This window comes from Mytilus edulis, chromosome 4 (assembly GCF_963676685.1).
Source record: "Mytilus edulis chromosome 4, xbMytEdul2.2, whole genome shotgun sequence".
NCBI classification, from domain to species: Eukaryota; Metazoa; Mollusca; class Bivalvia; order Mytilida; family Mytilidae; genus Mytilus; species Mytilus edulis.
In genome coordinates, this window is record NC_092347.1 from 94,919,029 (window position 1) to 95,035,270 (window position 116,242).

The 116,242-nt window shown below is 32.0% G+C and overlaps 1 protein-coding gene across 28 annotated transcripts; it reads right to left on the reverse strand.

Moving 5' to 3' along the window:
* Nucleotides 1-7,911: 7,911 nt before the first annotated feature.
* Nucleotides 7,912-100,979, reverse strand: LOC139521109 (nucleolysin TIAR-like). Of its 28 annotated transcripts, none has more exons than XR_011663996.1 (16): nucleotides 100,792-100,979; nucleotides 100,567-100,663; nucleotides 89,888-89,923; nucleotides 87,944-88,039; nucleotides 43,537-43,594; nucleotides 41,603-41,690; nucleotides 23,785-23,860; nucleotides 21,537-21,642; nucleotides 20,433-20,522; nucleotides 19,796-19,880; nucleotides 19,079-19,241; nucleotides 18,354-18,529; nucleotides 17,896-17,972; nucleotides 15,366-15,439; nucleotides 13,363-13,403; nucleotides 7,912-12,055 (listed from the first exon to the last, which is right to left on the reverse strand). XR_011663996.1 is itself a non-coding variant. In XM_071314390.1 (16 exons), exons 1-15 carry the CDS (start codon nucleotides 100,821-100,823, stop codon nucleotides 13,365-13,367), a joined length of 1,302 nt encoding a protein of 433 aa, XP_071170491.1. In that variant the 5' UTR covers nucleotides 100,824-100,979; the 3' UTR covers nucleotides 7,912-12,055; nucleotides 13,363-13,364. The 28 variants fall into 28 exon arrangements, 18 of the variants coding, with proteins under 18 accessions (XP_071170491.1, XP_071170496.1, XP_071170495.1 ...); XR_011663995.1 differs by having other exon boundaries at nucleotides 17,869-17,972; XM_071314390.1 differs by lacking the exon at nucleotides 15,366-15,439 and adding an exon at nucleotides 17,416-17,471 and having other exon boundaries at nucleotides 17,869-17,972.
* Nucleotides 100,980-116,242: the final 15,263 nt, after the last annotated feature.

Here is a 116,242-nt window from a genome sequence, read left to right on the forward strand (position 1 = left end):
TGGGATTCGTCATTATTTGCCATCTGTCGCATGTATTATTTCTACATTTTTTTAGATTCATAAGATTCACGAAGAAATGGTTTTGGAATCTTTTACCGGTATACACAACTCATTTCTCCTTTGAAAACATCTTTTTCTGTCTTCAGTGCTAAACTGTTTACATCAATTTCATTCCGAGGGTATCACCAGCCCAGGCAGTAGTCAGCACTTCGGCGTTGGCAGGAATATCCATAAGATGGTAATTTTTATATAAAAAAAACTCAACTGTTTGCAAAAGTATGAATTATTGTATAAATACTAAGTGTTTTCTTATCCCAGGCAAACATTACCGTAGCAGTATTTGGCTAAACTTTCTGGAAATTTGGTCTTCAATGCTCTTCAACTTTACACTTGTTTGGCTTTCTAACGTTTTTGGTCTGAGCTTCACCGAAGAGTTTAATGTAGACCTACGCGGGAGTGTCGAATTAAATTATAAGCCTGGTACCTTTGAAAAAAAATTAGATCTTTTTTATATGTCTGTTCGGTCTCACATACTTGATCATTTATTCAGTTATCTTTATAGGCATTTTAAAACGTGTTCCAATGCCCTTTAAAAAAATATATAACATATAAAGCAATCTTCATTCAATGATTGTACATCTCTCTCTATTTTCATTTCATGTTTGTCAAAAAGATAACCGGAATAATTGACTGTTGTTTCTTCTGGTTATTTTTTTAGTAAATTAAACATATTTCTGTTTGTTTGACAATATGGTTGGAAGCTCTTGCTCTTTATATTATGTCAACTGTCAAAGCGATATGTTTGTTGTCCCGTGGCCTATCCTACATTTGCGGTAATGGATCATAAGTTAGCAATCATGTATTCTATAGAAGGACATATCATATCGTGGCACTTTGGAGTCGACAGTTTGTAACTTCTCGTAAAATTCATCCTTTTTAACTTAGTTAGCGATATTTGCTGGTACATAGTCAATACCACCTCTATGCGGAATGTGTATCCCAAATACCTGAAATAATATAGTGAACCTTATGTCCTCAATCACAACTTCAAAGTACTGATGGACTCACTCGAGGATTATGTCAATCAATGGGTTCAACACGTGAAAGAAGACAGATAGACCATTTCCGAATGGATTAAGACTGTGAGGTTGATGATACAAATTAGAATTAAAAAACTGAATTGGTCTATGAATGCACATTCTACAACAATCTTGAAAGATCAAAATGCTGCAAAGCACCTGTCCTACCTCTATGACGAATATGTTGTTGTCACCGTAAAAAAAGCTCCAAACAACATTGTTTTTGTAAATCTTATTACCAAAGACTGCTTGATAAACAAAGTAGGTATTGAAAATTTACTTGGAAACCTAGTATATATATGCCTCTACAATAATTACTATACAGAAAATCCTGTATTATGATGTTCATTTGGAATTTTATTCAAATATGAAGACCTGGATCTTCCTTTCACAAAACGTTATATTGCTGGGTTTTTCAAGTGCTCAACAAAACCTCTTTCTCATTTATTAATATTATTTGTTTCCCAAATCAAACCTGGCCTTTAAAATTATTGTGAATCTATCTGTTCTAAAGTCGTCGTTGATAGGAGATGGATATTAAACATGCCAAAGATCTGTTAGATAACACATAATCTGAGACTTTCATTTTGCAATAGTTTTAAAGCATTACTTTTCTACACCTTACCCAAATATTCCCCATTCCAAACTAAACGACAAATGAACGATGTTGCTCCTGCTTTTTCCCATAAAGAAATAATCGTCATAAAATCATAGAAATACCGACTTCCGAGAAAAATTCATTTAATGGGTTTAAGCTTTTGGTTTTGCCATTTAATTTCGAACTTTCCTCTTTTAGTTTTCCTCGGATATAAAAAAAACTGTCCACAAGAGACCAAAATAACACAGACATTTACAACCATAGATCACCGTACGGCCTTCACCAATGAGAAAAGCCCATACCGCATAGTCAGCTATAAAAGACCCCGATATGACAATATAAAACAATTCAAACGAGAAAACTAACGGCCTTATTATTGCGAACCCTATGATAGTTTTCCATAGATTCACCTGCAAGTTACCTGTCGATTTAAACTTTTGGCAGTTCTATTGTCCCATTGAACAAATACAACAGGTATTGTTCTCTGTATAGTTTATTCACCAGGACCTTTAAATTTCTTCCAAGAGAAATCTATCACTCATTGATTAATTTACCTGAACAAAAAATTGAACTGTTAATGATGAAAAAATACTTATACCAATACTAAGAAAGGACTCACAAAACTGCATGTGGTGTTGTATTTATTCAATACCAAAAACTCGTTTTTAATGTGTTCAATATTAATACTGATTTAAAAATTAAAAGTTGATTTATGATCAAATATTCAATTTTTTTGTGTGTTTGATAAATAAAAATTTGAATATTATTATTTTTAAATTAAGGTCTTCATAGACATAGTCTATAAATTAACAACAACAAAAACATGCAAATTCATTGGAAAATACTAAAAAATGTGTCTAAAATAAACTTTTATTATTACATGTAAATCAGATTTTATATTGAACAGATTGAAAATATATAAATGATATATTGAATAAATACAATATTGCATACAGTTTATGTGAGTTTATAGAAGTATTTCAATAAAAAAAAAGATAATTTTTTGGTCAGGTAAATTAATCAATGAGTGATATATTTCTCTTGGAAGAAATTTAAAGAGCTGGTGAATAAACTATACAGAGAACAATACCTGTTGTATTTGTTAGATGGGACAATAGAACTTACAAAAGTTTAAATCAACATGTAACTTGCAGGTGAATCTATGGAAAACTATCATAGGGTTCGCTATAATATAAAAAAAATATGAACGAAAAACAAATATGTTACACATAAACAAACGACAACCACTGAATTACAGGCTCCTGACTTGGGACAGGCACATACATAAATAATGTGGCGGGGTTAAATATGTTAGCGGGATCCCAAACCTCCCCCTAACCTGGGACAGTGGTATAGTTATCAAAGGTACCAGGATTATAATTTAGTACGCCAGACGCGCGTTTCGTCTACATAAAACTCATCAGTGACGCTCATGTCAAAATATTTATAAAGCCAAACAAGTACAAAGTTGAAGAGCATTGAGGATTCAAAATTCCAAAAAGTTGTCCCAAATTAATCTAAGTTAATCTATGCCTGGGATAAGAAAATCCTTAGTTTTTCGAAAAATTCAAAGTTTTGTAAACAGGAAATTTATAAAAATGACCACATTATTGATATTCATGTCAACACCGAAGTGTTGACTACTGGGCTGGTGATACCCTCGGGGACGAAACGTCCACCAGCAGTGGCATCGACCCAGTGGTGTAAATAGTTATCAAAGGTACCAATCCGTACAATCCAACATCCAATGGATTTAGTGTAAAGACGTCATAAACAGTCAGAGAAAAACATGACCTTGTGCAATACCAAATTACAGGAATCGACAGATTGTAGATTGGTATTTTTGCGTTTGTACGTTTTATCCTGTCCAACTAGAAAAAAGAATACACCACATTCAGTTATGTTTGCCTAATCACTTGCCATCTAGAAATTGACAATGAGGGTCGGTTAAGAACAAAATTTTGTGACAAAAGAGTTGATTTTAGCTTGCCAACTGTGAACTTTGTTTGGTTCGTGTTGCTCAGTCTTTTGTTTTTCAAAGAAGGGTTTTTATAATATTATTTGTCTTTTTGGTCTCTTTCTTTTTTTTAAATTGCGTTGGAAGTTCATTTTTGACCTATGAGTATGGAGTAAATAAACGCATCATAGATACCAGGATTAAAATTTTAATTTACGCCAGACGAGCGTTTCGTCTCCTATAGACTCATCAATGACGCTCAAATAAAAAAAAATGTTTAAAAGGCTAAATAAAGTATGAAGTTGAAGAGCATTGAGGACCAAATAAAGGCAACAGTAGCATACCGCTGTTTGAAATTCACAAATCGATTGAGAAAAAAAAAAACAAATCCGGGTTGCAAACTAAACTGAGGGAAACGCATTAAATATAAGAGAACTACGACACAACAGAAACACAACATTAAAATGTGACACACACAGAAACGAACTATAATATAACAAAAATTCCTAACGTTTTGCCAAATACAGCTAAGGTAATCTATTCCTGAGGTAAAAAAGCCTTAGTAGTTCAAAAATTTAAAGTTTTGTTAACAGTTAATTTATATTTATAATCATACCAATTTACTCTAGTCAACACAGAAGTGCTGACTACTGGGCTTGTGATACCCTCGGGGAAATAAATCTCCACCAGTAGTGGCATCGACTCGGTGGTTGTAAGTAAACTCATCAAAGATACCAGGATTAAAATTTTATATTTACGTCAGACGCGCGTAATTGATCACTTCTTTTTAACAGAATTCTGAAGTAATGAGGTAATTATTTAACTATATTAGTGTGTTGATTCTTTGTTGTTGATGATGGCTGTTCAATTTCAATGGCTCGTTATGTGCAGGAAACAAAATTGCAGTCTTCTTTATTTCCCCGAGCCTGTCAAATGACATATACTTTATTCTTTGGTCTTTTGAATGATATTTTTATCATTTACAATCATAGCCAGCTCTTTATTTTGTTAAGGATTAATCAATATGAAAAACATTGTGTTGTGTACTGCTGTTTAATTGTAACATCGTCGTGTTTCGTTTTTTTTCGTCAACTTATTTGTGAGTTTGAATATCCCCTTGGTAAATTTTGCCTCTCATTATATAACCTCTTAAAAATATGCTAATCTTCAGAAGATGGGAAGAAGTCCCGATTTCGTTTTCTATGCAGATAACTTTATTTTAATTAATGAAGAGGATCGAGGGGCATTGAAAACTATAACCTCTTGTATCATGGTTTACTGTTTATTTCTAGAACTGTCCCAACCTAATTGTTATTTAGATAACATAAAATGGCTGATTCTCTCCCTTTGGATAATTTACTAAATTGAATTTCAACCAAAGATGAAGAACTGGATCTTCCATCACTGTATTGGATACCTTAACTACATAAGTGTCCTAACACACAACGGTATATGGTTGGGTCTTCCAAGTTCTCCACGAAACCTTTTTCAGAATTATTAACATTTATTATATCAGCAATCAATGCTGGGCTTCAAAGTTATTGTAAAACTGCCTATTCTAGAGGTGCCGTGAATCAGATGTGGATACCATAAAAATCCAGAGATCTTTTAGAGTACATACAATCTAAGACTCTTTCATCTTGCAAAAGTATTAAAACATTTGACTTTTCTACACTTTACACAAGTATTCCCCATTCCAAACTAAAAGACAAATTGAAAGAATTGGTTTTGCTTTGTTTTACAAAAAATAATGCCCAACGTAGAAACAAGTATGTTGTCTTAGAGAAGAATAATTCTTCTTTGTAAAGGATCAATTTGATTACAAAAAAACTCTCTGAAACTGGTCTAATAGACAACTTTCGAGTTCGGTGCATTTCCGTCAAAAACTCTGGTTTTAGTGAACGTCATTTGTGCGTTTAGGGGCGTCGTCACTTCCATTCCAATGTTGAGCGAGTGGTTGGAAAACTATAATTCCATATTGTACGAATTATTCGGCAAATTGAATTCTCAAAATTGACAATCAGCATTGCTGTCATTAGGGAATTGTCATAATGTACCTACAGAACAACCATTATTTCTAGTTTATCCTGCACAAGGACGATCACTAAGACGCTTGATGAACGTAAATAGTGCGGGATACAGGCGACCCCCTCTATCTGGTAAATGACGTCATAAAGGCGCGTATAATTGACGAGTTTTTGCCGGTGACGGATGAACTCGAAAGTGGTCTATTAAGATGATTGATTTCTTGCTTGACAAAATATCTGTTACGTTTGGAGGAGGTATTTTTCAACAAACTATCTGCATTCTCATGGGAACCAATTGTGCCCCTCTTCTTGTCGACTTGTTGCTTTATTATTTTGAGGCTGACTTCATACAGGAACTTCATAGGAAAAAAGATAAGAAATCGAAGTAAGCAATATCCTTTAACTTTACGTTCCGCTATATAGATGACTGATTAATTCTAACAAAATTTGGTGATAATGTTGAACGCATATATCCAATTGAACTAGAGATAAAAGATACAACAGATACAGTTAAGTCTGCCTCATATGTTGCCTTAAATCTAGAAATTGACAATGAGGGTCGGCTCAAAACAAAACTTTACGAAAAAAAATCGATGATTTTAGCTTCCCAATTGTGAAATTTCCATTTCTATGTAGCAACATTCCAGCGTCGCCTGCATACGAAGTATATGTCTACATATTGAAACGATATTCCCGGGTTTGTATTTCCTTGAGAGAGGGTTTCTGTTCACAAGGAAGCAATTAAACCAAGAGTTCCAAATAGTGAAGTTAAAATCATACCTCCGTAAATTTTACGGACGTCATCACGAATCGGTTGACCGTTCTGGAATATTCGTTTCACAGATGATATCAGTTATGTTCCTTATGTCGTAATTACAATCAGAATATTAACCGGGTTTGTAATAACATGAGCCACACAACGGGTGCCACATGTGGAGCATGCTCTGCTTACCCTTCCGGAGCACCTCAAATCACCACCAGATTTTGATGGGGTTCGTGTTTCTTAGTCTTTAGTTTTCAAAATTGTGTCTTGTGTACTATTATTTGTCTGGTTTTTTTTTTCTTTTTTAGTCATGGCGTTGGCAGTCTATTTTCGATCTACGAGTTGAGTCTTCTGGTATCTTTCGTCCTTCTTTTTTACATAATGATGAAAAGATGCGATTTATGTAATAATGTACCCAATACAAACATCTGAACATCTTTTCTGTGCAGTGATTCTGTATAGTGAAGAAATTTATATTGCAATGGACACCATACAAGAAACAGTTATGCCCACATAACAGTATACAGTCGCAATTATAAACATAAACAGGTTATTATGTACATGCTTACTTTATGATAGTCATATTGACTAAGTCTTGTAGTCAGCACTGCTGTGTTCAAATGGATAAATTAACTGTTTACAACACTTTTTACAATTTTGAAATACTAAGGCTTTTCTACCTCAGGAATAGATTACCTTAGGTTAATTTTGCAAAATATTTAGGAATTTTTGGCCTTCAATGCTCTACAAGTTGTACTTTATTTAGCCTTTTTAACTTTTTTAACAAGAGCATAACTGATGAGTCTTCTGTAGACCTTTGGTGCAAATACACAATGTCAATTCGGGTATCTATGATGAGTTAATTTACAGATATAAGAGATAATGTGTTTTTTTTGCTTTCTTGATATATTCTTACTTTTTCAAGAATTTCATCAGGGTAAATTCCAAGAAAATGAAGCAGTAGCAATACACAATCCTATACCGGAAAAAAAAATCACATTTATTTGGTGATTTGTATGGTCCAGGGAGAGTCTTTACTTTTTATGACTTGGAGCATTTAGAGCTCTGCAAATTAAATAGATAAGATTTGGTTTCATTGACATACATTTGAAATTGCCTGTACCAAGGCAGGAATATGACAGTTGTCAATTCGTTTGATGTGTTTTATCAATTGATTTTGCCATTAGATTAGGGATTTTCTGTTTTGAATGTTCCTCAGCGTTCACTTTTTTGTGATTTTACTTTATACTCCATGTTTTGTTCATATTTGACCATATGTTGTTATGTTAACTGTCTGATACTATATCCGAAATAATTACTAAAAGTTTGATAATCTACAACAGTTTAAATACATCCATGTCAGCACTGGTCAAATTCTTTTGTTTTAAATACACATAACTGTATAGACCTTCATCAGAACTATTCTCAGTCGATACATAAAAGGATAAATACATGAAGATTAGAATTAAAATAAAAACACAGAGATATTTTATGTACAAATTATATTTTTCTCTTTTATGTCACATGATTTACAATGATGATTTCAATGATAACAACATGAAACAGACATGTACAACAACACATGACCATGTTAGGTCGATTTCACATGACATGAGACCACATTCGGTCAATTTCACAAGACATGTGACCATGTCTATTTCACACAACATGTGACCAATTTTTTGGTCTTTTTCACACCCTGACAACAACATGACTGTTTCATACATACGACCTTGCAAAGGTCAAAATTAACACATACATTTGACACAAAATTCACATACATTGGTCTTTTAAAGTATTCAAATGCATTATATTTGAATGCTACTTCTGAGCACTGGTTTTACATGCAATTTTGGAACTATAAATTCTTATAAAATAGTGAGTGTTTTCTTGACAAGACATAACTGCTATTATTTTGTAAGTTGGAGTTGGGACATATTTTTTAAAAGCAATTTATGATTATATACTGTAAAGAACACAAATGCTAACTTCACAATACATACAATAATTGTTAAATCCTGAATTATGAAAAACACAAAACAATTCTCATTCCCGAAACAAAATGTTGGTTTCAATTTTTATCATATAAAAATAAGAAATAAGACATCTTTTGTTACATGAATGTTTATACAACAAAATTTCCTTTTTTTTGTACAATTTAAATATCTTATGTACAATAATAAATAAGACATTATCAAACTTATATATATACAAGTCTTGAAATTATCCTATTCATAGTCATATAAAAACAAATCTGTTATCATATAAATCTGTATTAAGGATGAAAACAAATCAAAGATATAAGACAATATAAAACTTATGATATCAAAAGGATAACTTCCTTATTAGAAAACATGTTAGTTTTAATTTGAGCTGCAAGTCAGCAAAAAAAGTATAAGGCTTATGCAATGGGAAATTGAATGAACTTATAAATACCACAACCTTAATGCAAATCAGTCAATTGTCATGTTAAAAGTTGTTACTATCTGTAATTAAACTAGTCTTAGATGTTAAATGCTTTAGTGCCAATAATATAATGGTGTGATAGAGTCTGTATCCTACTCTTATCAATGGTGTGATAGAGTCTGTATCTTACTCTAATCAATGGTGTTGATTACTGTGGCTTTTAATTATTCATGTCAGAAGCCTGACCTACCAGGTGTTATTCAAGGAATGACCAATACCAGTAAATCAAATAGGATAATTTCAAGACTGTACTATGATAAAACAACACTAATCTAAATTACACAGGGTGTATAAAAATGTTGCTTCATTTAAAATCACATCAGCACTATAACTTAACAGTCACACAAATAAATATGACAAATTCTATAAACACCTGGTTATAATTAGTCAGAATTATTCATGTAGTTCATCCATACACAGTTCTTAAATCATTTATATATTATGTAGGTTTATCTTTACACCAAATATCTTCTTAAAACAATCTTTACATTTGATACCATATTAATTAAATGAATAGGATCTTAGCGCAGTGATGACCATTGTATTTTAATAGAAAAGCAACAGGTTGTTAATGTTTTACTGGTAATTTTTTTTAATTTACATATGTGAAAATAATGGGGGGAAAAGTTATACCCTACTGGACTGGGATTAACATTTAGTTATAACTCTGAGGTAATCAGTATCCTGAATAACATGTTAACTGCATCAATTGTATTTGTTATCTATGTATTTATACTGTGTGATATCCATTAACAGTAATGATTCCGATTAAAACCACTTCATAAATACTCCTTAACAATCACTTCTGATTTAGAGCCAATGAACTAAAATAACCAAAAATAAAACTGCATTTGAATAAACTTGAGAATGCTTTAACAGCAAATTAAATTCACCGCATAAAGCCATTAATAAAATCAAATTGCTATAAAATAGAACAGTTACATAATATTTGAGGATGATTATTTTCCGTCTAAACAGATTCTGGTTTGTTTGTAGAATCCAGCAGATCGTATTATAACACTCATCTACACAAATCAATGCCAATTATCTTTTTTTTGGGGTTGATTCGACTTTCAGTTTTTAGGAATGTTAAATTTAAGATTTTACTTGATATGCAAATTAGTATGACCTAAATCAGTGATGCTACACAATAATATAAAACTTTAAAAGTATGAAAACTTACTACACTATTATTACACAGTGAAACTATATTCTTTCAATTCTAGTGTTGACAATAACAAATTGGTTCATGAAACTTTAGACATTACCTAATTTAGAAATACTGTGAAGGGAAATTTAAGAATATTTGAAACAATTTCAGATATTTTGGAATAGTAATTAAAAAGTAAACTAGCTGAAGTATTTTTTATACAAAATGTTTGCTATATCATGTTTTTATTTTTAACCAGGGTGCTATACTACACTGCTACAACAGAACATCATTATTACAAGCATGACATTAAATTGGAAGCATTTATTTTACAATGATGACCTTTAACCCTCTGATGCTATATATACATATGATGCAATATCAGATGGAACGGTAAAAATGATATTTTTGGTGTATTTCATTTCAGAGACAGTTATAAAATGGCAATGTTATACAATAATACTTTCCAATACAAATTGTTAAAAAAACATGTCTTTTTTTCAACAAAAGGAACATTTTTATGTAACAAATCATAGAAAATTCTTATAACAAAGATATAAATCTTGACATATAACCTGTAATATAGATCACTACATATCAACAAAGACATTCACATGTTCGAATATATGCCACAAACAAGGATAAGACAAATAATTTACTGCATGGAGAATTTTTTTATTTTTATCAATAGTCCATTTCCGAGGTAATGTCATTTTTTAAAATTTGATAGAAATGCAGAAGGATTTATATTATCTAGAAAACATAGAAAAGGTTCAGGCTGAAATAATACACAAAGAAAAAATGTATTGCTCTGAAACATTTTGAATTTGAAATTATTTTTATTTACCATAAAGTGTTCATGACTGTATCCCTGTCTATGACATAGATTACAAGCTGTGAGGCTAAGTAACAGTTAATTTTTAAATCACCCAAATAATAAAAATTCCATGTTCAACAGTTCATCTAAATCTGATAAGATAAAGTGGGAGGTATTTATGTGTACAAGAATAATACAGATTAAATAGTCATTTTTGTTATCATTTAAAAGTCTCCATCTTAGAAAACAAGCTTAATAAAGTTAATTTTAAAATTCTAGTTTTGAGTATACAATGGTGTAGTAATGTTAAAATTCAGCAAGGGAAACTTTGAAAGTTAAGACATACTTTTTGAACATGGAATCTTTGATCGTCCACACTCTACACATATTCCTCACATTTACATCACAGTTGTGAACTGAGCAGAAAAATGATGTACACATGATTAGTAATGAGAATACTTCTTCTTACAAAATCACACAACAGTAAACTTAATGCAGTAGGTAATACATTATATGACTTGTTCTTATAATAATTGCTTTCTTAGCATTCCATTTCTATTTCATAGTTTGATATATCTATATAAAAATGGAAAAAACTTTCATTGCATCCTTGCAATCATTTAAAATCAACATTATTGTACCCTATTCTCATTCTTTATAGATAAAAAATTTTAACAAATATTGCAGAGGCTTATAAATGATAATAAATTTAAACCTAAAATTGATAAATTTGTGTTTAAAAAAAAACACAGATTTAAACATTATTTTGGAGGAATAATTGACAAATAACTACATTTAACTTTGGTATATACCCAGAAATCTGCACCTTTTTTTTCGTAAAGAAACATTTCTGTACAAAACTATAATGCTTTTTCTAAAACAATTAAATCTGACATGATTGAGTAAAGCTACATTCTGTCAAACTTATCAAGGTATTACAAAAAAATTTATCAATTGCACTGTAAAATATTTTCGTGTTAGAGAGCAGGGTAAAATGCATAAAATGAAATAAAAGCAGCATAAAAACAAGTACTCTCATGTAAAATGATAATGATTTGTGTGCACCATAGAGTTGTCCCCCCTTTCCCTGATACTATGTACATGTATTTACACATCATTAATGTTTTTTTTTTTAATTCTATTCCCATTTTCTGCCTCATGCTCTGTCGTACATTTCATGTACAGTTTCTGATCAAATCTGAAAAAGAAGAAATAAGATTATGTATTCAAATCCACATTTCAAAAATTAAGAACATTTCTTTGGGGATAAGATTGATCAAGGTATTGATTAATTTTATTTATTTTGCAAATCATTTGTTTCTACTGAAGGAAATTTGATTTGTTAACTTTAATTTTCATATGATAGTCCAATTAATCACCTTAAGTAAAAAGGCCTCGGGTTAATCTGACATTATTTGTTTTTGCTTTTTTAGATAGGGTTTTCTTCTCCTTCTTTGAATCTAAATTGTAAATAAGATTGATTGATTGTTGGTTGTTTAATGTCCAAATATTTCATGCATGTTCAGGATGAAAACAAGTTAACAATAAATACAATAGGTATGTCTTGTAATCAAGGCCATCTGGGATGTTGGTCGGGGAAATTTGGAATGCCACTGGAAAATGAGGGTATATCGGATATGGATAGAAATTTTGCCTTGCAACAGGCTACCTACGCACCCCTCAAAGAGTTGTTACAAGGGTTCTTAATGTGCAAAGAGCATGGCACTCTCTTTACACGAGGCATCAGATTTAACATCCCTATTCTGACCGGATGATTTCAAATAAGAGAGACCTTGTGAAAGTATAGACACTACCAAATGTATAACTAACTTGGTGGTCTCACACAGAAAACACAAGAGGGACTATGTTAAAATTCCTAATATCTGTAAGTCAATAACTACTACAGTTGTCTCACATGAAAGAAACAAGAGGGACTATGTCAAATTACTAACATCAGCCACCTCAATGGATAGAGATAAAAAAAAAACAGGAACCCTGTTATAAACTCCTAATATCAGTATTAAATATCCAACATATCCTTTTATCACAAGAATGGATGTGTTGAGATAAGCCCAATACAATAGAAAACTTGCCAAAGATTTACTGGACACTGACGGTGTGTCCTTATAATAATTTCAAATTTAAATACTTGAATATATATCTTGGGAGTTTTTGAAGTTAGATCGAAATAATGACTCTTGAATTGATGTTTCATTGAACAAGCATGCCGTGTAAAGTTTTTGTTTAGTTCTGGGTACAGGATGTTTTCTCCGTGTCGAGACCCATTGGTGGCCTCTGGGTGTTGCTCACTGGGTTTGTTGTCTCTTTTACACATTCCACATTTCCTTGTTCAAGGACATTCCTAGGAATATTGCTGCCAAATTAATCAGTTTGGTTCAGTGATTTCAGAGGAGGAGAAGATAAAAAAAATTCACAGATAAACTGTACAAAGAGATGGCAAAAGCTTGTCTTGGCTCTTATCTTAGTGATCTAACAATAACTTACTGTCAATAGTGATTGGAGCCTAGTTCTGGACTTGCATCATTCTGTAAATAAAAGAAAGAAAAAAATTCAAGCCTTAATTCTAAACTTAATTTTTTTAGTCTTTCTGATTGCATCCATCTTAAAAATATAAATTCAATAAAGATTACTCTTGTTATGTTGAACTCAATTCATCAAGCAACTGACTTGTAATAATGACAAACTGAGCTATAGAAAGTTAAATTCTGATAAGTAAATAAAGGATGTATGTAAAAAAAAAAATGTGCACCTGCCATTGAAATGGACCTTGAATACCTTATTATTGCATAAATTTTAATGATGTCAGAAAAACTTGTTAAATCATGTGAGGAGAGACCAATAGTGTTCTTGATTTTAACTTTTTTTTATCATACTACTTCAAATTGTATCTCCTTATCATACAAAAGGGGGAGGGTAAGAGTTAACTATTGCCAAGCTAATGTGACTGTTCCATGTTAATAACCTGATCAGTGTGGATATTGATATATCTTAGTTGTTTTATCTTTAATGAGATTTCTTATTCAAATTTTTTAACTTAATATTTGGACATTTTCACTGAATCTTATTAACCAGCTAAATAAGCCATCTAGGGTGTCAGCAGTTTACAGACATATTACTTTAAATATAACTCAAACATATCTATAAAAATATGACATGATCAAATAACTGTAACAATGAGATTTAATAATGAAAGGTTTCTGTTTTGCAGGGAACGAGACAAAAAGCTGACATCAGACATGCATAAAGTAGAATTATTACGGTTCAGACTCACGATAGGAAACAAGACATTAAAATTAAAACTTTGTCTGAGAAATATGCTTAATGAAGCAAAAGGTTCGTTGAAATGTATTCATTTTACATTTCAAAGTTATTACATAATTAAGTTCTGCATTACTGAAATTCTTAAAAGTAATTAGTAGACTTAAGATCCCAGACAGTTATGTTTTCTTCTAAAAACAGACTTTCATGTAAAAGTGGAAATTTACTTGGAATTGTAAAATTTATAGCTCTGACTTTTCTCCTGAGGAATAAAGATTAATCCAAAATGCATTAACAATGTATGTACATGATCCTTATTCCCATTAAAGGCATTATCATATACAAGGATTTATATGTAGCTATTCTAGTCCATTATCTACGAACAAACAAAGTGTCTGAAGACAAAAAAGGGATCTTCAGTGCATGAAGAACCTTAAAATACTAACCACATTATATCATTTAATTTTTTTGTTGGTTTTTTATTATTTAATGTTTCTTCACAGTAATGAAATTTCAATTCAACGATAAAATCCAAACTGGTAGAGAGTATTTGTATGAGACTGCACAGTAAATATCTAATTGGCAAATGTTAATGCACTTGCTTGTCAATTTAGTCCTAAGAAAAAATATTTTTCTTTCTTTTTTCTATAATCAAGTAGAAGGAAGTCGAGAAAATAAATTACGTGCAAAGTCTGAAATACGAGAGGATAGTTCAACTACCTGCAATACATCGAATTTTTTGTCATTATCTATCAACTGAAAAATAAGTCATATGGGAAATGAAACAAATCTTTTTTGTCTTATATAACTTAAAGTGACATTCATAAAGTGCTGTGAAACAGAAATAAGGTTTTTGAAATAACCAATGTAACCTCTAGTATCCAATTTGCTTCATGCTCCTTTTTAATATTTATATTAACCAAACTTGTTTCAAAAAGGTATGAAATTCCTAAATGTTTGATCGAAAAAATTGAGGGAAATCTTTTATAATTTTTATTGCATCCCTTTTCTTAGTGACATATACAAAAATTGTCTTTCAGTTGACAAATCACAACAAACATTTGAAAGATTTTTAAAACAATATAAAGTTTCTACTTCTACTGAATTTAAGTTTAAATTGCTAGTATTCATTTGAACGAATTAAAGAAAAAAAAATTCATTCCACTTAAAAAGTAAACAAAGAAAAAGAAGACTAAAATAGGAAAAGTTGGCCAAAAAGTCCAACTCACCCCACCGATAGATAGCCGATTGGTCAATCATGGGCTGGACTTGATATAACTTAATGCCATCACACTGCCGACACCTGCCCAAGATTATACAGACATGTTACAATTGTACAGCGTCTATCTACTGTGTACAAAAGGGTATCAGTTTAGAGGTCACAACTCAAGGACAAATCAAAACCAGCATCACTGCTCTTGCTATTATGGACATTTCTTATTCAATACGATTATTTTTTAAAGGTAAAGTTGATCATCTTCATGTAGCTTATCTACATACAAGATGACCACTCTCAAAGTCTGTTTTGCAAGCAGACAATTGTACTGGTCATTGAGTGGACTTAAACTGACACCATTTTGATTTAGTCACCAATTATAGTTTAATAAACATGCATGCATCTTGAAGACCCATTGGTGGCCTTCGACTGTGGTCGGGTTGTTGTCGCTTTGACACATTCCCCATTTCCTTTTTCAATTTTATTATGCATCTCTAGACAAACAGTGTCTTGTAAAATAAAACTTATGTTATCTTATATGAAATGAAACATCAAGAAAAATTCAAACAGGAATGTAGAAAAAAATGTAGGATAGTTCCCAAAAACCATGTGTCTTGAATGTTTACTGCCAAAATACAGCCAATTATAAAAAAAAAACAAAAAAAGGCAAAAAAGAATAAAAAAAAGGGAAGAATTTCACTCCACTTAAACCTAGTCAATTTAGCAGTATACGACAGATTCCTCTTTTTTTTAAATAACAAATTTTTCTTCAAATGTGTTTTCTTCATAATAAAGAAGCTTCTGTCCCAAGTTTCATAAAATTCTATGACGGTTTGACAAAGTTTTAATTGTCAAAAGAAAAATTAAATGTGTAGATGGCTACAGGATGAAGGTTCATATCAAGACTTTCATTGAAGGTTGAGACAGAATCCTTAATCTAATATTTGTATATAAATGATAATGTAAATAACTTTTTGTATGGCTTCCATCAGTAGGGAGAGGTTATATTAAACCTTGTTTACAGAAATAAAAACAAAAACAAACTGCAAACAACATTTCTATAAACAAGGTTGAAATATATGATTTCTGAATATGATTCTAATAGTGTATATACAAAGTTTCTACACAAGGTGTTATATATACAAGGGAACAATGAAACTTCTCGATATTCAGAACAGTCTTTTACATAGTGTTAAATATATATGGTTTATTCAACCATGAAACTTAAGGCTACAGAAGAAATAATTCAACCAATTATCTAAGCTTCAATATTGGAATAAATGTAATATACGTCTTTTCTATAAATTAAAAATTTTGCAAAAAAAATGGTGTATTTGAAAAGGGGAGGTAAAAACTAGTGAAATGAGAAGTTTCAGTGATACAAAGAGACCATCACATGACTGACTGTCAATATATATATGTTATAATTAGAGTTTGGTAAGTTTCCCACAAACCATATAACACAGTAACTACACTTGTTAAAACATAGAACTCTTACAAGAACACAAAGTAACACATAATGCAGAACACACACGATTACTTCCCCTTTTTTGGGGACATTTTCTTTGCCTTTTTTTCAAAACTAGCAAACATGAATTATACGATTCCAAACATCATTTTGTAAATCTGAGAAATGTTTCAATTGAAAACTTGATCAAATTTAAATTAATGATTAATATGTAGCTTTCAGATTTAGAATGTGTGTTCAGCATCTTGTGTTAGCTTTTGCATATGCAAATAACATAGAATCAGTTTATTCAAGCCGTTACACAAACTTTCAAACACAAGGTCAATGATCTGCACATATTTAAGGAAAAGAAAAAGAATTGTAAGACTTTCTAAATTTTATGTTGCCAGCGTGTTTAAATGAATTATGTTAAAAAATTGCAGAAATTTTGAACAATTTCTATGGCAAAATCATGGAACAAGGTGACCTTGTCCTTCAAGAAATGAAATTGGTAACAGCAGTAAACTGGTTCTAATCAAACCCTTATTGAGCTCTGCAGAAAATTGGCATAGTTATATATTAATAATCTTGTATAGCACTCAGCACTAATACATACAAAGTATTCATCATGTCGATCGTAACTACTCTTATCACTTTTATCGTAGGAATCATCTGTGATGAAATATGACAAACACAACTTATGATTGGTTGAAATGACAATTGATCAAATAAAATTATATGGTATTGTTGAATCATCAACCAAAAAAAAATCTTTAAAAATAATTTAACCAAAACTGCTAATCAATTAAAAATAATTAATTTTAAGCATTGATAATCTTGAATAAAAAAAAAGAGCAAAAATAATGACCAAAACTGCTAATCAATTAAAAATAATTAATTTTAAGCATTGATTATTTTGAATAAAAAAATAAAAACGAGCAAAATTTTTTTCTTCTCCAGAATGTCAAACAATTTAATGAAGTGCTACAAAGTTTTGAAAGAGAATTTGGTCAATAAGTTTGGACACAGCTCAATAAAGCATGTTGTTAGCTAAGCCGTAGACACGTACCCTGTGGCATTTGGTATCCCATCATACCTTGTTGTTGACCGTTGAACTGTTGACCCGGAGGCATTTGCATCTGTCCCCATTGCTGCATTGGCATGTTCATGCCGCTTTTAATGAAATAATAAATAAAGATTACAAATACAGTTATTATGGCCATTAAAGTTTTTTTCTTTCTTCAAAAATGAGGTTCCAATACAGCTGTTTTATTAGCCACTATACTATTATATTGAAATAAAAGAATGGGCCGTAAAATTGTTATATAGACCTTTATCACCTCCAGAGTGAGGGATTTTTTTGATGCGTTGAAGACCCATTGGTGGCCTTTAGCTGTTATCTGCTCTTAGATGGTTATTTTTGTCTCTTTGACACATTCCCCATTTGCATTCTCAATTCCATCTTTATTTAAAATGTCAAATATTTGTAACATTTAAATCTTTAAGGCTGGAATTATTTAAGAAAGTTTGAGTGATTGTTGACTGTCTATTTACCTGTAAGGATAGCTACCATAACCAGCAGGGTAGCCTGACTGCATGTTGTATCCCTGCCCCATGTTTTGGTATGCACCTGGGTACCAATAGCCCATATTGGCATAATACTGGCCATAGGAACCTGGTGAACCGGAATATTGCTGTTGTGAAGGCGGTTGTTGTGATGGTTGACTAACCTACAAAACATCAAAAAAACATCATTAGAAAGATTTTACAATAAAGTAAATATTGATACTTTCTTACAACAAATGTTCTTAAATAACCAATTGATGCTGTATTTATTTACAAGTATTGCAAACAAATCAGGCAAATTACTACAAATGATGAACATTTATCATAATGCCTGGTGTAAGTGTAATAAAAAAACTCAAAAATATATTGTGTAAATGGCGAGTCAAGTCATATCAGTCAATGAGTTAGATAATGAAAAAACAAATTGAATTCAATTCTAAAGTGATAACACAAGACAAAAGTTTTAAAATTTCACGCACAAGTCACTTGAAAGAATATGTTTTTCACAATGATAAATTGAAGAAAATATCAGAATTATTTCTCTAGACTGAAAAACCATATGATTCCCTATCTGAAATACTTTCAATTTTGTCCATATACAACTCTTTCTTATGTTATCTTTATGCAAAACTGCAGTTCAAATCTATATTTTATGAACAAGTAGAAGCATCTTCTGTGCCTATATAGCACCACTTGTTAAGCCGTGTACATACCATCTGATGTGGTGTACCATTTCCACTGCCCCCTCCAGCTGATGAGTTGGTCTGACTAGGTTCGTTTGATTCCTTCCCCCAGGAACACTTGACTTGCTGTTCTGCCACCATTGTACCGTTCACTTGACATATTGCTTGGGCTGCTGCCTGTTTTTCTGAAAACCTATAAGTAAAAGAAAATAAATGTAAGACTTTTTTTGATATAGTATGTATTTTTCAAGCTTTTGTTTACTTCTGTTTAAAATGTTTTTAGGCAAATATACTCTACAAATCATATACATGATGTGGTCTTTTATGCAAAAACTGACTTCTTTATAAGCCTTGCATTAACTTTTTTATGTTAAAAACTCCATATTCAAGACAACATAAAGAAATACTTAAAGTAAAATGATAAAACTGACTTTCTGGTATGGGTGTTACTCATTGTTGAAGGCCATGTAATGACCTATAGCTGATTAATTATGCTTCATTTAGATCGTTGATAGGTTGTATCATAGGTAATCACGCCACAGTTCCTTATTATATAGCTTCATGATTGATCTTTTAAAATGCAATGTAAGAATATTTTTTAAATTTATTTCAATAAGGATGTTAGTTTTGATCAGATCATGTATTGAAATACTGTGTTAAATGTACACAATGTGATTAGATTATATATATTTTGTTGTTTGAGTTACTATGCCCATTACATTAGTTCCATATTCAGTGTTTTCTTACCTTATAAATGAATAACCTTTATCTTTAAATACTCTAATTTCTTGTATCTGACCAAATTGGGTAAATGTCTGTCGCATTAATTCCTCTGAAATGACATAAAATCTTTTACATCACAACTGAATGGAAGTCACTGATTAAGAAAATACATGAATAAAATCATTATAATTTTGTAAACTATAAGCTGTTTCATACAATCTGTAAGCTGAGATTTTGCTTTAATAAACTTCAATGAAAGAACATAAGAGCCAAAATCACAACTGCCATGTGCATTGGCCACAATAAACAAGTATTTAAGATTACAAAGGGTGCTTAGTCCCCAAATTAGCTTGATAAACTTTAATTTCTTTATAATAATCAAAACAAAACCCAGGCAGGTTTTCAAGTGTTGTTTATGACTCTTGCAGTTTTAGTGTGTCTGCCTTGAAATGTTGCCTTTAATTTCTTATATCCACTTTAATGGCAAATAGTTGTCTCACTGGCAATCATATCACATCTCCTTATTTTCATGTCAGAAGGTTATATTCACATCTCATGATACTATAGTCCTTAACATGCATGTAATATTTTCCACTGGACTTTAAGCAGTCGTCAATCAATAAACAAGAAAACTGGTGATTTTCTCCTATGTTATACATACCTGTTAGATTTTGTGTTAATCCACCACAATATACTGTACAATTAGTAGAACTAGATTGACTATAAACTTCATCATATGATAATTGTTTTACTGAAATGAAGATAAAAACAAAAATTATAACATGCAACAAAGGTCGCATATGTATAAAATAGAAAACATTCTAATCAACAAAAAGGGTCTCTATTACATTTTTCTATCTAAAGGTTTCTACAACCTCTTTTTTATTACAGAATTGAGAATGGAAACAGGGAATGTGTCAAAGAGACAACCACCTGGCAAAAGAGTAGAAAACATCCCATGGCCGCCATATACATATATATATATTTTCCAATCAATATTTGTAGCATATCAAAAAACATTGAACTTTCTGTCAACATGTTATTTATTTATCTGACATCTATAGCATTACTCATAATGAATTAATAAACAAAGGATTGTAATTTGTATTTCCATGGTAATACAAATTAACTTGTTCTTTCAATATGCCATTTTTTAAAGTATAATGTCATGGGACCTTCTGTTTCATTTTCTATGAAGTTTTCTGAATTGAATTTTTTCTATACCTACATCAATATTTCAGTATCCTATTTTATTTGACAAAAGAAGTAATCATGATTCTGTTAAGAGCATCTCAAAGCCTATCAATTTTCTATCAAACTTGTACTGAATAACCTTGGACCAAGGTCAACCTTCCGTGTCTTTTTTGCAGATACAAACATGCATCAGAGCTAATACTTATTTTTTCATTTAGTTTAAGTGATTTTTTCTTGTATTACAAAAATAAAAACCTTTTATTTTACAAGGTCTAGTTTGAAACCTTTCATTTTTTTCAAACTTAATTTAGCCACTTATCTTGAAAAAGTCTTCATTTGAAGAAGATTGTTTTATTTCAATTACTTATTGTTTTTATTTGAGAGACACTGTAAAGTTCAAGACCTCAGCTTGTAATTATTCAAAATGGGTGAAATTTTGTATAACACATGAATCCCAAAACTATGCCACTGTAAAATATGATTGGTGGTTTCCAGTTCCGTTGACATATATTACTCAGACTTTACTTTATAAATATAAAACAACAATGTCTTTCATTCTTTAATTAATTACCTTCTTTAGGTACCGGAGCAGGAGGTTTCCGCGTTGCCCAGTTGGTTCTGATTGGTCGGCTACCTAACCATTGACCATTCATACTCTGTATAGCATTTTCAGCATCCTAAGAATATAAAGTATGTAGATAAAGAAAACACTCTTTTGACCTCTCTTATCAAAAATTCTGCTACATAAGAAAACAAGTTTCAAGTATACCTGACCAGATCAAAGTATCTGTTCCATTGTCTTTTGATCATATTGAATCATGCTAAGACATAAGTGACCAACATCAGTTTGAGTATTTATTATAAGGCTTATGGGTGCCTAGGACATAACAGCAATTATAAAGAAAACTTCCTAGTCTCTTGCTAGGTTGAAACCCTGCGAGCTATGTTGTTTTTCCTGCTAGGTTAAAACCCTGCGAGCTATGTTGTTTTTCCTGCTAGGTTAAAACCCTGCGAGCTATGTTGTTTTTGTATCCTTAAAATATCTTGATGTTTGCATCTGCCTATTTTTCTACTGAATCTGCTACACAGAAAATAAAGCATCAAATGAATTGTTTATCAATTGTTTCTCCCTATTTTATTGATCAACTCTGTTTTAAAACAATAAAAGTAGAAACATTTGTATTTTTTTGTTTGTTATTTTCTAGGTAACAGCTGATTCTATTAAAGTTTACTCCTAAAAGGTAAAATAAGTAAAAGATTGAAGAGATCTGAATTACAGACTAAGAAAAAATATGTTATGAACCAGATACAATGAATGTATATTTTTTCATTAAACATGTGTAGAATCCTTTGAACCCAGTGAACCTTAAACATGTTGTGGACCATCTGAACTCATGTTGTTATTTTTTATAACAAAAAGGAGAAAAAAAATCAACATTTTCATAATGACAATTTTCTGTTAATTAAATTTATAAAGGTAAAATTCTAAACAATTATTGGAAATTTCCACATGACAACTGTAAGTCAAATACAAAGTATTGCTGGTTTCATAAAACACAAAGGCTTATCAAACCTTGGCATTTCCTACCAACAAGAATTGTGAATTTCTATGGAAAAGATACTTCATATAGCACGACATTTCTGAACGATTCATCCTTGTTTAGACTGGTAACCAATCCATATGTTAATATCCTGTTCCTGTTAAGAGCGTTGAGAGGGGGATTATTTTTTCTTAATTACACAAAGCATGCTCAGGAAGATTACAAGCACATTCCATTTACAAGTCCGTCCCTTTTATATATCAGTGATGGGATTCAATTTCCTGGATTTTACACGGTAATCAAAGATTAGCTAAGTTTGTTAAGGAATTTATTCCCCCGACAAAATAAGTATAATCTGATGACATGTGCAATGATTAAAATTGAATGTGTTGCATAATAATAACAGAGCTCGGTTTCATAGAAACATTGTAAATGGGAGTTGATGAAAATTACTCTAGTCATGAAACTTCTGTCCATTAATAAGGTCACGATCTTCAATTAAAACCAAATTTAAAATTTCCCATATGAATCTTTATTTTTCATTATCAGATTATCAGTTTACCAAATACTTAGAACTGTTACTTTAATACAGTGATTGTTTAAGGTTTTCGTAATGCAATAGTACAATTATAACCGTAGTCTTTAAACTTTTATCAGTCAACATTTAAGTTATATTTGTATCTCATCTTTGCTAAAAATAAATGTCTTATTATCTATTGATAAGGTCATTTGTCAAAATAATCAGAAAGACAACCTATATGGACTTGTGTTGTCAGAAGAAGTCGATATGCAAATTGGCAGTGCAGCAAATGGCAGGTATAGAAATACTCAGTTTTATTGAAAAGTAGCTGTTGAACAATTCTTATGAAATAGTATGCAACAATAACTGAAAAGATGGAAAAATGCGCAGTTCATCTATCATCAGATAAACTCCCTTTGTTAAAGGTGATCCATTCTGTTCTGGTTTGCTATGATACTGGGTTATTATTTCTGATAAGTTTTGGGACCTTTGTGTATTTAAAGCTCAATTTTTTTAAGTGTCTTTGGTTCTCTAAACTTGTGGATTTAAACATGCTTGATCAGCCCAGAATTGGCAAGAGTAATTAAGTATTCATCGTGGGTCTCACATGAAATTACAAGCCTTATTTTTAAATGATAAGACAGATACAGGAATCTGACAAAACAATAAGCAGGATCAGGAATCAGACCGCAAAAAAAAAACCCAAACAATATGTTTGTTGTGTTGACTGGTATTTCTTTATTTACTGTAATACTTACAACTTTTTTAACGAATGAGACAAAACCATAGCCTTTGGATTTCAGTGTCTGTGGATCTTTTATTATTTTACAATCTCTGAAAAATACAACAAACACAAAGTTCATTAACTTGAGAAACATCTTAATTTACATCTTATTCATGAGAACAGTCTTCATTTAGAAACACGACTTTAATTAACAATCTTTACTATAGAATTTCACATTTGCTAAAGAAGAAAAAAAGGTTCATTGAAATGAATTGCTGAAAGTTTTAAAAGTCAGTGCACTGTTTTTGTTTTTATGCTTTAAGTAAAGATGAGGTAGTTAATAATATGACTATAAATATTGTAAGGTATAAACAGAATTATATACCAATGTACATTTGGTTGGGCCCTTGATTTCATTATTCATCTACTTTATTCTATAATGGGATGGGCAAAGTCAAAACACTAAGAGTGTTCTGTCATCTTTTTTGTTGTTGTTGACAAGACAAGTGTAAAATTCCTAGCAATTTGAATAGTGCCATGTGACATTTCTACACTTTGATTGGTGCATAGCACAACATGTGACTTGTAATTCAGTTAACTCGCTAATTTGTGAGACATAGCTCTTAAGAACTGGTGATTTTAAAGATAATGTGAAAATAATCTGACAAAAAGAAATAAATCCTATAGTTTACATAGTTGATAATCTTATAAATGAGCCTAAGAGACATATAATAGAACAAGGGTGAGGGAAAATGATAGAGAACCTGTTGTCTAATGAATAATATACAGCAAATGAGGTACAAGACAAAAGAAGTGGAGCAAAATGTTATCATGTGCAAGCTTTGGGCAAAGAAGATCAAAATGTACCAAAGACATACAGTTTCTAACTAAATCCAACAATTCTTTGATATTACTCCTAAACGTTGAGAACATAACAGAAATTAAACAAATTCATATTTGTTTCACCAAACAGGGGTCTCCTGCACTCAAGTCTATAAAGAGCATTCTAGTTATATTTCTCATCTTATTTTGTTCATAAGATATAAATACTGGGGATTAGCTTTAGTAGTCAGTTCCCATTCAATATCATCTCTGATGATAGCAAGTTTTTAAAATACTTCCTAACATAGTCAAACGTGTCACAATATCACTGACGGATCATTGGTTGGACAATATTATTGTTGAAACAATCTGCAAGTTATGGTCGACCGATCCTTAATGACATACAATTAAGTGGAAACAATATAAATGTTTCACCATAGAACATTGAGATGGTACTAGTTCTCTTTATCTAGAACCTAATAACAGACTAACATATATTCATTGTGTCTAGATGTAAGTGACTACCAACATATGTCTTTTCTATTGACTTGCAGCTAAGTACATTGACAGTTTAACTTTACCATTGTTTCATTAAGAACTAGATACTAATGAGTTTTCTGCCAGCAATACAGGCCATTACTATTGCACTACAATAATATCAAATTCCGATGGAATGGAACATGCAATCAAAGTTATCGTCTATGACTTCTCTGATGCTAATATGTTTCAATTTTATCATTTCAATTATAGACCTAAGCATATAATCGCCGTAAATTACCCAGGTCTTGGGTGGCAGACCCCTGCTTTAATGGTTATAGCTATTGATTTTCCCCCAGAATCCCCTAGTTTAAATCACAAAATCAAGTTTCCTGTAACATGACACAACCACTCATCATTCGGCTCACGATAAAACATTTATACGCCTGAGATTAATCACCAGCATCTCGCCAGGACCAAACATTTATTTCAAATGTCAGCTGCTACTGTTAGTTTGAATCTAATACATCACATCTTAAACTAGTTTCAGATTGCAATTTGAAAACAATTGTGCTAAAGGCTATTAAAATCATCTGCTTTACTTGTACCCCTTCAGCCAATTCGATACATTTTCAATGTCAACACAAATAAGAATTTTACGTGAAATGATGACTACCATCAGGAAATATTTGGTAAAAAATCTTTACTCTAATTCAACTAATCTATAAGAGCTTGTTTATTGACTAATTTAAGTGATATTAATTCTCTGGGTTTAAGATTTGTCACGTAATTAAGAACCCTAGAGGGATACTTCTATTTCTAATCTAATTTCTCTATAATTTGCAGTCGTTTTCAGGAGTTTTATTTTCTATTGCAAAACTTCTAATCAGGTATTAATGACAAGATATAAATCAAGGAAAACCAGCTCAAGAACAAAGACGTTTAATATAATTGTGAATTTCTTTGTATGTCAACATAACTGCCTCATTGAAATGGTATGCCTTCTTATAAACAAATCAGTGGTGTACTGCTAATAAACTGTATGCACACCAAAAAACTTTGATCTTACAAAATACTTTTTCCTCGGAGTTCAGTATTTTTGTGTTTTTACTTTTTATGCCTGTCACCGTATTCAACTTTAAATTTACCACTTTTGTCTACTTGAGTTACCATAAAGCCAGTTCTTTTCGCAGGGTGTAATTTTTCGCCTCATTTAAGCAGTTGGAACAAAATTGCAAACAATTCAAGCAATTTAGAATGCAAATGCAATGGTATTAATTTGAAAAATGATTGGAATCTGCTAAAATATTTTGTATACCTTATTCAATGAAATTGCAAAATTTTGCAACCCGATAATATCATTGCAATAGGATAATTCTATTGGGCAAATATTCTATGGCATATACATGTAATGCATTTTCAGAATGAAGAGGAATTCATTCCAATAATTAACAATAAACAGTCCTTTTCATGATATCAGCACAATACAACACAATTCTTAGGTGTTTTTTTGTTTGTTTGTTTTGAAAAACCTGCAAACTTCTAGCAGTTAGAGAAAAAGTTTGCCTCTTTCTTGTAGATATACTGTTCAGCCTGATTCATGACTTTTTGTTGCACTAATACCTGAAGAAATATTATTTATAAATTGGGACATGCAATAAAATTGGACTTATATTGTGTTAAACTATTCAAATATTTCTGCTATGATACAACGCTCTATTCAATTAAAATGAACAACATACTATCAAACAGTACACTTTCTCCCTTACCAACTATAGAGATCACAAATTGTTACTTGGTACACTTTTGACCCCACCCTATCTTGATATTTTAATTGATGGCTATATAAAAAACATCTTTTACGACAACCTTGCATTTGGTTTTTCTAGGTTAAAAAAAAATGCACCAGCTAAAATTAAGTTATTTTTTATTTTTCTTTTATCTTTTCAAAGCAACTTAATCTGAACATGCTGAAATATGGTGAATTCATATTTTTGAAGAAAAAAAAGTTGTGTAGGACATTTTTAAAAAGAATTTATTGATTATAGCAATGATCTATTAATTGTACTTTAATTTTCACCAATTTCTAAATTAGTTAAGACTTCAGATGGTCAACTTTGTCATGAAAAAATTACAAAGCTGGTGCTGCTTTAAAAGAAGTCTGTTAGGTTTGAAAAATAGAGCTTCTAAAGTAAAAAATAAACATAGGGCTATGTAACCAACTGAAAACAATATGATTTCTGGTAAATATAACTTGAGATGAAGAATCTAATTTAATTTTATAACAAGAAATAGGGCATCTGGTATAAAATAATATTCAAAAAAACTTTATATATTCCCTCATTGACAAAAGGCTAAAAGAATGTAACCGCAAAAAAGACAAAACAAACCCGTCTGAAAATTTTGTAAAAATTAATCCTTTTGATATATCTCATGATATAATGGCAGAATAATCCAAACTATTTCATACATGTACCAAACAACAATCCATGCCTGCTCTACAGCATAAGGGAGAAATGTAAAACTACTGCTCATCCAAGCACAACAAGGATAAAAAGGGGGAAAACTACTACTGAAATATAAAATAGTCAATAAGATTTCCCCAAAATTTTATATAAAGACTATAATTTTAAATAGTAAAGGGATGAAATTTGAATATCCAATACTTTAAGCATATATAAAATATAATAAGTAAAAAAAGTTAAGAAAATATAGTGAATAAAAAGTTACTAAATTTTCCTGAATTCTGAATATGCATACAGTAAAGAGAGAATTATAAATAAAAAACAAAAATAAAAAAAGTAATAGAAAGAAAAAGGCATACATGGCCTGCATTCTGGCTTTTGCTAGCTGATGGCATCTCTTTTCATCTGTAGAAAGATCAATTGGAAGTTTAATAAAACTAAAAGTAAAACATCATCTCAATGTATAAAGATATTCACTTTCAACCCAAAACTAGTGATGAACATATCAAATACCTATCATACATAAGAAGTACATTCACTATTATATAAAAGACAATTTTCTCAAAAGAAATAATGTCAACTGGGAAATAAAATCAACTGACTTGTAAATATGTAGGAAAATCTTCAACCCTCTTTACAATTATGCTTGGAAATCATCAACAACTTGTACACATGCTGGGAAATCATTTACCAACTTGTACACATGCTGAGCAATCACAAATGACTTGTACATGTGATAGAAATCATCAACAACTTTTACATATGCTCGGAATTCCATCAACGGACTTGTACAATATACTGGGAAATCATCAACAACCTGTACAAGTCCTCGGAAATCATCAACTGACTTGTACAATATACTGAAAAATCATCAACCAACTTGTACAATATACTAGGAATTCACCAATGACTTGTACATATGCTGGGAATTCATCAATCACTAATACTTAAGCAGGAGTATAAACTGACTTGTACATATGCTGGAAACAGCATCAACTCACTCATTCATCTGCAGGTTAATAACATAAAATGACTTGTACATATATATGGGGCTTTAAAATTAATGACTTCAATAATTTGAGAATAGATTACTGAAAGTATATTTGACTTATCCTCAGTCTATCCCATCACCAATAGATTGAACTCTATTATATCTCCTTTTATGTATCATGTTTATAGTGGCCATGCATTTGAATATAAACTTTACCGTACCTTGCTTTGTTACAGAACTCTCAAATTTTCAGATCACATACAAAACCTATCACTATTTTCTCAATTAAAATGTAAATTGCATCATTCTAAAGTTTGTGATTACTACAAGACAATTATTTATCTTGCCGAGTTAATCCGTTGTCGTCTATCATTAGACGTCCTCTAAAATACACTGTTACTATTGGAGGAACTTTATGAACTTATCTCCATTATAAACAAATCTGACTGATACACAATAGTCTTCACACAATATAACATGCAAATAAGTTTATAATCTGTCATTGATTTCTCCAGAAAGATATATCATGTCTTACTATAATATAATACATGAACACAAATCTTAATGATTTAATGAAAAACTGGCAATTTGATTTCAAGATTCTTTGTAATTCTTATTTTGATTTCAGCCGTAATGATTTGGATAAATTCAAAAAAAATGCAAAGAACTTAATTATGCCTTCTAAAGGTAACTTGAACCTATTCGTCAAAATTAGATTACTTTTTTTTAATATGCTAAAACACATTCTCTCTTGCTATTTGAAGAACTATGAAGACAATTGTATTTCACAGAGCACATGATACCAAGCTGCATTACTTTGAACTTGCAGGAAACCTTGTATATCTTAGTATTTGGAGTAAAATCATCAGAAATCAGGGTATATAAAGATGTTAGAGGACTGTGACCAAATACAAACTTTTCCTCTTCATCACACACATTGTTTACATCTCCTTACAGACAGTCTCATCTGGAAGTCAAAGTTTAATGTTTCCCTCATCTCTACTCCAATACTGTCAAACCCAACACAGTCGTGACGAATAATATAATTAACACTAACTACAGATGGACAGACATATATGTAGTCTCTAATCAAACATAATTTACATTAAAAAGCAGGGGAAAAAAACATAAAACCAGTACCAAGCTAGTTCTCTGATGCCAAGGTTACAACAATATCTAAATAAAAGGTCAGACATTTTTAACACGTTCCATTGACATTTTCAAATGATCCTACTTCAGTGACACTGCACGACTATAAAATTTATGTTTCATTATAGAGTCTCTTTTGTCTTATTTATTTAAAAACTTTTGTGGAAGTTAGACTGGTACTTAGTCAAATTTGACTGTTAGCATCTTTTAGAACCATTAAAGAGTCCATGTCCTCAACTATCTTTCCATCAGAGAGAGAGATTCAGAAGAAACAGCAAAATCTACATCAATTGTAAAATGCAATAATAGTTTGTGAATCTATCTAATGATTTTATACAGCCACTTCATGATGGTACAATTACTGGTTTTATTGATAAAATTTATCAAGAAAATCTATGACAATTTATTGACAGATAAAACCATATTTGCAGTTTATCTTTTTGACACATCACAATTTCATCATTAAACAAATTTAAACATTAACCTAATTTGATTTGTAAAGTGAAATCGATCGGGAAACTCGTCAAAACAAGCAGTGTTGGTTGTAATATTTGTGACGGGTTGGTAATATATGAAGACAACACTTCTCATTATGATATTTGCCAGAAAGCCTTCTATAAAGGCGAGTGAATTAGTCCCTAGTGGCCGTGCTTCCAATATAATTTCTTAATTTGTGGCACTGCAATATGAGAGAGATAAACCAAAATTGACTTTTTCTCTGTGCTGTATTGGCAAAATAACTCCTCTGGGATGAAACCCTGAATTGTTAATTGTTATATTAGTCTTGTCAAGTCCCGGGCTAGAAAGATAAGGCCAAAAAACTCATTGGAAAATTGCTCCAGGAATAATAATCAATATATGGTATGAAACTATACAAATTCACATGAATTGAATTCCAAAATGATAACTGATTACAAAGAGAACATTGTTGTAGTAAGACAATAAATTGTATTAACTCCACTATAGAGACTAGTAGGGTATTATTGAATTTTGTGTCTGTAGGTGTCAAAAAGATCTTTTCTCTTTATTGTACTGTTCCTGTAAAATGAAAGTAGAAGAGTTAATTTGTTATTGGTCAGTAAGGGAAACACCCACATTCTACCATTTACACTTGTAAGCTTTTACAACAAGTGTTCATCACTTGTAAACCAGGAAGGAAATAACTTGCAGAACACAACTTAAACATACTTTAATTCCTACTGATGTTCAATTGTCACCTCTTCACCAAAAAAATATATCTTTTTTTTAACTAAACGTTTTAAATGTGCCAAAAATAAAGTTGTTTTTTACATCACATAAAACTAACATTGATATCAAACCTAAACAAACCTTGATTCTTCACCTTCCACATAAAAGTGACAATCAAAATATTTTATTCAGACTGGAAAAGGGGGAAAATGCCAATAGGTATAGATAGGTAGACCCTTTTGTTTTAAACCTGTGCATTAGTTGTACAGTGCCTCAATACTATGCTCTATTAGACAGGAAAATGTGGACAGTATTCAAAATATGTACTCAGAGATTAATTCAAACTCAAATACTGGTAAATACATTTTTTCTTAGTATAGATATAGTCAATTTTTCGACATATAAAAAAAGAAGATGTGGTATGATTGCTAATGAGACAACTCTCCACAAGAGACCAAAATGACACAGGAATTAACAACTATATGCCAGTTTTTCAGAATAGATATGTGACTTAAATCCAGTCAGAGTTTGTTGAAAGGCATTCTTCAATTTGTTGTTAATAAGAAAGTACTTGTAGCCTATTGTCTAGACTGTAATCCATTTAAATTAAGATGGAACTGTTGCCGGTCTGTAAGAATGGGTGCTCTGATGACGGCATGACATGCCATGTACACAATCAAACCTGCCAAAGTTAACAATATTTCATATCTTTTATCAAATCCAAAAACAGCGATATTAACTTAAAGACTGATCAATCCTCTGATTTACTAACAATAAAGCATTATTGACCTGTGAAGTCTTTAATTCATCCTTTAACTTTATCTCATTTTTTTTCCATTGTTCTAATTAGTTTTTTAAATTTAATCACAAATATTGAGGAATATTAGACTTTTACTGATGTTGATTGTCAGTTGTTGTCAATTGTCAATAAAAGACTTTTTTTTTCTTCTTCTAATCTTAAGTTTCCTTTCTTGAAAGTAAAGCTTCAGACGTTTGTTTAATTGAATGTTTGATGTGTAATTCATGGATTAGCACTTTATAGACTCAGATCAAAGTCTAGGCACTCTATAAACTCAGATCAAAGACTAGTATTACACATTTACCTTTTTCATTCTCAATCATTTGAAAATATTGTCAACAAAAATGTTTCAGTTTAAGAAAAACTGATACTTTTGAAGCTCATGAAACAGCATTTTAGTGAGAAATTGTATTAGCCTTAGAAAAATGTATTTGCCTTTTAAAGGCAATGAAATACAACATCAGAAAAGGTCCCAGAGGCAGAAAACGAGAAGTTCTCCTCATTATTTTCAAGTCCCTGCTTGGAGAATTGACTTTTCTTGAAACAGCCGACCCTTGTTTAGCTTGATGCATTCTTTTGTGTAGAACTGATCAAGATATAAAAAAAAAAAGTTCTGACCCTAAAATTGCAAATCAATTTAACAGATTCTTCTTGTATATAATCAAAAATTATTACAATTCCACAGTGATTGATGAAAAATATCTACCTTTTTCTCTATAATCAAGCGAAAGTTCAAAACATTTTATTCTAATACTCCACAATTATTTATATAGAAGAAATGTGTTCTGTTGCAGATGTGTGCATTTCATCAATTAATCAGAAGGTGATCGACAACTGCATTTTATATTTCTTTGTTAAATTTACATTGCATATAAAATTTATTTTGATCTTTGTTTAATTTATATTGCCTATAGGTCTTTCATCATGCAAAAACTTCCATTTCAAATCCATAAAATGTCAATAGAGCACAACTATTCAAATGTCACTTGCATTTATATTGCATTTCAAATTCCATCATCAAACAACTATGTCTACACAATCACCTATTAAAACACACAACTATGTATGCAGATCTTTATTTTCTTCACATTATTTTTAAGTTCTCTTTGACCAAGCAGGAAGCTATAACAGATTCTGATTAGATTGCACTAAATAAAATGGTACTTTTCTTTATTAAACCAATCCTTTATTAGATGGTTTCTTTCATCATTGGATAGACCACACCATAACAAGATTGTTTCTTTTATCAAACAGACCATACCATAAGAAGATGGCCCTTTCCCCTGGTAAAGCTTGCTGTTTGGTGTAAGCTAAGGCTCAGTGTTGAAGACCGTTCTTTGACCTATAATGGTTTACTTTAACAAATTGTGACTTGGATGGAGATTTGTCTCATTGGCACTCCTGCCACATCTTCTTATATCTTTATACTGTGAAAAGATTGTTTCTTTCATGGTCTTACTGAATGGAAGTACTGCAACATACTCCTTCTACAAGGGATTTCTGCTCCATAGTATTACTGACCTGAAGTACTGATCCATGGTCTTACTGAACAGAAGTACTGATCCATGGTCTTACTGAACAGAAGTACTGATCCATGGTCTTACTGAACAGAAGTACTGATCCATGGTCTTACTGAACAGAAGTACTGAACCATGGTCTTACTGAACAGAAGTACTGTGCCATGGTCTGAATGGGAGTACTGCACAATGGTCTTTTGTGCAATGGTCTTACTGAGTGGGAATACTGCCCAATGGTTAACATTTATCTTTTTATAATTGGCTTTAGATGATAATTCTATAAGCCCTTGATTTATTGTTTCTGTTTGTGAAATAGACTTCACACTATTTGTATTAAAATCTATACACATATATATATGATAGCATAAGGACCCTTTTCACCAGGGGTTCCTTTTGTCAACAAGATGTTTTTGTAATTCTTTGTGACAACCGATGTTAAATAATTATTGATTCAATTTCAACTTTTATCATTTTCAAGGAGGGATTCCTTTTTATAATTTAATTGAATTTTAAATAATTCACACCTCAAAAATACCTACTCTAGCAGAATTAATTATATACATTTTAAATGTTTATATTTGGTTGGAAAATACAAAAGCTCCGACACGATTTTCAATCGAACCAACATCTAAATATATATATTAAATTTTCCATTACAATGATTGATAATTCAATAGAAATGAATGAACACTTTTCAATTTCAATAATGCAAACATAAAACAAGTTTGAATCACATGTTTTATCCCATTTCTACAAGCACTGATTGAATACTTCTGACAAAGATTTAAAAGATTCATTTTTGATCAGTGAGCCGTATTGAGTTTACTTAATACATGATGCTTTTGATTGTTACGACAGGCCGTCCTATCAAAAAACTTCCTCACAAACAAACAAATATGTCTCCTGCTGTCAAGCACCAGTCTTGTAGATTTAATTTAATTGCACAAAAAATGGCCGTCATGTGAATATTCCATACATTTTGATCCAAATAGGATATGATTTAAGTTCGTAGCTCTGTGAATGTCGTGGCCTTTGTACTATAATGTAGCAAGGAATATAAATTTCTAATCCTAGATGATTCAGACTGGCTTTATTATACAATACTCGCATAAAATAGTTTAGCTCAATACAAGAAATAACTCTATAAACCATCTCTGCCAATATTTGACAATGATTTATGCAAAAAAAAATCTTTCTTACCACTCGGATCATTTCTTTACCTTCCAATCTTGGCATAATTAAGCAAGAAAAATCAGATATTAGTAAAAATATATCTGGACACAAGCAGGATTAAAGAGTTTGGTTACAATAAATCAAGTTCTACTGTGTAGATGGTTCTCAAATAGTGACGGCTATCCTTGAAACAAAAAGATTTAGTCTGGAGCTAGTGGACTAAACTATTGTTAATGACAGTTACTAAATTAAAATTCTCAATTACTGAACTAAAATGTGTTTATTTATAAGTGGAAATTTGTTGCTGTTGTCGAATCCTGGTATGTTTTTATCCATGGATCATTTTAGGTTTTCTTGTATAAGTAATAAAATGTTGTATCCTTTGGTAATTTATAATGTGCTTTCAATGGTTAGTCGTATGCCTTTTTTCATTGGTTGATTTTTGCTGCAATTCTTAGTTCATAGTTAATTTAATTCTTTTTGACACTTTTTGTGTGTTTTTTTGGTAAGTCATAATATGTTTTCTTGTTTTGTCATTTTTGTTGTACTTCATTCGTTACAGAAATAAGAATTAAATCCCCAATCTACAGGGAATACAAATGATGGTATAACAGGTTTTTTTCTAGGCCAACCTTTATTCTGACCAATCAAATGCATAGAAACTTATCACCAATAGACAACACATGCAGACAATTAAAGTAGACCGAGATATGTCATTATTAATTACAATATAAATCATAAAAGTGCTGAAGAAAAGAAGATGGCCGATAGAGATGAGAACATTGTACCATATTCAATTATATAATTTTAACTCCTAGATTCATATAAGTATGAATGTAATTATGAATGTTTTTGACATAGATTTATTGGTATGATTCACTGACAGAGATTCTAGCTAGTTACATAAAATTGAGAATGGAAATGGGAATGTGTCAAAGAGACAACAATCCAACCAAAGAGCAGATAACAGCCAAAGGCCACCAATGGGTCTTCAATTAAACATGCTTGTTTCACAGTGATGGATTATCCAGAATAGATAGAAAAAAAAATAAACAATAAAACACACTTAGGTTAATTTAAGCGATGTTTTGATAGCACATATGGTCTAATATCAATTGTATATCCACAGCCCTGTATCAGTCTAGATGACGAACTTTGACACATAATCATTTGGTGGACTATATCAACATTAAATATAATCTCCAATGAACACCAGGTGCCCTTTAACCTTTATTATTGAAATGTTTCAACATTACTTTCACAGAACAGTCAGACTGTCAGTTTACATGGATAACCTTTATTTTTTCAATGGTAACATGATGGGTGCCAGAAGTGTTTGTAATCCGTCTAGAATCTTGCCTCTCTTTCTCTGTGATGCCACGTTGAATATTTCCAGATGACCATATCGTCCGTCTGAGTTGTATCATATCACACTCTTTCTGACATATCAAAACAAGCTCGTCTGATCATCAATTATGTATAACCAAATTTGAATCTAGTGAAAATATTATAACAGGAGTCCCATAGGACCCATTTAATAAACAATTTCCTTTCAAGAGTTAATGGCAATGCTTGTGGCAGACATATAAAAAGCAGAAATTTACATACTTCTTTTGAATATTTTATGGGATAAACACAAACATGCGATTTTTGCTTGATTGGTCAGATATAATAAGTCTTTAGGGACCTAATGTTGATGAACGATAGATCTATACTGAATTATATAAAATATATGCTGATAACTATTTATTAAATCTAAATGTTGTCAGACACCTACAGAAAACAATTGTCTAGAATTTATCACAACTCTGGGAAAAAAACCACAATGTAGATATTCCTCTGTAGTTTACTATATCAAAGACACAAAAGAATAATTGAATATGTATGATTCTCCAACAGGCCAAATACATGGTATTTACAACAACAGTGTTTATTAATGCAAAAATGACAGTCAAATTGATTGTGAGGACTTCTAATTATCATAGATGAAAGATGTCATATGCAAAAAGTACTTTTTACTTTCATATGAAACATCTTCTGAACCTTGGCTGATGAGCAGATAGAATTCCCAATAAATTCAGTGGCTTTATGGGTCAATTTCCAAAAAAAAACTATTTCCCCACATAAAACATAATAAAGACAAGATCACATTATTGCTGTACACAATTGTCTAGGATATAAAATATTTTAGAAGTCAAAGTCAAAGCTCAATTCTTAAAACAATACCATATAGGGGTCAAACTAACAACACAAATTTACAAAACAGAACAATAGAGGTCAAAACCACAACAAAACTGTACAAAACAGTGCAATAGACGTCAAAATAACAACACAAGTGTACACAAAAGAACAACAGAAGTCAAGATCTGGCACAAGTGTACACAAAAGAACAGAAGGCAAGATCTAAAGGACAACTGTACATAAAAGTTCAATAAAAGTTAAGATCATAAAGTAATACTTAGTACCAACAACCTTAATGTGTATTCTGTACTTTATATAGGATAGGGTTTCCTATTGCTATATATATATATAATATGTAACAGTATTCAAAATGATAAAAATATTAGTTTCAGAAATAGACTGTCTCTTAAAGCGCTGAAGACAATATGCCAGACACAAAGCCCATTATGGGCTTATATCTTATATAGGAAGTACTAAAGAGTGGTTGAAGGAGTACAATGTTCTACAATGTTTCCTGATCATTGTGATTAACATAGTTCTACCACAAGATACGTTCATGTCCTGGCATATCATGGCATATCATGGACAAGTCTTCAATAGGCAAATCTTTTGATAACGGGAAATCATCTACATTAGCTTCACATCTATCACACAGGCTTTTTGATATGACAGGAAATTTTATGTGTTTGTTTTGTTCATTTGAAGTCATTACCTTCAATAAACTTCTATTAATGGACGCATTCAGGTAGATTTTTGTAGCCTGGTTTAAAAGAGAAGATTTATTCACCAGTATATATGTGGAATAATAAAATAATGACATTTATTTTCAAATCTTTGTAGTCAATGGTGTATAAACCTCGTGTTCAATAACCTTAAGCTCAAGGATTCTGTCAGTGGTTTACAACATCGTGTGAATATTTCCGTATAAATTAAACTATTGGAACTATGGCGATCAATTCATCCTTTGAAGTCATGGCGAAGAATTTACAGTTACTTCTAAGCTTGTAAAATACAAGGATTAAATATTCAAAATAAATAAATCTTTAAAAAAATGTACTGTCACTTTTAAATTGTAAATGATGTCAATAGTTTTATAGATGTATTCAAAGAATTATTTAAAACAAATATGTCCCATCTCTTAAAAGGTCTAAAAACTTCTGAGAATGTACTTCTTTACAGTAAATCAAAATATTTCATTTATTTCATGCAAAGTGATGAAAAAATCCGGAAAAAAAAGAAGTTCTTAATGCCTGAAAAAGGTGACTAAACTTATGACCCTGAGAAATTCCCTCAACAGGATTTATAACATGTAATGTATTTTTAAGGCATAAAATGATTTTTTTTTATATTTTTTTATCTTAAATGTGGAAAAATTGCTTAAAATAGTGCTGATTGAGTTTATTACTTCACAATGGTATCACGATAAAACAGTTCAAAAGACATTAAAAGGTTCAGAGTAAAAAATCTAGTGAAATCTCCTGGGATTAAATGTTTTATTCAACATTCGACAGAGAATAATGGAAAAGAAGAGAGATTTACTTTTTCATTAAATAATGGCTACTTTTACGATTGCTACAAAACCTTTTATAGCGTAATGTGAAGAATGAACTAGTTAAGTCGTCAAGTCTCCGTAGATTAGGAATTTCTTTGGACAATAATGTCCAGTATTGCTCCAGAGATTCTGTTACTCCCTTCAGGCCTAACCATTTCCATAAGAATTTGTGACAAGAAAACATTTTTGTATCTGACACAAGTATTCCATGTACATTAACCAAGACGATGGTTTGAATGACACTAACTTATTATCGTATCATTTCCATTCTAGACATGTCTTTATCGATCTCATTCACGATAAAACGCAAGCGAATCTGGCTCTGATCGTCTTTTCTAATGAACACAAATAGATAACAAATTGAAATATAATGGAATCAGGCAATATTAAGAAATGGAGAAAATAATACAAAACTGATATTACGCTATAACGACAATCAAATCCGTCAACAAGATTGTAATTATTTAATACAAGATTTACTTGATTATAAATTTATTTCTCATCATGTATCTTAGCATGCTAGATCATCTTAAACTTTATGATACTTGAGCTGTTCAACACAAATATTTTAAATTGTTTCAAATTCATTCTCCAGCTAAGAGTACAATTTTTAAAAATGCATCATTATTACAAATGCAAGATTTTATCCTAACTAAAAATTGCTATAAATTAAAAAAAAAAAATGCCCTATGATATGATTAATTTGTTAAACTAATCACATACAAGGAAATTGCCAGTTTTCTCAATCTTATTCGTTTATGCTTAATAGTAAGAGAAAAACCCGAGCCCAAATGACGTAATTCAACAAATGGAATGACATTATTAATTTATAACAAGTTTGGCTCAAATTATTGCCTCTGGTCTTAACAATTATTTTTTTTATTTCAAATTTACTCAATCAGTTCATAGATTAGAACTATGATAGGGTTTTCAAATATAAGGGTTGTCTCATAGCAATCAAATTAGCAGGGTCATATCACTTACTTGTTGTATTACTCAAATCGTGAATTAAAGCATTTATGAGTAAAGTTAATCACATTGTGTTGAAAAATGGGGGTTGGTAGTTTGTGAGGAACAAATTATCAACTGTGAACCATTGTTGTTTTAGAGCAAAGGTTCTATTTTAAAACAACTACATTACTTAGTGTGAGGATAAAATATCTTGAAATGCACCATGATTATTCAAGTCATCTATGGTATCTTCTAGGAATAACAACTGTGTGAATTTAAAGAGTAATAGAACACACCTGTGATATCGCGGGTCCGTGACTGAATTAAAGTATATAACTATGCGTAAGCCTTATTTTAGTATTGGTATTGTCATCTGATAAAGTCATGCCGATTAAAAGATACACAGTTTTCTCTGCTTTCATTTTTTTCTGTTTGAACCCATCGACCTGGAACTTATCAATTATTGGTAATATTAATTATTTGGAAAACAAAAGGTCCTGGAATGGAGTATTTTTTAATCAACAGCATTGTCCTATATTAGTTATGAATAAAGTTGAATTCTTTGATTCGCTGTTTTACGTCATGCCCGTTAACAAATTGAAAACTGTACCTATACGCCTTATTTTAAGTCCAGATTTTTAGTATTCCTATTGTAATCTTAGAAAGTTTTACTGATTAAAATACTACAATAGGGAACAATTTGACAATGATTGAATTTAGTAGTGTCAACCATGTGATTATGACCTGTGTATATAGAAAAATCCTAATAACCGTTTGGTGGTGCGCCTGTCAGATGCAGAACGTACAAATAAGGTAATAGGTAACAGGTGAATATACTATTGGTATCGGTATCGGATTCGACCCGGAACTTGTTAATTATTGGCAATATTAATTATGTGGAAAACAAAAGGGTCTGGAGTGGTGTAATTTTTAATCTACACCATTGTCCTATATTAGCTATATATGAAGTTGAATTCTTTGATTTGTTGTTTTTACGGCTGACAAATTGGACCTCGTTATTTTAGTATTATAGATATCTTGGGTTTTTTTTATGTTAAATTTATAGCAGGATGGTTATTGTATTTTTTTGGGTTAAAAATTTTCTCATTTTAATATTTTAAAGGAACTGCCCCATTGATATTGTAAGCCTTTCCAAACTGGATTATTTCATCACTGAAAGCACTTAAATCATTGTGTAACAGACTTTTTATATACTTTTTACAGGGATTATCCAAGCCTTTGATTAGAGGCTATTTTATCTACGAAACCATTCCAATTATTAGTGCAGACTTTTTATATAACATTTTCTTTGTTCTTGAAATGAGTTCCTATGGAATGTTGTGACTTGCCTAAGAACGAAGAGACATAAAATCCTGGATTATACCTCGATGTTATGTCTGTCTATGTGACCTAAGTCCGGTCGGACACAATCATGTCTAATCAAATTACAACTTCTTTGATTAAAATACCAATGGCAAACTCTAGCAATTTCACGTTTTTCTTTTCAGAAATTGTTTTGTTGATGAGTTTTATTAAAGCGAATTAAAGATAAGAATCAATATATAGCTTTTAAACGAGAATCGCTTTTTAATAAAGAATATCATTTCCATTGAAAACAATGTAATTTCCACTTCTATAAATCTGATCCGGTTAATGTCAAAACATTTGCAAAATAATCAGTATTGATTGTAAAAACTTAATGTACCATTATAATAGCTTATCGAAACCAAAATATCTATACACGTTAAAATTCTTATCTGAGAACATGCAACTTTATATAGTATAATATTCAGATTAGTAACATTAGTCTCTGAATCAAATGTTACCATTTATAATGAACTTATTACCAAGTTTGCGGTTTTAAAATACTATTTTTACGAATTCAAATTATTTTAAAAATGTCAATCTAAAAAGATATTTCATCTGTTCAAGGTTAATTTATTCCAATAAACATCTTATATATTTTTAATCTACAGCCTTTCATAAATCGTTTGTTCAGTACTAAGAGTTCATCACCAGTGCACTGAGCAGATAACTAAAAGATTCTGCAACTTCTCAGCTCAAAAAAAGAAATACACCGAGCTTCCTTAGGTGATGTATTAAAACAACTGACTTCTATGAAGAACAAGAGATCACTACATATTTGTCATGTGAACATGACGTAAACAGGATTTAACAAGAGTGCACACACTGAAATGTCGTGCCTGCTATCCTAATGATTGAACTTATGTTGAAAGTCTTTAAGATGAAGGTTTTACTAAAGAATCACTTAAACTTATTATTATCAATGATTCCTGAAAATGAGGTGAGTCAGATGAGACCGTACAGTATGTCAGCACTGGATGGCCAAATACTTGTGATAAAAATTCTCTGAGATCCAACAAAAAGATTCACATAGCCCAAAAATACAAACCAAATATCTCAAAATCACAGTCTGAAAAGTGGACCAGTATGTCAACAAGAGAGCGGTTAATTATACTAACAGTCCTTAAACATTAAAGATCCACTCCTTTAACAAGGCATTATGGGTAATTCAACAAAGAAACAGAAGGATGAAGAGTGAATGTAGGCTCTATTGTATACTTACGAAATTTCACCAAATGGTTGAAATGCTTCTTTTAACTGTTGCTGTTCCATATCCATACTCAAATCACCAACAAATATATGGTAATGCTCTGAAAGTAAACAATCATTGTTTGTTTTAACATGCATTATGGCATTTCTACAAACATTTAAATGTTTTAGTTTTTGTCATTTCTATTGTTCTTTTTATGTATTTTATTAATGTTTTTATGTATTTTATTAATGTTTTTATATATTTTTAATATTGATATTTGTCTGAATTTTTAATAGATTTTTTTAATGGCAATTTAAAAACTAATGTGATTTTTCTGCTTTAATGTCCCATGTGTTTATTCCTAATGGATATCAACATGGATCAAAGACCCACATGGAAATAGAAAAAAACCAAGATAAACTTTAAATGGTACACTGTAAAACTTATAGTCAGAAAAGTTCAATTCAATACAGTGCTATATCTTTAAATGGTTTCCTACAAATTCTAATCCTTAAAGTTACTACATTATATTTTTTTGTTTTAAACAGCAAATATCAAGGATTTTGTCTCCTGATTATTCAACAAAAGAAACTTGATCGGGCTTCATAATAAACAAATATATTAAAGACGAGATCACATGACAAAAATATAGTTGATGATTTTTCTTGATGACAGCATGTTCATTAGTGCTTGCGGACAAAACAGAATCGTCCATTACTGACTTCCTGTTTATGCAACATGTCAGGATCTTAATAAATACTTCTGTATGAACAGATGTTACCCCCAAATACATGATCACAGTGCAGATCTATGGCTTAACGTTTAAGGAAGTTTCTTTAATTTTCAATCTCATTAGCCATTTTTTTCTCATTAATTTACCTTAAAGAGCCAAAAAAATGAGAATAGTAAAGAAAATATAAGGAATTGATGAAAATAAGACTATATACTGTCCTGTATGGACCTCTCCTAATATACACATCTAAATCTCATCTATCCTGATTCATTATGTTTTTAATAACAAGAGATTTTTGTTGATTAACAGAGAATTAAGCTTGATTGAGGAGCATACCATCCAATCAAGTCTGGTCTACAAGCGGACATATAATTACTATCTACAACCATTAGAGCAACAATACAGCTGTCATTCTCAACTCAGGCTTCAAAAAATATGGTCAAAATAAGTGCTAATGAAGCTAGACAGTTTGATTCATACTGGTTTTAACTTTCATCATGAAAAATTAGTCTTTGTCTCCCACACTGAAAACTTTAAGCCATTGTAAGATCAAATGATTCATGTTTCAGTACAGGTTATATTTATTGTTTTCAGGTCTGTGTCATTATTTTTGTATTCTGATTGTCCAAAAGCAGACTTTTTGATAATAAATATTCATTAACAATTACATTTATAAACACAGTTAATTAATTAAATTTTATTATTACATTAGTAGCAATGATTTACCATTATTTTCCGGTCTAATCAGAATCGGTAATGTCACATGTGAAATAAATCATGTGATTTCGATGCTTTGACCTCAATAGTTGGTGTAAATGAGCCGCATCAAAACAAAGAGAGAACGCAAGAAAAACATTTGTTTCATTGTGTTTTTTTATTTTCTATGCCTCCAAAGTTATTATGCCACAAATATAGTTGACTCCAAGGAATGAGAAACACAATACAACAACACAGCATATACTTATTCAAGAATAATCCAAATACAAAACTGATTCATTTGATGACCCTTTTAAAAACGAGATAACCATCTTTTTTTTTAAATTCATCGTTTGTTGATTAAAAACAATAATGTTGGTCTGATGGTACATGGTAGATATGTGTTGATGTTGAGTTTACAGTTTAAATAAATGCTTGCTGCTTAGAGTGCAATAATAGTGACTACCCACCAATACAGTTAACCATTGTGATGGCCTCCTGAACAAGTCAGTTTTTGTGGTATCAATCTACTTACTACTTGTGTCTTGTTTTGGTGCACTACTAGGTGATGTGGCCCAATTTACTTTCATTTCCTGAAGAAGAAAACAAATATGAGATTAAACACAAGAACAATAAAAATAAACAAGAGATATGAAAACTCAATTTTGTAACGTTAAACCTCAGTAAGCTAACCACCATGAGGAGTAATGAACCTACTAAATCTGAAGGTCCATCACATAGAGATTTATTAAGTCTATTACTCCTCTGGTGTATTTTATACCCTGTTATGATTCTGACCAATTTCTTTATTTTGTCTTTTCTCTTTTGTCAAACTTTAGACTTAAAGAATTGTGCAATAATTCATCTTCAATATTTTCTCTCTCTCAAAATTTCTTGTTTACTCCAAACTTTTATTCCTCATGAAGCTAAAGTTTTCCTATGAATGTAATTGAGTAAGTAAGGTTCAACAATTTGAAACTAACACAATGATGGAAGATATGAAATCCTGTAAAAAAGGTTTTTAAATTAAGTTTTTGACAGTTAATTCTCAGAATAAATGTTCTGCACCATTTACAACTACATGTATAATTCCAAGCCAGTGGTAAATGTCATCTGGACTGGAATTAACAAATGGACTATACCTTAGGTAGTATTATATACATCATGGTACTGTTATACTGCTGTGCAAGTAGATTGGACCCGGCCTGTTGATCCATGGCCATTTCAAAATAATGGACAAAAAATGCAGTCAACCAGGCAAAAAAACTGGTCATGCCTGATTAATGATTAAGCCCTTCATTACTATGCATGTTTCTATAAGGTAACATATGTTATGTGGAGGACCATATGGTTCAGTAACAGCTTATTATAAAGGTGTAAGTAATCTAAACATCTAATTCAATTTATACATCAACAAAGAATGCTATTCTTTTTTTTTTTAAGTATTGATTGGTTAATGGTTACAGAAACATTTAATATAGATATTAGAGATGTGGCTACCTGCACAGCATTGATCTGTCAAAACAATGAAAACTTCAATTTGATCAGGATATTCTATGCTTGTTAATTAAATTCTATTATAACCTTATCGTTCAATTAACAAATGAAACATGAGAGAAAGTCAATCAGACTACATTATGAAAACTTAATGATTCCATCACTGGATATCATAACTAAACTACAGTGGTTCAAGCAATCTGATACACAGCATATCACTATAGGAAACAACAGTGGTTCGAATGATAGGCAATCTGATACACAGCATATCACTATAGGAAACAACAGTGGTTCGAATGATAGGCAATCTGATACACAGCATATCACTATAGGAAACAATGGTGCATGGCAAGAAACAAAAACCTGCTTTGACAAACAGCGTAATACAATGGGAGATTTCTAAAATTCTCCATAAAGTACACTAAGTCAATTTAATATAGAAACATTCTACAGTGACTTAAATTTAGATTGAACAATTTATTCATTTTCAGTGCCAATCATACACTATATTCTAAGCTGAAATGCACTTGATGCAATCAGCCAAAAAGTCCACGAGAGGGATGGGACAAGTAATCTTACTTTAAATCAGCCAAAAAGTCCATGAGAGGGATGGGACAAGTAATCTTACTTAATCAGCCAAAAAGTCCACGAGAGGGATGGGACAAGTAATCTTACTTAATCAGCCAAAAAGTCCACGAGAGGGATGGGACAAGTAATCTTACTTTAAATCAGCCAAAAAGTCCACGAGAGGGATGGGACAAGTAATCTTACTTAATCAGCCAAAAAGTCCACGAGAGGGATGGGACAAGTAATCTTACTTTAAATCAGCCAAAAAGTCCACGAGAGGGATGGGACAAGTAATCTTACTTAATCAGCCAAAAAGTCCACGAGAGGGATGGGACAAGTAATCTTACTTACAAGTTATAATGCTTTTGTTCATAAACAAATACAAGGAAAACATATATGTTACATCAAAATTTCCATTTCACATTTCAAACTTAATAGGTGATATTTGAAATAATCTAAATTCGTTTCTTGATGCGATATTAAACACTTGAACTCATCTGTTTCTCTGATTTAAATCAATTTTATTTTCAAATCCAATATAAACCTTTCAATTAAATTTGGAAAACAAGCGGTAATGTAAACATCTCTATACATAATCCATATCATTTACAACAATGTAATATATTTATCTAATTCCGATCAATCTATAACGAATACCATAACTTTCTCCACCGAATTCTACGAAACAATTAAGTTATTAGGCTGATGGGTAATTCTAGAAAACAATTTGATTTCATCACATAATTGCTTTAACCTTTTATTACCTCTTTGTAACGCACTAAATGAGGACATTTTATTCCACAATATTCACCATTATTCTATCCCCATTATTCAATAGAAATGGTCATTTACTCCTATTTAAACTTCTTATTCTTTTCTATTATTTGATGAAATCTGCAACAGCTTGTGTAAGAAGCATTATGGAGATGGATGGAATGGAATCAACAGAGTTAGTAATTGGACAATTAATGACCATTCTATAGGGCGAAGAGAAGTATACTAAAACCCTGTCAAGAGTTGGATGACCATTTGACTTAGTAAAATAAAATGTGTCAAGCTTCCAAAGAAGATATGTTGTCTTTGTTCTCCAAATAATTGAAGCAGAAATGGCAAAGTTTGTGTTTGTTCTTGTATGATGAAACCCTGAAATCAATCAGATTCAAATATCGAATTAGCAGGAACATAATTTCATGTCCTGTAGAAAAAATTTCTGTTTAAGTAATGATTAATTGTATCAAACAAGGAGATTGAAGATTGAAAAGGTGTGATACATACTACGATGAAAAAGCAAGATAATGTGTCGGCACTGAGCATCTCCATCAAGCAACACAATTATAGCAAATGATGCTCAACCTTGGAGCTACATGCAATAACTTTTGTTAGCTACATTTTACCAACTGTATGCAGAGCTAAGCTCCATCATAACAGATTTTCAAATAATTCTATTATGATGAGAGCCTTTTTTATTACTTATTATTTTCGTTAAAACTTAGAATACTCCTATGTTTAGGATTACCTGATAATGTGCAGGAATAACTGGATACTGTAAAAAAGTATCTGCATGGAATATAATCTGATCGCACTCCAACATAATCACTGACTCACTAACTTAAAAATTCAAATGTTCCAAGCTGTCACTTCAAATTGAAGTGATATTTACACCAGAATACATTTCAAATTACAAACTGCCAGTTAAATACCACTAAGATTCCCCTCTTAATAATTCTGTAACTTGGAATGTCAAGAAAACCAGCTAAAGTCAAGTAAATCCATTTAATATGTAAAATATTTATGTAAAAAATGTCCTCAAAACTAAAAATAGTTCAGAAAAAGAAGGAAGTAATAAAATTGAGGTCACGACAGAAAAACATCAAATCATTAGATTAATTAGGAAGTAACATTTTAAACAATACCCTTAACACCTTCCTAAAAGGAAATTGGCCATTACATAAAAAACCTCATTACTCGTTAGAACTTAATGGTGTCAGAAATTCTAGGAATTAAACTGAAAGCATCTTCATTATAGTAGGTTTTTATGTAAAGATTGAGTTTTATAAACAAGATTTAAGTGGAGGAAAACTTATGAGTAAATTAACTACTGATTGCAACATAAACTTTGTGCATTAGAAACATTGAGACGGAGGGATAGTCAAGCATTATGTTTACTCAGTTAAAAGTCCTATTTGTTTAAGTCTGCTGTAGTAGACAGCTGAAGCCATATACTTTTATCTTTTATAATAGAAGTTAATTCACGTTATTTATTAGTTAGTAATTTAAGTTATTCTACCTCGTTTTTACTTCTTATATTTAAACATTAAAATTATAAACGGAGAGGATTCATATCCCAAAAAACTTGTCCTAGTCAAAAACCTTGGCAGTAAGTGTATAATGTATTTAGGGAATTGGGTAAAGGTCTGCATGTATTTACAAATTTAAGAATCACAAGTCTTGGTATAAACATGTTTATTTAAATCCAACTGCAAATACATGTATTTAAGCTATTCCCATTTAAAGAATACAAAAGCACCCCTACAATTTAACAACTGTCATATTTATCACCTTTCACAGGACTTTAAATTATTATTCTGTCCCAATGCTCGATTTAAAATCTTCAAAAAGTGCATTTAATTTATATTACAGGTATTATGTTTAACTTTCTTTACAATTACTTCAATTTTAACATATATATAGAATTCATAATGTAGAAGGTCACTGTTAATGATTGTGAAGCTCATCTTATATAACCCATACATATGCAGATGATATGTTGAATAACTTGTATAACATTTGTACTAAAAGTTTTGATAACGTTTAATGTCTATACATGTTTGATTATTTAATAATAAGTCATTATAAACTTCTCATTTATCCAAAGAAAAATAGAAATAATCTGTGAATTCAAACAAGCATTCATGAGACAAATATAATCCACCAGATATCAAATGACATGGATGTAAACAACTTTGTCACAGTACAGCCTTCAACCATGAGCAAAACCCATACCATATAGTAAGCTGTCAAAGAAGAAATCTCTTTTAAACTCACACTTTTTTTTATTCTAAAGTTACTAAAGAAACAGACATTTCTACCACAAATTTGTTTTAAAGCCATCAACCAGGAGATTTTTTTCTGCAATCAAATTATAAATCAGGTCAAATTTTCAGCTCTTTCATCTTTGTCATAAAAAAACCCCCCCAAAAAACAGACTTTCAACAGCTTTAAAAATCTTGTAGAACTGTTTGGTTTAATTTTCAATATTGCGTAATCTCTTACCTTAACTGGATTAGTTTGGGTTGCTGTCTCCGTTAACATTCCAAATCAATATAACACAATCAAATAAATAATGCCAATTAATTAGATCATAGATCTCAATTCCGAATCAAGCAAAGATATATTGCAAAACAAATTGAAGCAAAAGGCGAGGATCTTTTTTGACAAATTGCTGGGCCACAAAGTTTTAAATATATGATGACAGTATGTAACAGTGATCAGATATCAAGGAATGAGTAATAATTATAAAGAGTAAGAAGATTGTTTGCTCCTGGGTATTGAAGAACACATTATGTTATTGATATGCAAGAATATGGGGTATAATCAATACTAGAATATATAAATACTCTTTATCTATATCACCCAACATGGTATATCTGGACAATTATAATCTACTGACCAATGTAACTAAATAGTCTCTCATAGTAGGTCTGGACTATTATCTACTGACCAGTGTTACTAAAGATAGTCAACTGTCAGACTGTCCACTAACCACTAGCCAGTGTAACTGAAGTTCAGCATTGCATGATTGGCCACTAAGTGGTAACTGACCACTAGATAGTGTATCTTAGCTTATCAACATGACTTGTGTGACCACTATGGTAACAGTGACCCCTAACCTGTGTCTGTTAGCTAACTAACATGACTTATCACTAGCCAGTGTCTGATAACTTATTAAAATGACTTATTTGGCCACTATCTACTGATGGTAACTGACCACTAGTTAGTGCCTCAACAGTTAGCAAGCTAGGAAAAGCATTCTAAAGTGTGTGTGCATGTGTGTTTGTGTGGTGTGTGTGTGTGTGGGGGGGGTCTACAGTAGAGAAAGACTTTCGATGTAACAGTAATAAATAAAGGCTACATTTTTTTATTTCAAAGTTTGAGAACTCTCTCCAATCTGATCCCTTCACTTTGATACTCATAACTATCTTTTTTCTGCAGTTGCTCAATAATAAAAAATCATGACATCTTGGTTTAAGACCAGCATAAAGTGGATAAGCAAGCTAAAATCCTAGTATTTTGGTCGTTTATGGATAGATTTCTCATTAGCAATCATACCACATCTCCATATTTTTATGTTATTACAGTAAAATTAGTATCTTGAGGATAAATTATCTATTTCCTCTGTCCTACCTCTCTAGAGGTCTACTTTCCATTCCACAATGTGATAAATATAATGTCATTAACAACTGATCTCTAACACTGACATTATACAACTAGGACGAAGCCTGCGAGGAAAAACTTGCAAGACACACACCATGGGACGGTCCAATTCAATTAAAATGCGATATAAACATTAAACAATAATACTACATGGAATTCATAACTCCATTCCTATTAAAAGGATCTGTGTTTCCAAGATAATCAAATGCCATCAAAATATTACTCGACAGTATAGAGAATTGAATGATTTTAATTTCCTCTATGAGAATGTGTTGATAGAAAATCCACTTCATCAAGAAATCAACAACAGTCACTATATGTTATAACACATTTTAATTATTGTAGATCATTCATTTATTTTTGTGAATTGGCGAAAATTTTATATAAGCAATTCTTTATTGAAATCTGGAATTCTGATTTCACATATACCAAATATATTAACGAAATTAATCTCCCTGAATAATAATGATTAAGAACCAACAGTAATTAATGGAAAAAGGGCTCATAGGGTTTCAGTCAACATATCTAAGGTTGGGTCAATTTATTTGACTCTCATAGGCGGCATCATTTGCAATTCAAAGAAAAGCTGAGTATTTTGGATACAGACAGAGAGACGACTGATCAAGCATGATACATCCCTTGTTGACAGGAGCAAAGTACAGATAGAGAAATTCTGATGTTGAATCATGATACCTAAACAAGGAATAAAAAACATTTGATACTTATTTTAAGGACCGATACTCATCATACGCTTTTTGATTTAATAGGTAGAGTAATTTGAGGCATGCATAATTCATAGAAACACACCAGCTTTCCATCGATACAGTATTTGAACAAGATAAATTACAATTGATATTCTAAACAAGTATTAATCTTTTATGAAGCAATTTACACAAATAAACCATACTTAAACCCAACCATAGCATCACTTTCTCATTATATATTAAGACTTAGGATTTCAAATAAAATTTATCCCCATTTCCTAAATATCGATCGCAAATAAAAAATCTTGAATGTCAAATCCAACTACTTAAATTTATCAAATTACGAACCATTAAAAGACACTAACATAGACTGTGGAATGATGAAAAAAATATTGGGGACTGTTATTTCCCCAAGGTACAGCAGTTTCCATGTTTACCTAATCAATACAAAGTATTATAGAAAATTATATATCAAACTTTCAGTCATATTTCAATACCAACCATGAATAATTCATTAATTCATTTTCAAAAAGCTATTGCAAAAACTTCATATCATGTGATACAACATATTATACAATTAAACCCAAATGAATTGAGCGCATCGTTGAACCTATTTTATTTCATATTACTAGTTTTATAATTTTTTCTCTTTTCGTGTCTACCAACGTAATATGTTATAGAATTTCATATATATTCAATTAAAATTTATGAATATTTGATAATGTAATCAGCTAGAAGGTATAATTATAAAAAGATGACCATTTATCTATGCAGTCTCTGTAGAGTAACCTTCAAGGTTTGTGTCAACAAATTGCATTAATTTTAGATGACTTGAAATGACTGTATATAATTTTTTGTTCTTTTCAAATATCAAAAATTACAAATAAAAATGGATGAACAAATTGATGTCTCATTTAGACGTGGACTTCACGTCTTAAAAACAGGAACTGGGAACTGGTTTGTCATTGAGTATAAAATAAAATTGTATAAGTATGATTAATATCAGAAGGCTGTTAAGTGTTTTGGTAGTGTCAACTATACATCTAAAGGTTTCTCAGGAAAGAATTGAAACGCAAAACTTGAAATGAAGGCCACCATGACCTAAATGTTGCTGTAGTAGAGAAACATACAAATGCTGGGTATGGATATAGGACCTTTATTTCCACAGTTACCATAAATAACAATAAATTATCACCAAGAAAACTCACCAAACAGTCCAACCATACAGTTATTTTTTATAAAATGAGGGATTATTTCCAAGACAACAGAAAGAACTGCTACATAAATAAATAAGTCAAGTCTACAAAATCATGAATAACAAGGGATTATCATGGAGTTATTTGGGACCATAGAAAGATATATAATGGTAACTTCATCCAATGACAGTTTCCATCAAGTAAGAAGACTTAAGCCTAAACCATTACTATCCACAATTGCTTATGTTTAGTTATACATTAAATCTACAGTATAACAGATGCTATAAGCATTTCACACACTTATTATCTCCTTAATATGGTCATCTCCTAGTAATCATTCAGACAAAACTGGGAAAGTGAACACCAGGAAATTATCTACGATAGAATTACATCTCGTAATCGCTACTCTCCAATAGATTTAATACCTAGACAAAATGTAAAAGTCTTGTAATAACGTCCTTAGGGGAATATGCTTTGACAGAATTGAACTACTGTATACACTATTTCAAGTGTTTACTGATGCCGAAAGCAAATACAACTTTAATGATAAAATCCATTATGGAATATAATGGTGCACATTATCATGGTCTCACAGACGAGCTTGACTTAGCTTACATTTTATCTTAGCACATTCAGGCTCTATATAAACAACGGAGATTTCATTAGGCAATTCTTGTCACGTTTTTCAGTGTGGTAAATCCTTTTCACACTACTCCGTGTTATACTTGCATGCATGAAGTTAGAACTTTTCCGTTTCACGCCAAAACATGATACAAATCAGTATCAATTTTATGTTTACTTACCAAGATTTGAAACTGATATTATTTTTTCACTTTTGAACAATTTATTCTGGTTTAAATCTTGAGAAATGAGTTTTCTTAATTTGAGTTTTTGGGGGGGAATCCTCATGTTTTACAATATGGTGAGATTTTCTGTTTTATCTAAGAATTCTACCAGAATTATTTATCAGTTAACTCACACAATTTTTTTTTTTATCTTAAAATGGCTCAGACCAATCACTCATATAGCTTTAGATTCATTTTGAGAAATGTACAAAAAAGACTGAGACATTTCCTTATAACATTTAATAAATTAATTGATTAATTGTGTGTCCGTGTTTAAAAAGACACTTTCACCACTATTGGAATATAGTGTTGCGCCAGGCCAGTATTTATTGGTGGAAATAGTTAAAAGAAAATGATCAGATCTCTAATATGGATAAGAAGACAGATTATTCTTTCTTTTTTTAAAAACTCCAGAGGGTGGAAGCATATGGTATTTGGCATCTGACCCTTATCCTGGCGCCCCACCCAGGCTTGCACATTTGAAAGTTTATGTGATTTCCTCAGTTTAAGCTTGTTATCTTAATTTGTATGTTCTTAATCAAACTATGAGATTTGAGCATTGGTAAATGACTGTTGCTTAAACTTCTATGCATCAGTAGCAATTCAATAGCTTTTTTTAGCATCTCAAAAAATATTTATAAAGATGACTGTGTACCAATATACAGCAATAAATCTTTTGAACTTTTTGTACAAAATTGTGAAGAAAAAATCAATACCTAAGCTTAAGCCAAGTTTTTCAGGCATATTTTACTCCATCATCAATCACGCAATAGATTTGATTTTAAGTTGATACAAAAAGTATGAAAAATATGCTTGCCATATTCTAAACTATCCCAGAAAAGCATAAGTCTTTTCATGTTTTGTTTTGTTGAATTAGTGTGTTTAAAAGACACATCAAATTTTAAAAGGCGTTAATGTCTTTCTAAATAATGAACTAAAATTGATTTCAAGGCTCATGTATGACTTCACGCTTTAAACATTCCTTTACTCTAAAAGATTCTAATTAAAGTCTTCCAAACATCCAAATAATTGTCTGATTATACACGACCAATGCTAGGCTAATTACTTTTAATTAAGGCTTCTTTTTAAAAACCGATAATTTGAAGTTTTTCATATAGGTAGAGGTCGTATGCATTCAAAAATGTGATTTGAAAGTACAGTCGACAGATTTAGAAAGGAAATACAAAGCGTCTCATCTAAAATTGAATTATTCATAATTTCTTATTGACGAAAGCTTTTCTATTCTTCGGAGGAACTCTACTATTGAGGCAGTATAATAAAGCGGTGAAAGGGTTTAATAATATCACCAGCTGTGTACGTAACTTCTATTGTGCACTGTTATAAGGGGGATCCAATTAAATATAATTTCTGTGTTGAGAATATACTTTTGGTATTTGTCAAAGTAATTAAGTCAATCATTTGAATTACCTTGTGAATTTAACTTTTTTGTGTACAAAAATTAAATATGGCGTAATCAGTCCTGACTTGTTTACTTATAAAACCCGTTGAGATTAGACGGGGGATGTTGTTTTTTAAGAAGTACAGCACGTGTTACTTATTGGAAGTCAAACAGGCAGAAATCATTTTTGTGTAATCCTGTTTGCTTAACCCCTACGATTTCAAGCATTATCACGCGACAGCTTGGACAGCTTTACTGAATTTCAGCATAATTTTATAAATCTAGGGTTTACATATAGAGGTGTAAGGCAGGGCTTTTTCTTGTGAAACATCATCATTAAAAGTGTATAACTGTGACGTCAGGTGTAGGTTAAAGTGACCCCCCAAAGAAGGCAATGGTTACATTATTAATGTTTATCTCATTTTTCTCACGAGATTTTTATGCAAACTAAGTCCTTCCTAACTTCCTGTCTAACAAGACATTTATAAAATATTCTCTCTGCATCAATGGACATTAAAATGAAAGGCTTAAAACGTTTTGAATTGAAATGACCTCAAAATATTTTCTTCACATATAAATGTGCACTTAATGTTTAATATAATAAGACACAAAAATATTCAGTTATGTAACTATGACACTGCTAAAAAATTCTTCAAACTGTAAATGCATTTAAACATGTGGGTCTTTGTCTACTGTTCAAGACCCTATGGTTACTACTACAGAATTATTTACTTTGATGAATTTTAGTACTTGGGTAGCTGTCACACTGACATTTACCCATCATCATCCTTATTTATATGGAAGTGATGAGAACAGAATTTATTTATTTTACCACTCAGGTTATGTGAATCACAAATGGAAAAGTTTGATTAGTATCAGGACAGAAACATTTAGGAACACTCAATAACATAAAAATATCCAACCATCTAAATGCTCTCCTGATGTGAGAAATACAATGTCAAAAACCAATATGGCAGCCCCCAGGAGAGCACTACATTAAAGTTTGAAGGCATCAAACATTGAGCTTTCAGTATGATAAAAAGATATGTGTGGTTTTACTTGGGTATAATCAATGAGAGAGGGAATGTCACAATTAACCAAACATATCTATACTTTTCTTTCCATCACTTAACTTGGTATGAAAGCAGAACTGCTTAAAAAAAAACCTTTTATACCAATAAGAACCTTTGTCTTGGTGTTTTGTTTTACTTAGGGTGGGAAAGCTGTTATCAGACAAGCTTTAAACTAAACTGCTCTTTTTCAATAATTGATATTGGTTTGCAGTTAAGAATTCACATAGAATAACTATACATGGTCTCTAAATGTTGGTTTTTTTTTTGTACAAAGCTTAGAAACAGGAAGAATCCAAAGCTTAGAAACAGGAAGAATCCAAATCTTTGAAGACAATTCATCATCATTTTACCAGATGAGTACAAATACATTTTATATTTTAAGACAATTGTTGTCTTCATACAGCAACACTTACAACTGTTTCGCAGCGAGACACTTTCAGAAATTCTGTGAACTTGTGTATTTTATTGATGTCATAAATAAAACTATACGAAAATACATTATCAATGTCACAAAAAAAGCAATAAATGGTCAGTGACTGTATAGTAAAACGGATATTCGGTCAATGCAATTTGACCGTGCAAATAGCAAAGTTGCAGTATAATATAGCCATTTAGCAGTGAAAAACACCATCGCATTTTGCAAGGAAGAATACTAAAGTGTTTCTCAATGAAAAATACCAAGGCATTTCTCAGTGAAGGATGCTATTGGATTAGAAGTAATCAAATTCTAAAAATAACAACACAAATTTATGTGAAACTTTATAGACCTCTCATAATTATTATTCATTAAAGTAACAATGTTAAGTATGGTTAATTTGTAATTAATTTTTTATTGTAATCGTAACAGTGACCTAAATCTATCTTTACTTAAATCAGGTAAGATCTTGAGTTTAGGACATATTACAATAGGAACGGACATTATGTCTATACATCTAACTATTTTCAGCGGATATTTCCACAAAATTCTATACTTTTATCTTTTAAATTCTCATGTATGTTATCACATCTACTGATCACATAACAAACTTCTAATAGTGATTAAAACATTCGTATGATCCAATGACCAAATGACCAGTAACTTAACAGCTACCATTAAATTAGTGACTACATACACATGTCCAGTATACTACAACTACCAAAATAGAGGCCACAAAAACAGGATCAGTATATACCTACACTACCAAAATAGAGGCCACAAAAACAGGATCAGTATATACCTACACTACCAAAATAGAGGCCACAAAAACAGGATCAGTATATACCTACACTACCAAAATAGAGGCCACAAAAACAGGATCAGTATATACCTACACTACCAAAATAGAGGCCACAAAAACAGGATCAGTATATACCTACAGCTACCAAAATAATAGTGGCATCATAAATAATACGACTGTAACCCTACATCCAGATCTACAGAAATTATAGCCTAATACACATGACCATTAATCTGCAGCTACCAAAATAGTGGCCTTATAAATATGACAAGTAACATATAGCTTTTATAAAAGTGGCCTCATTAATATGACCAGTAAACCTAAAACTACCAAAATAGTGGCCATGTACCTTTACACAAACAGCTTAGCTTGAAATATACCAAAATAATAAAATTGAAGTTAACCACAATTAACTTGCAATACACCAAAATACTGACTAAGTTTAGGACACATCTACTTAAAAGCCTTCTTAGGTTAAACAAACTTGCTCTCTAAAAGGTTTAGATTCACTTGAATGTTTTATTTTTTTAATGATACACTTCAATGAACATAATACATTTAATCAATTGGATTTTGTCACTTTACAACTTTTTTATCTTTAGAAATCAAGTGAAAACTTCCAAAATCACATACCCTGAAGGCAGCGTGAAAATTATCTACAGAACAATTTTATAAACAAGGATGTTATATTCTCACAATTAGTAAACTATAAAGTCCTTTTGACACCTAGTTAGTTGTAAATACAACAAAATTTGGCTACTAGCAATGTTTTACCAGGAAGACATGCTATGACCAAATCAAAATTAAATTACCATAAAATCATTTAATTTCTCATATACCAATTTACAGACTATGTACATATTTACTTTTATATAGGAATCTATTTAAAACCTTATTTTTCTACTTTGAATGAATTTAATTGCACTGTGATGTAATCGTAGGTCGGAAATCTTCAAACTTAATTTATATCATTGAAAAATTTTCTTTTCCAATTGATTAAATCAAAAACAAATTTAAATTTAAATCATTTGAGTTAATCCAAAAGAAATTGAACTTCTTGTTGGCAGTGTAATAAAACCATATTTAAATTGCATAATTCTGGTTTAAATGGTTACTAAGAGATTTTTATCACAAATATGGTTTAAATTTTGAAATACTTATAAACCTTATTGAACAAAACTTTAAGAAATTGATACAATTAACGTCCCTTATTAGATAAGAATGTATAATGAATAAAGAAATTTCTGTAACTTAGTTTATGTGGAAAAATACAAAGTAAGTCACATCATCTATTAAGTGTATTGTATGGAGTTACAAAATAAAACTCCTTCCAAATAAATATCAATTGGTTTAACAATAATCCAAATTGTTTACACTGAAGTTTTAGTTCCTTATAAATAAATTACCCCTTTACCTAAAAATCTAATTTCACCAATAAAGAATTATCAATAAAAAATTAAATAATTCAAAATTAACTTTATTCTTTCTAAAATAGCAAATAACAAATTTTAGAAAAATACTATAAAAAAAATTTACAAGATCCAAGTTGTTGAAAATAATGAAAAAAATGTTTTCTTACCATTAAATCAGACTGTTTTATAGGCATAGGAACATACTGAACGTAATATTGGTACGGGTGCATCCTGACGTTATTGCCGGCGAACCTCCTAAGATTAACAACGGGTTTTATCCTTGGAACAGGTGTTAATGAGGAGCCTGCCGAGGCTAGCTGTAAAGCAGCAATAGTACTGAATTGATCCAGACTGACGAGGAACTACGCTACACAATTATACACTGTCACAGTTCAATATAGATAAACAGGTGAATGCGTGTGTGTCAGCTTTCCTATAATGTGTTCAATATTCACTCACTTTTTTCATTCATGCACGGCTGTGGACAATTTCCTGTCGTTATAAAGAAGATTATCACTAATTTTCTTTTTTTTTCCACTAGTGGCCGTTAAAAAAAACGTAGTATTAATAACTAACTATAAGTAAAATAAACGTTTGGTGTTAGCTGTAGTAATTGGTTTCCATTGCATTATGAGTGAAGGTATGACATGGGTGATCTGAGGGTACGAGTCCTCGAAGGTGACAAGTGAAATATGTCTTCTGGTCCTCTAAATGACGATCAATCAGTGAATCACTTCTGTTATCCAAAGATCTAGTCAACCGTGTCCACAAATAAGTCTACAGTTCCCAAGCAAAATAACTCAACCAAGACTCAATTTCATACATTTGAAATGAAATTGAAATTACCTTTTTCACTGATGCACTCGTTCTCGTATTGCTTCATGTATTATTAACTTTCAAACATTTAAATATCAAGTTGGCTTTGTGCAAATCAACATTTTCCCTGCTTTAAATTTTTTATGAAACGTAGCCATAATTATGAATAGGGATTAGAGGTATAAAATGTACATATAAAACTGACAAAGTTTGGCTTTAATTCATTTCTTATCCGAACCCAAGCCATCCCCTGGGAAACTGGACCCATGAAAATCAGTCATTTAACAATCATATATAGTTAGTTATATTGACAACATGGAGAGAATTAATCCTAGGCCAAATATAAATGTCAATACACAACAAAGGATGAAAAATTCAAACTTAATAACTTTATGATTACCACTTAAAGTGTCCATTTGTCATTCTACTCACAAAATTGATCTCACTAAATTAATAAAATATGGATATTTCAGTGAAATATGTAAATTATTTATCAACAGAATCTGGACAACATGTTTTGAAACAGTACAAGTTTTTTCAGAATTTTTTTTTATGGTTAACTGATTTTAACACATTGTAGTTGTTTTAAAGGTTCAAAGCTACATGATATAGATTTTTGTTTTAAAGCTTGGTGAACTAAGAATTTTGATGTTTCAAATAAATATCAATGATCAATGTAACTTCCCAAAAAATATCTAAACATTTATGTTATGCAATAAAAGTCAAAATTAAACCTTCCCTGAAAACTAATTATCAAAGTAAATACAAAAACAAAGGAGTAAAAAAACTTTTGTTGTTGCAATTTTCTTCCTTTTTGTTGACTTTAGTCTTAAGTTCTTCTAACTATCTAGCAAACATCTTGTCCGTGGACATTTATGCTTATGCTATGTTTTCATTGTACAGTGTATTATGCGTGTATGTTTTCCTGCACCAGATGACATTGCCTTCAAGATGACTAATTAATATCAAGTTGAGCTAACACTGCACATGTTACCTTCAAAAGGCATAATGTGAGTATCATTATTCTTATAAAGAAGCCACATATTTTGGGCAATATTAATGTGTGCCAGAGATCCTACAGATGCAGAATTATTATCCATAGTCTTTTCATTTGAGGTTTTAGTCCACACAATTGCATCTATCTCATTTTCATTTTCTTGTCAAGTAATGAAACTCACAGAAGCGACTATGTTGAACAAATGATCTATGCTTTTCTAAGTAGTGAAAATTATCTTTAGGCTCTTAAGATCCAAGTGGCCATGTGGTTGGCCAGCTAGATCATTGAAAACTTTTTAAAACAAGATACCCTGAAGATAATGGTGGCCAAGTTATGTTCTATATTGGCCTGAGTAGTCGGAGGGGATTTTTTTTATGTAAAAGTGGCAAAAAAAAACTTGCATTTGCTCAAAGGTCAATGTGTGAAACTATTAAAAAATGATTTAAAGAATGACAACTTTCTGATTACTTGTAAAATGTGTTTAGATAACAAGGGCAATCATTAGAAAAACAAAAATCTCACTTGAAACTACTCCTTTACAGCTTCTGCCATTTGAATTGTCATTTTTCGTTAATAACAAAAAATTTGGACACTAAACTACCAACAAAATGTCAATTAACTGTAGTTAGAGGAAACAAATTCACCTCGTCATCAAAATTGTATATTAAAATGTAATCAAATGTTCATGCAGTATGAACATCTAGGCTTTTAAAGGATAGAAAAGACCAAAAGTAAAATCAATAGATTGAATCTGATGAATGAACAACACATAATAACGAACCTTACAAAGAAACTGAAATGTTGTTAACAACAGTACTACATCCTCTCATGAAGAAAATACCATACTTTCAGCTGTTGCATATTAGGTCTTTATAGAGAGAAAATTACATATTATACTTAACACGGGGTACATAAAAGGGTCACACATCTGACTTAGAAATATTTGATTGCTTCCTAAAAATATCTATGATTGACTGATTGATTGTGTTTTAATGCCTCATTTAAATACATTTTTGTACCGCTTATGGGATATTTCGTGGCGGCTAGTTTTTATTAGTGGAGGAAGCTGCAGTGCCAAGAGAAAACCACAGACCTTTAATAGGAAATCTGACAACCCTAGTCAATTTAAGATTGCAGACAAGGGCACCTGCATGAGCGGGGTTTGAACTCACATAATTGACTGGCTAGTGATTACAGTAGTAACTACTTAGACCACTCGTCCACTGGAGCCTCCAAAAAAATATCTATGAAAATTATTCCATGTTATCCTAGTTTTTAAAAGTGTATAAAGTGCCAAATTTACTAGCAAGAGAGCAATTAAAAATTATAAGTCAAGCCAACAGGAAACACTATGGCCAAATCCACAAGACAGAAAAAAACCACACATGACTATGTCCTCAACATAACATGTTGACTGGGGTATACTAAAATAATCAACCTTTTCAAACAGTTAAAGAGAATAGTAAAAACCCTCATTAGTGCATCACTAATGGATTAAATTGAATGCTTTGTAATTCAGGATTTTTTAATGGAGTTTTTTGCTTCATTTATTTTACAAAATTATATTTGACTATATTTTTAATGACAAGTTTAGATGAAAGAGAAGATTAACAAAGCTATATAAATTATATAGACGTGAATATGAACAAGGTTTTAATGGTTTTGCATATTAAGGAGATTGTAACATATGTATATCTACTAATCAATACCTGTATAAAGCAACAGGTGTAGGTATATAAGAGGTAGGAAAGAAATCGTTTGTCATTATTATAGATCTTTACAAATAATATAAAATTCTTACAAAATGTAATACTCCTTTTAAATTAATTTTTTACTGTATAATGGCTTTCAACTAATTTGACTATCATATTTGGGCAGACACTCAGTTTTTATGATACAGAATTTAATGCAAGTTTTATTGAGTGGACACGATATAATATAAGATAGTCCTAAAGATGTTTTGATCTGCGTTGTATAAGAATGGATTAACAGGTCTATACCAAACTAATGTAACAGTATCAGGCTTCTAAATATGTTCTGTATTCAAAATGAGCAAGTTTAATCAAAGGTACCATGGCCAAAAACCCTTGAAGGCTTTCTGTAAAGAAAAAGAAGAATTCAAAATATATTTTTTTTCCAGATTGTATGCTGATATACAGGATGCGATATGTTTGAGAATGACATCTTTAAAACAAGTCTAAATCATCTATAATTCTTTCATCCTTTCAACATCATCATTATATTCTAGTTGTATAATAAATGTATCAGCGGTTTAAAGAACATGATGCTAGAATATCTATTCTAATTTGAAATGACATCCTTGTATAAAAACTTATAGACACATAATATATATCAACTCAGAGCCTAATCTATCATTAACAACTGATACTGTGATAATAATGATGTTTTTTTAAGCTTCAAAGTTTTTCATTTTCAGAATAAAAGGTCACAAAACTAGTAATTATTAGTTTTAATCAAAATTAAAAATATGAATAATATTCAGTAAAAAAATCTGCTAGTGTTTTTTTCTACCCTTGGGGGAAAGTTGTAATGAAAAAATATTGACAAAAATTAGGAAGTATCATAACATGTCAAAACCTGGAGAAAATCAATCGGTCACACAGGGATCTATAATATATGATCAATGACTGGTCAATTATAAAGTACAAATTAGGTGAGTGTTACTTGAATCACTCAAAATTAATTTCTACACGTCCTTAGGGGGAAACATGTTGGCTACATATTAAAAGTACAATAATGTGGCTTAGAAACATTTCCCAAGGACAACAGGTAGATATGTAGGACACAAAAGCAGATTGTTCTACTATATACTAACATAACAATTCATTAACTCTCTTTCCATACAATTTACATTTCCAATCTTCAGTCAAAATTTAAGGCAATGTGTAATTAGAAAATCTTAATCTCAACTGTGGACAAGAAATAATTGGATGTTAATTGGATTTTAAAGCATGCAGCAAAGAGCATACATATAATCTTTATAGTGCTATTTTGTTCCTTGTTCTTATTGTTTTTAAATGCAGAAATGGAGCTTGATCTTTCTTTTTCATCTATATACCTTAGCAATTTGTTTTTTATTGAGACAACAAAATACTTTTCCCCCAAAATGTATACTTTAACTCGTCTTTAAACTAAGTTAATGGATGATGACAGAGGCCAAGTGATGGTTGAAGCTCACTTTGCCCTTTAGTCCATGTGAGCTAAAGTCGTGCACTCAGAAAATAATGGGATTACTTCCCTTGAGTGGCCAATTGTATACAGTTGAACTAAAGATGGACCAATCTTTTACTAAGTCAGATGACAGTTGAGCTAAAGATGTACCAATCTTTTACTAAGTCAGATGACAGTTGAGCTAAAGATGTACCAATCTTTTACTAAGTCAGATGACAGTTGAGCTAAAGATGTACCAATCTTTTACTAAGTCAGATGACAGTTGAGCTAAAGATGTACCAATCTTTTACTAAGTCAGATGACAGTTGAGCTAAAGATGTACCAATCTTTTACTAAGTCAGATGACAGTTGAGCTAAAGATGTACCAATCGTTTACTAAGTCAGATGACAGTTGAGCTAAAGATGTACCAATCGTTTACTAAGTCAGATGACAGTTGAGCTAAAGATGTACCAATCGTTTACTAAGTCAGATGACAGTTGAGCTAAAGATGTACCAATCGTTTACTTAGTCAGATGACAGTTGAGCTAATGATGTACCAATCTTTTACTTAGTCAGATGACAGTTGAGCTAATGATGTACCAATCTTTTACTAAGTCAGATGACAGTTGAGCTAAAGATGTACCAATCGTTTACTAAGTCAGATGACAGTTGAGCTAAAGATGTACCAATCTTTTACTAAGTCAGATGACAGTTGAGCTAAAGATGTACCAATCTTTTACTAAGTCAGATGACAGTTGAGCTAATGATGTACCAATCTTTTACTAAGTCAGATGACAGTTGAGCTAAAGATGTACCAATCGTTTACTAAGTCAGATGACAGTTGAGCTAAAGATGTACCAATCGTTTACTAAGTCAGATGACAGTTGAGCTAAAGATGTACCAATCGTTTACTAAGTCAGATGACAGTTGAGCTAAAGATGTACCAATCGTTTACTAAGTCAGATGACAGTTGAGCTAAAGATGTACCAATCTTTTACTAAGTCAGATGACAGTTGAGCTAAAGATGTACCAATCGTTTACTAAGTCAGATGACAGTTGAGCTAAAGATGTACCAATCGTTTACTAAGTCAGATGACAGTTGAGCTAAAGATGTACCAATCTTTTACTAAGTCAGATGACAGTTGAGCTAATGATGTACCAATCTTTTACTAAGTCAGATGACAGTTGAGCTAAAGATGTACCAATCTTTTACTAAGTCAGATGACAGTTGAGCTAAAGATGTACCAATCTTTTACTAAGTCAGATGACAGTTGAGCTAATGATGTACCAATCTTTTACTAAGTCAGATGACAGTTGAGCTAATGATGTACCAATCGTTTACTAAGTCAGATGACAGTTGAGCTAAAGATGTACCAATCGTTTACTAAGTCAGATGACAGTTGAGCTAAAGATGTACCAATCGTTTACTAAGTCAGATGACAGTTGAGCTAAAGATGTACCAATCGTTTACTAAGTCAGATGACAGTTGAGCTAAAGATGTACCAATCGTTTACTAAGTCAGATGACAGTTGAGCTAAAGATGTACCAATCTTTTACTAAGTCAGATGACAGTTGAGCTAAAGATGTACCAATCGTTTACTAAGTCAGATGACAGTTGAGCTAAAGATGTACCAATCGTTTACTAAGTCAGATGACAGTTGAGCTAAAGATGTACCAATCTTTTACTAAGTCAGATGACAGTTGAGCTAAAGATGTACCAATCTTTTACTAAGTCAGATGACAGTTGAGCTAAAGATGGACCAATCTTTTACTAAGTCAGATGACAGTTGAGCTAAAGATGGACCAATCTTTTACTAAGTCAGATGACAGTTGAGCTAAAGATGGACCAATCTTTTACTAAGTCAGATGACAGTTGAGCTAAAGATGGACCAATCGTTTACTAAGTCAGATGACAGTTGAGCTAAAGATGGACCAATCGTTTACTAAGTCAGATGACAGTTGAGCTAAAGATGTACCAATCTTTTACTAAGTCAGATGACAGTTGAGCTAAAGATGTACCAATCTTTTACTAAGTCAGATGACAGTTGAGCTAAAGATGTACCAATCTTTTACTAAGTCAGATGACAGTTGAGCTAATGATGTACCAATCGTTTACTAAGTCAGATGACAGTTGAGCTAAAGATGTACCAATCTTTTACTAAGTCAGATGACAGTTGAGCTAAAGATGGACCAATCGTTTACTAAGTCAGATGACAGTTGAGCTAAAGATGTACCAATCTTTTACTAAGTCAGATGACAGTTGAGCTAAAGATGTACCAATCGTTTACTAAGTCAGATGACAGTTGAGCTAAAGATGTACCAATCGTTTACTAAGTCAGATGACAGTTGAGCTAAAGATGTACCAATCTTTTACTAAGTCAGATGACAGTTGAGCTAAAGATGTACCAATCTTTTACTAAGTCAGATGACAGTTGAGCTAATGATGTACCAATCTTTTACTAAATCAGATAATTTTAAGAGGCCATATGTATTTCGTTTTTTTATTTTCCAAATAAATAGATCTTTTAAAATAAAACTTAAGTTAATAAAAATGTTAAGAATCAATTTTGCTTTATGTTCCTTTTGTGACTTTCTATTTACTATAGGATTACATATGATTAATTTATCAATTCGTCTTCAAGGTTGTTGAATAAATTATAAATATAACTCCACTGAACCGTTAAAAGTTATTCAATCTGAAAAAGAATGTCAACTTTTGCAATTCCGTGGGAAGAAGTATAATAAAGTAAGGAAATGCAGTCCATTTGCAAAAATAACTTGTCCATACAAGTATAAGAATTCTTTTTAGCTATTGTTAGGTGTATAACGGTGATGATGAATTTGAAATGGTGAGATTACAAGTCCTGGTGGCTTTTGTTCTCCTTTGTTAAAAGCATCTTGTTGACTCTAAAAGCTTTCTATAAACACTAGGTGTCACTCACTCAACATTCAAATGTAGATATTTAAATTCTCAAATAAGAATTCATTGCCTTTACGACTCTCAGACCTATACATTTTAAAAAGTGATTTACAATTTGTTTTTATCTAAAATGAATATGAAATAAAATATGTTGTTAAAATCATGCAATAACTTATTCCCAGGAAACTTTTCTGTAGACTTTGAAATCTATTTATACCTTAGTTTTGTCTAAGTATCATCACGATTGACTCCAGGGACTAAATTTGTTCTACCAAAAATCGTTAAATTTAATAAAATGAGGTTGAAATGCATTTTTATGAAAGTTAATAGTCTGGTTCACTTCTATTACAACAAAACTACCCTGGACAAAAAATTAAAAATTTCCATCATACTATTTTTTTTTAATTCCATAAAAATACCTTAAAAAGCTTCAATATCTGAGATATGTAGTCATGTTATGTCACAATTAAAACCATCATATTAATTGATCAAATAATTTGAAATTCCTAAGATGTGATGTCAAATCAAGCAAATGTCTCATTATCAGCAACATTTTTCTCAACTTTTATCTTATTCATTCAAAGTTGACTATAAAAGGCTCAGCATATTAAGGTAAAAGATTACTATATATGCTGGCACAATATATTTTTGTTATGTAAGACACAATTTAATAAGACTATTGGTAGTATTTTAAGGGAATAATGCACTTTGATACATGACTATGACTGTATATGGCAAAACTGGCTGGCATAATAATGTGACAATATGAGTATTTTGAAAAAAATGGGAAGTTTGGACTGACACTATATTTGAAATGTTTCAGCTAAAAAACATTTGTATCTGTCCAATCCTATAATCCTACTGAAGAGTTAACTAGGTCAAACTATTCAGACTAACACATTCTGTAGAACTGACATTACAGAGATATAGTTCAAGCTAAAGAGAGCATGCTAAAAACTATGATGGGAGTTTTTAACATTTATTTAATACCATCAAATTAAGTTTTTCACTTTTGATTTAACTATTGCATGTAACATATCATAAATTTTGGAAACCAAAATCCAAATGCTCATTAAACGACAACCATCTTAATCCCTTGATAAATCTTAAAAACAAAAAACTTCCATCATTTTACACTTAAAACAAATCAAAGAATCACAAGTTGTTTCGTCAATTGAAATTCATGAGTATATTTTCACTCTTTACTATACAATGAGAAATAAAACCAAATAATCGGGCAGTGCTGGTATAAAGATAGTGACAATAACTGTCGAAACCAAATGGCATAATTCCAACAACACCACACTGTATTTTATCATGCTTGTCTCGTAAATGTTTGAAAAATTTCATATTTTATATCAACTTTTGATATGCTCCATCAAGAACATCTATATTTTAGTCAATTACCGTATTGCTTTATGTGTAAAATTTCGTGATACAATGGAATAAATAGAAATTTATAGCAGCAACTAACGTTAAAATATCATCTCCGATGATTAATCAAACAAACGTATAACAATACCCAAGTTACATTTCAATATTTTCACTCTTATGATCTGCAATATGCTTTCAAAATGTGGAATTTTTTTCAAAGTTTCAATCAATGATATTTCCCAATGGTGCAATATGTAAAAAATTGTTGACAGTTCAATATTTCCATCACTGCATTACTGAAGATGCTTTCACATAATAAACTCTTGTCAAATTATTTTATTTCCCGTTCTCAGTTATATAATCAAATGAAATTTACACTCCATTGAGAAAAGTACAAGCAAAGATACTTCAGTAAAGTACATTGAATCATTAGGTCACAAAAAATGATACCAGTTTAACTATCAATTCTGCTATGAAATAGACCTCAGATTGGCTTTAAATTCTACAACTATCTAATTAACAGGCTTTAAATTCTATAACTATCTAATTAACAATCTACAGAAGAAGCTGAAGGAAATGCAAATTTTCTAATAATGCAAAATGTCCTTAAAAATTGTTACATTTAGATCAATGATAAACAAAAAGAATCTTTTGTCTTTGCCTTCATTATAGCTAATTAAAAGGTATGGGTTTTGCTTAGTGTTGAAGGCTGTGTATTGAAATGTGAATGTTATCTATAACCTACCATCTTGCTCTTAAAACATTTTTTGTTTTAAGTTTCTGACCTATGGAAAACTTCATACACAGTGGAAGATTTTTTAATCAAGATTTTTTTCTCCTATCAATGGTTGTAAAATATCAAATTTAATATGTTTTCCAACTTTGTGTCATTATATATATATATAGGGGTCATTAATTTGAATTATTTTGCACAAATTTTATCCATAATATTCGCCACAGAAAAATAAATTTATTAAAGTGAATGACAAGACTCCCACAGAATATAATGGAAAACTTCTGTACAAGCCTGCAGGTTATCCGTAAGGATCATTTTTCTTCTGAATTAAAATAATTTTAGTCTATCAATCCTAGAATAAATTGAAATCGGGACTGGCATATGTTTACAACAAGAAATTTCATCTCCAAATTAATGTTGCCAAGCTGTACTATATTTTTTGGTTTGCTTTATAAAGTCATTGCCTCCTAAATGTGGAGGCTTGAATTGTAATGTTCCTAAATCAACATGTCCATGTAATAGCTGCTATTTCAAGAAACAGATGGTGAAGGCAAATTTGACAAAAACAGGCATTGAAGACAGTTGTATTAACAATCTTTCTAAATATGTCTGGGTTTGAAGCAACAAATTAATGTATTCTGTTCTTCAGAAATCTACATTTTTCTATTTGTTTTAAATGTTTCTGGAGCTTGACATACCATTTGATTGATTGATGTTTACAAAAAGAAATATCATCTCAAAATTAATGTTGCCAAGTTGCCTTTAAAAAGTATATTTTTTTGGTTTGCTTTATATAGCTTTTGCCTCCTAAATGTAGAGGCATGAATTGCAATGTTCCTAAATCAGCATGTCCATGTAATAGTTGCTATTTCAAGAAACAGATGGTGAAGGAAAATTTGACAAAAACAGGAATTTAAGACAGTTGTAATAATTAGCAATCTTTCTAAATATGTCTGGGTTTGAAGCAACAAATTAATGTATTCTGTTCTTCAGAAATCTACATTTTTGTAAAATTTATTTAAAACTTTTCTTGAGCTTGCAATTGACATACTATTTGATGGACTAATTGGTGTTTAACACATCTTTCAGCACTATTCCTCTTTCTTGTGCAGGTCATTTTTTATATAAGGAGGAAACCAGAGTCCCAGACAAAACCAGCAACCTTCTGTATCCTGTATCGTTAGGAAAACTATCTAAGTGAAATTAAGATTGGAGTCAAATGCATCTGTGCCACTTGATGGATTAGCTCACACAACCTCAGTGTTTACAGGCTTATTAGACCATAGTGGCTGGATTAGGTCACACAACCTCAGTGTTTACAGGCTTATTAGACCACAGTGGCTGGATTAGGTCACACAACCTCAGTGTTTACAGGCTTATTAGACCACAGTGGCTGGATTAGGTCACACAACCTCAGTGTTTACAGGCTTATTAGACCACAGTGGCTGGATTAGGTCACACAACCTCAGTGTTTACAGGCTTATTAGACCACAGTGGCTGGATTAGGTCACACAACCTCAGTGTTTACAGGCTTATTAGACCACAGTGGCTCAGAGCTCCAAATAAGAATTCACAAATTGGGTTTTTTACCCACCATTTTCTTATATAATTGGGTGATAAAGTTTTTTAATTGCATTATCAATTCCAACCACCCCTCATGTTAATATCAAATTGGGTTTTTTACTACCAAGCTCCTTAATGTATTGGGTTTTTTCATCAACACAATATTGAATATTTAGGCAATATCAACCCCAGATTTTTTTCCATCTTAAATATGTTTCTTTGTTTAGCTGTTTTATTTGGTTTAGGGTTAGGGTTACGGTTATTTGCAAGCTGTTTTATTTAGTTTATTGACTGAGAAGCAATTGTAGGTTTAATTTGTGTTCCGTTTCAAACCTTCTGCCAGTTTTGTATTTTCTCATATAAACTGTAAAACTGAGACCAGTGCCTGTGTGTGTATTCATTAATTAACCGTAAAATGGAAAAAAAATAGTATATAAACTCTAATTATACTTGAATGTTTTTGTTTTATCCCAATTTTCATAAATCTGGGTTTAGTTGTCTTTTATTAGAACTTTTGGTTTCTGATGCTTTATCATGTCATAATACACCTTATTGCAATTTGTCCGCCATTACTGGATATCACACAGGTTCCCATAAAATTTTGACGTCACAATACAAAATATCTGACGCCACATGATGGAAAAGTGATTGTTCTATGCGTCAAAAGTTCAAGCGACCGGGTCAGCCTGGATTAGCAATAAGGTGTATTGATTTGGCCTTTCATCTTTCCAACTGATTTCGTTTTTGAGGAAACCCTGTTTTTGTTAGTAATGTTCTCGTTAAGGTACGCACACACAGCCGTGTGTTCGATGGACGCTTCCTAAAAACACTGGACGAGTCTTGTTATCATCATAACTTTCCCTAAGCTTTTCGAAAGAAGCAGAAAACATGCTTCTAATCAATATTTTTACCGGACATTCACTTTTGTTTTAATTCAATGTATGTTATGAAAATCCCCTGCAATGCGAAAAAAATATGACTTCATGACACATGTTAATTGGATAAACACCGAGAAGATCGAAATGTTTTCAAAAACATGTGTACCTATTGAGCAACGGAAAACTCTTACAGGGACTCATTTCAGCTACTTGATGCAGGGATCTATTTTTAGAACGAAAGGAAATTTTTTAATTATAAATATTATAAAAATAGTTTACGCGACGACTGTAAACAGATAAGGGTAAATAACGCAAATGGTAGCCAATAAAAGGGTTGAGAACTCATGGTTTTGGAATATAATTGGGTTTTCCTTTGAATTAATTGGGTTATTGAACCCTGCAATGGGCAATTGCATTGGGTTTTTTATTATTTTTATTGCGTGATCACGCAAATACGCAGCTTATCTGGAGCTCTGGTGGCTGGATTAGCTGATACAACCTCAGTGTTTACAGGCTTATCAGACCACAGTGGCCACAGGGGCAATTATTACTTTTTAACAAATGAAGACTGTGTTTGACTGACCTTCTGGATCTTGATGTTTTCTAGTTTTTCTTGGTTTTTGTGTGTTTTTTGAGAAGCTGTCTCATAGCGACCAGAATTCTGTTATTCAAACTGAAGTATATTACGAATCAAAAATATAACATTTAGACTACCGGTATATATAAAGACAAGACTAGATTATAGAAAAGTAACCAGGGAAATTAAATATTCTCCAAACTTCATCAGATCATTTCTGAAATTAGATGAGGCATTAAAAAATTCAGTTCTGCTATACGACTCTCAACAACAAGTCTCTAGCTACCCTAAATTGCAATTGGAAAAGAGTATACTGGTGAAAAAATCCATTACGATATTCAATTACAGTATAAATAATTCCGCTACAGGCATACTTACAAACTTCCCTTCAATATGTTATAATCTAATTATGACAGCAACACAGTAATGTGACTTTAATATTTAATGCTTAGATGTTATTGAGCTGACTATAGGGGTACTTTATTGTTTCTCTACAATGACTCAATAACTCTGTCACTAGGGATCTGATCAGTTAATAAACATGCAAAATGTGGATATAGAATATATATTCCACATTCGCTGTATTGATTGTAATGATAAATAGCTCAGAATGGACTATTTGTACTATCATGACTAAGATACAAAAGAGACAAATATTTATGTTGGGCAAATCCTAAAATTACTGTAAGTTCATGTGCATTTTACAACAAAATTCAAGCAAAGAAAATATGACTGTTTTTTTTTTTAAATATTTCAGCATTCACTGTTATTGCCAAAAATTACCAAAAATATCTAGCCCTAATAAATTTGACTTCAACTTATTTTACTTTTAGAGTACTTTGGAATAATCAGCTTATCTATCATGACAAAAAATGTGAAAAAGGAGTCTTTTTGTTTTAAAAGTTGCGAGTTGTAAACTAGTAATATATCAAAAACACAATCACAGTTATAGTCAATACATGGCAAAACAAAACTTGACAAAGTGGCAAAATTATACAATGAACAACTTAAATGTAAACACTACAGACAGATAATATATCAAAGCATAGAAAACTACTCAAGATTGTCCAATCAAATCTTCAGGCGAGAAACAGATTTTAAAAACTGGGAAAAATTGTAAACAAGTAAAGTGGCATCGTAAGTCGTATTGGTGACAGACAAACATCCCGATACATCATAATTCTGTAATATATTCATATATGACACAGTATCTATGACTGAATAATGACAGACTCTCTATCATTATAGCAAAGATCAAATAAATACATTTATAACGTTAATATCAAATTATATAGAATAGTCAGAGACAATTGTGGGCAGGTAATTTTCTTCTTAACTAACTAATCCCAGACTCATCCATTATCAGAAATACCCTGAAGAATAAAAAATGAAATTAGCTTCCTTTTTACCAGCTGAAGCTGAGAATAAATGACTTTGTCTCATCTGTAAGCAGGCACTCGACTTAAGTCAAATGACCATATCCTCACACACTCCTGTGTTAATTGGAAGACTCTCAGATCAACTATGCAAACCTGGTGTTTGCAGCATGGAAAATTTAATAATCATTAACTCAGTCAGGGTATTAGATGCTACTGCTTTTAATTGAAATTGTATTAGCTTTTTGTTCAGTATGAGGCCTGCTCCTGCGACAATAAATAAAAGAGAAAACAAATTTGAAATAAATTATTAAAGCAATTTAAGCCTAATAAATCTTAACTGATACAATGCTTACCACTGGCCTGTCAAATAACTGAGAATTATCGGCCTCTCTATCTAATAACGATCGTTAAACTGACATGTATTTTGTAATCATGATTATACAACGTAAAACTCAAAAGATGCCAGGTCTTGAATTTTAACTTAAGGTTCTCAAAATATTTTGAACAAAAAATTATATAAATCCAAACAAGAGGCTGTCACAACGACAGCAAACCGGATTTATTAACATTTATTTGTGTCCTGGCAATATCACAAGAACCATAACTGATGAATGCTGAAAGTGAAAATCGTCAATATCATATTTGACCTCCATTTTGTAGTCAGTATCAACATATTAAAATTTGAAAAGCTTAGATTGAATGGTTCATTAGTAAGTGCAACAACGTGAATGGAAACACCATTTTACGATCTTTCAAGAACCATAACTCCTGAACAGTAAAAGTCAAAATCGTCATTATTGAACTTGACCTCCATTTTGTCATCGGTAACAACATATTAAAATTTGGGAAGCTTTGATAGAACAGTTCATTCGTAAATGCACGGACACGACTGGAAACTCCATTTTTCAATCTTTCAAGAACCATAACTCCTGAACCGTAAAAGTCAAAATCGTCATTATTGACCTTGACCTCCATTTTGTCATCAGTAACAACATATTAAAATTTGGGAAGCTTAGGTAGAACAGTTCATGCGTAAATGCACGGACACGACTGGAAACTCCATTTTTCAATCTTTCAAGAACCATAACTCCTGAACGGTAAAAGTCAAAATCGCCATTATTGAACTTGACCTTCATTTAGTTGTCAGTAACAACATATTACAATTTTAAAAGCTTTGGTTGAACAGTTCATGAGATAATGCACGGACAACATTTGATTGCCGCCCACCCGCCAAGCAGGCCCGCCCGCCCGCCGTACACCCCCATTTCAATAACCGACATTTTTGTCACAAAAATCCGATTAAAATGATATAAATCTTATTTTAACAATGTCTCTAAAAGACTTAATTTAGAAAGATAATATTATATGGAACATGTATACTAAGTTACAAGTTGATTGGACTTCAACTTCATCAAAAACTACCTTGACCAAAAACTTTAACCTGAAACTTGTACTATCATTTTCTATGTACAGTGGACTGTGAAATTGCGGTCAAAACTCTAATTTGGCATTAAAATTAGAAAGATTATATCAAAGTGAACATTTGTACTAAGTTTCAAGTTGATTGGACTTCAATTTCATCAAAAACTACCTTGATCAAAAAGTGGGACGAACGGACGAACAGATGCACAGACCAGAAAACATAATGCCCCTCTACTATCGTAGGTGGGGCATAAAAATAAATGAATTTGACACATATGTATGTAATTTCAATTCAATAATGCAAATGATGACAACACTTTTAACATGTTAATCATACAAATCTTTTAAACCCAATGGACCATAACTAAAAATGCTGATGTGGAAATGAGAAATACAAATGCTTATACTACTCCATAACAAATATCTTAGACTTACCATAAGTGGTACCCATACACTGATCAACTTCATACAAAATTTTATAGTCAATAGACCATTGCAAGCTGTTGATGCAATTATTTCTAGTCACAGCACAAGTAAGTCTTGATAGGTTGCTAGTGAGACAAACACCATCTTATCAAATGTTCCCTGACTAGTACAGTTTGTTCTATATAACTTAACCATGAAGGATTAAGTGACCAGAAATCTGACTTGTGAACTTTCAAAAAGAATTTTTCACTCCAAGCCATCACATAGTTATATTAATTAGGAGAATTATTACACATCAAATCTATTATGGGTAAAATTCTTAAACATGCAATCACATAACTATCCAAATTAGAATCTATCACAAAATGTATAAAAGAAATACAAAAGAAAAACATAAATGGGCTGTTATTTATTTAGCAGCTTCATAAATGAGGTGCAAATGAAGTATATGCGGGAAGAAATATTAGAAAACTTGTCACTGAGGAGGAGCAGCATCTTAACTTCTTCCTGAAAACCTATTAATGTCCTGAATGATGAACTGAAGTGGTCACATCCGAAAACAGTGTCAACTGAAGTGGCACTTATAAGATACATATGTGGGAGAAATCTGTAATATGAGTGTTTTAGGCTCCTTAAAGATTTATACTTTAATTTAAGGATTTCTCAAACATATGTATCTTATAAGTGCCACTAAGGGGTAGCCCTTACTTATACCCTAACACTGGTCAAAACCATCAGCCAAAAGAACAGGTACCCCTAAAGAAATAGAAGGTAATTCCATTTTTATATCTAATTTTTATCCCTGGCAGTGATGTTGGGTAATGGATAGGGTATATATAAGATTGTCTAAGAGACTTTATAATAGATTTGTACCACCGTAACTAGTGTTATCATTAGTAGTATTATCATTATTTGTAAGAAGACTCTTTCTAAGGTTTTAAATAAGCTTGCTTCTGCTTGCCAAATAATAAACATCAGACAAAGAAACACAAACTTACTATATTTTGTTTTGTCAGTCAGAAATTCATGCTGACTCATTGGTTTATTAGTAAACCATTATGGAAAAGAACTTTTATTTAAATAAATATAACATGAAACATGACAGGACTAGAATCATACATTACAATACATTTAGAAATCCTAATTATTTTCATAATTTCAATTTAACATGTAATGACCTTAAAGACAATTAGCTCTCATGACAACTGAGATGAGACACATTAAAGTTGAACATTCCTATCTATGTTCAAAAGACCCTTGCATGTTTTGGATGTTTTGAAAATTAAAACAATATCCTCCACTACAATATGATTTCATTGATTCTATTGTCATCTTTTGTCCGTCGAGCTCGGTAAATATAGTAAATCACAATATCTGGACGAGTTAATTTATATAATTACACATAAGTGGCAGTGATTACCGAGGCATTCATCCATTAGCAAAATAATATCTCTGTCACCGGATTAATAATGTCAAACCTTCCAAGTTTACTTGTAAACACTTTCTTAGGCATGCAACAACCAAATCCTGATTACTTCCCTTTGTTTAAACGCTAATTATGTTTAAACTGCATGAATAAACCTCTGTTTATCAAACAGAATAACCAAACATAAACAAAAGAAAACGGATAGAAAATGACATAATTATATCTCTTAAGTGTAATAAGTTTAATCTCTTTTCAATATCATAATTGTTAGTCCTTGTTCTATATGGTAAAATAAGGATATAAATCCTGAAACTACACAAACATAAATCTACAATGTTGGCAATCAACCCACATTTACATTTTCAGGAGAAATGTAATGTCATTATAAAAACAATTTTAATGTAGCCTGAAACAATAGAGATATAATGGATGAAAGTTATCTGCTGTGATTTTGTCACTGACAGACTGAATCATTATTGTTATTTAATTATCCTTATGTCGTTTTATCTCAGCTTACCACGGCTGAAACTAGAACAGCAAAGATTTCTGTTAGGTGTAATAACACTAAAGCATACCACTCAGCTAACACTTGAACAGAAACATGACCAATGTATGAGGAAAGAAACATTGCTTTCTGTAAGGTGTAATACCACCAAAGCTAAACACTCGGCTTAAACTAGAACAGAAACATGACCAATGTATGAGGAAAGAAACATTGCTTTCTGTAAGGTGTAATACCAACAAAGCTAAACACTCGGCTTAAACTTGAACAGAAACATGACCAATGTATGAGGAAAGAAACATTACTTTCTGTAAGGTGTAATACCACCAAAGCTAAACACTTGGCTGAAACTAGAACAGAAACATGACCAATGTATGAGGAAAGAAACATTGCTTTCTGTAAGGTGAAATACCACCAAAGCTAAACACTCGGCTGAAACTTGAACAGAAACATGACCAATGTATGAGGAAAGAAACATTACTTTCTGTAAGGTGTAATACCACCAAAGCTAAACACTTGGCTGAAACTAGAACAGAAACATGACCAATGTATGAGGAAAGAAACATTGCTTTCTGTAAGGTGTAATACCACCAAAGCTAAACACTCGGCTTAAACTAGAACAGAAACATGACCAATGTATGAGGAAAGAAACATTGCTTTCTGTAAGGTGTAATACCACCAAAGCTTAACACTCGGCTTAAACTAGAACAGAAACATGACCAATGTATGAGGAAAGAAACATTGCTTTCTGTAAGGTGTAATACCACCAAAGCTTAACACTCGGCTTAAACTAGAACAGAAACATGACCAATGTATGAGGAAAGAAACATTGCTTTCTGTAAGGTGTAATACCACCAAAGCTAAACACTCGGCTTAAACTAGAACAGAAACATGACCAATGTATGAGGAAAGAAACATTGCTTTCTGTAAGGTGTAATACCACCAAAGCTAAACACTCGGCTTAAACTAGAACAGAAACATGACCAATGTATGAGGAAAGAAACATTGCTTTCTGTAAGGTGTAATACCACCAAAGCTAAACACTCGGCTGAAACTAGAACAGAAACATGACCAATGTATGAGGAAAGAAACATTACTTTCTGTAAGGTGTAATACCACCAAAGCTAAACACTCGGCTTAAACTAGAACAGAAACATGACCAATGTATGAGGAAAGAAACATTGCTTTCTGTAAGGTGTAATACCACCAAAGCTAAACACTCGGCTTAAACTAGAACAGAAACATGACCAATGTATGAGGAAAGAAACATTGCTTTCTGTAAGGTGAAATATCACCAAAGCTTAACACTCGGCTGAAACTAGAACAGAAACATGAACAATGTATGAGGAAAGAAACATTACTTTCTGTAAGGTGTAATACCACCAAAGCTAAACACTCGGCTGAAACTAGAACAGAAACATGACCAATGTATGAGGAAATAAATATTGCATTCTGTAAGGTGTAATACCACCAAAGCTAAACACTCGGCTTAAACTAGAACAGAAACATGACCAATGTATGAGGAAATAAATATTGCTTTCTGTAAGGTGTAATACCAACAAAGCTAAACACTCGGCTTAAACTAGAACAGAAACATGACCAATGTATGAGGAAAGAAACATTGCATTCTGTAAGGTGTAATACCACCAAAGCTAAACACTCGGCTTAAACTAGAACAGAAACATGACCAATGTATGAGGAAATAAATATTGCTTTCTGTAAGGTGTAATACCAACAAAGCTAAACACTCGGCTTAAACTAGAACAGAAACATGACCAATGTATGAGGAAAGAAACATTACTTTCTGTAAGGTGTAATATCACCAAAGCTAAACACTCGGCTGAAACTAGAACAGAAACATGACCAATGTATGAGGAAAGAAACATTGCTTTCTGTAAGGTGAAATATCACCAAAGCTTAACACTCGGCTTAAACTAGAACAGAAACATGACCAATGTATGAGGAAAGAAACATTGCATTCTGTAAGGTGTAATACCACCAAAGCTAAACACTCGGCTGAAACTAGAACAGAAACATGACCAATGTATGAGGAAAGAAATATTGCTTTCTGTAAGGTGTAATACCAACAAAGCTAAACACTCGGCTGAAACTAGAACAGAAACATGACCAATGTATGAGGAAAGAAACATTGCTTTCTGTAAGGTGTAATACCACCAAAGCTTACCACTCGGCAGAAACTAGAACAGAAACATGACCAATATATGAGGAAAGAAACATTGCTTTCTGTAAGGTGTAATACCACCAAAGCTAAACACTCGGCTGAAACTAGAACAGAAACATGACCAATGTATGAGGAAAGAAACATTGCTTTCTGTAAGGTGTAATATCACCAAAGCTTACCACTCAGCTGAAACTAGAACAGAAACATGAACAATGTATGAGGTAAGAAACATTGCTTTCTGTAAGGTGTAATATCACCAAAGCTTACCACTCGGCTGAAACTAGAACAGAAACATGAACAATGTATGAGGTAAGAAACATTGCTTTCTGTAAGGTGTAATATCACCAAAGCTTACCACTCGGCTTAAACTAGAACAGAAACATGACCAATGTATGAGGAAAGAAACATTGCTTTCTGTAAGGTGTAATACCACCAAAGCTAAACACTCGGCTTAAACTAGAACAGAAACATGACCAATGTATGAGGAAAGAAACATTGCTTTCTGTAAGGTGAAATATCACCAAAGCTTAACACTCGGCTGAAACTAGAACAGAAACATGAACAATGTATGAGGAAAGAAACATTACTTTCTGTAAGGTGTAATACCACCAAAGCTAAACACTCGGCTGAAACTAGAACAGAAACATGACCAATGTATGAGGAAATAAATATTGCATTCTGTAAGGTGTAATACCACCAAAGCTAAACACTCGGCTTAAACTAGAACAGAAACATGACCAATGTATGAGGAAATAAATATTGCTTTCTGTAAGGTGTAATACCAACAAAGCTAAACACTCGGCTTAAACTAGAACAGAAACATGACCAATGTATGAGGAAAGAAACATTGCATTCTGTAAGGTGTAATACCACCAAAGCTAAACACTCGGCTTAAACTAGAACAGAAACATGACCAATGTATGAGGAAATAAATATTGCTTTCTGTAAGGTGTAATACCAACAAAGCTAAACACTCGGCTTAAACTAGAACAGAAACATGACCAATGTATGAGGAAAGAAACATTACTTTCTGTAAGGTGTAATATCACCAAAGCTAAACACTCGGCTGAAACTAGAACAGAAACATGACCAATGTATGAGGAAAGAAACATTGCTTTCTGTAAGGTGAAATATCACCAAAGCTTAACACTCGGCTTAAACTAGAACAGAAACATGACCAATGTATGAGGAAAGAAACATTGCATTCTGTAAGGTGTAATACCACCAAAGCTAAACACTCGGCTGAAACTAGAACAGAAACATGACCAATGTATGAGGAAAGAAATATTGCTTTCTGTAAGGTGTAATACCAACAAAGCTAAACACTCGGCTGAAACTAGAACAGAAACATGACCAATGTATGAGGAAAGAAACATTGCTTTCTGTAAGGTGTAATACCACCAAAGCTTACCACTCGGCAGAAACTAGAACAGAAACATGACCAATATATGAGGAAAGAAACATTGCTTTCTGTAAGGTGTAATACCACCAAAGCTAAACACTCGGCTGAAACTAGAACAGAAACATGACCAATGTATGAGGAAAGAAACATTGCTTTCTGTAAGGTGTAATATCACCAAAGCTTACCACTCGGCTGAAACTAGAACAGAAACATGAACAATGTATGAGGTAAGAAACATTGCTTTCTGTAAGGTGTAATATCACCAAAGCTTACCACTCGGCTGAAACTAGAACAGAAACATGAACAATGTATGAGGTAAGAAACATTGCTTTCTGTAAGGTGTAATATCACCAAAGCTTACCACTCGGCTGAAACTAGAACAGAAACATGAACAATGTATGAGGAAAGAAACATTGCTTTCTGTAAGGTGTAATATCCACCAAAGCTTACCACTCGGCTGAAACTAGAACAGAAACATGACCAATGTATGAGGAAAGAAACATTGCTTTCTGTAAGGTGTAATATCCACCAAAGTTTATTACTCGGCTGAAACTAGAACAGAAACATGACTAATGCTTGAAGAAAGAAACAAAGACACATGCAAGGTGTTATCCACCAAATCCTAGCCAATTTAACAAAGATTAATAGGGGAGAATCAATGGTGGTATTACTCAGCGTATTGTACTGAGCTGATATGACACAGTCCAGGTCATGCCATAGAAAGCCTCAAAATAATTCAGATCAAGAAATGAAATAATATGTACAAGTGCAAAAGAATATGTTGCAAGTAAAACTTTGTGAATGTGGGTGTATAAATGCAAGGGACTCTATAATAATATATAGGGAACAATAAAAAAAAATCCACTTCTGAAAGCAGGGGGTCTTAATTAATCAAGGGCATCAGAATGTTCTAGAACATAAAGTTTTTCCCTTTTCTGAACCATTTTTCCACAGATGTGCTTCTGGTAACAATTGAATGGTAATGAAAATTATCTGGAAAATCACTGTCCATATAAAATTTCAAAAAATTTCATCTGTAAGCATTTTCTTTCTTTTTTTTCCTTTTATTTGCATTACTTGTTTTTCTCAATCCTAATCATGTGAGATCACAGATTAAAACCATCCTATTCCACAAAACACCAATTTCAAAGAGAATAGAAAAGCAATAGAAGCAGAACACCAAATAATGATCCTGTTTCATCTGTTAAATGTAATTCCCATTACAACAAGAATTAATGCCTCAATAATTTGTAATGAATTTTGTTGACAACAATCAGTTGATAAATATTATGCGTTTTTTGTTCAGGATGCAAAAATCAATTCATAATCTTTTTATCATTACCTGAAATTTTCCCGATTCATTACGGCTGCAAATACAGTAATTAATTATTCATATTTTCATTTATTCAGCCTAATCGTTATTTGAAAAAAATAGTAAAAATATATTCTCAAAACAGGCCGTACAGTGACCTATAGTTGTTAATTCTCTTGTGTCATTTTGGTCTTTTGTGGAGAGTTGTCTCATTGGCAATCATACCACATCTTCTTTTTTATATCACATGAAACATTTTTTTAAACTTGACTTTTGATAGTTAAACAGCTTTTCTAAATATTTGTCAATTTCATGTCCAGCATATTAGCCAAAAACACTGTTTAACCAAGTTCCCTGTATAGCAAATTCTTTATTGAAGGAAAAATCTATTTGAATGTCTAGTTAAAAGTCTTGTTCAAAATGTTTGATCTAGTAAAAACCCTTCACCAACTGGACCAACAAAAGAAAATGGACTTTGCTTCCTTGAAAACCAAAAGTACACTGACCAGCTACTTTGCTCCAAGGATCACTTTTCCACTAATTAGACTGCCAAGAGTACATTGCCCAGTTACTTTGCCCAGTAGACCAGTTTCTTTGTACCTTGGATCACAAAGTCTACATTGACAAGCAATTGTTCCCACTTGGATAACCAATAGTTCATTGACAAGTGTCTTTGTACCTTGGATCAGCAAGAATTAATTGACCATCAAGTTTTCACCAATGGATCACCAATAGTTCATTGACCAGTGTTTTTGTACCTTGGATCAACATGACTTAATTGACCAGCAAGTTTTCACCAATGGATCACCAATAGTTCATTGACCAGTGTTTTTGTACCTTGGATCAACATGACTTTATTGACCAGCAAGTTTTCACCAATGGATCACCAATAGTTCATTGACCAGTGTCTTTGTACCTTGGATCAACATGACTTAATTGACCAGCAAGTTTTCACCCATGGATCACCAACAGTTCATTGACCAGTGTTTTTTGTACCTTGGATCAGCATGACTTAATTGACCAGCAAGTTTTCACCAATGAATCACCAAAAGTTCATTGACAAGTGTCTTTGTACCTTGGATCAGCAAGAATTAATTATCCAGCCAGTTTTCACCATTGGATAACAATCGTTCCTTGACCAGTGTCTTTGTACCTTTGATCAGCAAGACTTAATTGACCAGACAGTTTTCACCCATGGATAACAATAGTTCATTGACAAGTGTCTTTGTAGCTTTGATCAGCAAGACTTAATTGACCAGCCAGTTTTCACCATTGGATAACAATAGTTCATTGACCAGTGTCTTTGTACCTTAGTTCAGCAAAACTTAATTGACCAGCCAGTTTTCACCAATGGATAACAATAGTTCATTGACCAGTGTCTTTGTACCTTGAATCAGCAAGGCCTAATTGACAAGCATGTTTTCACCAATGGATCACCAATAGTTCATTGACAAGTGTCTTTGTACCTTGAATCAGCAAGACTTAATTGACCAGACAGTTTTCACCAATGGATAACAATAGTTCATTGACAAGTGTCTTTGTACCTTTAATCAGCAAGACCTAATTGACAAGCATGTTTTCACCAATGGATCACCAATAGTTCATTGACAAGTGTCTTTGTACCTTGAATCAGCAAGACTTAATTGACCAGCCAGTTTTCACCAATGGATCACCAATAGTTCATTGACCAGTGTCTTTGTACCTTGAATCCGCAGGACCTAATTGACAAGCATGTTTTCACCAATGGATCACCAATAGTTCATTGACCAGTGTCTTTGTACCTTGGATCAGCAAGACTTAATTGACCAGCCAGTTTTCACCAATGGATAACAATAGTTCATTGACCAGTGTCTTTGTACCTTGAATCAGCAAGACCTAATTGACAAGCATGTTTTCACCAATGGATCACCAATAGTTCATTGACAAGTGTCTTTGTACCTTGAATCAGCAAGACCTAATTGACAAGCATGTTTTCACCAATAGATCACCAATAGTTAATTGACCAGTGTCTATGTACCTTGGATCAGCAAGGCCTAATTGACAAGCATGTTTTCACCAATGGATCACCAATAGTTCATTGACAAGTGTCTTTGTACCTTGAATCAGCAAGACCTAATTGACAAGCATGTTTTCACCAATGGATCACCAATAGTTAATTGACCAGTGTCTATGTACCTTGGATCAGCAAGACCTAATTAACATGCCATGGTTTAGCTGCTTCACTTCCTGAATTATTAGTACACTCTCAAGCTCTCTTGCCAGAAAGATGAAAAATGGCACTCTGTCCCCATTGTTTTGCTCACTGGCCAGCTATCTTTCCACATAGTTGACAAAGAGTACATTGACTAACTGCCATGCCAACTGGATCTTTCAAGTCATCAAACAAGCTTTGTAAAATATGTTAACCATTTCAAATGATTCATAATTATACAAAAGTACTCATTGACATTTTAATACCAATTATTGGCACTTAGGTCACATGTTCAAAGATAAGGATGCTAATAGGAAAATCTCTTATATAAATACAAAAAAAAATTACTCCTAATTATTCTTGTATCTTGCAGATTTCTGCACTTTTCAAAGCAAACAAGGAATACGTAATGAGAAATGTCATATTCAGCCTTCCAACAGATGTGTTTGAGGACTATCGTTTCAGTCATTACAGAATTAGTTGTTCACGAACTGCAGCCTTACAATAAATTGTCATTCAAACCGTGTCTTCAAGAATTACCACTTAACATGAAAACAAAAGACATTTTCTAAAATCCAACTCTTATTCTCAATGTTTCCTTAATTCCCTATAGTCTACTTTTTGATATCTCTTTTCAAGTCGTGCCATAATTTAGAGTTAGGAATCGAGTCAATAAATATCCAACTATTCAGACAATAGGTATGTAGTATTCACATTAAAAGTCCCACTCGTTCACCATCTATATAGATCAATGTCTGTAGAGGTCTTCAAAGGTAAATCATATATACATAAACTATCAGGTTTTTAATTCCAACTTGAAGCCTGCCACAAATGACAAAAGAAGGAGTTTTACTTAAGAGAGACTATTTTCACAAATTGAAAAACTGAGGAAATAGATTGATAATCTCCCCTTTTACATGTGGGACCAGGATTATATTCCTTTTAAGCTTTACATCCTAAGGAAGTGTTCTGCAACTGTGTAAAGTTTCATCTCTATCCATCAAACAATTTATGAGGAGTTGCGTTTACAAGGCACATGGACACATACACAGACAGATGGGCTTGGCAATTACTATATACTCCCATAAAACTTAGTTTGCAGGAGCAATTCAAAGAGAAATAAAAAAAACTAAGTACAGCAACCAAGGGCTTGGGACAGGCACAAGAAGTGGTAGGGTAAAAATGCTTGCTAAGCATCCCCTAACCTTCCCACCTTTTTTCTTCCCTGGAACAGTGCTGTAACATTAGTGGACTATCATCAAGGTTTTTTCTGGTTATTGCAGCTTAGCATTTATAAATGGAAAATTTGATGGTCAAAAATGAACATTATATAAAGAAGCATTTTTTTCTAGATATATAAAAATCCTAAAATAGAAACTGGATCTATACACCCACCCAAATTATATGCCATAAAACTTTTCCAACAAAAGTAAGACCAATAAAGAGTAAATTATCTGTCAGTAATATCTTTTTAAAAGAATAAGTTCATACTTCAACAAACATTAATACTCATGCTAGTAAAATGTGTAACCTCAGTTCTAGTGAAATCAACAAAAGTCAGTATACATGCACTTTATATGTATAACAATGTAGGACTGACTGAGTTATGTGTGAAGTAGATTTCTGTTGGAATTTTTACCTTATGCAGACCAACAAAGTTCATTTCACATTAAAAATAAGTATACAAGCAACACAACTGTGTGGCCATTAAAGTTAATTTAACAATCCTGCTGAGTTGATAGGAATATAATATAGCATGAAAGGTTAGCTATGGAAAAAAGTGGAATTTTAATACAACATGCCAACTTAATCAATATATAACTCTAAGCTTTTTACTGCATCAAACAATGGCCGTCTCTGACACAAAGACATGAAAATCCCATCTGTTTCTTTGCCTGAATCACAGGAGAAACTTGTCATTGGTCTTGTTTAATTATGAGGGATTACTAACATCCAAGCTTCAGCCCTAATAAACAATCGTTGTAGAAAGAACCTATATACAGGCTTTATACTGGATTCTTAACAAGTAATTTCATTTTGTTGTGAAAAAAAATGTTAGTTCTATCACAGAACATGCTGTAACTTTGCATAACCTTTAAGATAACTGTGAATTACATGTTTCTACTTTCAATTTAACCATATCAGATCTAGACAATACATGGAAAACTTGTAAGCAGAAATATGTTTAAATACAGAAATTGTACTGGATGTTCATGAATTCCATGCTTGCTTATTATAATCTGTATGCATAAAAACCAGGTCTGAGCTGGGACAGAGACCATAACTGTCAATATAAACTAATGGAAATAATATTCACATATTTGTAAAAAATACATGTTAAAGATGCTCATACAGATCTTTCATTTCATTATGCAAGTCCTTAGAATAAAATATAAACTTAAGGCATATACATCAATACTGGTTAGTTGTCCCAATGGTATCACTTGAATTTGGACTTATGCTTAGAGATCCAGCACATGTATCCCCAGTAGGACACATGTTTAAAGTACAAAGCTCACCACATGTAACCTCTTTGGTACATATTTAGGTATCTAGCTCAACACTTAAGGATCCAAAAGAGCATATTTAACCCCACTATAAGAAGCATGTATCAAGGTTGCTATTTTACCCAACTCAAGAGTATAAGAAAGATATCCTATATTACAATAAGATGGGCACCATTGCCAATAAGACACCTCCCGACACCAGACCAAGGTACCATTGCCAATAAGACACCTCCCGACACCAGATGGGGTACCATTGCCAATAAGACCCGACACCAGACCAAATGATGTAGAACAATAAGATGGGGTACCATTGCCAATAAGACACCTCCCGACACCAGACCAAGGTACCGTTGCCAATAAGACACCTCCCCACACCAGACCAAATGATGTAGATGTATGCACTACTTGAAAAGGTAATTGTACATTAGCTGCAATATGCCTCAATAATAATGATGTCTTTGTTTGCTTTCTCTTTCCATTCAAAGGGAAGATTGATGTGTTTAATCTATTTTTCTAAAGTTAAGACAGCTCAGGGCAATTTATTGTACTTAAATTATTAATTCTACAATCTACAGTCTTGTTGAACTTTGCAGCATTTGATGGCATATAAAACATGACTTATGAACAATGCTGTTAGCTGAAATGTCTACAGGGAATTGTATTGGACATATTTTGTGCACCTTTAAAGTTGTATTTCCTTGTATTTCGTTAAGATAGTCATATTAGTTCATTGAGATAATGAACAAAAATTAAATATAAATAGGAAGAATAGAGATAGCAGGTTTTGAGGCTTATGATAAAGTTATTATATGGAGTGTGAAAATATGTAGGGAAAATCGCAAGTGACAAATACTTTTGGCCATGTACTTAAAGTCATCTTTTTCTAAAAAGAACTATGATCATCAATATAATTCAACTTCTTTCAGCTTGAAAAAAAGGCTTTCAAGTAGCATTTATATTTACCAAGCCTTTGCGACACAGGCTAAATTAGCATAACAAAAGTTTGTATCACCCATAATCATGTTTTGCCAGTGAATTAATACACTTACTTTGTAAATATTTTTAAATATATGCAAGTCAAATAGTCATGAATTTATGTATAGTTTTGCTATTTTTTTTAATATTCTGTCCTATTAAGGCTGTCTGTATAAGCCATGAAAAGGTTCATTTACAATGTTTTTCTGCAGTTCATAGATTCAACATTTGATTTTGCAAAACGCAGTCTGATAATTTACAGATAGATTGAAGTTTAATTGATTCAGTACGATCAAGTATCAATACATGTACCATGTTTTTCCTCAACCAAAAATAAACAAACCACAAAGGGTATAAAATTATTGCTCGCTATGAAAATGGATAACAAAAATCTCTAAATATGTAAAAATAGGGTGAGAATGTATTTCCAACATGCAATAATACAATATAAATAGTGTGATTCTAATGTTTGAGGCGTTAAGATCCACACATTACCCATAAATAGTTAATGATAAAACCCTAAGACTTCTATTACTGTTGATGCATTTAACTTTGATAAATTCCCTGCTTCCTCATCTTGAAACCGCGGGCCATCATCAACGTTTTAGTCAGATGGAAACTGTTGAAATATTTAATATTTTATTAAAATATATGATTCATTGCAGGTTGTCTATGACATTTCTTATTTTGTGGACTCGAAAAGTATTGCATAACTAGTGTCATTTCAATATTACTTTATCATGCTTGGCAAAGTCAACGACTATCCTTGCATAATATATATACCGGTAGTTCTCTACAGGTGTCTTGATTAACCTTTCTAGTCGTCCATGAAGCGAGATTTTGCAGGCATAAAAGTTTAAGTATGATTACCACACTCAAAATTCAACCAATTAAGAGTTGTCTCATTGGGGGGTTCCGATCCTTGATCCCGCTTACTGTTTTGTCAGATTCCCAGATCCCGCTTACACTATGTAAGTAAGCAATTCTCATTTTTTTGTCATTTCCCGGGTCCCGCAAGACCTCATTTCCCGTTTTCACGCCACAATAATTTGACTTTCATGTGTCATGATTAAAAAAAATCGGCAATCCGCGTCACGCTTAGACCCCAATGAGACCCACATTAAAATGCTGTATTTTGTGATTTCAGCATTGGTTTTAGTTTAAACAATATTTATTCAGATAAATCAATATTAAACGATTAAAACAAAGCCTTAGTTTTGTACTCCAGTTCTTTTAATGAAATTGTTACCATTTACGAAAAACAGCTCATAAACAAGATGTGAACACGTACATTCAACCCTGCACAAATTTTCCTTGTTAAATGTATTTATTTTATTTCTTATATAATAGACATAAAAAGTAATTGGTCAGAATCATCAACAATTTTATTATTCATATTGATACTTTTATGTTATATATAATACAATTACTTACCTGCCTCTGTAAACTGACTCCCAAAAACCTACCTTCTATGCAATGTGTTCTTTCTACTTTTCATCCATAGCTCACTATTTTTCCTCAATAGAATGGTGCCTGTTTTCTACCCCCTTCTTAATGGACTTTTTCAATATATACCGTATATAAAATTGACCCTTGTTATTCTTGAAATGACTTATGATATCACTTAGACCACTGTGTATTCAAGAATCATTGAAAGTTAGAAAGATTATATATGAACATCAAAATAACAAAACTGTGCACCTTAGTGTCCTGTCCATTTGTTAATATGGCCATCAGTATTTGGGTTTTGTGGGGATTTTTTTTTTTTCAATTGTGGAATGTGAAACAACAAGCGTCAATCTCATGACAATGTAATAACAATAATACACATTGTGACTTACCCTTCCCATGCACATTCTTTTATTCATGGCAGATAGAGCAGCGGCAGCATCTTTATGTTCATAGAATTCAACAAAGCAGTAAGGGTCTGCACCAGGCTGAAAAAAACACAAATTTACTCAAATCTCAAATGGAATATTCAATGTTTTAAGCTTCTTTTTTTTACTGATCTTGCATTTTTTGTAGACTTGACCATAAAAAGTCCAAATGATTTAGGCTAATTTACAGTACAGCTCCCAAGTCAATTTGAAATGTTTTTGTTTCTTAAGGAAACAAAAAAGACTCCAAAAAGATTTAAGATGGACATTATACAAATTAGAAAGAAAAGCAGAAAATTTAAGCCATAAACATGTGCCAATTTAACAAATTTGTCAGAAGTGTGAATTTTGCATGTATATTCCCTAAAAATCATGTTGACAACTGTTATAATTGTTTGCCTGTTTATTAACAGCAAACTATAAGTGTACAAATCAGAAATGGACTATATAATGTATAAAAACAAAAAGTCCATACCCACGACTTGTCATCAGACCTGATACTTGTGATGTCTGGCTTTGGACTTCTTCAGCCAACCTTAAAGACAAGTTTTCAAAATGTTTGCAGTCAAATGTTAAAAAATTCAAAAAGTAAAGAAAATGGTCTTACCTGGTGATGCCTGCTTTATTTTTAATTGAATTTTTGTAGATATGCCTCTTCTCAACTCTCTGTTGATAAAATCTCTTTGCAAGAGCGTAACACTTTTTCATTTCAAAATTTCTTCAAACTGATATTTTACAACAGATTTAAAACTGTCAGATAACTACCAATTTTGAAATAAAACAAATCAAACTAACAAATAAGAGCTGTACATTACTTTATATAATACAATAACATTTCAGTGGTAGGTCAGAGGAGATCCCTATTTCATTGAAAACTTACCTTTATTTTCACATTTTGATGGGTAACTGTCAATCTTTAAATGGAAGGTAACGTTTGTGATGTATTTAGTGGTTTGTAGGCTGTTCTGCCACCTTTCTCAGTTTCCTGAGAAACTGTTTAAATAGGGCTTATGGATACAATATACTTACTGTTTTTATCACAACTGATGTAAATATTTATACCAAGACATAAGTAACTCCACGAGCTACCACTGATCATGAGCTACTAACTTCTAAATGCAAAATCAGTAACAATATATAGATCTGTAAAACTCTGTTCAATCATAAGAACAGAGCTTTTTTCTTCTTTACTTTAGACATGTATCATTTTCATTTTGGTATTTTTACCTCCATTAACTTACAAAGAGCAATAACTCTTGTTTGATATGATTACTATTTTTAATAGGCTGAATGAACCATGCAATGTTTAAAGATCTCAGTAAATCCTCTAGTTTTTCCTAACAGAACCTCATTTCAAAAGCTTTTATGTCATATCTTTCAATTGACGTTGTTAATCTTTTAGAATGTTCATCTTAAAAAGTAAAGTAAATTTCCCGACTTCTCTATCCGACCTTTGACACAGAACCATAAATGCAATTTGTCAGAACATTTGGTTGGTGTTACATGCTTGGTCAGAGAACAATATCTAAATAATCTTCAATTGTTAATCTCTATGATAGACTCTACCCTATAACTCATCTCTCATACTTTCATTTGTGGAAGTATATTTAGAACTAAATTTATAGACCACCTCAGATAAAATACTTTCTAAAAGCAGAACCCCCTATCCTAGCAAAACACAAAACTTTACCCATTTTGAAAGTCAGATTTTGGTTCCATCTATAATTTAATTTTTAGCTACATATACTTTAAATTTTGATACGGTCTACAATGAGCACATGATTTTTAGCTACATGTACACTGCTTCTTTGATTAATCTAATTTGAACTTGAAAGAATTTAAGTGAAAATCTATAAACATTATACAGTGGTTGAGCCATGTAATATAAGATAATGAAATAGGACCTACTTCTGCAGCTGGATCCCCTCTGGCATTGGTCATAGTCTGGAATAAAATCAACAATTGCCAGTGGTTATGGTATTAAACTAGTATGTTGTTAGTACAAGTATATGCACGATTCAATATTTAAAAATAAATTAGATTTATTGATGAGCAAGTTTATTTATCTGAACAAATTGATGAATTATTTTGGAAAAAATACAAGATACAGAATGCGCTTGTTTTTATATATAATATTATTTTGTGTGTTCAAGTTTTATAAAATAAATAATTATGGACTTCCTGAAAATTTGAAATTTCAAAATGTTTTTTTGGCCAAGAATTAGTCTCAGAATTCGAAGTGCAGAATTGCAACATAAAAGTAGTTAAAACCTGAAAAAAGTCTTAATAAACCAATGAACTTAATAACTATTTAGATTTTTACTTGACAATTCAGAGAAAAGTTCTAACCCAATTTGTTCAAACCTGTGAACAGTGCCCAACAGTTCAGACCTTTATTTTTGTCCCAATGAACCAGTACAGTTTGGGGTCTGTCAAGCATAAGTCATGGTTTTTCAAATATGTTTCAGAACAAGTAAAGTCCAGTATTGTTAAATATCAGTTTAAACAATTGAAGTAAAATGAAGACGTTTCTTTTAGTAAGTTGAAATTCAGTAAAGTACAAAATTGGTCTAGTCAGTCACTCTTCCAGGAATGTTGTGACTCCTCAAAGGGTTTAGGTTTTAGAAAATTACCAGATCTTGTGTATATATGTATATCTAAGAAACAATAAGAGTATTTATAGCTTTTCCTAATAGTTGAATATGTTTATGGTAATCACAATGAAAATGAAACTCAAAATGCATTAAAAGGTAAAGACGAAGATTTAATTTCGTTTGGCCTATGATAGCCCTTTTATAACTGGTAACATCCTGGTGAACAAGCGTTTATTGATTTGATAAAAATGACAATACTTAAACATAAAACACATGTACATATAAAACATATATTCCTGCAATAACAACATAAGTAAGTATGATGACAATGAATATCATGAATTTCTACATTCTTAATTACTGTTGTTGGATCCACATTTGACTCAGACTGACAAGTGCAATATGCTTTCAAAATAATATACTAGAACACACCTCTAAGTATGTAAACTGTTGTAGGGAGATTTTTTGTTAAAGATTTTGTGCCTGGAGAATTTCAGTAAAAGAGATCATGTCTGGAGAATTTCAGAAAAGGTATCAAAATTCATAGGTACTTGGAAACAGTTTCAGCCCTTTCCCTTGTTTCCAAAGTCCCGGTTATTTTTTTGTTTCTATTAAATTCCATTATTTTCGCGTTTCTGTATTCTATGAACATACGTATCCTATAAATAAACTGTACTTGCTATAAACTATCAATTTCAAGTTTCTTCTCTCAGGCAGACACTGCTATATTATAAAGAGAGTCTCTATCAACACGATAATTATTGTCCTGTCCCCAAGTAATCTTATGAAATTTATGATTAAGTTCAAAACCGGAAGTCCTGTTTGACTTTAAAGCGAAATCGGGGACATTTTAAGCTTGGTTGAAAGTATGTTAGCTGAATTTTTGTAAAAGATTTTATGTCTGGAGAATTTAAGAAATGATATCAAAAGTCATATAGGTACATGGAGACAGGATAATATTTTAAAGCTCTGCTATGAACATACGTATCTATTTCATAAATATTTATGAGTTTATTTAATTTTCTATTAACTATCAATTCTCTAAGTTTCATCTCCATGGCGATCACTGCTATATTATATAGAGTCTATATATATTTTAATAGTATTTTAATCATATTACACATGCAGATAAATGTTAATAGTAGTGGTTCTTACGATCTAAAAACCACGATATGGACAACACTGTGATTGGCTTATTTATTTTTCATTTTTGTTATCGATCATACAATTGGTTCTCAATGTTAAAACCGGTAGTCATGTCTGACATAAAAGTCGGTCTGATGAAGTAGTGACTATCCGGACGCCTTTATTTTCGTTTTTCTTCCAAAATAACCCAAACTGAATAGTCATAAGATTGGATGACTAATGCGACTATGCATGGTACCTATAGAACACAGAGGCATGATGATCAATTTATTGTGGGAGGAAGAGAAGCGACACACAAAATGAGGTCTTCTCGTTTAATAGTATATAGATGTTCAGGTGTTTACATTAGTCTGGGTCAAAGGTTCTATACCAGTCTTTTTGGGGAGGGGGCTTTTCATCGTTGAATTACAATACAAAATTCAAAGATCCTCAATCTTAAAAAAAAATACACTGATGCTTTATACCATACTGTTGATTTTAAAGGAGCTCTTTTCATTTGAAAATTGAATTAGTCCTGGACCTTTCATTAGGTAAAGCAAATTTGAATCCATAAATGTTGGTCTTTGATCCAATTCTTCCTATATAGGTCCCAGTATCATAAAAAAGAACCAACTTACTAAAAGAACAAATTCATCTAATTTTCAAATCAATTTTACTACAACATTTGTGTACAATTACAGTACAGTTTGGATGTATATCATCCTTCCTGATAGGTGGGTCTGAAATTATACTTTGCGTTCTAGAAGCTGTGTCCACAGCTTTACCATGCATTTATTATATCTAAATTCTAATAGTCAACATGCTTTTATCCAACAACAATGGAATACTTCAGTTATACTCAATTATGACTCACACAAGTAGCTTCAGACATAGCTAGCAAAACTCAACAAAAATCAACTTTTCAGACAGATATGACTGTATATTTGCATTCAAGCTCAATATATATAATATTGGTGTCATATGTATTTCAAACCCCTTGAAAATCGAACCTGTGTGTGGTCAAAATACCATATGGTTAATTGACCCTGGTACTTTTATATGAAAACACTATATGTATATTTTGCCATGTGATTATGGACTTATGATTAGATTTTCCTCTGAGTTCAGTATTTTTGTGATTTTACTTTTTTGAAATGGCTTAAAAATATGATGTCTCAAAGGAACACTCAAATCCAAAATATCAAAAGGCATTAAAACAAATCTATAAGGTGAAGATCCAGCTAACCTTCAGAGACCACAAAGAAAGGATATAAACTCAAGCTTTAAGGTCAACTTTGCCTGAGGCAGTTGGAATCATAGTTTCTTAATAATTTCTAAAATTGTCTACAGAGAATTTAAACGTGTTAAAGTTGTGTTATGAAATATGTCAGTACAATAGCACTGGCTACTAAATAAGCTGATTTCCCTGACAGAACACATGGGGACTACTAGTCCATTAGCAGAGGTATGGATCCAGATGAAAATAAGTTAAAACAACACAAAAAGTTGAGTGCTTTTCAGTAAATTCAGTGTTTTTGTGATTGAGACCAAATTAAAACCTGTTCCACAAATGTTAGTCACATGGGTATTTTTATATGGTCAAGAGATCGAGGAAGCATTTCCATAATAACCTTTTTTAATGTTTTTATCAGGAAATGCTATCTTTAATGAATCATGTGTCCCTTATGTAGGTCAACAAAGCTTTCAAATCAATGCTTCAATGACAGGCTGGTAAACGTTTGAAAATTTGAAATTTGACACATTTTTGTCATCACAGACCTTCAGTCTGATATCAAGAAAGGTATATACAATTACTGCTGGACACCATTGAACTTGACTTAAATAAGTCATTGATTATAGTCTTTAATCATCTAATACATCAGTATAAATACATGTATACATGAAAGTTTTTATAATATCACCATCATTCTGGAAAAAATTCTATAGAAATATCAATATATTATGATGTTTGAAGATGTACATGCAATGTCATTCTGGACTTTGACATTTATAAGAATTGTCACTAGGGTCACATCAGGGAGAAAATGAAATTCCCTTTGCAATTCTTTCAAAAGCAGTGAACTTTTTATGGTCAAATCTGGTAAAACTAGTACACAAATCAATATTTCAAAATGAGCATACTACAATTCAAATGTAAGTTTTTAAACAAAGTTTACTTCCAAATTGAATTCATAAAAAAAATGTTGAAACAAACTACCAGAAACAATTGAAAAAGTTCCTACCACACAGTAAAGATCCTGTCCCCCATAGGCTAATGACAGCTGTGGTTGGGGATTGTAAACAGGGGCAAGTAAAACCAGATTATCCATTCCTACAGGTCTATACGACAACACAACTGCCAAGGACACTGACTCATAACAAACGATTACTGGTGGACTTTTACTAAAAGCAATTTGTTAACAGGATAATTGGTGACATTTAGTAATTCACGCTAGGGAACCTAACGTTTATTGCCCACAATAAATATCCTGTTATTAAATGTACATTATCAATTTTTTCATGTTTTATTCTGTTAGATTTGAACATTGCTAGTTACATCTAAAACATCACATGACTGCAGTAGACAACATACCTCTCTCTACGAATGTCACATTTGTCATATCAAATCAACCGAACTGATCAATATTAAATGCCAACATTTTAAAACTTATACATATTTTTATAGGACAAAATTTAGATTTGAATTTCAATTAAAGTATAAGTGCTCCATAAAATATTAATATCCAATTTAGTTTTCCAAAATTCATTTTTATTTGATAAAATTTGTTCAGATGGGCGATATTGGACAAGACTTAGCTTATCATGCATATATAAGGGAAGAACATAAAGTACATCTTTTATAAAAGTTTTCAAAGAATTAATGTAAATATCTAACTGATTCAAACACCTCTATTCAATTCAAGTAACACTTCAGTAAGTAAAGCTTTCTCATACATTTACTAGACATACACACAATTTATATGATAAAGGGAAGCAACTTTCATCTTCATCTTTTGTAACTTGTATTAAACAGCCTATAGTTCTCTCCAAAAATATGTCTTACAAGAGAAGACATGCTCCCAGAAGGACCCAGATAAGCATTAAATTGAAGTGTTGTTTGATATTGAACAGAAGGTCCTGATTTTGAACAGTAAATTTCTTCCTGTAGTTTGCACAATTACATTTGCATACAGTTAAGAAAATTAAGGCATTCCTTCATAAAACCATGTAAAACTAAACAATAGTTGGCAATCAAAATGGACCCACCTGCTCAAGTAGAATGAAAGGTCATTAAGTCCAATCAAAATTGTCAGGAGTACATGCTCATGTTCATTTAACTAATTCTTACAACAAAATATTGTGTGTGTTTCTAAGAAACAGAGCTATTTCATCAAATGGCAATGTGAACCATACCAATGACAACTGAAAGTTATATCATTTATCATTACTACATACAAATGGACTATCATATGGTCCTGAAATGTATTTATGTGGAGCCTATAAATCATGAGTTCTCTAAATCTCAGCCAATCATTTGTTCCCTAAAGATAAAGTACAAAATGTAAATTTTAGATATTCACATGTTGCTCTCATCAACATTTCTCATGTGTATTTGTCAACCAAAAAAAATTAAAAAATAAAAGGTTGTTAAGGGCATAACTCTAAAACAGTAAAAGTGAAAGCATCAAAATTCAATTTGATCTGTACATTTTGGTTATAAGCATTGTGTATAAGTTTCATAAGATTTAATTGAGGAAAACTGAAGTTAGAGAACCTAAACAAAAAGTTTAGCAATTTTTCCATTTGTAAAGGGCATAACTCTAGAACAGTATTAGTGACACCACCAAAATTCAAACTAAATATGTATTTAGTGGTAATAAACATTGTGTATAACTTTCTTATCATTTGGTTGAGGCAAACTAAAGCTAGAGAACGGAGACCAACTTTTGGACGTACATACATATAGGCGGACAAGGGTAAAACTTAATGCCCCTCTGCAGCAGTAAGGGGGGGGGGGGATAAAAATGTCTTTTCAAACCCAAAAAGCTCAAATGAAAGCTGCAGAAAGAGGCTGTCCCCCGTCCCCGTAATAACATTAAATTGCACTTGAAATCAAGTCAGGCTGTTACTACATGTACTATGTAAAAAAAATTAAAATATTTTTTTTAAATTTCAGTTTGACTTGAGTAAGGTCATGAATGTCTTTCCTGCTTTTTTAGTCCTACACTGAATTTGATTTGGAAGGTCTATGTTAATTTTTTCACAATTTACTGAGACTAAGGCAATTTAACTAAAGTGTGTTTAATTATTGGTAAAAGTGGTATGTTGGATTTCTACTGGTTAGTTGTGTTGTTGGGTTGATGTTTATTTTAATATAAATCCCAGATTACCCTTCATCCCTTTTTAAAGTAATCAATATGCATTGATAACTTTTGTGTAATTTACTAAAGTAAAACATACATGTATGAATCAATATTTGAATTTAAATTAACATTATGTACATGTAACATATTGGCAGGTGCAGGTGAACTACATGTATCAGAATATTCATATATAAATAGGCTTTCCATTTAAATCTTTATTAGGTGTTGCTAAACAGGATCTTCATGTATGTGTACATTTTGGAATTTTAACAATGACTATTTTCGGAAAGATTTCCCCTATGTTGACATTTTTACACATATCTTGTTTTGCTATAAATTGTTTCTTTATTTTCTAAAGTTTTGCAACAAATGTGTTTATATATGTTCATTAAAGGGCAATAACTCCTGTCTTCTGGTCAGTTTTGCCATTTTTCTAAAAGTTTTTCTCTATCTTTCTGTTTTGTTTACACATTGTTGTCAATATAATGGAATTTGGTGTGACTGTCATGCAAGTGAGAGGTTAAGGTACCTTAAAATCAGTTTGATCCACCATTTTCTACATAAGAAAATGTCTATATGAAGTCAGGAATATGACAGCCAGACAGTTGTTTTCCTTTAGTTTGATGTTTTGAAGTGTTCAATGTGTTTAAGCTTTTGATGTTGCCTTTTGATAAAGGACATTCTCATTTGAATTTTCATTGGAGTTCTGTATATATTTGTTTCAGATTTTACTTTCTTTTAGCAAAAATGAAAACAAAATAACAAAATTTGTCATTCAAACAAGGACAACAGGTACACAGTACAAAGTTTACATTCTGGAGAGTTTTGCGAGTCAGGTTTTTCTATCTATATTGGTCTTCAAAATAGTAGAGAAAACTTTCATTTTATCCCTTTGTTCCGTTTAGACATGCTAGCCATGTTGGATGGGGACCATCACAGATCACACATTAAATATGGGATGAACAATTGTGGCCAAATTTTGGATCCAATTTGCCCAATAGTGTCACAGAAAGATGAGAAAAGATGAGAATTGGGCCATATGAGCTAAAATGTGAATTTTGCTATTTTCTGTATCAATTGTAGGTCATATTTTAAAGAAATATATATTATATGTTATTTTTATATATATTAAAGTTTGTAATTTATACATTTTCACTAAAACAGAAGTAAATTGCTTCAATGTGATTGTCAATAAGGATTTCTTGAAATTTCAACCCTATAAATTAATATTTCTGTACAGGTTCAGGACAAGGCTGTAATTGCTACATCTACATGAACATAAACCCCCTTAGTTAAAACTACATTTATTCTGGGTACATTCTAAAACAAGGTGCTCCGCAGGGCGCAGCTTTATACGACCCCAGTGGTTGAACCCTGAACAGTTGGGGCAAATTTGGTCACAATATTCAAGCTTGATTCTGTCTGATTTTGGATTGTGATCAAATTTTTGACATAAATGTGGTCAAAGATCTAACAAATCTATTGCACAATACTGTGCAATTGAAGATTTCTTCTTGAAACTTTTCAAAATTCGAAATTTGAAAAATTTTGAAAAAAAAGGTAAACAAAAAATCCCCCCCCCCAACTTTTTGAAACCCCCTTGGAGCAATAACCCTTAAACTCAATCCCTGCTTTCCATTGCAGTAATGAACCTTGTAGTACAATTTTAGAGAGATCCATACACTTAAACACAAGTTATTGTCATGATTGTTTGGAAACTAGAAACATGCTTCTTTTTGGCCCCAAATTCCTACATATTTTGGGCAATTAACCCAAAACTTAATCCCAGCCTCCCCTTTGTTATATGGTATTTCAGAGAGATTCATACAATTACACAATACACATAAGTTTTTGTCTTGAAACCCGAAAAATGCTTGTTTTTACCCCTTTTTGGTCCTTAATTCCTAAACTTTGGCCCCATAACCCCTAAAATGAATCCAAACCTTCTACCTGGGGTTTTAAAAATTGCTGCATGATTTCTGAGCAATTGAAATACTTCTACACAAGTTATTTTCCTGAAACTAGAAAAATGCTTGTTTTGGGCCCCTAATTCCTAATCCGTTGGGACCACCATCCCCAAAATCAATCCCAACCTTCCTTTTATGGTATTGAACCTTCTGAAAAAATTTCATGAAGATCTATTCACTTAAACTAAAGTTATTATCCGGAAACTGATGTGTCTTCGGACGACGACATCATACCATTATACGATCCCAAAATTCTTTTGGGGTGGTATAATGACTTGTGAAATCGTATTTGCTTTGCTTCATATGTGTAACTTCCCATCTTTCAGTCTGAATGCATTGATTAAGGAATTAAAAAAAAACAAGAGTGCACACACTGAAATGTCTCGCCTTCTTTACTAATCATTGATATTATGTTGATAGTCCTAAGTATAAAGCGTTATTACAACTGTCACATAAACTTAACATTAAACAAGATAGCTAAACAAAGACCAATGAACCATGAAAATGAGGTCAAGGTCAGATGAACCATGCCAGGCAGACATGTACAGCTAACAATGCTTCCATACAACAAATATAGTTGACCTATTACTTATAGTTTAAGAAAAATAGACCAAAACACAAAAACTTAACACTGTCCAATGAACCGTGCAATTGAGGTCATGGTCAAATAAAACCTGTGGGACTGACATATAGATCATAATATATTCCCATACACCAAATATACTTGACCTTTGGCTTATAATATTAGATAAAAAGATCAAAACTTAAAAACTTAACTTTGACCACTGAACCATGAAAATGAGGTCAAGGTCAGATGACATCTGCCCGCTAGACATGTACACCGACAATCATTCCATACAACAAATATAGTAGACCTATTGCATAAATTATGAGAAAAACAGACCAAAACACAAAAACTTAACTATAACCACTGAACCATGAAAATGAGGTCAAGGTCAGATGACACCTGCCAGTTGGACATGTACACCTTCCAGTCCTTCCATACACCAAATATACTAGCCCTATTGCTTATAGTATCTGAGATATGGACTTGACCACCAAAACTTAACCTTGTTCACTGATCCATGAAATGAGGTCGAGGTCAAGTGAAAACTGTCTGACGGGCATGAGGACCTTGCAAGGTACACACATACCAAATATAGTTATCCTATTACTTATAATAAGAGAGAATTCAACGTTACAAAAATTCTGAACTTTTTGTTCAAGTGGTCACTGAACCATGAAAATGAGGTCAAGGACATTGGATATGTGACTAACGGAAACTTCGTAACATGAGGCATCTATATTCAAAATATGAAGCATTCCAGGTCTTCCACCTTCTAAAATATATAGCTTTTAAGAAGTGAGCTAACACCGCCGCCGCAGCCGTAGCAGCATCACTATCCCTATGTCGAGCTTTCTGCAACAAAAGTTGCAGGCCAACAAAAATGATGCATCTTAAATCTTTTTGATCTATTTCTGTTAAAATTTACTGAAAATGAACTTAAATTACATAAAATTGTTCAATGATCTCCGCAAATTTTCCAGCCAAATTATAACAAGTTGTCTTTAAGTATGCATTTTTTTTACCCTAGAAAAGAAATTACTTTTTAATCTATTTATTTATTAATCCTTATTTTCCCCTTTTTTACGACTTTGGAAGGATGAAAAGGGATGTGTATCATACACAACTGTACATGTGTACTCTACATTGATAAATATGGTACTCAAAGATTGGTTAGGGTTTCATGTCTGATTGACATATCAAGCTACATGTATTTCAAACTGATTTTTGTGTTTTTTTTAGTTTGGCTTGAGCACTCACAGACAAGTTTAACCCAGAAACATTATTATTATATGTGGGCGTGTGTGTCCCAAATCAGGGGCGTGTAATTTTGTGGTTGATGTTGATTGCTGTCCGTCATACCTGTTAAGCATAAGTCATGCCATTGGTTTTCTTGAAGAATTTTCAAATTTAGTCATGTGGGGCCTGTGATACATGTACACATGAATACAGTGACCTATAGTTTCTTACATCTTGGGCATCTATGTCATTTGGACTGTTGGATATATACATAGTTGTCTCATGATAATTATACCACATATCCTTCTTTCTGAATTCAATCATAATGGTGTGGCACATCTCTGCTCCATTTTGACCAGATGTGGATACATATGAATCCAGACAGTGGTTTCTCAAAATTTTGAACTTCTATTCTGACATTCCTACAGACACATTGGAGCTGAAAGACCTGACCAACATTGAAAAGATAAATGTAAATCAATTTTAAAGTAGGAAATATAATCTGAACTTCCTTTTAATAAGCTTCCTGGTTTAACGATGAACAAAGGTTGTATTTTTTGCCTTTTAGTTTTAGTCAAATGTGGTTCTAACATGAAAAAACAAACATGACAACACCAATTTTGCAGTTCAAACACAGAAACAGGTCTATTACGATATAAAAAAAAACAGCCGTGAAAGATAAAGAAAATAATTAATAAATTGAGAAGAATTTACAAGTTATATATTTACATACCTCGTAAATAATTTTGCAGCTTTTGCATGGTCCAATTTGTCCAAACAAGGCCAGGATTAGACTCTCTGTAACCGATGGATCCAGATTTCCGACATACCTATGAAATAAATAAATTGCAACAACTTGCAATGAGACGGGGTGAATATGAAAGTAATAACATCACGACATGTGAAACAAGAAAACGAAACAGATTTGTGGATAATTAAACAGTAAAATGATACTTACAGTGTCTTTGGGTTTGATTCATCCATGTCCATGATGATAGAAACTGATTCTTCTCAGATAAAACAAGAACAATCGATATAAAACGAAGAATTCCGGCGATAAATTTCAAATAAAGCACCTATTAATTTCTCGAATGGCGACAAACACGTACAGGAAGTTCGTTGTCTTACACTGCATTGTGGGAAGACGTGTCCAAAAACCGAGAACTGAAAATTGTTTTCTCTGTTTTTATGTTATAACTGCACTTTGTTTTCCTATTTGATAATTCATATTTATAATTAATGGTTTCCCTTTTTACTAAACAAGAACTTAAAAAAAAAAAAAGATAAAAAAATGGGCAGTGTATATCAGGGAATCCATGACAAATCGCCCCACTGGCAAATCGCCCCACACCTAATCGCCCAACTTTTTCACAAACTCGCCCCACTTTCTAAAAAAACGCCCCACTCTTGTTTACCAACTCGCCCCACTTATGAAAAGGGTAAACTCCCATTGCAAATAGGTATGATAACATGCCCCCCTTATGAAAAGGGTTAAAATTCCGTTGAAACACGGTCTGTCCAGCTGGCCCCACTCATGACAAATAGATAAGCCACTGCATGATAAAAAAAAAAAGATGTATATCTTTGTCCCTGCCCACGTCAATACCTTTGAAAACCTTTAGTGAAGTGCTATAAAATCAAATTGCTATTAAAAACTCTGTTTTTGCAATAAAGTTATATATAAATGTTAATCACGCATCAATTGTATTTTTTTAGACCACTTTCGAGTTCATCCGTCACCGGCAAAAACTCGTCAATTATGCACGCCTTTATGACGTCATTTACCAGATAGAGGGGCTCGCCTGTATCCCTGCACTATTTACGTTCATCAAGCGTCTTAGTGATCGTCTTTGTGCAGGATAAACTAGAAATAATGGTTGCTCTGTAGGTACTTACTGACAATTCCCTAATGACAGCAGTGTTGATTGTTAATTTTGAGAATTCAATTTGCCGAATAATTCGTATAATATAGAATTATAGTTTTCCAACCACTCGCTCAACATTGGAAGGGAAGTGACGACGCCCCAAAACGCACAAATGACGGTGATAGATAAAAGCGCGTATAATTGACGAGTTTTTTCCGGTGACTGATGAACTCGAAAGTGGTCTATTAACAGGTTTCTTTTCAATTGTTATACAAATAACTAAGTTTACAAGTATAAAGTTATTCTCCAATAATGATACAAAAATGTATTTGCAATTATATTTTAAAAATGTTAAAAAAAAGTTTAATAATTTTTTTTTGATTTTTTTGTATTCTGTGTAGATTACAAAAATCAAAATAAGTTTTCATTTAAGTGCGGCTAGTTGGTAGACCTGAAAATTACATATACAGAAGTAGATTTTTCTTTTTTTCAATAAGTGGGGCGAGTTGACAGGGAAAAAATTAACTGGATTTAACCCTTTTCACAAGTAAGGCGATTTTTTTAAAAAGTGGGGCGAGTTGGTTAACCAGGTTGGGGCGATTTTTTTAATAGTGGGGCGAGTTGGTGAAAAAGTGGGGCGATTTGGTGTGGGGCGTTTTGCCAGTGGACGATTTGTCATGCTTCCAAATCAGGAGTAGAAAAGCTGTTGGATTGTATAACTCTGAGATGAGAATTGTGCCATGTACAGTTTTATGTATCAATTGTTGGAATCAGTCTTTAAAGAAATATGTTACATAGTGATACGTTAGTTTTATTTATATATTCAGAAAGGTGTTTTTTTTATAAATACAGTCTATTTTAAATTGTTATTTGTATGGAGAGTTGTCTCATTGGCACTCACACCACATCTTCCTTTATCTATTGAAGGGTCTTTGCATCGGAACTAAACACATTTATTCAAAAACTAGTTGTTGGCATGACACGGGTTATGTTCTTCTCATATATGTTATGATGGTATGATACTAAACCCCTAACGGGAAGGATTGTGCCTGATGTTCATATGATGAAATCATAATCTTTCAGTCAGTTTAATTGAAGTCTGGACGGCTGGCATGTCAGTTAACTGCTAGTAGTCTGTTGTTATTTATGTATTATTGTCATTTTGTTTATTTTCTTTGGTTACATCTTCTGACATCAGACTCGGACTTCTCTTGAACTGAATTTTAATGTGCGTATTGTTATGCGTTTACTTTTCTACATTGGCTAGAGGTATAGAGGGAGGGTTGAGATCTCACAAACATGTTTAACCCCGCCGCATTTTTGCGCCTGTCCCAAGTCAGGAGCCTCTGGCCTTTGTTAGTCTTGTATTATTTTAATTTTAGTTTCTTGTGTACAATTTGGAAATTAGTATGGCGTTCATTATCACTGAACTAGTATATATTTGTTTAGGGGCCAGTTGAAGGACGCCTCCGGGTGCGGGAATTTCTCGCTACATTGAAGACCTGTTGGTGACCTTCTGCTGTTGTTTTTTCTATGGTCGGGTTGTTGTCTCTTTGGCACATTCCCCATTTCCATTCTCAATTTTATTGCTTTTAAAACAATTGTCAATATTGCTTCAATGTCAACAGGGATTTCTCCAAATCTCAACTCTATACATTAATATTGTTGGACATGTCCAGGACAAGACTGAAATTGCTATATCGGCATGAACACGAACCCACGGCTTTAGTTGAACTACATGTATTCTGGGTTCATTTTAAAGACTTGTAAAACAGTTTGCTTTGCATCATATGTGTAATGCATCATAAAGCTTTTTGAAACATATTTGTTGTTTAAATTTGTTGAAAAAAGAATTAATAACAGTTATAATTAACTTATGGAAGAACTTAGCACTCATTCTCAGGAAATTGAGTCCAATACTTGATTTATTGTCCCTGTAGATATGTGAAGCCTTGTCTTTTTATGTTTTATGAAAATCCAGGATGTTTTCTCGCTAAAACTAACACAATTGCTACGTAGAAGAATATAAAAATTACTCCAGCCTTACACTAAAACGTATTATTACGAGTAAAACGAATGTCTCTGGTGGTATATGTACAGATATTTTTTTTTATTGAGTAGTCGACTTTAGAAGCTTGCAAACATGTACTTATGTTGCCTTTTCCGATCTATCAAACTTTTAGCCAATGCATATTTATGCCATTTTAAGGATTTTTTCATAAAATAAAACCAACCCAGTTTTGAATTTATATGACACAATTTCATTGACCATATACGTTACCAACTTTTAATTAGACTCTAGATTTACATAAAGGTCAATTGAAAGAATTAAATTATGTTGCTTTTGACGTGTTAGTCCATATGATATATATATATAGTTGTAACCAAAACAAAATGAATGTGTACCTTTAATGGTTTAGAAAAGTGATAAGCTACTGAACTAGGAAATGGCCCGTTTGTACGTTAATTTCTAACAGATACGTTTCTATGGATTCATTTGCATAAACATTACCCACTTGCACGGGATCTATTTAACTTGAGTCCTTCATTATTTAAAATTTTTATAAATGACTTCCCATCTTATCTTGACTCCTGCCTGGATGCAGTTTCCCTGCACTCCGAGAAATTAAATTGTTTAATGTATGCAGATGATATTGTGATTATGTCAACATCAGCCACAGGGCTTCAAAGTAGACTTGATCAGCTAGAAAAATATTGTGCTGACTGGTGCCTTAAAGTTAATATTAAAAAGACTAAAGTCATAATTTTTAATAAGGCTGGAAGGAAAATTCAAGCGAATTTTCGACTGCAGAATAACTTGATTGACTGTGTCGCTCATTACAAATATTTGGGTGTTCACTTTACTGCATCTGGAAGTTTTCATCTAGCTAAAACTGAACTTTATAATAAGGCTCTTAAGGCCTACTATAAACTTAGAAAGGATTTTATCAATTTGTCTCCTGGAATAAAATCTTGTGTTCATATTTTTGATCATACCCTTAAACCCATTCTGTTATATAATTCAGAGGTATGGGGAGGTTATAATGTTTCTTGTAATAAATTACAGTCTTCCTTATTTAATCTTGAAAATATTTTTAAAAATCTTAAGTGTGAGAATCTCCATCTTAAATTTTCTAAGTTTATACTTGGTGTACACAAAAGGAGTGTCAATTTTGCTGTATTATCAGAACTGGGGCGTTTCCCCTTACATTATGATATTGTAAAGTCAATTGTAAAATACTGGTATAGATTTGAAAATCTTACAACTGAATTCAGTCTATTGAAAGATGCTTATAAATGCAGCCAAGAGCTTCACAAATCTAACATAACTTCTTGGTACTCATTTGCTAAGAAAGTATTAGAAGTTTTTGAAATTAAACCAGAAGTAAAACATTTTGGACAATATAAATTTTTGAACATATCTAGCAAATTAATTCACACTAAATATATTAGCAATTGGTATGCTAGCCAAAATAAAGCTTCTGATGGAAAACTGTTTAATTATGTGAAATTTAAGCAGAATTTTGGTTATGAAAATTATCTTTCTTTAATAAAGGACTTTGATTTAAGAAGATCTATATGCAAATTACGTATTTCTGCTCATAAGCTTCAAATTGAAGTTGGACGTTTTTCAAATATTCCACGAAATGAAAGAATTTGCAAAAAATGCTCCTCTGGCTGTGTTGAAGATGAAATCCATTTTTTAACTAACTGTGAAAATTCTAAATCAGATAGAGATGCTCTCTTTGACTTTGTTTGCCAAAGAATTCCAAATTTTTCTTTACTGGATAATCAGCATAAATTTATTTATTTATTAAACTGTGAAGACAATCAGGTCCTTAATGCTGTTGGTAAATTTATTAAAGTGAATATGAGTTAGTAATTGTATTGTTACTGTATGTAAAATAATGTTTGTATCTACATTGTATGTATCTATCAAATTAATATTCTTTTTCCTTATTCTTGTATGCTCTGTATGCCCCTTGTGGGCCCTTAATTGGAAATAAAATATGTTCTGTTCTATTTGATCTTAATTTTCAACAGTGAAAAATGTCCTGTTATAAGAAACATATTAGAAATAATCGGGACCAATCATTATTTGTTAAACATATACCAACAAATACCAGTGGCAGATCCAGAGGGGGTGTAGAGGGCGTACGCCCCCTTTGCTTGGATTTTTTTTTTTTTTTAATTTGTAAAAATGATTAATCAGACTAAGACTTCGTGAAATATGCCATTTCCCGTGTATTTAGTTTTTATGCGACAGTTCTTAACTTATAACGATATTTTTTGCCCGTAGCTACTGTAATATACTATTGGTTATGTCAAAGTCATCTGATTCAAAACGGCGGAGTTTACCAGTGCGTCGAAAAAACCGTCATTCAGTCATTTTGAAATTCAGATTACAGTAACACTTGCTTATGCTGAGGGTGACAAGTATGACACCTTCAAAGCGACAAAGGATTGAGCAAGAACGAACTGACTTCTATTTCATAATTCCACCAAACAGAAAGTAATATTCTATTACACTCTCGTGAAAGTTCCACAGCAATATTATTTATCTACGAAAACATGTTTAAGCCCAAACGCCCAGCCTATTGATAACATTGCTGAATAATGATCCCCAGTCAGTAAGCTCTAGATATATATAAAGTCTAAGGTACGGACTATTTGATTTGAGCGAGGAGTCTGAGAATTTTGAGAGAAAAAAAATCTTACCCAGATTTTTGTCTTAATCAAAATTTCTGGTCGTATATATCTGGATTGTAAACAATAAGTTTGTCCACTCATTTGCTATTAGAAACCAAAATTTCAAACATAATTATTTAGCATAAAATGAACATCATGAATAATAAAAGGGTGTTATTTTTTGGTGCCGGGATTTGCATGTAAATTCCATATCTGACTGGAATATTTGTTTCGCCGAACTGATGTAATGAATACTTTTTCAAAGCCCGGCTGCAACCTGCCTGCTGGGTGTGACCATTATGTCTCCATTTGTCGACTGTCATTCATAAATTCGTTGTCCTTTCAGACTCATTCGTAGACTTTGGTTAATTTGGAACTCTCACTTCCCTTGTTGGCTGAAACATTTCAACCAAACATTTGGACAAAAATGGTTTGTTTGTTTTTAACTCGTGTTTGTCGTATTGTAAATTTCATCGATAGCCCGGCGTATATCTTGTTTACAACACAAAAAAATGTGAGGTTATACAAATTAAACAAACGAGAATTGTCCATGTCCATTTTTTACTGACAACTCCCACATCAAATATATTAGTACATAGCTTTCGATCTATCCAATCATTTTATGATAGGCTTTTATTGGGGAGAATACGGCATCAAAAATGTCCGACCCTTACACTTTACAGCAACTATGAAATATACATTCCCAACTTTAGGAACCGTGTGAAAAGTTCATTGTACACTTATTTTATGTTTTTTAGCCTAAAAAAGGTCCCAAAAAAGTATCGCCTCGCTCCGCTCGGCGAATTTATAATTTACTTCGCCCCCCTTTCCAAAATCCTGGATACGTTACTATGTCACTGTGTCTAAACCACACCGGCAAAATTTGCTCGGACTCGATGGTATCTAAAATCCGGCACAATGACGGAACACCAATAGACAAAAGAAAGGTAGGTTTCTCCTTATTTTTTTTTATTTTTTTTATGATATCGAAGAATATATATACATATACAACTATTTTCTATTGTGAGATGCAATATTTTCTACAACCGTTCTATATTAACGGAGAAATAAGTCAAAATGCATGTCAAAATGACGAATTGAGTGAACCTTGCCTCGAAATTGTTTAATTTCTCGTTAAATTGTTCACATTGTACGGAAAGAAAGGTACGAGAAGATAGATATTGACACGGAGATTGCAAATTTAGTTATTATGAGCATCTCAATAATTGTATCTCTGTGTATGGAACGAAAGAAATGGGTCATGTCAAAATGGAACTGGCCGGTTTCGTCAATGTATACAACCCGGTTTCGTCATAGATTTCAAAATGCATAACCCGGTTTGGTCAAATAAAAAAAAATCATAATCGCATTACATTATAATTGATTATTTAACTTCAGCGTTCAAAAGGAGTTTTGTGGGTCGTTGGAAAATAAGTTCGTTCACCGGACAACGGCTTATTATTTATATGAGTCGCAGATTCAAATAAATAATAAGCAAAAACTTGAATTCCTACTCTTATAGAACACAAATATTTTAATTTACTTTGCATTTCGAAATTTTTTAACAGCATATTGAGATTAAAGCTCTCTAAATATGCGTTTTCTATATGAGTTATTGGAAAATAGGTTGAACATGTTTAAACTTGAAATTAAAGTTTACGGTCTTAAAAATCGAAACACACAATTGATATGTGATTTTCTCGCACAAAAGGATGGACACCTTTATAAGTAATCTAATCATTCTATGTATGTTATCTTTTCTACAATCGTTAAAAATAAATCTTCTATAAAACGTTGATAATAAGACAACTGTATATGCATGCATAATCGACATAGAAAATGAATGTAGGATGACAACTACCATGCATTAAAATATTTTTTTTATCCCTTATTGTAACTATACTGCTATGTACAAATCAGTATAATAGTCTCAGGTCATCGACAAAATTCAATAATAGTTATTTTGTTAACATTACAAGTGTGGACACAGATGAGTGTGGATAGTATGTATGGATGTTTGACAGTGTCTTATGACAAAATGAGTTCTATGTTTTTTCTATATGGTGTTATTAACTATGTTGCACGATGACAACCAATCTGAGCATTATGAGTGTTATTTATTAAATTTTTTATGCCCCCACCTACAATAGTAGATAGGCATTATGTTTTCTGGTCTGTGGGTCCGTTCGTTCGTTTGTCCCGCTTTAGGTTAAAGTTTTTGGTCAAGGTAGTTTTTGATGAAGCTGAAGTCCAATCAACTCGAAACTTAGTAAACATGTTCATTATGATATGATCTTTCTAATTTTAAAGCCAAATTAGACTTTTGACCCCAATTTCACGGTCCATTGAACATAGAAAATGGAAGTGGGAGTTTCAGGTTAAAGTTTTTGGTCAAAGTAGTTTTTGATGAAGCTGAATTCCAATCAACTTGAAACTTACTACACTTGTTGCATATGATATGATCTTTCTAATTTCAAAACTCATAACTGCTCCAAAAGTAATCTGATAGAATTTCAAGCATTTTAAGCCAATATTATCAACATCTACTAATGAGTCTTAATATGTCTACATATCTAAAAAGTCATAGTATTCAAAAGGTAATGCAAAATTATTCCTTTTCATTTTTTTTGTTATATGGATACACATTTGAGTGATACATGTACCAATACAATATTTGTTGTGGTATGAAAGTGCAGTAATTAACATTTACTGTAACTATGTTAATTCACACAAATTGAAAAATAAACAAATGAATGGACCAGATGCTCCGCAGAGCCCAGCTTTATACGACTGCAGAGGTCGAAGCCTGAACAGTTGGGGCTAGTATTGACACAACATTCAAGCTGGAAACAGCTCTGAGTTTGAATTGTGATTAAATAGATGACACAGCTTAGGTTTCTGACACAGAATGAATGTGGTCTAATGAACTTAAATATTTGTTTTGCTTTTGTGTTAGGAGCAATTCACTATGCTGCTGAATATTAATCCTTTCAAACAAAAATATCTAAAGAAATTTTCTTTTTAATTTCTGAAATGAGAAACATTTAGAGGAGACAAACTTCAGTTAAGAGATCAGAAACTAAAAAAATGTATAATTTTTCCATTTGTAAAAGGGCATACCCTAGAAAGTGCTTGCAATCACTGAATGGTTATTAATGACTGCTTTAATTTATCAGTTGGTAATAAAGTGAATATTGCATTGTATATTGTATAATTGATTTAAGTTGACTGAACAAAGAAAGATAACTCCAATTTTCAAAGAAGATTTCATAAAGCATTGGTATTAGGTAATTCAAGAACCATTCTGGACAAACTCCAATTAAGGGTCTTGAATTTACAAAAATGTTTGTTTTTGGTCCGTAATTATTAGACTGTTTGTCCCATAACCCACACAATATATCCGAACCTTCTACTTATGGTTTTAAACATTGTGGTACAATTTCAGAACAATTGAAATACTTATACACAACTTTTTAAACCGACACTAGATTAAAGCTTGTTTTGGGCACCTTTGTACCCCTTATTCCTAAACCTTAGGGACCATAACCCCCAAAATCAATCCCAAGCTTCCTTTTGTGGTTATAAACGTTGTGTTATAATTTTGTTGATTTCTGTTGACTTATAATAAAGTTATTATCCAGAAACCATCTTTCGGACAGGATACCAATTTACGACCCCAAATTTTTTGTTGTTGTATAAAAATGTTGAACATGTGCAATGAAGTATAGTTTTAGAAATCGATTAGGGAGCTACCATTTGATTTTTATGGGGGGGGGCTAGGATGAAAAATTTTGTCCTGCCTTTTTTTTTAGTTGTAATCTCTGTCCTGCCTTTTTATTTTTCAGTCTATTCGGTCCTGCCTCTTTTTTTCTTAGCTTATCCTGACTTTTTTACAACAATTGTCATCCTGCCTTTTTTTTTTTTGCCAAGTTACTCATCCTGCCTTTTTTTTTAACTCAAAATCCTGTCCTGCCTTTTTTTCAAATTTCATCCTAGCTCCCCCCATAAAAATCAAATGGTAGCTCCCTTAGACTGGATAGGCCTTATAATTTTTTTCCCTCCTAATTGAAGGACCGTTTACACTCAGGGCCGAGTCATCAGCAGGCAATACAGATGTATTAAAACAACCTAGCATCATATTGCTAGTAGTGGGAGTAGCATTGTCCGGTAAATTTGTTCCCACTTTTTTTTATAAAATGTATGGTTCAAATCAAAATAGAATGCTTTTATCTCCTGAATACTTACATTGTACATAGAGATGATACTACTTTGACAAATCCTTGTCCATTAGAGTTGTCTGTCAAATCTTAATTTCACGAAGAATGAATTGCATAACAATGAACTGAGCTCAAAGCAAAGTACTTTAATAATACACTTAGACAAAGAGCTAAATCCAGTGATAGACTTTGTACTACAGGTCCTTCATGACCATCCATCCACCCAAACCATATCTCAATAACATTCCATACTACATGATTGGATTCAGAAGTCCTGAAAAAGACATGACTTTTTTTATCTTGTTTTAAGTATATATGCACAGGTTAAACCTTTATTGTGGATATAATCATTCAGTATCTAGCAACTATCAATTTGCTTCATGCACATATTGATATAGGTTGATTGCTCCTCTGTTGGAAATTAGAACACACCTCCATCTAATTTTAGTCAACTGACGAAGAAAAATTCAAAACTATATAAAATGTTATCTAAGACTTGTCAGTGTCTATTTCCTTTGCCACTGAATGAGATTCCATATTTAAAACCAATGAAAATCAAATATCCCTCTAATAGACTTAGCATTGAAATCGTTTTCTAAAATGGTAGTTATGTGGAACCTAGAACTAAAAAAATTGAAACAATATATCTTAAATATTTCAAATGCATGTACATTTAATAATTCTCCAAAATTCACTTTATTTTTCCTTTTTTGGTTTTCTGTTGGAGACTGTATATTGACCTCTATGTAGCCTTTTCAACTTATAAAAGGGGGGATACATTTCCATAGAATTAAACTTTTCTGAAAGAATTGATTCCATTTATTTTCAATAAACAATAAATATTGAAGTCTATAACAGGCATCTAGGAACAGGCTCAACATTATTTCTAAACATGTATTAATATATACCAAAATGTGGACAAACCTACATTAAATATTCTACTTCAACAACTTTAATTAGTGGAGTAGATCAAATTAAAAAGTCACAATGGTTAATAACTCCAATGGCAGTCTTTCCTGCTAAAATCTTGATGTGTAGAATGTGATATACCATTTTTGGGTCTATATACTGTCCTTTAAATTTAGGTCATTTTGACATGGCAAAATATGAAAAAAAATGTAAACTATGGTCTGGAAAGCACACAGTTTGTGATATTTTAAGGTATCTTTACTAAGAAAACCTGCAAATCTCAGTGGCAGATCCAGAACTTTTCAAAAAGGTGTGGGGGCTCTGATGGACCAGAGGGTTGCCCACTCCCATCAAGCTTCAATGATTTCTTACATATATGTCATAAGCTAAATTTCCCCCACCCCCTTGGTCTGTCTATGCATCTGTTTATCGTTCTGCGAAATAGTACTAATACTAATTTTTCCCCTCCCTTACCTGGCCCTAGACAGTTGCTTACCTTTGTAAACATTTTATAATTATAGTCAGGTATATATTGATTGAGAGTAACTTACATAGTAGTTAATGGGACTCTTTTTCACACGGTTCTGTGAAATATAATACGGCAAATATATACCCGTACATACTATCCGCATAACACAGAAATCTGATAGATTTTCACTCCTCTGGGAAAAATCAACCTGTGAAATGAAATACCATGCCTGGAAAAAAATTACCGGGACAAATTATCCTCAGGATAAAATATCACAGAGGACGAAATAAACCGTTACATTACATGAGAAGCCGGTTTGGTTACAAATAATTATGTCACGTGAAGGCGCACTGACGTCACAATTTGCATTAATTTTGCAATACACTACAGTTCACTCATACAGAACCCATTATCATGCAAACATGCAACGTGAATGTGATTGGTTATCAAATAATACAGAATTTATGCACGTACAGTTAATATAGAAGAAATTAGTTCATCAAATGTGAGTTCGTGATCTTGTGGTTAAGACCGATGGCTACAGTGCTGAAAGTCCTGAGTTAGATTCTCACTTGGGGTGCTAAAAATATCAGTACATCAGAAGGGTAATTTTCACCCTCTCACACACATCTTTGTTAATGTTCCGGGATTGTTGAAAACTTGCATATTCATCAATATTTGATTTTGTGGTTTTAACAATCCAGACAGACAAATAGCAATAAGGTGTTTAGGAAAACATGACCTAAAACCTCCTTCATATATGACAAAAATACATGGGAACTCATATTGAATGGTCAAATGTGTTCAATATGAAAATTGAAATTAAGATGGTAAAATCAAATATTAGCCGTTACTGTAAATGGACTTAAAGTATGACTTTTCAGCAAATTTAAAGGGAAATGACACGGAAGGGGCCAAATAGTGTTCAAGGGGAGCAAATGCTATTTAAATTAGTATGCAGGTTTTAAATATAGAGGGAAGTTGAGTCATCTTTTTGGGTGAAGTTAAATACTGACTAGTGTGTGGTTCTCATTGGGTCTAAGCGTGACCAATATTGACAATTTTTCGCAAGCGTGAAACGTGAAAGTCAAATTATTGTGTCATGAAAACGGGAAATGAGGTCTGTCGTGAAAACGGGAAATGGGGTTCTGCAGGACCCCGGAAATGACAAAAAAATGAAAATTGCTCATGTACATAGTGTAAGCGGGATATGGGAATCTGACAAAACAGTAAGTGGGATCTGGGATCAGAACACCCCCCCCCCCCCCCCCCCCCCCCCCCAATGAGACCCCCTTATGTAGATTTACCTTCTAATTCTATATAAAAAAAACACAACTAAGAACTACGTTTAATTCACTTTGACTACTGATATGCAAACCTAGAAATATTTCATAAAATAGTGATTGAAAGATTCATAACACTTTGAAAGGATAATTCAGACACGTGTTACGCGGGGAGCATGTTTTAAATTTGTTTACAAATAATAATGTCACGTGATCGCGCACTGACCTCAAGTTGCATCGCCCTTACAATTCACTAATACATGACCATTTTCATGCAAACATGCAACGTGAATGTGATTGGTTATCATATAATACAGAAATAATGCATGCACAGTTTAAGAAGAAATTAGTTCAATAAATCGATGCGATTTTCACTTTTGACACGAATAGGTCGGGTTGACATTACTGTCATCGGAGATAATATTGAGATAAATGGGATAAAACGGACCGTCAAAAAGGTCTAGAGGAGCACATCAGTAGAACCTTAACATTAATAAGTAATACTTACCAAAATTTCTCTAATTAAAGAACTATATAACTGAAATTTCACAAAGATAACGGTAAACATTTTGTTGATGGTGATGATGCTATTATCGATCCGTTGAATTCAGGGTCAACGGAATTTTTTGCGTTGCGTTTAAATCATTGAGGTCATCTATTTTTATTGCGGGTTCCACATATATAAATCGGAATTAAAGAAAAAATGGAATGTTGTTAGCAGAATCAAAACAGAAATGATGAACATTGCAACATTTTCAGCAAAATATAAATAGGATGGAGGATCTGTGTATTCACATTATTTGTAAAACTCTCCTTATTCATGTGAAGCGTGTGCTTTACATCGAGGCTTGCTATGCTTATCATTGACGCCACAGTACTTCAACCAATCAGACAATGTTTATTTTGGGCATTTGACTTTTTTTAACTCAGATTTTGGAATATTTTAATCGAAATTATAGAAAAATGGAATGTTGTTAGTACATATAAAATAGAAAATGATGAATACTTTTAGCTAAAGATAATTTGGATGGGGGTTCTGTGTATTCACATTATTTGCACAACTCTCCTTACTGATGCCATATTTTGGAATTTCCGTGACCTAAATGGTTCGCGAAAATTAATATTTTTATATATAGTATAGTAACTAAAAAAAAAAAACGAGTCTGTACTGTCGCCGTTGTGTTATGATGATCGTACACTGACGTTGGTCAATATATTTTGACAATATATACGGACAGACGGATTCAGTTTATTTCAAAGTGGACGTAATTCGAACAACTTTTACATACCGCCGAGCGTAGCGAGTCGAACAATATTTTGATTATTTTTTGCTTTACAAAATCGTTAAATACAGGAATCAATATAGTTTTGGCAACCAAAGGTGGGGTCGGGGCGTGTAACCTATACGTCATCTAGATTCGCCACTTATCTTATAAAGTGTATACCGAATTAAAATATTGTAAGAAATGAGAAAACAGAGACACCCGGGAAATCGGATTATGTTTATTATAATAAATGCCGAATATCAAGTTCTTTTTATCGATTTCTATACATTTTTTTCAAATATATATAAAAGTTATATAGCAAAAATGAGTAAGGCAGACAAATATACAAATAAATCGACTTGGCCGATATCCTAATAAAACTTATTGACCTTTAATTACGAGTTTTTACACGCCCGTCCCAATTTTGACAGGACATATTATTGTACATGTATACACCCGTCTGTCCGTCCGTCCTTCCATCCGTCCGTTCCTCCATCTATCAGTCATTCGGCCCGTCCGTCTGTCCGTCTATCTATCCGTCTGTCCAGCATAAACATGTCGCACTGTAACTTCAGGACAGCTTATCTTCTTTTCTTAAAATTTAACATAGTTATTTCTTATAATGGTCAAACGATCTGTAAACGTTTTAGTGAAAATCAAATTAAATCTTTTTGAGTTACAGAAAATGTAAGTGAAACAGGAATGTGGGTTTTTTTAACATGTCGCGCCATATCTCAAAAACTATTTACATTCCATTTAAAATTAGTTCAAGTTGAAGTTAAGTGAAATAAGGGATACGCCTTTCATTAGGAAAATGTGCACTATCATAATTAACTATGTCCAAAAGTGCCCTTTTAAAATAGATTTTAACACGCTAAGTTTACTTTACAATAAATATATATTTAAATTCTCGAAAGACAATGTTCAGATCCGTGCCAAAGTTTCTTTTCATAAATTGTTTGTTAAAAAAAAACAAAAAAAACCGGGTGATATATATAGACGAAACCGGGTGATTGTGTAGTAACAACATTGACGAAACCGGTTTATTTTAATTTGACATGACCCTTTTCTTTCGCTCCATACACAGAAATACAATCATTGAGATGCTCATGATAACTAAATTTGCAATTTCCGTGTCAATATCTATCTTCCCGTACCTTTCTTTCCGTACAATGTGAACAATTTAACGAGAAATTAAACAATTTCGAGGCAAGGTTCGCTCAATTCGTCATTTTGACATGCATTTTGACTTATTTCTCCGTTAATATAGAACGGTTGTAGAAAATATTGCATCTCACAATAGAAAATAGTTGTATATGTATATATATTCTTCGATATCATAAAAAAAAATAAAAAAATAAGGCGAAACCTACCTTTCTTTTGTCTATTGGTGTTCCGTCATTGTGCCGGATGTTAGATACCATCCAGTCCGAGCAAATTTTGCCGGTGTGGTTTAGACACAGTGTATGTTTCGATTATCAACGAAATGTCGAATTCAAACATATGAGCCATCTGCCTTATTACATTTTAGTTTTGTTAATTAATAGAATTAATATTTAAAATAAGAAGTAAAATTTAAATATTACTTCCATGATCAGTACAACAAGTAATCACCTGCAATTTGCGAAGACATATGGAGGAACAAAGTAAATTTTAGTAATCAGTGTACTGATTTTAATATTTTCATTTATTTTTCGCTTATATATTAATTT

What these genes read in the sequence shown, in the direction of transcription:
- LOC139521109 (XM_071314390.1), bottom strand. Translation starts at nt 100,823, where the DNA reads ATGGACATGGATGAATCAAACCCAAAGACACT. An exon ending in GAGGGGATCCAGCTGCAGAA is followed by an intron (nt 88,040 to 89,887) that starts GTAGGTCCTATT and finishes TGTTTTTTTCAG; the next exon opens with CCTGGTGCAGACCCTTACTG. An exon ending in GGGATACCAAATGCCACAGG is followed by an intron (nt 17,472 to 17,868) that starts GTACGTGTCTAC and finishes ATTTCATCACAG; the next exon opens with ATGATTCCTACGATAAAAGT.